Genomic DNA, 129,176 nt, shown 5'->3' on the forward strand with positions numbered 1-129,176 from the left:
CACCTGGGTAAATCCAGAGTCATTCGAATGACTTCAGTTGATTTAGTCCAGATTTACACCAGAATAGCTCAGATTATAATTTGTGTCCTGGACTGCAATCTCTTTTTCAATCTGCGATGGGTCAGACTCTTTAAGGGAATAATGAAACAACTAAGGCAAATCGGGCAAATTTCCTCTCTGACAATGTGATGGCAGAAAAGGCCATTGTAACTTTGGGTTACGTGCACTGAGACCCCCCCATTCTGGATCTGGGGCAGATAATATAGTATCCTCCTAATACAGCCCTTGTGAGAGTACCAGCAACATTGTATTCAGTTATTACCAGGGAGGTAGAGACAGACGTAAGGGACTTCAGAGAGGAGAAACTCAAAGGATTAAAGGGCTGCAAAGACGAGCAAGATTAAAAGAACTGTGTCGATGTGATGCATTAAAAGGGCGTTGATAATTATATGCAAATATTGAAGCATGGAAACACTGAGGAGGAAGAAGGATTTTTAGCATGGTGTGTTGCACACTGACCAGTGGTTTACATACTTCCTCTGAAGAATAATCAGAAGGGAATAACCAGAGGCAGTGTAAAGAAATTAAGAAAAGGACATTTTAAACTAAACACCAAGAAAAATTTCCCAACAGTGCTCTATGCTGTAGTCTCCCTTGGGCAGTGGTTGAAGCCCCTATTGCATGAGATATTTAAAACACCTTCCCATCTTCCGTTTCTATAGTTCTGAGCCTGTCAGGCTGTGCAGGTGCTACCTTGAAGATTCCAGGTGAAATTCTGGCCCAATTGAAGTCAATGGGAGCATTGTTATTGTCATCACTGGGGCCAGGATTTCACCAATAGTTTGCAAGAATAACTTCTATGTATGTGGTTAGAAGAACTGGATAACCCATTATGGGCCCAGAGTTTCTTAAATATCCTCTGTGTTTAATGAAAAAGTGCAAGATAAGTCACAAATGGCTCTAATAAAGTCAAGGCCTACCTGGATGTACCTCATTTGGCCTTAATGAAAGGACATGGATTTACCCCATTTATTGTAAATCCAGGCCCTCTGCTTATCCTCATTTACTTAGCTTCATAGTCTTTCTACTGAAAAGAGCTTTCAGAAAGACATTTCTGACCTTTGTAGAGACATTCTATGCTCAGAACTGGCAATGAGGAAGTAATGTAATAATTACAGTTATGCAATGGCACTTGATAAATTAATGTGGACTCTAATGGAAGAAATAAAAGCTAATGCTATTTCTGGGATGCCACTTAGTAAATATCTTGAATAAAGACATGGAGCATCCAAACACTGAAGTTGTGCAGTAAGGCACAGATGGGTTTGATCTGGAGGTCTGGGGGAGGTAGATTACACTGAATTTACAGAGGACATGGGATGTTCTCTCTTTGTTTCCCAACTCCCTGACAAGAAGGACACATTTCACCTGAACATTTTTTAAAACTTCAAAAAAAGTTGGGTGAAAGGTGGTGTATGGAGAACCCTTGAGAAGTAAGTCCTCTGTGTATTCATAGAACGGGGAAAGCACAGGCAGGGTTCCCAATACCCATGTGCCTCAGCCTTGCCTCAGTAATTCTTTAGTTCTTGTCATACCACAGAAGAAGATCCAAATTCCATAGTTCCAGCTATCAGTTCCTGATTGATTCCTATCTTACTTGTATCCTGAACTCCTGTGTCCTCACCTTGCTATCCTGATGTATTCCATCCGTGATGTCCTCTGTCATGGGTCCATTCCTCTGAACTTGGTGTAGTATGCTGTGTACCTCTGTACCTTACCTGTAGTAAATTCCCCTTTGTCCTCATCCGTTTGGGACCTTGACTTTATGTCAGTTTGTTGTGCCAACCCGTACCTGTATGCCCTTTGTGTATTGTTTTGCTGGGGGTCCTATAAATGACTGTTTCCTGTTTGAGTCACTGTTTAATAAACCAGTTTGCTTTATAGTTAATCCTGTCCTCCGTTGATAGATGCGGTTTGGGGGAACAGGTCTTCTGGGTGGGGACTCTGAGGTATGGAACCTAGAGCACATCCATCCACGTTGCTTCTGAAGAAGTGAGGTTTTTTACCCACGAAATCTTATGCCCAAATAAACCTGTTAGTTTTTAAGCTGCCACCGGACTCCTTGTTGTTTTAGAGCACATCCAGTTCCTGGTTAACAGCTCCAGGATGCTAATAACATACTGCTGCTACCAACCAGGGCACATTCCCAGCTGAAGCCAGGATGTATTTGTGTGTGGATAAGCAGAGGACTGCAGTCAGTGGGATTATTAATCCAATGTGTATTATGAGTACTCCATTCCTCTATGATAGAAGTGTGACCATTTCTAAAGCTCATAAATGACCTTGCAAGGGCAATTGCACAACTTCAGGTGGACAAATTCCAAGCATTTCCTGTGTGGTGTTTACCCCTTGTGAAGCCCCTGATACTGACTTTCTGAAAGAGAGGCCATGCAAAAGCCAGCACTCCTGTAGGTGAGGGCTGTGTCTGGATTGCTCACCCTGAGAAGAGCTGTGGGTGGATGGAAATCAGAAAGGACAGCAGTGTCTGCACAAGCTATCCCAATGACTCAGATGAGGAGCTCCCACTGATGAGTAGGGGAGTTGGAGCTGACAGGTAGAAAAGCCAAGGCATGAATGTGTGGGCTGCTTAACAGACTTCTGTCACAGATGTACGAGTTCTGACACTAAAAGAATCAGTCTCTGCAGCAACAGAACCTGATGTCACAACCCAGCCCTTGCATGTTGTTCTTCTCATCTTTGTCCTCAAAATTAAAATGCAAATTAATCTTCATTTTTTTAAATGGATCAACAGAACAATTCCATTCCACCTTAATGATTAAGAAGGATTCAGCTAATCTCGTTGCCTGGATTTTGGAAATTTTACAGTAGATTAAATTATTCCCTATCATTACATTTGCAATGCAGACTAAATTTATGACTGTATATTGTGGGGGTGATTATTTTTTTAAGTAAGGCTGCTTTGATAACATTTCCACTATATTATCTTTTACAATTTAATTTGTCCATTTACATTGCTTTTTAAATTCCTTCCTCCCTTCACATTTGACTGACAAAACTTAGTAACAAATTTGAGTTGCTATTTATAAATTTCAGTGGGTGAGGTTGTTTTGTGTTGATTACATTGTATAGTTCCTTCAGTTCTGTTCCTTCAAGTTTATCCAGTTCTTGTTCCTCTCCTAACAAATCAATCGTGCAACAACAGAAACAGCTGCACTGATAAGAAAAGCTTCTGTGCAAATCCTATCTTGCACTGGGGATCCAATAGCACATAATGCAGTGGCTGATTTGTTTGCTTTCAACTATTTATTTTTTAACTGCATGTGTTTCCTGTCCTGAATGGGGAGCAGCTTCAATAAGAGAACCAGACAGCCCTTGCAATAGACCTGAAGCTTTCATCCATATACATTAAATGCATACATTTATAAAGCTTGATTAATGTTGTGTTATCTCTGCTTTCCTGTATAAGAAGGGAGTTTGTATATAGCACAGCTGCTGTGTAGGGTTGCCAACTTTCTAATCGCACAAAATCGAACACCCTGGCCCCGCCCCTTCCCCAAGCCCCTCTCCCCCGCTCACTACATTCCCCCTCCCTCAGTGGTTCGCTTTCCCCCATCCTCACTCACTTTCACTGGGCTGCAGCAGAGGGTTGGAGTGCAGGAGGGGGTGAGGGCTCTGGCTGGGGGTGTGGGCTCTGGGGTGGGGCTGGGGATGAGGGGTTTGGAGTGCAGGAGGGGGCTCCAGGTTGGGGGGTGGGGACAAGAGATTCAGAATGTGGGAGGGGGCTGCGGGTTGAGGTAGGGTGTTGGGGTGTGGGAGGGGGTGAGGGCTCTAACTGGTGGTGCGGGTTCTGGGGTGGGGCCATAAATGAGGGGTTCAGGGTGCAGGAGGGGGCTCCAGGCTGGGGCAGGGAGTTGGGGTGTGGGAGAGAGTGATGGCTTCAGATGGGGATGCAGGCTCTGGGGTGGGGCTGGGGAGAGTGGTTTGGGGTGCAGGAGGGGGCTCCAGGCTGGGAGGTGGGGCTAAAGGATTCGGAATGTGGGAGGGGGCTGCAGGTTGAGGCAGGGGGTTGGGGTGAGGGGATGGTAATGGCTCTGGACTGGGGATGGAGGAGGGGGCTCTGGGTTGGGGGGGAGCTCAGGACTTAGACCCACAGCATTGCGGACTGGACTTTTAACGGCCTGGTCGGTGGTGCTGACCATAGCCACCAGGGTCCCTTTTCGACCGGGAGTTCTGGTCGAAAACCGGACACCTGGCAACCCTACTGCTGTGTGATGCTATTGTGTTGCCTTTGAGAAAGGATTAAGTGTGTGGAGGAAAATAGAAAGGGGAAAGGTCTACGCTAAACAGACCCCTCATAGTCATCTTGACTCTGTTCCTCTGCATTTTTCAGGAATATGATTTTTTCTGTCTGACTGGTAGTGAGTCGCTCTGACTGGCTGGGGAAAGGAACCTTGTGGACACACTTTCAAAATCTACCTAATTCTGCATCCATCTTTTTGCAGGCATGCTCATTAGCACCTGGCAGAACTCTGATTGTGAGGAAAAGAAGTCGACTGTTTTTTTTCCACTCCCAGGTGTGTTGTTAGCATCATTTGTCAGAGTGCCTTTGACATTAAGAAGGCAGAATCTGCAAGCTAGTTGACTACCCAGTAGGGCTGCCAACTTCAGATCCAGATCCAAACTCTTCCAAAGTTTGGAGGTCTTTTGGATCTGATTTTTTTTTTTTTTTTTTTTGTAGTTTGGGCTATTTTCCAAATTTGTATGCATAATTGCGTACTCCTGGGGGAATTTTGCGTCACTGCGCATGTGCAAAATTAATGGCCCCCACAGATTTCTTTGCTTCCCTGTAGAAAAATGACTCCTGACAGGGAAGCAAAGGGAAGCTGCAAGAGCAGTCATGCACCCCTCCCCAGCAGTGTAGGCAGATTACAGTTTGGGCGCTTAAAGCAGCCGGTAGACACGTAAATCACTGCCGGGGTGGGAGGGCTCAGCAGTCATGCATGTGAGAGAGAGAGAGAGAGACACTCTGTTCTTCTCGCTCGCTATTGCGGCATGCTCAGAGTGGAGGGTCAGGGCTTTGGGATGTTTCTGAGGAGGTAAGTGTGGGGCAGGCTCTGACCCTCAGGCAGAGCAGAATGTAGCAGCCTGCCTGCTTAGTGAATTGTTCCCGTTGTTCTTAATGCATTCCCCCAGGAGTATAAAACGTGTAAAAATGTTAAGGCTCCTTTACATTGCCAAAGTGGTGTAAAGGAGCCTTACTGTAAAGGACAGTATGGCCTTATAAATGCTTATGGTGCTTTAGTGATTAGAACCGGTCTAAATTTTTGGACTGAAAAAATTTCCTATCAAAATGTGCTCCACGAACTGTTTGCTACTGGCCTTTCTGGAGATGGTCAGTAGCCAGTATAAATTGTGAGTTTGAGTCCCCAGCCCTCACTTGCTCTTCAGTTGCCTATGATGTAACACTGAGAATATGGCTGCATATATTTGTTGACTAATAACTAAAAGTAAAGGGTCAATACTAGCTATGTTACTATTAGACAGAGGGGGTTTGGTGACTTCTTCCAATGCCCCCCACTCCTATTCTCCACCCATAGTTCTATAGTTTAAAGAAATTACCAAAATAATTGAAACAAGCATGATTATACTGCATTATTTTAACAAATAAAATATGCAGAATTTTAAAATATTGTGTGCAGAATTTTTAATTTTTTTTTGGCGCAGAACTCCCCCAGGAGTAAATGCTGTTTCAGTGTGGTTAACTCGCATGATGTTAAAAGTGCCTCAGCAGCAGTTAATGTAGCCAGGATAAGGGTGTGTGTGTGTGCACACGCACATACAAGGTAGGAGTATATTTACATATTCACAGTTGCATACATGCCTGCTCCCTAAAATCAGTTCCTAGCTGGTCCAGGGTCAGTTAATTGAGCAGTGTGCCCACTCTTTCACCTACACAGCAGTTACGTATTCAAGTCAGACGCACTCATCCATAAATCAAAAGGATCAAGAGAGAGCTTATAAACTTTTACATCTGTTTCAGGTCTCGAGAAAACAATTACCATATTTAAGGTGTTATAGCCACTCTGGGGATGGAAAAAAGTTTAAAAATACACTTCATGTTTACATTCCTTTTACAGTAATGGCTCTATTCTCATTTTTGGTTCATTTGTTTAATGGCTGATTGCTGATTTTAAAGCTTATTTTGGATTGGAAACTGTTTAGTTTCAGCCCCTCTTTAGTTGCGTACTATATATGGATCTGAACAACTATCACCCAATTTCTGTTTCAGCCGTGACTGCAAAAATTGTATGAGGATTGTGGGAGTGGGAACGGATGTGCTGTCAAAGTCATCAGTGTATAACTGTGAATATCTTACACTTTTAAGAGTCTGGTTTTAGACTTTAACAAAGTGCAATTTCTGTTCCCCTTAACCGCTTAGCAGCTGAATGTTAAGGTAGGTTCTGCCAGAATGCACTTTCTATGCTGCTAAAAATAGCAGGTATGTCCTAATGATTTACGTGGAATGTTAATGGTGTAGTATCGACCTACTAGTAAAAGAATTAAGGAACTTTGCTGCATTTGGCTAAGTGATATCTGACTGCCCAAACGAAGGCTTTCCACAGGACAAATCAGAATGTTTTACTCAAATATGGAGCTACAATACTGGTTTATCACTGTGGCACAAGAGACTTTCATCTGACATGTTCCTGAAGACGGACTGTGATACAATCTGTTACCTTTTGTGCTGCACAGCTCCTGTTTATGACTTGAGAAGCACCCTGGGAATTAAGTTCTTCTTGATATAAAACTTAATTCTCAAGGAGCTAATGCATTTTTATTTGCCACTCAATCTTTTTTTTTTTAAATCTCTTACTCACTAGAGGAGACATCATTGCTCCATTTGTTTAATTATAGCTTTACTCTTTTTTTTTAATGAATGCAAGTGTTTTTACAGTTCGAACTATAACTGAATATACTGTATTCATTCCATGCTGCAATGCATCTTGCATGATTGCAAGGAGTGGGTTTGTGTGACCATCTCCTGAGGACACTCTTAGAAACAATGGTTCAGCTTTTATCAGGCTTGCCTGGCTAAGTATTGGTAATTGGCAATTACAGTACTCCTCAAAGCACCTGCTTGAACCTGGACACTATTTCGTGAGCTAGGAAAGAGATTTATTTTATTCATAGGTATCATCTTTTTAGGACAGGGGATGAATATGCATAATGCAAGGACAAGAAGAGCAGAAATTCAGCTGGTTTTCATGCAGTGAGGTTGCACATTTATTATGGGAAGCTTTACTTAGCTATAGCAAAGCCATTTATAGAAATGCCTCCCCATTCCAAACCCTAGTTCCTTCTGCCTCTGAGAAAGCCTCTAACCTGGTAGAAGCTAGTCCACTCGGGTTTAGTACTAACCCCACTGTGCCAGTGTTTAGGGTTCTAGGACCTAAAGATCAGCTCTGCATCCCTGTGTAGGGTGGTAGAATCCGGCACCCTTCTGCTACAAGATATCAGTTGTCTCGGTTTGCTAGGTGGAAACTCCACTGGAGTTTACTCTCTTCAGAAATGGAACGATGGGCTCATGGAAGCATGCCCTCCCCAGAAAGCCAGCATACCATATTTTGGTCTCAGATCTGACTTCTGTGCAGGGTTCAGGCCCAAGTCTAAACTGAACAGGCTGTACTGCATGTCCCAGTCACGTCAGCCTCAGGTCAGTTTTATTTTTAGCAAAAATTTAAAAAAAAGAAAAGAAAAGAAAAAGCTACTAAAAAAAGGAACAAACAACATGCAGATGGTGGATTTAATTATTATACGTTACAAGCTTTGAGATCAGCTTCAATTGTAACAAAGGTCTCCTCACCCACCTTCTCTTTCAATAGAGCTTTGTTACAACAGAACCAAAACCCTCTTCTAATCCCCGGGGATAGTTGTGTGTACGGCAGTGGGTCTCAAACTTTTTTACTGGCGACCCCTTTCACACAGCAAGCCTCTGAGTGCGACCCCCCTAATAAACTAAACACACTTTTTATTATATTTAACACCATTATAAATGCTGGAGGCGAGCGGGGTTTGGGATGGAGTTGACAGCTCGCGATCCCCCATGTAATAACCTCATGACCCCCTGTTTGAGAACTCCTGGTGTATGGGGTTTTTACTGTTTTAGTTTTGTTTTTTATGAATTATAAATCAAATGTCTGGATTGGCAAAAGCCCCCTCAGCCAGTTGACTGCATTTTAGTTTCTAAAAATGATTGTTCATTTTTGATTGTTTAGACCAGGAGGGGGCTGAAGTTTCACCATGTGAGCATGACCATGTAAGAAAATGGCCTCAGATGTGATCATAGGCACAGGCTGTGGTTCTTAAAGGTTACTTTCATCAGGCAGTGAAATGAACCTTTCTGCTAATCAATCATAAGCGGGTTATATCCACAGAAAGCCGATGAGCAACTCCAACTGTAAAGCTAGCTAACAAGGAGGTGTCTACAGCTACCAGAAAAACAATAGGTGGCTGGATTTCTTTTGCTTGACTTAGGAATAGTTCGTGCTGCTTTTGGTCCTTCCTGTATCATCATGAAAACCTAATTGGCAGTGACATTCTCAGTATGTGCATGTCTCTGTATTTGCCACCTTGGACTAATAAAACAGGACATCCTTGTCTGATTAAAAAGACAACGTGTAGCTTGTGGTGATAGCAGATATGTGTCCAGAGGGTGCAAAGAGGGGATGTTTGCGCTTGCTCACAGAAAGCCAAAAACCAGTCAGGGAAAGGCCAGAACTGAAAGCTCCTTAAACATAGTTTGAAAGGGGAATTAGAAAAGGGAGGCCGAGTTGACAGAGTGGCCCCTCCGTGGATTTGCTCCGTCCTCTCAGAGTTCTCCCACGTGGGTTAGTGTCTGAGCTCCTATAACGATCACCATTGGGGGGAAGAACAAGAATCCTTGCTGTGCATACAAGAGCTGTGCAACAGAGCTCCTTCCAGCAGGTGACAGGATGACTTTCACGACAAAATCTCTTACGGCTAACAACGTCAAGTGGCTACTTCTTAGAATTGCCTACCCTTGGCTTGAGACTGGGATTTTCAAAGGAGCCTAAGGGAGTTAGGTGCCCAGCTCTCAGTAAATTTCAATGGGAATTGGGCACTTAATTCTCGGTCTCCTTTGAAAAAACCTAGCTTTACACATTAGATTGTAGTGACTGTAAGGGATCATTATGGAGTGTTGGGTAAAACCCACATATTTTCAAATGACTGCCTAGCCCACAATACATAGACTCCCAATACCACAGCAGGTTGTGGAGAAGCCAGGCAAGTCTGTCAAGTAAATAACATGGTTTTCGGAAAAGTACAAGGTTGTATTTCTAGTGAGGCCTAAACCCAGCCTCCTGCTGTGTGCATGCAATCTTGAACATACACCTGCATGCACACCTGTGAACCCTATTGAGATTCTCACACCTGCATATCCAGGTGATAGAATTGTCATTTCCTATCCCATTAGCTGCGTGTACAGGGGGGTAGAGTCTATTACCTCTGCTTGCAGGTGGTGCTGCATCGAAGTGTACACTCAGGAGTGTTCCTGCGCAAAACAGTGCAAATGCAAATGGGAGCCAGGCGCTGAAAATCCATGCCCTCGCTATGTATGTATCTGATTTTGGTTACACAGCAAAAATAAAGGAAATCACGAGCCAACAACCACATTCAAATAACACTGATTACAAACAACCCTCCCAGAGAGTTGAAATGCCACCCATACCTTGTCTCCTCCGTCACCATCGTTGTGCTGAGGAAAGTGGCTTGTTATTACTGTCAGCAACTGTATCTGCATCTGCCAGACATATTGTTACCAGTGAAATGCAAGAACACAAACTTTTGTGCTATTGTTGCAATGATCCAACTTTTGTACATACCAGTTTGGCTTAATGAGTATAAAGTGGGTTTTGGGGAGAGGAACTGTTAATGTCAATGTCCACACAAGTCCTTACACCTTTCCACCTCTCTTTGTAAGCCTCTGTTTCACATAACCTGTCTTCATATTTGGGGGCAAAGCAGAATTACAGGCCATCTTAAATAGTCAGTATTTTAATAGATTGCTCTATGAACTGCAGCTGATTTATAGGTAGTTTCTGTGGTTGTCTATGAAAGAGACATCTCATTTTTCTGGCTAAAATCCAAGTTGTGTGTTTTAATAGAATCTCAGTAAGCTGTGCCACCCACAACTAGGAGACACGGGGGCGAACATTTTCAAAAGTCACTGAGGCCTGGTGTACACCTAAAACATAGGTTGACCTCACTACATTCCTCAGGGCCGTGAAAAATGTTTTACTCTGTGCAACGTAGTTAAGTTGACCTAACCCCCACTGTAGACACTGCTGGGTTGACAGAAGAATTCTTCAGCTGACCTAGCTATTGTCTTTAGAGGGGGTGGATTTACCACAGTGATGGAAAAACCCATTCTATCACTGTAGCAAGTGTCTACGCTGCAGCATCACAGCGGTGCTGCTGTAGAATTTATAGCATAGTCAGACCCCTAGGAAACTTAGGAGACTTAGGGGCTGATATACAAAGATAGGCATCTAAAGATAGGTACCTAGTGGAATTTACAAAAGCACCTAAGCAGTTTAGGTACTTAACTCCCCTTTACTTCAATCCTGATGATGTCAGTTAAAGTCAGTAGGTATGCAGAGGCTGTAAATCAACACAGAAATTGTCCCACAGCTTTAAGTACCCAAATGAAATGTCCATCATCGTCCATGACATTAAACATCCCTAAAAACAATATTTTAACCTGTAAGAGACAGCTCGTAGAATCACAGTCACTGTCAGTGAAAGTATTTAGTGTGTGTGTTTTATACAGAATTGCATGTGTCAGATTACAAACCATGGGCTAGATCCCTGACTGTGGCTGAGATACGCTTGGTGCAGCTGGGCTGGCTGGTGAGCAAAGTTACCTTTGTGTGCCCTCAGTCTTGGAGCCAGGCCAGTCCCCAGTGGAATTCTGGGTGGCGTTCGGGTCCATTCTGGCAGCCAGGGATCATCAGGGTGGAGTGATTGTTGGAGCTATTCTGGCTGCTTTTCTACCAGCCAAGGATTTCACTTACACCAGGGATTCCTCAGGAACTCAGTTCAGCCAGCTTCCCAGCAACTGGGTTAGACCTGAGGTTCAGGCCCAGTAAATATTAAATCTCCATGTTTATTGGCAGTGTTTCCTTGCTGATGTTTCACGGCCATGGGAAACAATGTGAAAAGCAGTATCTTCTCCTTATGTAGATTTAATTGAATAGCAGAGATCTGAAATGAGTGTTAATGTTGTTGCTTTAATTTCTTATAGTGCATATTTATTTTCCAACATCTGGACATAACATAAAGACAAGCAGAGAAATACTTTAGTGAGCAGAGTCTAGTTTATAGGTCACTTAACTTATCAGAGAAAACAAAAGGGTCATTTAATTACAATATTTAATAAACTCTATTGGATTCATACAACTTATAGCACTATAAAATTCATGAGCTCCAATCATCATTTAGCCTCCCAAATTGCTTAATGCCCCATGAAAATTTCCCAGCAGGTAGAAAATGATAGCTTCCCAGAAATCTACAATTCTTTAATATCTTTTAAAGCAAAAGTCATTATTTTTCACTTGCAGTAAGCTGGAGCAGAAGGAACAGAAGAGTATTTTTCTGCAGTGCTGAATGAGACCACTAGAATGGTAGCTCTGAAAAGTACTTCAGCTTTCATTTGCAGTTTCTGATCTTGTCATTGAATAACTAGAACCCATGAACTTCCAAGGGGCAGGAAAAGAGAGTCGAGAGTATTATTTGTAAGAATGAACAGGGATGTAAAATAACTACTGATTGTTTTCCAGCCATTATTGTTAAAAATTCTGTCTTACAATGGGGGATTGAAGTGAATTATACACACACAATGTGATTGGGCTACTCTATTATACTGCAAGACAGGCTAACACTGCTTATGACAACAGGGATGCAAGGCAATTTTCTAACAATAATTACCCTATCTAAAGAAAAGAGGGAACAAGGTTCTACCAAATCAGCAAGGCTTCCATGGAGTCCAGACTAACCTAGACCTTGTGCTGCTCTCTTACTTACTTATTTGGGGCCTGATCCTGCTTTCATTCAAGTCATCAGGAGTTTCACCATTGACATGAATGGGAACAAGCTAGGGCTTTCTATTTGAGCTCAATCCTGCAAGGTGCCGAATGCCCTCAACACCCAGCTAAGAGTACCTATTCAGTACCTTTTAGAATCAGGCCCTTAAAGAGAGAAAGGAATCACATTTCTGTTGCTGAAGATGATACAAACCTGGAGTCCCTGGGACTTTGATCCTCTCTGTCTGTCCCCAATTTACTTTTTCAAACCAATTCAAACATTCTTACACTGACAAAAAACATTCTAGTTTGGTTTTTTTGTTGAAGGAGGTTTCCTAGGTTAAAGAAATATGACATTTCAGTTACTTAGGGAGTTCAATCGCTGCATTGTTTGTGATATATACTGTATATATCCCATATACTGTACCATATTGAATGTGATTTGACACACACACTGTGTCGGCTGACCTATCCATTTGCAAGTGTTTTGTAAAATAAGTTGGGCCATTATTTTGTTGTGTCATGGTATGGACTATAAAGGTTGTCACAAGCTTTGCGTTTCTTCTTTTTATTAGCTCCCAGGAGGGTCAAATGAACAAAGATTATGAGCACGAAGAAACCTGGGGGGAGAAATGGAAAACAAAATGAGTTTAACACTAACGAGCTCTTTGTCAGTGTTCACATTTTTGTATTAGAACAATTCACAAACCAGTCCTTGTTATTTTTTGCTTTCTTTGTTGTTGGTTTTTTGTGTTTGTAAATGATATTGGAAGTGAAGAAGAAAAAAATGTGAATATTATGGCAGGTAATAGTAAGAATATCAAAACATAGCTTGTGCATCAGAGAATACTTCCACTGAAATGCTACCTCAACTAGAAATGAGCAGACATAGATTCTCTAAAACAAAGTAGACTCTGGTTTGTTTTGTTTTTGTGGGCAATTCCATACCTATAGTTCCCAAGGTACCAACGATAACGCTTACTGCAGAAATCACTGTAGGCTTCCCTTCCATCCTTCCAACCTCTTGCATGCATTCTCCTTCCATGGTACACAAGCAAATAGTCACTGGGTTCAAAAGGAAAGACAAAGAATTCAGGATTAACTCCCATGAGGGAGATCGGAGATGAATAGGGACAATCCCCTGAGTTGAAAGAGCATTCTCGCCAGAACTCAAACTGGAGGGGAGGATGATGAGCTCCACATGGACAGATCTTGTGCCTGTCTGGAGCAATCAATTCCCAAGTGGGCACATTCTCTAACATGTTCCCACCCTCTTCCCTCCCCACCCCTTATTTTTTTTCAGTCTGTACTAACAATAGTTGGATATGGCATACCTGCCTATACTGCCTCCTCCACCAAGTCCTGTACTGATTCTTGTGGTAAAGTATAGTAAAAATGTAAGGCAGGGTGTGACGTTATCTGATTAGAGTATGACGATGCAAATCATTGTTGCTACCACTGTTATATAATTGCAAGGAATCTTATACAAAGTGTGACGCATGGCCAGAAAGGGTTAAGCAGCTTGCAGGCTGATTGACCCAGATTCAACCTTTAGGGACATATTGGTAGATAATGTTTGTGTTTTTGTGTGTTTGCATATAATCGAGCAGTCCCTGCCTATGCTGTATTCTGTTAATTCAGAGATCAAAAGGAAATATTAACATTTAAATGAACTGTAAACATAGGATATCGCTGTATTCATCTCTCTTTGAAATGTATAGCAAATCACCTGCAAATGGTGAAAACAAGCAATTGCTTTATGTTAATCTGTGTTGCTAATTACCGGTGATGCTTAGAAAATAGGTTTACTTCAAAGTTTCCATGATTGTCTACTGTTTGCCTAAGGACTCCGACCTGTCAAGAGAAGGCCTGGAACTGTATAAAACCCCTTTGAATCCTGATCCTTTTTATCTCAGATCTACTTGATGCTTCATGCAGGGGAAGCTTAAGTCATAAGGCTGAGATCTCCAGTCCTAACTGGATCACCCTGAATATGGACATTGAGCCTATGGACTAAATCTGAAAGAACCCTTTACAATTACAAAGCTCACCATCTCCACTATGAATCTGATCTCAGAACTGTACTCATGTCTGTATGTATACTGATCTTTTAACCAATACACTCTCTTTTCTTTTTTAATAAATTTTAGTTTAGTTAATAAGAATTGTCTGTAAGCGTGTATTTGGGTAAGGTCTGGAATCTTCATTAACCTGGGCGGTAATGTGTCCGATCCTTTGGGATTGGTAGAACTCTTTTATATGATGAATAAGATTTTCAGTAATCCTCATCATATTTGACTTGGGTGTCTGGGTGAAGGCCTGATGCTGGATTGCTTTAAGGGAACCGTGTTGGCTTCTTGGTAACCAGTAAGGTATTATAGAGGCTGTTTTGTGTATGTTTGGTAAATCTAACTGTTGGAATATCCACCAGCTTTGGGGGTTGCCTGCCCCATTCTTTGCAGTTCACCCTAATTGAGTGACCTTAGTGCGGCTCCCCTGGGATCCCGGTCTCACAGGATTACAAGGTTGGGAAAGGAAGAGGATCCTGAGTTTGCAGCTGAACTCAGCTCTGCCTTATTTGTAACAAAATAATCCCTCCTTCTGGACAATCCAAGAATGGGAATCAGAGAAAATTATCTAAAACTACGAAAGAAAAGGATAAGCAGGCACAGGCAAAGACCTGGTATTCATATGGGTAAAACTCAAACAGATGGGAACTCAGGTCAGCTTCAGACTAGGATTCAGGGTTTATTTTGCCCAGATAAGTTCGCCCATCCCCATTCTCAACCAAATTTTTTGATGAGCACCTCACATATCAGAGGTGTAAACAACCCTGAACCATTTCTCTGCCCTCGCCTAGCTATTTGGCAAAAATAAAAACTATCTTCCGTATATTTTAAGCCCTAGCTAGCAATGTGACAGGGAGAGAAATTGCAAAGAAATCATTAGCAAAATTATTTTAAAATAGTAACATTTTCAGTAATAACAACTTTCCAACCCTACTTAGCACAGTTAGCTGTATAAACTAACATTTTAAAAGCAAGAGCTTGGCTCGTATTCATCTCTGTATGTACCAACAAAGCCTCAATTCTGAGATATCAGTCTTAACCCTTTCATGAGAAAATCATTTGCATTAATAGAACCCGGTGAACAACTTACAACAAATAATTTATAAGGTAAATTTAGCTCTTTTCCCTGTTCATAGATTGTCTGCAAACAGACCTGTGATTTTATACATTTATTTGAGATTCAAATTGTTTGACAAAAGCTTTGTGACCAAATCTCTGTGAAATTCTTAGGAACCCATCCTGCAAAGATTTATGCATGTGCTTAACTTACACATGAGTAGTCCTTTTGAGTTCAGTAAGACTAATCATGTGTTTAAATCGGAGCATTTGTCTACCTAAACTTACAGATGCACTAGTCAGTTTCACTAAAGACCCAGTCCCAAGACCATTGAAGTCGAAGGGAATCTTTCTATTGACTTCAATAAGACTTGGATCATGGGACATTCAATGAAATTAAAAGGTGGCAAATTTAAAACTGATAAAAGGGAAGACTTTTTCACACAATACACAGCGTGTAGCTCTCATGGCCACAAGAAGTCATTGAGGCCAGGAACTTAGCAAGATTCAAAAAGGGACTTGTCATGTAATGGAGAACAAGAATATCCAAAGTTATAACAGTTAATGCTCACAAAAATTTTGGAAAGGATATTAAATCTCATACATCAGGGTTTAAATCACTGTCTATTAGATTAGATTGGTAGATTAATGGGGGATGTCAAATTTCCCAGGTCTGCCTACTGTGGGTGCTTAGACCTTCCTCTGAAGCATCAGACACTGGCCTTTATAGCTTCATCTACAAAGGGATAAAAAACCCACTGCTGGCTCAGGTCAGCTGACTCGGGCTCGTGGTGCTCAGACTCCAGAGATGAAAAATCACTGTGGAGACATTCGGGCTCAGGCTGGAGCCCGGGCTCAGGCTGGAGCCCAAGCTCTGGGACTTGCAAGGGTGGAGGGTCCCGGAGCTTGGGCTCCAGCCTGAGCCCGAATGTCTACACAGAAATTTTAGCCCTGCATCTGCAGCCCTGCAAGCCTGAGTTAGTTGACCCAGGCTAGCCACAGCCATGCTGCGGGTCTTTTATCCTTGTGTAAACGTAGCCTATCAGAGACTATGGAGTAGATAGACTTCAGTCTGACCTGGTATGGCAGTGACTCCATTCATAAGGTCCATGCCCTTAGTATTCAACGAAGCAATAGCCCAGTATCCTGCCATGCTCTTATGAGGGTGAAAGAGTCTTTTAGAGTACTCTTCTCTCCTGTCTTCCCAGCGCTATAGTGCGCTATGATTTTGCCATTGAATTCACAGAATTCTCTTATTTGAAAGTAAGTGCCTGTGTTAATGAATGGTGTTACTGCTACAGTTCATTATATGTATTTACTTTCTTACTGCAGTCTTTAAAAAGGACCTATGGAACAGTAGTCTGATTACAGACAACTGGGGTGCAGCAGAATAGTGATGCATTGATATTAAATGTTTCCATTTATCTTTTCAGTGTGTTCGCACTTAGGATGTTCCACTTAATGGTCCTTAAAATAGCCCCTCTAAATGGTTCTCTTTCAAATACAAGTGCATTGCATGCAGATGAATCTGTGTAGCAATTTTAAATACAAATATCAAAACATTACAGACTACTGAACCCACGCACATTTACTGCAATGGGCTCTCAAAAATGTAAGTGCCTGCTGACCTTATAAAATGTAACTGAGGCTTTTGAAACATCTTATGAATTCAGACAAAACAAACTACAGTGCATTAACTATTTAGAAATCTCAATATACTGTGGCATCGTGTAGTTGATTCTGATCTTGCAACTGGATCTGTTCCATGTGCTCACAGCATCCAGTTACAGTATGTGTGACTTAATATAAAACTGAAACTATAAGAATAGCATTTGAAACGTAAACTAGTACCCTGTGATGCCCAAACTGTGCTGAATAGGAATATGTCTGAGGTCTTGTTGTATTTTAGTTATGCTCTAGGTTGTTGGTGTATATTGTGTGTTTCTCTGTTTTGCAGCAATGCCCAGACTGAAGAAATAAGAATACACTCCCTTGAAGTGTAGACTGTCTGCTAAAAGAGGAAACGTCTCATTCAAATATAGTTCTACCAACAATGTCCCTGATTCTGGAGTGAGCTCCAGGCAGGGCACCCTGTGCAGAACCCCACTGACATTAACGGGTGCTCATTGCAGGATCAGATTAAGTCAGTAAATGTTTTGCAGTTATTTTGGTGCCATTTGTTCATTGCTCACACAAGCCTTCCTAACCCTTTAGGTTTGTCCCAGCACTCGGATGCCTGCACATTTATGTAACAGTGGTGAGCCAGAGGAGCACCCGGAGTACTGGCAGGGCTGTGAACAAATCAAGCATCCCACTTTGCCTCAGAGAGGCTGTATTCAGCACTGCCACACCATGTAGCTGTGTGAACCAGACCAGGGTTTTCTCCAGGCCAGATGCATAGCCAAGGATGTGCTTTATCCTATTAAGGCTCATCAACACATGGTACAGCAACCTGGTCTGATACTCCTGACCTATGCCGTGAGAGGAAACATGCCCAGGAATGCACACCTAATGTGGGTGAACCCCATCCTGCTAGGCCTCGGAATTTCAAACCACTGTTGTAAGCCTGGATTGCTCAGATGCATGCTCATAATCAACATACTCTCTTAGATTGCATCATTTCTTAGCAGTGTTTTACTCTCAGTAGCAACTTCTACGTGTTAGACACTTTTGAGGATGGTCTTTGCACTGAGGAGCTCACAGTCTTAAGGACAGACGGGTTAGGGGAAGGGAACACTAACAGTCAGATTATAAACTAATCAACTCGATAAGCATTGGGACAGGAGGATCTTTAACAGGCACTTAAGCGTGGACAGTGGAGGAGCCATTCTGGTAGAGTTCTTGGTAGAGTTTCACACTCACTGCATCCAAGTTGCAAGGTTGTGCAGAGTCAAGTTTGAATGCACTAGTTATGTGTTTTCTGTGCTTGTACAGGTAAGTACTGCAGAAAGATTTCCCTTTCTTAGCCTCCTAATTTAAAAACATGCTCAAGGCTAAGCTAGACAGTATTAGCCTATCCATATGTGTCCCTAACCTATCCAGCTGTCTCTGAATTTGAGCCCTTTATTATCTATTTAGTTGAGTGAGTGTCATCAGTAAGAGTGGCCATAAGGTCAATTGGTCATTCCTGTCAGACACTTAGATGAGTGAGCAGTACTGACCATCTGCCCATGGTGACATTCTGGGGTCAAGGAAAAGGAGATGGTTCAATTCTGTTTCTTCTGTACAGGGCTCAAACAAGCAAAATTGTAAGAACTGACACTAAACATGGGAACAATGTTCAAAATCTCCTCCAAATGCCAGATGGAGTCATTGCTCATGGGGTAGTCTTCTGTTCTCCAGCAACAGAGTAAAGTAAAGCTCATTCCACAAGCCCTTTCAAATTTCTCATGACCCTTTGCATAGCTCCTTGATTAGGAGCTGATTCTAAGCCCAACTCAGGTGCAGCTTTCTCTCCGGCTCCTCCTCTTATCAGTCCCAATATAAGAGCAAAGTAGGCAGCTTCCTTCCCTCCCCTGGGAGAAGTTATCCCTCTCAGCAGTGCTTTGTTTCCCTCCATAGGTGAGTACAGGCCTGGGAGAACTCTCAAGCCCTCTTTGTAAATGGGTCTGTAGCTGCTTTCAGACAATGACCATAGCAGAACATCAGCAGCAGAAATGTCCCTGGTCTGCTAAGGGTGCAAGAGTAGCTCTTTAAATAGCAAATACAGCTGTCCAATCCTAGTTTTGTAAAGATAAAGATGCCCAGAGGCAAAGTCAGTATAAAATATAAGGTACAAGGCCCTTTCTCAAACATACAGCTCATATAAGCTGCTCAGAATTACGCTGGCACAGACCCAAAAGATGACACCTGTGAAACTCCTCCTGTTCTGAGCTGCTTTCACTTTTTAATGTTATAATTTTCTCTACAGCACTTAGAGCCTTAGATACTAGCAGACTGTGCTGTGTTATGGCATGTGCCTTCTTTTGAACCTGGAGTAGATTATTTGCTGTATTCAATCCTGTGTGTTCTGCTCATTATCCCCTAAGTAAATTCCACTAAGTTTAGCAAATAAGATTTACGATTTATGTAGATTCATTTTTAACAGCTCATGTTTCTTCCCTGTTTTGTGATCTCATCTCTTATTCATGTGCCTAGGATCTCTCCTGCCACTGAAGTCAGACTTACTGGTCTTGCCTTCCCTGACTCTTTAGACCCTCATTCTTCCTCCAGTCTCCATACTTCCCACTCTCTGTCCCTAAATAGCAACCATTAGAAGAAATCTCTGTATACGGATCAGCAGCCACCCCAGCCATCTCTCACATCGCACATGTGGTGCTTTTCCATCCAATTACCATAGCTTCATCTGGGTCTGTAGTAGGGAAATTACTGTGGATATTTACTTGGGAGAGGAGCGGTAAGTGAACTGTTAACATGTACACTGTTGGTAGTTAAAAATATGTTCTGCACTGTTAATACAGTCCTTGAACAGGGCACCTTAATTATGTAACTCTTTGGGGCTCTAGCATCCGGTGTTTATCCTTGAGGAAAGCTTTCATTTTCTTTACATGACATAACTAACACAAGAGGTTCCACCAGACATTAATTCGGTCTAGGTTCTTGGTAATAAGACACAAATAAGGTAGAGAATAAAATAATTGACTGCATATCTTCTGTTGAAGTTACAAATGTTTTCACAAATACAAAGGCAACAGCTCAGATGCAAAACAGAAACAGATTTTCGGTTCTTGGCCTAAGGCAAAAATATCATTCATGCATTCACATACATGCTGTCAGAGAAACAAAACTGCTCTTCCCAAAATGTATTCTGGCACTCAGGACAGTTTGAAGGAAGGCAGCAAAAATAGCATCAGTGGGAATGCACAGAACAGCCTCAGCATTAGGCCACTAGAAGCTCAATGCTACATGGTTTAATTCTCTGGAAAATTCATTTTTATTTTTGCTGAGGCATGTTCCTAACCTGGACGTTTTGAGTAACAAGCATGAAATCTTTCTCTATTGTGCTTAATAATTTGCACTGGCTGGAGAATTTTGAAAGAATCTACAAATCATGGACTTGCTTCTCTCCAGGAGGTATAGGGAGTAGGTGGCTGACTGGAGATACTCTGAGGACTTTCATCAGTGCAACGCAGACACATATACCGTCCCACAGTGAATATGCTATATTGTGCTTACACCTGCTACAAAAAGGAACCGCATCTGCTGTCGCACAGTGTGGCAGGACCCTGGCCATGCTGCTAGCCTTGCTGGCCATGCTGCTGGCCTTGCTGGCTGCTTGGTGTAGTCACTTGCCTCACACAGCCTGAATATTAGGTCTACGTTGTCTGGCTCCTGCACTGATGTGCTAGTTGGAGAGGCTCCCTGTGTCCGCTCCCCTTCCTAGGGTATTGGCAAAGGGGAGCTGTAATTATTTAGCCCTTTATTTGGAAGTGACCAAGACTGGTCCAAAGAGTATCCTTGGATTTTTCCTGTCTTTCTTTCTGTGTCTTCTCTTTGCCACTCTGTCTCTTAGTGATCCTTCTTCCTTTCAGAGGGTTGCCATGGAGGCACTGTATCTCTAGCTGAGATGAGGAGCAATCACCCACCCCAAGATGTTCTGCTGTGGCTATTGTCTCTTAGCAGGCATGCCCCCTTTACAGCCAGCATATCTGAGCAACCTTGTCAAATCAGGGACTTTCGTGAGGTTGCACTTGACCCTGCGTCTCCCCCTGTGCCAGATCTCTCTGCTGTTACCAACACTTTGTGCTGCCTGACATGAGGCAAGACTCTTTTTACAAGCAGATGTCTGTACTGATAGCTTTAAAACTGAAGCTCCAGCGTGGCACATGGGGTGCTGTATATAATGAGAATGGCTTAAATAATAGAACACCAGTGTGATTATAAAAAAACACCCTCCAGATTAAAACCCAGAAAACAAACTGAGTGCTATGTGAGATGACATTCCACTGCAGGTGCTACATTACAGGTGCCACATGGAAAGAGGGGAAAAGAGAGAGGCCGGTAGAGACCATAATTTACAAAGGAAGATCTTTGTAACTCCTTAACTTATTAATGTGGAGAAAAGAGTAGATATGGGGTTCTCAAACTTCATTGCACCGCGACCCCCTTCTGACAACAAAAATTACTACGTGACCCCAGTGGCAGATTAATGATTTTGCCGCCCCTAGGCCCTGAAATAATTGCTGCCCTGCCCGCCCCTGACCCCGTCCCGACTCCACCCTTTTCCCGCCCCATTCCACCCCTTCCCCAAAGTCCCGCCCCAACTCCGCCCCCTCCCTGCCCCTATTGGATCCCTTTCCCAAATCCCCGCCCCAGCCCTGCCTCTTCCCCCAGCGCGCCGCATTCCCCCTCCTCCCCTCTCCCTCCCTGCCCCACGAAACAGCTGTTTCGTGGGGCAAGCGCTGGGAGGGAGGGGAGAGAAACAGGACGTGGCGGCACGCTCGTGGAGGAGGCGAGCTGGAACAGGGGAGCTTCTCCGTGGGTGCTCAAATTTGCCGCCCTAGGCCTAGGCCTTGTCGGCCTAGGTGATAATACACCACTGCGTGACCCCAGGAGAGGGGACTGAAGCCTGAGGCAAAGCCTGAGCCCCACTGCCCTGGGCGGGGATGCCAAAGCCCAAGAGCTTCAACCCCAGCAGGGGGCCTGTAACCTGAGCCCCACCGCCTTGGGCTTCAGCCCCGGGCAATGGGGCTCGGGCTTTGGCTCTGGCCCGAGCAAGTCTAAGCCAGCCCTGGCAACCCCATTAAAATGGGGGTGTGACCCACAGTTTGAGAACCGCTGGAGTAGATCAATGGACTGTTATAAGAACCCTCTCAGCATGAAATGCGTTCTTATTACCTGGTAGTTGAATGTGTTGGGCTTTAAATGGAGTCCCACTGTCTTTCAGGATAATGGTAACAAGGTGCACTTTGGGTTCCAGCCAACTGATTCCCATGGTGAGATAAGCATGTGTGTCTGCGGAGTAACAGAGAACATGCAAAATGAAACAGAAGGACAAATATCAGAGCTGAGGGTGAGAAGGGTGGAAGAGAGAAAAACAAAACAAAACAAACCAGCTGTGGCTTGCATTCATTCCCTCTCTTCTAACCTTACACTGAAAATATTCAGTAACATTTCCCATTAACAATAGCCCTTAAGAGAAAATACTTTGATTTTGGTATCTAACACAAATATTATATTAAAATCCCTACTGACCCATCTATCTCTCTATCTTAGAGTTTTATTTGTGCATCTTTCATGTAAACACCTCATAGATCTATTTGCCAGATGTGAGAACTTCCTTTGACTTTTGAAAACTAACCAGAGGTTGAATTAGTTCAGAGGCTGATGACAAAACCTTTCTCTGTTGCTATAATTCCTTTCTCCGTAAGCTTCATCACGGAATGATAATCACATCTGGCTTTCAAATATTGACCGTTTCTTAAACATTTTACCACTCCTGCCTTTGAAAACTGCCATTTGTGTGAACCAAAGTTTAAAATGTTTGAAATTGTCTGTGTAATGTTATCGTATGCGGTAGTCAGATGGACACAAACACAGGAGACAATTTCCAAAAGTTTCAACAGGGAGCCATTTTAAAGTCTTTTGATCTCCAAGTGCCTACTCAGTTTAATCAGCATTTTCAGAAAATCTTCTAGTTGCTATTGAGACTTAACTGGAAGAGCTGGAAAAGTGAGACTATTACTCTTCTTTAAAAGTTACAAGGAGATCAAAATCAGCCTTATAATGGGACTGTATTTTCAATCTTAACTAGGAAAAAAAAACCTACTGGTTCTCCCTAATAAAACAACCCTTATGTGCTGACCTGGAGTGCTTGCCTCCCGCCCCCACTCCAAAAATACTGCCCTCCACCACTTGAGTGGAATGGAGAACTGTTAGCAGTCAGCTATGGAAAAATCCTATTGCTCTCTAGGCTGAAACCAGTCAATTGAAGGAGCATGATCAAGTGCTGATCCGGCTCCTACTTGAAGCCAATGACAAAACCTCCAATTGGCATTATTAAGGGCAGGAATTGGGTCAGTAACTCCCATTGAAATCAAAGGGAGCAGGATTGGACCCTCAAACCATCCATAACAAACAATATTTGATCATTTGGCTTAATTAAAACTCCTCTCCTTCAAATACATCCTGAGCTTTCCAGGGGTGTTTAACCATGTGGAACGTTTGAAAGTGTAGTAAAAAGCTGTTAGTGTAAGACCCAAAAAAGAACAAAAAGCAAATTTTGAAATCAGAATAATGTTTTAATGACCTGTAATGGAAAAACCATTTGCCAGATGTCTTTCCCACTTCCCACAAACATTCTCCTTGGCCTTCATGTTCAACATGGGAATTCTCAGCCCAAACAATTTTCCTAAGAGAAAGTTAGAGGGGGACTAAAACAGGGCTTTCTATCACTTCTCTGTAATGAAGCTTATAGTTACCATTCACACACCATTGATCAGGTTGATCCTCCAGTTTCTCTGAAGCACGGGGCTATTGGCAAGAGCAAAAATCAATGGGACACTGTTTTCTTCCCCATCGGGATCAAAGGCACTGATAATGATGGATTGCTTTTCTCTCTGAGGTGTGCAGAGATGGGATTTGGCGTAGTCTCCTACTAGGAATGGAGAGTTGTCATTGACATCCAAGATGTGGATTGCTATATCAGCAGTGACCATCATTGATGGGCTACCTGCAAGAAAACCACAAAATTGCAGTGAAATTACTTCTGAGCTAGAATTACTGCTGTTTATAATGTTTTCTTGCTCTTCTGGAAATCTGGAACCAGATCTTCAAAAATGTTCAGTACCCAACTGGCACCCAGCATTCTGAGCTGTTTTGAAAATCTGACCCTGATTCTGGGTGCTGAGCCCTTTTGAAAGCTTTGGCCATAAAACTTGAGAAAGTGGGAAGGTTTGTGTATGAAACCAGACAGTCATATAAAGGAAATGAGGTTCACAGAAAGCCTTAATAGAATACAGCTCTGAATCAAATACTGTAATGCGATCATGGTCTAACATCTTAGGTAATATAACCATTAATATCATGGAAGTTTCCTCACATTTTCAGCCTGGTCATACAGCATGAATCATTTGGTCTTGAGAACCTTCAAGTAACTTGTAAGGAGGAGAATGAAAGCATGTTTCCTTATCTAACTTTATCAGAAATCCTAACCCTTTCTCCCCATAGGAAGTCAGTGTAGACTTTCCAGCGCCAAATTTTCAGGTGTTCTCACCCATTTACACCTACTGATTGCTAGCATACAAGTGAAATGCACTCAATTACAGCATCCAGTCTGTATGACCAAATTCTCATTTGTGCACACATGTATACGTGCATTTTTGTGTCTGCACATTTAATGGCAACAGCTGAAAACATGGCCCCAGCTTTCTTATTAGTGCATTGGTAAAATTAAAACCAATCATCTTTAGTTTTTTTAACTCAGTACTTGGGTCTGAATGCAGTCTTTCATGTGGTGTATGATCTAGATATCACTTGTAGGAGAGAGGGATAACAACACCTCTTTATGCTGCCTTGATACAGCAACACTCAAAGGAATATCTATAATTTTAAGCTCTTCATAAACGGGATGTTCCTAGACCAGAGAATCTAAAGAAGGGTGACAAAGATGTTCAACGGATGAGAATTTAAGTCTCAACCCATGCGAGGAGGATGCTCTTAGGTGAACCAATTGATATTTCTTAGAAGTTGCAATAAAACCATATGTATTGGCAAATACTTTCCAAATATCAGACCTAATCAGTATAGTCATGAAATCCCTGTCAGAGTTAATGGACAAAGATATGCACCAAAGCTGTCCATGTACTCTGCCCCAACCAAATGATCAAAAGCCAGAATGATTCGTATTGTGTGGCAAGTCTTGTGAGCCTCAAGTTGAGTCACTAGCACCTTTACCAATATAAATTTGATAAAGTGGCAGTAGGAAAAAAAATCCCTTACTAAGTAGTAGCAGCCAGTATCTGTGTTAGAACTGTGGAGGTGATTCCACTGTTGCCCTGTCAGTACTCAGAACACTATGTATGGTTACAGATAGTTCTATGAATGGACCCTCCCTCAGTAACCAGATTTCAGAGTAGCAGCCGTGTTAGTCTGTATCCGCAAAAAGAACAGGAGTACTTGTGGCACCTGAGAGACTAACAAATTTATTAGAGCATAAGCTTTCGTGGGCTACAACCCACTTCTTCGGATGCATATAGAGTGAAACATATATTGAGGAGATATATATACACACACATACAGAGAGCATGAACAGGTGGGAGTTGTCTTACCAACTCTGAGAGGCCAATTAAGTAAGAGGAAAAAAAACTTTTGAAGTGATAATCAAGATAGCTCAGTACAGACAGTTTGATAAGAAGCAAGTGTGAAAATACTTACAAGGGGAGATAGATTCAATGTTTGTAATGGCTCAGCCATTCCCAGTCCTTATTTAATCCTGAGTTGATTGTGTCTAGTTTGCATATCAGTTCCAGCTCAGCAGTCTCTCGTTGGAGTCTGTTTTTGAAGTTTTTCTGTTTTAAGATAGCCACCTGCAGGTCTGTCATAGAATGGCCAGACAGGTTAAAGTGTTCTCCCACTGGTTTTTGAGTATTATGATTCCTGATGTCAGATTTGTGTCCATTAATTCTTTTGCATAGAGACTGTCCGGTTTGGCCAATGTACATGGCAGAGGGGCATTGCTGGCACATGATGGCATATATCACATTGGTAGATGTGCAGGTGAACGAGCCCCTGATGGTATGGCTGATGTGATTAGGCCCTGCAAGGCACTGCATTTAGCCGTATGGAGTGGAAATCCATCAACTTCATGAAAAAACTCGTACAGATACAGACAGACATCATCTTCCTTTCCAAATGCAAGCAGATGGACATCATACCAAAAGGACTAAAGGTAAAAAATTCATTACAATCTACATATCACACAGACTATGCTGAGAGACTGTGTCACACACTCTCAAAGAAACTGCGAAACCACCTGATCAGCATCCTATACAGCAAACAGGGAAAGATTAAGAATGAGCTCTCAAAACTGGATACTCTCATAAGAAACCAACCTTTCACACAAACTTCCTCATGGATAGACTTTACAAAAACTAGACAAGCCATTTACAAGACAAACTTTGCCTCTCTACAAAGGAAAAAGGACACTAAACTATCTAAACTGCTACATGCCACAAGGAGCCACCCAGCAATATTGTTAATCTTTCCAGCTATACTCTTAGCCCAGCAGAAGAGTCTGTCCTATCTCGGGGCCTCTCCTTTTGTCCCTCCAGACCCACGAACATGATACAGTTCTGCGGTGACCTAGAATCCTACTTTCGACGTCTCCGACTCAAAGAATATTTCCAACATACCTCTGAACAGCATACTAACCCACAGAATCCCCCCTACCAGCACTACAAAAAAAAGGATTCTGCGTGGACTCCTCCGGACGGTCGAAACAACAGACTGGATTTCTACATAGATTGCTTCCGTCAACGTGCAAAGGCTGAAATTGTGGAAAAGCAACATCACTTACCCCATAACCTCAGCCATGCTGAACACAACGCCATCTACAGCCTCAGAAACAACCCTGACATCATTATCAAAAAGGCTGACAAAGGAGGTGCTGTCGTCATCATGAATAAATTGGAATATGACCAAGAGGCTGCTAGACAGCTCTCTAACACCACATTCTACAGGCCATTATCCTCTGATCCCACTGAGGATTACCTAAAGAAACTACACCATCTGCTAAAAAAACTCCCTGACAAAGCACAGGAACAAATCTGTACAGACACATGCCTAGAACCCCGACCAGGGACATTCTATTTGCTACCCAAGATCCATAAACCTGGAAATCCTGGACGCCCCATCATCTCAGGCATTGGCACCCTAACATCAGGCTTGTCTGGTTATGTGGACTCTCTCCTCAGACCCTACGCTACCAGCACTCCTAGCTATCTTCGAGACACCACTGACTTCCTGAGGAAACTACAATCCATCGGTGATCTTCCAGAAAACACCATCCTGGCCACTATGGACGTAGAAGCCCTCTACACCAATATTCCACACAAAGATGGACTACAAGCTATCAGGAACAGTATCCCCGGTAATGTCACAGCTAACCTGGTGGCTGAACTCTGTGACTTTGTCCTCACCCACAACTATTTCACATTTGGGGACAATATATACCTTCAAGTCAGCAGCACTGCTATGGGTACCCGCATGGCCTCACAGTATGCCAACATTTTTATGGCTGACTTAGAACAACGCTTCCTTAGCTCTCGTCCCCTAACGCCCCTACTCTACTTGCGCTACATTGATGACATCTTCATCATCTGGACCCATGGAAAAGAAGCCCTTGAGGAATTCCACCGTGATTTCAATAATTTCCATCCCACCATCAACCTCAGCCTAGATCAATCCACACAAGCGGTCCATTTCCTGGACACTACTGTGCTAATAAGCGATGGGCACATAAATACCACCCTATACCGGAAACCTACTGACCGCTACACTTACCTACATGCCTCCAGCTTCCATCCAGGACACACCACATGATCCATTGTCTACAGCCAAGCTCTAAGATATAACCGCATTTGCTCCAATCCCTCAGATAGAGACAAGCACCTACAAGATCTCTATCAAGCATTCTTAAAACTACAATACCCACCTGCTGAAGTGAAAAAACAGATTGACAGAGCCAGACGAGTACCCAGAAGTCACCTCCTACAAGACAGGGCCAACAAAGAAAATAACAGAACACCACTAGCTGTCACCTTCAGCCCCCAACTAAAACCTCTCCAGCGCATCATCAGAGATCTACAACCTATCCTGAAAGATGATCCTTTACTCTCACAGATCTTGGGAGACAGACCTGTCCTCGCTTACAGACAACCCCCCAACCTAAAGCAAATACTCACCAGCAACCACACATCACTGAACAAAAACACTGACCCAGGAACCTATCCTTGTAACAAAGCCCAATGCCAACTCTGTCCACATATCTATTCAAGTGACATCATCATAGGGCCTAATCACATCAGCCATACCATCAGGGGCTCGTTCACCTGCACATCTACCAATTTGATATATGCCATCATGTGCCAGCAATGCCCCTCTGCCATGTACATTGGCCAAACCGGACAGTCTCTACGCCTAAGAATTAATGGACACAAATCTGACATCAGGAAACATAATACTCAAAAACCAGTGGGAGAACACTTTAACCTGTCTGGCCATTCTATGACAGACCTGCGGGTGGCTATCTTAAAACAGAAAAACTTCAAAAACAGACTCCAACGAGAGACTGCTGAGCTGGAACTGATATGCAAACTAGACACAATCAACTCAGGATTAAATAAGGACTGGGAATGGCTGAGCCATTACAAACATTGAATCTATCTCCCCTTGTAAGTATTTTCACACTTGCTTCTTATCAAACTGTCTGTACTGAGCTATCTTGATTATCACTTCCAAAGTTTTTTTTCTCTTACTTAATTGGCCTCTCAGAGTTGGTAAGACAACTCCCACCTGTTCATGCTCTCTGTATGTGTGTATATATATCTCCTCAATATATGTTTCACTCTATATGCATCCGAAGAAGTGGGTTGTAGCCCACGAAAGCTTATGCTCTAATAAATTTGTTAGTCTCTAAGGTGCCACAAGTACTTCAGTAACCAGAGAACACTAAGCTAAGATATCAGGTGCGATCCTGGAATGTGCCGAGTTCCTTCCATAAGGTGCTGAGTTGCCTCAACTCCTACTGGCTTCGGTGCCTTGCAGGATTGAGCCTTTTGAGCGCTTGTGGCTATTTATATTTTGGAGTGAATCATCCTATTTGTTTCTCACTGCAATCGTCTGTAAAGAAACATGATCAGTCATTTCCTTGACCTTGCCCCTTTAAATACATTCAGTGATTTACCATTCAGTGGTGGTGGTGGCTTTAGGCAATTTGAATGCCAAGCCTTTCATCCACTACACACTGCAGCCAGATGACTATAGCTTCATACGACATAGAAGATTTTTATATAATTACAATACTTGCATTCACGTATGATTCTTTCATTGACAATGACAATAGTAAATTCTCTATCTGGTGTCAGACACAGGTGTGAATCAGACAGGCTGAAAGAGGAATGTTCTTGTCTGAATTAGTTGTTTGTTTGTTTTTTAAGTAAATTTGTTTGTGACATCACTGAAGTGTGAATCATTGCTGAGAAGCAGCGTTTATAGGAATAAATGGTTGATATGCTTTACTTAACAGCTTTGGTCTTTAAAAAAACAACCTCGTCATTTTCCATCCATACAATCAGACCATGCACCTGTGTCCACTGATTGCAGTGGTGGTAGAGTTAGAAAAATTAAAATCAAGTTATGCTGTTTGTGATGCTGAATGTGAATTGAATATCACTCAGCAAGCTCTCTTGTTAAATACAACTGAAAGAGTTTTTTAAGTCTGGACATTTCAATAAGGCCAGCCATATACAATTCTTAGTGTGGAGGGGTATGGAAGACAGATTGTGGTGAATGGCTTTGATTAACAGAAAAAGTAGCTAGCTTTTCTTCAGGTATGTTTCAAAATATTTGTTAAATAATTTGTTTTCTTGGCATTAAGCAATTTCCCTTAAGTTTCCCAGCTCTGTAGTGGCCACTTTATTTTTAAATTGACAAAACACCTGGGGGGGAAAAAGTGATATCTCAGGTTGGTTGGTTGGTTGGTTGGAAGGTGAAACAAAAGATCAGATTCTTTTCTCAATTACATTGATGTAAATCTGGTGACTTAGTGATGTTACTTCAAATTTACAGCATGTAAATGAGAGCAGAATTTGGCTGTAACAGATCATCAAAACTACTAATCCTTGCAGTCTGTATATCTCAGATATGGATGTGTAGATGATGCATAGGTCCAGGAAGTGCAACCTGTCCTTTTCAATAGTAAATGGGCCACCAGTATGTCCATTAAGGAAGGATTTTGGTGAAGGTGTGTTCTGCTGCACATTTCATATACAGTAATGACAGAACTGTTAGTTTTTACCTCCTAATGTAAACACAAGCCCATCACTGCTTACAGAAGTCTTTAGTCCCATGTCCCTAAAGTAAGCAGGAATGAAACCTTAAGCTAGAAATCTCTCTCTCCGTGCTGTTGGCAAAATTAGTGAAATCATGCAAGGTTTCATAGACTCATGATGCTCCTGTCTTTGTAATCGAGATAGACTCCATGGAGAGACACGGGGCCAATCTGAGAGGTGTGTCAAAGTCTAGAGAAAGTACAACTTTTCTGCCCCCCTTTTCCAAATGCATATGTTATGCCAATGTAGACTGAATGTCTTATTTAGACATATACCCACTTACAAATATGCCACTTACAAACCTGTATGCATCACCTCTGAGTTTGGTCCTCTGTCTCTTCCCTGAGAGCAAAAGAAACATCTCTCATCCAAAACCAAACACACATTCTTACCTTTGTCCTGAGCAATAACCTGCACTGTGTAAACATCCTGCATCATTTCTCTGTCCAAAGCGTGCATGACTCTAACTTCTCCAGAATGCTCATCAATGGAAAGCCAGTTCATTGAATCATTTCTTAGGGAGTAACTGCAGAGTGAAATGTGATAACGGTGATCTATAGTATGTTAAATGAATAATAAGACCATAGCCTACTCTGTTTTGTTATTAGCCTGTAATATCATTGCAAGTTCACAATGAGCAGAATATGATTTATTCCTCATTAGCCTGCCAATTCTACTACGCACATTTATGATGCAGCTATTAATTATATAATTCACTTCACCTTTCCCCTGAACAGTAAGATTCAGATTGTGGGGTAAAGTCAAAATCACTAACATGAAATTAAAGGAAGAAAATTCCAATCTGCTGAATCAAAAATTAAGATGGAATTGACAAAATATCTAGTGAGTCTGAAATATTCAAGCCCAGAGCTTTAAAAACAGATACTTCATCATATAAATAAATGTGAAAATAACCCTGTCTCTTTTAAGGAATTCTTAAAGGAGCATTACCTTTAAACTGGGGACAGTAGATAGAAATTCTCTTGGGGCCATATTCTCCCATAGAGGGATACAGGTGATTTCCACTGAAGTCAATGAGAGGGCCTCTTATTCTGTGGAGTATGGGGGCTGTGTAGATCAATTTCAATTCAATGAGTTAAATTACTTGTGGGCCTGATTCACAAAAGTGATGGTTTTTTATTGCTACGGGTCAAGAGTTCTGGACCAGTTATGGTTGGCGGGCAGAAGAGATGGGGGTGGAGAGAGATGCACACCACTGTTTTCAATCTGACGTACTGTCTGACTGGTGGGCAGTGGTGGAATTTTTGGGGCCAGATCATCAGCTTCACCAGCGCTCCATCCCAGCATGCCCCTGGCTCCAGAGCATGCTGCAAGGAGGATTCCTGGAGCTGGCTACACCAAGTCTGTGCCAGCTGACAATTCCATCACATTGAAAGAATCCCCACCTGCATATTCATGGACTTTGATACTCAGGATATCTGATATGGTGGAGAAAGGGGAGCCAGAAAATGAACCTGAGGGGAACAAGAGGGATGTTAGAAAGGCCAGAGAGGAGGAGGCTGCAATAGCCAAAATGGGAGAGGATGAGACAATGCTAGCATGTTGTAGCATGCATTTGGAATAGAGCCATGCAGCACTTTCACAAGTTACCTCTGGCTTTCCCAGGGAAAACTGTATTTCAAGTACTGGGTACAAAATGGAAATCCAGAATTTTGAAAGCCCCCAGGAATCTGCTGGGTAGGATTCCCTTTGTATTTATATTTAATATTGAACACTACTAGACCAGTGGTTAATCCATTTTTAAAAGGATCAGATTAAAACCGTGTCCTTACTTTAATGCTGTTTGGGTACACATTTACAGGAACAAATAAGAGGTAATTTGAACTGTAGACTGTGCTTTGAAGGAAATTATACACTGGCTCATTAATTTCTGCTTGCTTTCCGGCAGGGTGCCAGGGCATCTATAATTTACCTCCTCCATTTTAGCCAGAAATCCAGACATGTGCCTCTAAAACATGCGAGAATTTTTCATTCTCTCTTCCGTGGATGCTCTTTAAACAATTACAATTTCCATTTTATGTTTTGAATAAAAAATGAACTGTTAACCTTCTATTTGATTAAAAAAAAACACCCCAAAACCCATGCTTCATGGGCTATTGCAGATGAGTTTAGCATTTTGAATGTATTCGTCTATAAATATCTTTTTCTAACTATGTCCCCAGTTTAAAGGTAATGCTCACATGCTGGTACATGCAGTTCCTGCTCATGTGTTAATTTGACAACCTCTCCAGCATCATTAGGGAAACAAACTCCACATGTCCAAATGAACAAAATTATCTTGCAGTTAGCATTCCTTATACTTGGCTTTTACATTTATTCAGATAGCGAAGGATATAAATGTGATCATATTTATGAAAGCGTGGGTACTACATTGCCTAAACAGGAGCCAGATTATGGCCTACACAGGAAAAGCCCGAATAAAGTCTACATGTTTCAACTCAGTTTTCTACAGATCATCCCTTTAACTTAGGGGTGGATTTACTTCATTGCTACTAGCAGGACAGGTGTGGGTATAGCCCTCAAAACCCTGGGGTAATGGTGTTTTATAGGGAATTCTCATGGATCTTGGGGGAGCCAGGGAGAGCTGGGGCAGTTGTGTGCCCCCTCTCTATTCCCTGCTCCCACTGTGACTCACTTCTATCTGCCTCTGTCCCTCAGGTTGTTTCACAGTGCAGAGTAGTCACCGGGTTAGGAAACTGATAACACAGGGCTTGATCTATTGCCTATTCAACTCCGCAGCAGTCTGTCCATCTGGATCTGGACTGGCGATGGCAGTATCAGACATAAGGAAATCCCTACAAATTTGAGTGTGGTATGATGCTTTTCTTCTGGATCCTCACTGCCCAGCCACATTCCTCCCAGTCATGGATCCACCAATGTGTGGATGTGGTGTTTTGGACTTCCTTCACCCCTTTGGCTCCCTTCTAGGGGAAATTCACAATGCCACCCACTCCACCCTGCATGGGGCTTTACTGAGGGTAGGGGCTGGCCCCAAAAAGTGTTGGAAAGTTGCCAGGGTGGGGAATGTCCTTTGGGTTGAAATAACCTATTATTTCCCTCTAAAATCACAAGCATACCAGCATCTCATATTATTCTTTTTGATCAGCCAGTTCTCTCCAGGCATCACCTCCTACAGTTCCTTAGTGTGATAAATTCCCTAGTGTGATTATTCTAGTTCAAGGTGTTGTCATTTCATGATTATAGATTCATTACTGAAGGTGGTTTTGTCCTGTATAGCAAAGAATCAGGCCAGGAGTGGCTGTCTCTAATGATGCCTGCCATTGGGCTAAATGCAGAGGTGAAAGTAAGCCGGTACTGTCTGGTACGGCGTACCGGCAAGAGCCGATACGCCGTGCCGGACTGGACCGGCTTCTCCGGCGGTGATTTAAAGGGCCCAGGGCTCCAGCCACTGCAGGGAGCCCTGGGCCCTTTAAATCGCCTCCGGAGCCCTGCCGCTGCTACCCCAGCCCGAGCCCTGCCACCCCGGGGTAGTGGCGGCAGGGCTCTTGCGGTGATTTAAAGGACCTGGAGCTCCACGGTGGCCGGAGCCCTGGGCCCTTTAATTCCCCTGAGCCCCAGGGCTCCCAGCCGCCTCTGCACTGGTAGCTCCAGGGTGATTTAAAGGCCCTGGGGCTCCCAGCCACAGCCGGAGCCCCAGGGCCTTTAAATCTTGAAAGGCCCTGCCTCTTCCGGTTGAGGCCACGCCCTGCTCAGGACTCCGGCGTACCGGTAACTCCTTTAAGTTACTTTCACTCCTGGCTAAACGCCATGTCGAGGCACCAGAAACTACCATGTTCACTGAACACATCATTTCGGGCTCTTCAAATGAGAACATTTCCGAGCACTTTAAAAAATCATCAGTCCCAAAGGATGCAACATAGCGCAATCTTATCAGATAAAGGGAAAATCTTACCTTAATGATGGTGTGTGAATGTCAGGATCAGTAGCCTTAACAGTCAGTAGCACTGTTCCCAACGCCACACTTTCTGGTATGCTGACCTCATACCTTTTCTGTGTAAGCACTGGTGCTTCGTTTACATCCTTAACCAACACATGCACTGTAGCTGTAGAGCTAGCATCCTGCTCTTTCCCAACCAGTTCTTCATCATTTCTCACCGAGACAATCAAAACATACTCCTGAACAGTCTCGTAGTCAAATTCCTGTAATCACATTAATTGGGTGTCTTTGTTAATCAGGCTAGTCAAAAATTTACTGATAAATTTTTTGACAGAAAATCGGGTTTTGTGACTGAATGAAATTTTGCACTAAAAGCAGCTGCTTTCCGTGGAAAATATTGTCTTTCAACTGAAAAGCTGAACACCCAAAAGCCGAGAAGTTTAAATTCAGAAATGCTGTTGCCTCATAGCAACAGTTCTAGTCTGTCTGCCTCTTGCCCCTATCCTCCTCTATGGGCCAGGTTCCCTCACCCGACTACATCTCCCATTATGCACCAACACTAAAGAATCCCATGATGTTCAGCTGGCTGTGGCTCAGCAAGAAAGGAGACTGTGGTGCATTGTGGGAGATGTAGTCTGGCCAGGAAGCCCAGACCAAAAAAGAGAAAGGGGATACAAAGCATATAAACTACAACTCCCTTGAGGCACTGTGGTACCATTTTGACTAGAAATTTTTGTTTTTAAATTTTTTGCCACAAAGTCAAAATTTTCCATGGAGAGAAACCATTTTCTAATTAGCTGTTTTTGTAAGCCACCATATTTAAAGGTAAGCCATTTCAATCACTGTATTTTGAATTATTTAAAGAAATGGGAATGAAATAAGTGTTTCATCTGAATCCCTAACAGAAATGCACTGAAACCAGCCACCTATATCTAAAGCCCTTTGAATTTCACTGAGAGGAAATTTGAATCGCCAGATCCAAACGTATGCCTAGATTTTTGTTCTGGGTTGGGTCCAAAACTAGAAGGGATGTAATTTGGGTCGTCTGTGAGTTAAATTTCCTGAGAACAGACTTTTTCCATGACAGCTTCAAATGGTGAGAATTTGAGACTTCTACCACTTAGGCCAAATTCAAACCCTGCCCTAAACTTAATCTCAATACCAGCCCTTCTCTAATTCTTAGAGCTGAGTTCTGCCTTCAGGTATCTTGACTGGGAGCTTACACCTCAAGGCATTTATGTTGTATTATGTATAATAAATCTTTCAAGTCCCTTCTATAAAAATACTACAGTAATTACTCTTGTGTTTTGGACCATTACTATCAAATATCCTAGTCCATTTGTGAAAGGATTTCCCATTACATTATTAGCACTTGTGGTTTAACATGTAAACCTGCAGGTCAGCAAACACAGCAGGAACAGCTGAGAGAGATGCCCATTATATGCAATATTTCACTAAGGCTTGGGTGTAGAAATCTCCTTTCTTCCTTATTTGGTCATGGCACAATACTCCGTGAGCATTCCGCCTCCTCTGTGTGCATTGAAATCCCCCTGCTAAGAAACTAACTTGTTTTGTAATTATTCCTCTAGTAAACTGAACCTGTGGAGACTTAGGCATACTGCCTCTGTCATAATGAGGGGTATGACAACATTACTGAAAGGAAGATGCAATTGTAATATGGGATCTTTTAAAAGAGGCAAAATACAAAAATATAACACTGCCTCTTTCATTCCAGAGAGGAAGTGTGGTGTGCTGGTTAAGCACGCTATTGGGAGTCAGGAGATACTGATTCTAGTCCCAGATCTGCTGCTGAGTCACTCGGGGACCTTGCTCAAGTCATTTCACATCTGTGTTTCATCTTTCCTGTGGGTAAAGTTGGGCTAATATGTATCTAATAATGAGCTGATTCTGTGCCACTGAAATCAATGGAAGCTTTTCCTCTGACTCCAGTGATCAAGCCCTAAGGAAGTAATTGATAATGTTTTTGAAGTGAAATCCTGGTGCTATATAAATTTAAATTATTAGGCACTGTAAAATATTTCATTTTATTCTACCTATAAATTGCAGTGGTTGTCTGACGTTTTTATATATAAATACAGAATGCTCCTGCCACTACTTAGCACCAACCTAATACTTTTGTCTTCCAAGTTTTTTGGTTTTTTTACAGACATTAATGAAACCCGACAACCACAATACAAGGTTGATAAACGCTATTATCCCCATTTTCCAGATGGAAATCTGAAGCAGAGCCACTTGCCCCAGGCCACAAAGAGGAGTCAGTGTTAGGATATGTTTACATTGGCGCTCGAGTAGGCATATCTGGGCTAGTTTTGATTGAGCTAGCATGCTAAGAATGGCAATGCAGCCATAGCAGGGCACAGGCATCGGGACGGGCTAGTTGCCCGAGTACGTACCTAGAGTTTTACACAGATTGTACTCGGGGCAGCTAACCCATTCTGACACCCATGCTGTTGTGACATTATTGTAACTTTCCGCTCGCTAGCTTGATCAGAACTAGTGTAGGTATGTTGACCCGAGCTGGAAATTATACCTCCTGCTCCAGTGTAGACATACTCAGAGCCCCATCTTCTGCTCTCTTTTCAAGTCTGAATTTAGTTGAAACTCACTTCTAATGTGTTTATTTGTTTAGATACAGAAAATGCTTTAATTTCTCACTTCCTTATATGTTAAAAATCAGCAAATTAACCCCCACCCCAAAAAAGCCCCTAAAAAGGAGAAGGGAGTAGGCGTGCAGGAGGGAGGGGGAGGTCCCAGCCAAGCCAACCAGCACTTCTGACAAGAAAACCAAGGGTCCCAAATCGGAGCCAGGGAGGAGGAGCACTCTGAAAACAATGATGACTTGATAGAATCTTGGTTTTACAACTCTCCTGGCCTGGCAATGATTTACTTCCAGATGTGCCTGGCTTGCGTCACAGAGATGGGGTAGAATTATTAGTAACCCTGTTGGTTTACTAAACACTAAAACAAAGTTAACATTCCTCTCAAAGATTTAAAATAAGATTAGAATAATGTAATCATCATCATTCTGCAAGGGCAACTTTTAAAACACAGACCAAATAAATACAATCATGGATTGAAACCGCACTCTGGGATTGGCTGCAACTCACTTTTTGGTGCAGGATTCCTTCCTTTCTCCTACTGATTACTTTTGTGATTATGTGTAGCTATCTCTGTTATAGTATCTCTCTGAACTATAGGCTTGTGAGAAGGAAGGAGATTGATAGATTACTCTCCCATTAGCTTTAACCATAGTTTTAAGCATAATAATTACACTTAGCACTTACATTTTCAATAAGCTTCATGCTTTTTAACTAACTAATTCTCACTGCACCCTTCTGAGGTAAGTGAATTGTGAAATCCCCATTTTAGGGATGAGGAAACTGAGACGTGGGACAAAGTGACAAGGCTGCATAGCAACTAGAAGTTAATGTCAGAGGATTAGAACTCAGGTGTTCCTGGCCTTGTGCTCAGTACCCTCTGCTTTGGTACAGAGATACAAGGGGATTCTTCTGGGTAATTTCCATCTTGGCTATGAGCCAAATGCTGTCCTCAGATACATGTATGTGATTTTCAGCTACCCCAGTGATATGCTAATCTGATGGTGGAATTTGGTCTGATATCCTTGTTATCAAGATTAGAATTTACCCCTTAAATTTTGTGCCAGGGCCTGATCAAAGCCCATTGAAATTCATGGGAGTCTTTCTACTGACTTCAATGGGTTCTGGACCTTGGCTTGTGGTTTATGCCTATAGAGCATTCTGGGCAGGGTTAGCGTTTTGTGTTTCAGATTTTAGGGTCTAACACTCTCGGTGGCTGAATCCCACAAAGAAATTTGTTGATTCAAATTTGTTGTTTCTCTGATTCATTCTCATCACATTGTTCCTGACTATTGGGTTCTCAGTCCCCCTGCTGTTCTAAAGGGGGAGACCCTCACCGCAACTCAAATACTCAGATAAGACAAGTGAGATGTCTGCTGCAGTTTAAAGGCCAGAATTTGCAGCTCATGACAGTGAAATACTGACTGGCTCAAGCCAGGGATGGTGCAAGGTTCTCCATGCAGTTCAGCACAGTTCATCTCAAACTTAACTTGCCACATCCCCTCCTGGCTATCTCCTGAGCTAGGACTCCCAACTGTGATATTAGAGGGTGTATTTGTCCACCAGGTATTCAGCTGATACTGCCAAACTCTAGTATTTATGACCCAGACACTGCAATTTGGACAAAGAACTATTTGAACTTTTCCTATACTGCTTATGACCTCTCACTTCTGTGCTATACAAAGTCGTATGCTAAAAATGAAGCTCTGTGCCACTGAGCCCCTAGTTTTTAAATATTATGTTTAACATTATGCCACTAACTTTTTTCAAGGGCTTAACTCTCCTTGTAAGTGGCACATGGCAAGTAAAAAGGTAAGGCTTTAGCTGACTTCACTGAAAGGAAATGATCACTTATACCGCTGTCTGCTGAAGAGTATCAGCACTTTCAGTGATGACACTGAAAAGCCAAGCTTTTACCCTTTCACTGACGTCAATGGAAAGGTAAGACTGGTTTACACAGAAATAAACCAATAAGGCTGTACTGCATTATATAATTACTAAAAGTTAATCTCTTTTGTTGCCTTTATTTATTAGTGACTCATATGGTCCCAGGACAGAACCCTCATTGCCTTTTTATGGCTTTGATTGTTCTTTCTTGAATGCGGAAGAAAAATGGATACATGACAATATAGAAGGGCTCAATCATACAGTCCTTAACCAGGCAAAATTCCCACTGAAGTCAAGGAGTGCAGGGTCAGATCTCTAATGGCAATCTCCTTTCCTAGGGATGATGGCCAAATGACTACTTCTGGTGCTTGTTATTTAACAAGTGCAATGACTTAATTATTTACTCAGTCTGTAGTTGATCACTTACTCGTTTAATTCAAGCCAAAATTGCCAGATTAAAGTGAATAGAAAACCTGAAACTTAAGTCCCAGGAGTTTAGAGATTTATTTTTTTTTATAAGAAAGCAAATAGTTTAACTCCAAAGTTCTAGAAAGTTGTGTATTATTGTCTTTTCCCCACCTTTCTCCTGTAACTTTATACTGCATTCTGCTGGCTCTCTACAAAGGAGCAGAGTGAAAGGAATATCTGTCATAGGAATGAGGAGTTTGCTATAACCCTGCTCACAGCCTTGTCTGTTTTTCTTCAAATTTTCTATTGAGACTAAGTAGGGTGACCAGACAGCAAATGTGAAAAATCGGGACGGGGTGGGGTGTAATAGGAGCCTATATAAGAAAAAGACCCAAAAATCAGGACTGTCCCTATAAAATCGGGACATCTGGTCACCATACTGGTAGGCACGCTAGTGATCATTGATGTTCATGAGCAGCATGTCATGTAGACCTTGAGCAGGGTTAGACAATACCATGCTTAAAACAGCAGCGGCTGCCTAGAGCCCTGGCTAAACTAGTGCTCCCACAATTGGTACCAGTGGTATTTTAGCACAGAATTCTGCACAGAAGTGTTGATAAGGCCATTGTAAGCAGAGATCTCGCTAGCTCCTTTTTCCTATCGCAGATGTTCTTTTTAGCTTAGTGCCCATTAACTCGGCTCTTTTTGTGGATCCTCAGAAAAATGAAATATCAAGTTAGAAGAAGAAGAAAGAAGAAAAAAAGATAAGTTTCATAGTGCCTCCTTTTTGGATACGGATCGTGGAACATTAGGCATCACATGAGCCTTTTAAAATACAAGGCAGATGGACAATCCTTTCTAGAGGTCTTGTCTTCATTGCTAAAAAAGATACATTTTATTTTTTTATGTCAGGGTAACTAAAGTGTGTAAGCTATCCTGAGGTAAAAACACAGTGAAGACAAGGCACTTTAGTTTTACCACGAGGTAACTATATAAGGTCAACCCTAGGCGAGGATATAGTGCTGACTTCGCCTAGCGTAACTTGTCGTAAAACTTACCTTGTATTCACTGTGTTTTTACCTCAGGATAATTCACCTGCATTAGATACCACAAGGTAAAAAAATGAACCTTTTTTTAGCAATTAAGACATGGCCTAGGTCTGACAGTCGGACACCTTTCACAAGCACTGTTTATGCTTAAAAGAAATTCAGAACAAAAGCCCCTTGGATTTAATGTTTGGAGGTAGAGCTGGGCTGCTTCTAAAGTCTCAGTAACCCCTATCCTCATTAAACCATAAACCAGAGATGGGTGAGACTGCCATCTAAGATACGTTCATACACTTTGGGTAGAATCTGGATGTCATTTAGAGCTGGTTGGATTCATCCATGTTCAGACAATTCAGTGCTAATGGCATTTACCTTATCATATGGTGCCACAAGACAAAGGAAAACTGTAGTGACTAGAGAGAGTGCTAAGTACTGACTAAATAAAAGTATATTAAATTAAAACAATTCTGTTATCAATATGGTGGTGGTGTCTCAGCAAGAGACCAACTTCCTAACACTTTTCAGGAGAGCCAGTCTCATGACACAGAACAGGACGTGACTGGGCAGATTCTGTTCTTGGTTCCACCAGAGTAAATGCAGAATAACTCTACTAAAGTCATTAGAATTACTCTACATTTACTTTGGAGGAACTGAGATCAGAATCTGGCACAGGGGTTTTAATTCAGAAGTGACACTAAACTGCTGTAATTTACACCTTATTCCTGAGCATCTGAGTAAAACCAGCTAAGACTCAGGGTTTGTCTACAGGGAGAGTTAGTGCATGGCAAGCCCACGTGTAAATCTATAGTGCACTAGCTTGCCATACTCTAATTGGCTGTGTGGATCCTGGTACCACACACTAAAAGTTCTATAGTGCACTTTGACATACTGCTGTCACTTCAGAACTTTTAGTGTGTGGTAGCATGATCCACATGGCTAGTTAGTGTATGGCAAGCTAGTCCTCTGTAGCTTTTCACCCTGGCTGGCCGTGCACTAAATCTCTGTGTAGACAAGCCCTCACTCTTTACATTCTCACTCACTTACAAATAGGTACCCTAGACCCAGTTACACGTTGCCTCTAATTTTGGCCCACTAAGTCTAAGGGAATCTATATTAGTGTAATTGACTGGTTGGAGGAAAGGGGTGTAGAAGGAATAGGAGGTGGTAAAAAGGAGTATATTAAAATAGTGGGGCAGCCTACTGATCTGAGCAAATTTAAAGGTAGAGGGCCCACTCCTGTGGTTCTTATACACACACACACACACTTTTCCGTGACCATGTTCCAGACTAAAAGCACATAGTACCTTTTCAAGCCAGATGCTGGCTGTGCCATTTTGCGGATTGCTTAGAATTTTGAAAATTTCATCTTCATTTCCTGATTCCACGGAAAAGTTTACGAACTTGAACTTCATCTCTTCATCCGCGTCTGTTGCTGTAATAGTTGTTATTAATGTACCTACTTCTGTATCCTCAGGAAAACTGAATGGCCCATACTGCATTTAAAAAGATGAAAGAGAAATCAGAAGTTTTATTTTTTATTGTGCTACTGTTTTATACTTTCCCTCAGCTTACTTTTAGGAGCAGTAAAAGAAAAGAAGTTGGTATAAGACATGATGATTACACCAGTGGTTATAAGTATAGGATGATTATTGGACAGTCTCTCTCTATTTAATATAGGGTTGGTTTAACTAGGATTTGGTTTACCCGTATTATTTGCATTATTCCTATTATGATAGTGTCTAGAAGTCCTATTGTGCTATGAGCTGTACAGCCATGTAGAGGAAATTATCCAGGCCCCAGTGATCTTACATATGAACATACCAAGTAGTTATAAAGGAAATGGAGGGGATGAGGGAAGGAGGAGGAGGTTACAGTAATATAAATATGTTGCATAGAGAAGCTATGTGCACAATTTGTAGGTAGCCAGTTTTTATATAAATGGTAAATAAGCATGGTAGTATCTTAAGTCCATACAAACTCTCCATTTTATTTTTTATTTTTTACTGTGACAGGTCTTTGACTCTCTAGCACTACGTATCTGAATTTATTTGTAAATGCCTTTGTTATTGTAACCTTAGAAATGGGAAATTAACATTTGTGATGAAGTGCCAGGTCTAATACATAGACATTAAGGGAAGGATTTTCAAAAACGCTTATTAACTTAATTCTGCTCCCACTGAAGTCAGTGAGAGTTTTATCCTTGACTTCAGTGGGAGTATAGTTAGGCCAACACTGAGCATGTTTGAAAATCCTACCCTTAACCTTTATTATATCTATCTACATATGGAAGTGATTAAGCTGCAGGGTTATTTGCATTATATTCAGTGCACCAGGGTGCCATGCTGTAAGATGTCAGCACTCCTTTGACAGCTAGCTATCAGAACAAAGTTTCCAACTCTGGTGTGTTAATCTTTGAATTCTGTCCCCACTGAGATCAAACATTGCACCTTCTATAATAAGAGTGACAACATCTTAACAGGGCTGATATCAATCAAGAGCACTTGGAATCGCTTCTGTGTTTTGTGCTGTGTTTATTTTACCCTTAAGCAACCCAGGGAAACATTGAAATTACAAGCAAAATCTGTTGTCATTCTTTTTGAAGTAGTACTCAGTTCATCAGGACCATTTGTGTGAAGTAAGCGAGCCTTTGCTTTTATAAAATAACGTTGCAATCAGTAAATAGGATGTTGTCAAAGCTGCTACAGTCAGTCAAAACTCTGACCTACGTTAAAAGTTTCATGAGTCGCTTCTCAGTGTTTTACCAATTCTTTGTCTTTATACACCCAATTCAGTGTTGTTAATGCTCATGATTTTATTGAGAGTCTTGCGATATCTGGTGGTCTGCTTATAGCTCAGCTCCTAGAGACAGGTGATTATGTGACAATCTCAGCCTTTATTTAAAAAAATATGAAGAGTACGTTTTTTGCTCTTTTATATGTGGAGAAAAGCTTAAAACTGTGACTGGAGTGTTACCTCCTACAAATTCAAAAATTAGAAAGGGGAAAAAAAGAGCCGCATATTTATTTTTTCTAAATTTTGTGGCTTTTTAAGATAATCTCCTGATTTGCGGGGCCAGACTCATGGTTTTTGAACATCTGCTGTTGTCAGTACTGTAACTCCCTGTGCACGGAACTACCCCTACATGCACACACCCTGCTCTTCTAAGGGGTTTATGGGTGTTCCCTTCGTTATCACTTCTGCGATGAGTAGGGGAGGAGAACAGTATCTCGAATTGGAGAATACAGACGTGTACACACCAACACAAGTAGATACCAACTATCTATGCATACACACACACACACACACACACACACACACATATATATATATGCAGGAACCCCCACACACATACATCCACATGCACACCTGCATATACAGCCCAACCATACGGACACGAAGCTAACAAAACTACATGCTGCTAGTCAAAAATGCATCCTCACTTGAATGCAACAATCCAAAACTGCAGACACCTTTTATAAACACACCAATACACATGTACAAGACACAAATAAAACCATGCACAAACACAAGCCCACACCTACCCACCCATGCACAAATATATGCATCCATGCACGCACTCACCTATTCACAAACACAAGCATGCATGCATATACCTACCCATGTGTGCCCCTGCATGGACATTGCATGGACATTGGTTTGTGTTCCTTCATTAATAGAGACATCATAATACCTAGACTACATTTTTATCTTTCTTGCTTGGACTGTTGAATCTAATGTGCTCTGGATTCCTTTCATCAATAGAACTGAGGGGAGAATACAGCATGTGTCTTTACAGTGCTGTAATATTCATCACTTTGTGGATGTCTTTAAGACCATACCATATCTTCCCAGTCACTGATCTACATGTATTGTAAATCACTCGTATATTGTGTAAGAGGGTTACCTTTGTCTGTGAGAATACAGGAGGGCTGTCATTTACATCCACAACTTTAATGAAGACTGTACAAGTGCTGCTGAGACCTGGAAACAAACACAGAGGATTTTTTCAGATTTCTTGACCAAAGTAAATATTTGATGCAGAAGTAGCTATTCTGTAATGGAAGGATGTCTGGGATGCCTGGTACAGAGTCAGCAATATTGTGCTTTTGAGAGGAGATGATAATCTTGTTTCTATTCAGGGCCTGATCTGAATCTGAAGACTACAGAAGCCAGGACAGCAAAGTCTGGGTGCTGTGTGTAGACATCATAAATGGGAGTTGAAATAGCAGTTCCTTAATTCCAGAATTGTCTGTATTTCAATGTGTGGGCACACAAATATAAAAAAATTATCTAAAATATATGACACACCGATTCACTTTAAAAATAACCTTTCACTCCCTCTCTTCTGTATCCCAGCCATTCCAGTATGAAACCCTGCCTCCCCCTCAGTTGTACGGTATGTCTCTAGTGCATGTGATCACTCACAAGAGTTCAGGGACTATTTTTTTTCTCCAGGGGTTGCAATGTGTTTAACACTATAATCTGCATGTGGGAGGGAGCAAGATACCTTGGTTAGCAGATGAGACTGAGACCAGATTCTCAGCTGGTTTAAATCAACAGAGCTCCATTCACTTCACTGGGGTTACACCAATTTACAGTAGCTGAGAATCTGGCTCTTGAATTCTAGTCCTGGCTCTGGCACCTTGTACAAAGTGTTAATAATACTCATTTCTTTCCCAAGGAGGCAGGAGGTTAATTTCACTGGAGAGAGACTGAAACTTTACAATCCAGCCTGAGTAAGGTGCAGTGCAGAGCTGTGCCAGGAACCAAACTAAGACTCTGACAGACAGCCTGACCTGTGCTTGGCTCCTGGAGAAGGTCAACTGTGGAAGTCCTTTTATTGGTTTAGCTTATTGTTCCCTCCCGTACAGCTCAGCTGGGGCAGTCCTCAGGCTCCTCTCACTACTTCTGCCTGCCTGCCCGCCCACTCCCAACCCATCTCTGCAGCCTAGCAGCAGCTGCTTTTCCTCCCACCCCTTCACACAGTCTGGCAATGCCAGTACCCAGTTTGGGGACGAACGGGCGCTTCTTATTCTTTGCACGGGTGTACTACCAGACTCATAAGTGGCTTTTAGTATTTATAAAGTGCTTTGAGATCCTCCCATAAAATTTTATAGAAATGACAAGTGTTGCAGTCGCTAAGCTGCACCCCGTGACTTAAACCAGCAGGTTCAGGAGCTCCAATGGTGCTGTGTCACTGGGTGATCGCTAAATAATCATCTCGATTCATGATAGTGGACCACATAACAAATTTGTATCCAGAATGTGAATGCCACAGCTACTGTCTGACTAAATATTTACATGTAGGAGACCTACTATATTGAGCAGTTTCCCAAAAAAGGCAATTGGTTTTGGACTTATTGAATTTCACTTCTGGAAAGTGATGCATGTTGTGACAATTTCATGCCATCTGCAATTTGATCAATGTATTTAACTGAGGGAGTGTTTGTTTTAGGTGAGGTTTTTTGTTTTGTTTTTTTACATTGGGCACTGCAACAGGTTAATAACAAATCACTGCTCAGACCCCATGATCCTTCAGAAAACATACCCGCTTCAGTCCCAGCAAGATCTGCTGCGAGAACAAGGAGGTGATAGTACTTTGCAGCATTGGTCTTCAGTTCGGAATCCTGTAATGTTATCACTCCACTGTCTTTCCCAATATGAAATAAAAAGCCTTCTGACACTTGAGGCTCCTGGCTCAATATCTCATAAGCAATTTTAGCATTGTTGGTCTTTGGGTCATCAGCATCTTCTGCTTTTACTGTGATAATCTCACTCCCTGCATGCAGAGAAACATCACCAGTTACCAGTGAATAAAGGAACTATAAACACAGCAATTAAAAAAATGACTTTTTAAAGCAGTGATTTATTTATCATTTCAACTCTTCAGTTAGCATAAGAGATGAGCCTAAGTTGCAACATTTAGAACCAGATCCAAACTTTCTCCAAGATCAGTGTGTTTTGATCTGCAGTTTGGAGCAATTTCTTCTTAATATACAGGATTCAGTGAATATGTTGGCACATTATATCTTCACAGGAATATAACCAAAACAAGAAACTCGACAAAAGGACATTTTGGAACATGCCCATTTTAGGTAATATTAGTACAGGCAGGTACCATTTTAGGTAATACAGTTGCCAAATTTTCCCATAATTAAATTACAAAGGTTTTCATTTCCCTTTTTTACTAGTCCTATTGGTTTATATTTAATTTTTATGTTTTAAGGTGAATACAAGATTCACAAAGTGTTTAGTTTGCCATAACCCACTTCTTGATGGTGCTCACGTAGTGGCTTAAGGGAACAAGCATTCCCCTTTGAATGCAAGGGGACTGAGTTCAAATGCTCTCCTTGCAATTTATTTTAGGTCAGACTAGAGGATCCTAATGGCCCTTCTAATGGCCTTAAAAATCTATGACCCTCTGAATTATACCTCCTGCCTCTTGTGCAGGCAACGCTCTCACTGAAGTCTTGCTTTGTAAGAACTGCATGACTGGGCCGGGGGTAGAGAATGGTCATCTTATCAGTATTGCTTCCACCCACATGTTGGCCACTATCAGCATTTTTCTTCCTGTGATGCCACAGATAGACAACTCTCACCTTTGGCTGTGTTCTCCTTAAGTTCTACCTGATAAATCTCCTGGGAGAATACTGGCCCATTGTCGTTCTCATCCATCACTGTTAGCAGGAGCTCTAGTGGCTCATTGTACAGCATTCCATCCTTGTTCTCGGCAAAAATCTGAATCTCATACTGACAATGTTCAAATGAATTCACAAGAAAATTTTTAATTAACCTAAGATTTAATCAACTTTATTCATTTAATAGAAATTAACATTTATATTTGCCCTTTTGGAAAAGTCCTACTCAGTGCAATGGGGATAGAACCAATATGCTTCTGTAAAAATTATATGGGAGTTCTATAGAAATTACTCTGTAGAATTCAATAGAGAATGAGATGCTTTCTTTAAGATTTTTAAGCCATGCTATAGACTATCATAGCAGGGATATAGTTCTGTGAGAAATTATATAGACTGGGTACCATTCTCTATTACACTGTATAGAACTTTTCTATGGAACTTCTTATGGGTTACATAGGGCCTAATTTTGCACTACTTAATCTGGCAAATCTCCTATTGAAACCAATGGGAGTTCTGCTGAAGAGAAGAGTGTAGGACTGGACCCGTAATATTTAAAATTCTCTCCCCTTTCCTGTGCTACAGATTGTCCCTCCAGCTAGGGGAAGTGATCCATATGAAATTAATTCTTATGAAACTCTGTGCTGCATGTGAACCATGACAGTGGGTACTATAAACAGCTGAGTTACCAGCACAGTCTCACTTGGAAACTAAGCTTTACCAAAACATGTTAATCTTGGGTCATATCCGGAACATGAGACTTTGTCCCATGAGCTAATCATTTCTGGATTAGCAAGCCTATGAAAGACAGCGCCAAAATTTCATTCTATTTATAAACTATGCAGACAAGTATTGATCAAGGTTCAAATTACAGTATGATAAAGTGGTTTGTTTGTTTTTTGTAACAGGTCTTTAGACCCTCACTTCATTGGACATGGTGCTCTCAGCTTTATACGTTCCAGGGATAAGAATCTAGAGTTTGAAGGTAAAACTTGTCTTCTTTCTACCATCAATGATACTTTAGAAACCCAAATGCCAGCTTGCAGGCTTTCCAACTATATGGAAGGTCCAGGCCTCCTGCTATAAATACTAGGGCCATATGTTCCCTTAATACAGAAAAATCAGCAGACTCTGTTCTGAATAATCCCCTTGCCAAAGTGTGACCTGTGGCACTGTGGTCAGGACATTGCCTCCTATTAACATGTAGGCCAAAACTGTGCAAACAATAGTGTCCAAATCCTTGAGTCCAGCCATGTTCCACTTGGCGCAGGATCCGCACTCAAACACCTCATGATACCCCAGCTGACTGCTGGGAGCAAATTCAGAAGGGACCCCAAAGGCCAATTACAGCCAGGGATTTCTTGAGAATAGCAGTGCTCCATCCAGGCCCCCCTTGCTTCAGGAATGCCCCCAAACAACCATCTATACTCTCTATTCCAGCTGGGGACTCTTTGTACAACATAGGCCAAAATCTGGCTCTGTTCTTCTCAGTGGGCCAAAGCCTGAGGTCCTTACCCAAACCTCATTCAGGTAAATAAATGCCTGTTGATAGTAATGACATTCACCAGAACCATGACTGAATACAATCTGGCTGAAGATTTTAAGATTTAGCCCACTGGGAACAACTACATGAACAAGCAGAGGTCAGAGTGATACTGGCATACAAAGACAGATCGTATTAATGCAGTCCATTGTATTTGGATGAAAGAAAAACAAAATACTGGCTTATTTATATTTGGGAGTTTGCTGAAGGTGGAGTATAAAGATGCTAGAGGTGCACTGGTATAAACAATAGCAGAGCCTATCACTAATAAGCGAGGAAAGCTAGTCTAGGGGATAGGGAACTGTAGGTTTAACTCCTGGTTCAACCACAGACTTCCTATATGAACTTGGGCAAGTCACTTAATCTAGCCCAGGCCTTATTTCCCTATCTATCTGTAAAATGGGGATAATAGTACTTCCCTACCTCCCAGTGATGAGGGCCATATAAGTACATAAATAGATAGATTCTAGTTGCATGGTTCTAACTGCATGGTTCTAACTTTAAGATTCTGTTTCACATACATGCAGGTTTGTTAATGAATAAGTATCTAGTGAATTTTCTCGTTAGTCAAATCTTCAAGTGCTAATTAAGGGTTGGGTACTGAAACTTTGGATTTATTAAGCTAAACTCCCTAACTGATCGTTCTATTCATACGTACCTCTGCTTGGCTTTCTCTGTCCAGTGCTCGTGTCACATAGATATTCCCTTCTAGATCAATTGAAAAAAGGCCTTGAGGGAAGCTCTCCTTCAGATAGTAATGCACTTCTCTGCTATTCCAGTTAACCTGGAATCAAGGGGACAGACAGCCACAGAAATGACCAGTATTCCAAATTTCACAGGAAATGGCAATAAAATAGGAAAGGCTCCATCTCCAGAATGTGCGCCGATGAAACAAGTTGGTGGTCTCAGTTCAGTCCTAGTGGACAAGAGATCACCCACCGTCACTATCACAATGATCACTAATTGGCATATTTGTTGGCAGTCTGAGAAGAGAAACAAGAGATTGACTATACATAGAAAATGAACTGCCTTCTCACCCTATAAGTCTTCCATTCAGATCTGTGTTGAGGCATATTGGCAGAGCAGCATGGGGTTGTTTGCACAGTTTCCCTGTTTGATGGATAAATGGAGGCTGTTGATCTCTGGAGTTACCAGCCCAGGACCTTTCTTTAAAATTATGTTCATTTTTTAAAAGGCAGTCATGGGGGCTCTGACACCTAGACAACGTGTAGTATCTGTCTTTAAAGCAGCTGTGGTTGGAAATCATGCCATGATACTTTGCCACAAGAGATTTTAAAAACAATTTATATTATCTGCAAGTGCTGTATAGATGTAGTCTGCTGGCTACAGCATGGTTCTGGGAATCAAGAGAATTGGGCTGTATCCTCAATACTGTCAGATTATCGTATGGCCCTTGGCAAGTCACTCTGGGCCTGATTTTTCAAGGCTGAGCAGCTCCCATTGACTTTAATTAGATTTATAAGTCTTCATCACCTCTAAAAATCAGGTCTTCCCTAGCCCCTATGCCTCTGTTACTGTGAAATAGGCAGTAGTTGCCTACCTGCCCTTTGGAGTGCTGCAAGGCTTAAATACTTAATGTTTGTAAGTGTGCTTTGAGATCCTTCAGTGACAAGCACTATAAGGTCATATCATTGTTAGTCAGGCTGCAGACAAGAGATGGCAAATGTCCACTGTACCCCACTCAACATTTATATCCATTAAATTCAAATGGCTAATAATGCTTTGATCGCTGGATGCTAAAAATAACTGAAATTCTTATAAAACTTTGGGACAGGTTTCCTTGTAGTTCTATGGTATAATCTGTACATCCTCTCAAGCCAAAGCAGAATCAAATCAGCGAAAGATTTGCCTGGCATCCTTTAGCAGACTGAAAGTTAAATCACTTCAGATTGATTTAAATCCAAAATTAAATTACTAGAGCTAAAAAGATCTGCAATATCATACCAGCAAAAAGTGATAAACTGTCTTAGGCCAGATATTATAAGGGAAAGTGGACAAGCCAACTCAGAGCAATTTTTTACTGTTGCCATAGAAATGTTGTAGCTACAAACACTTTTGTTTAGACTGCACAGCCCTGGTAAAATATTACCTGTCAGTTGTTTTTACAAGCATAAACCCTTTCAGCTCCATGGGTGCAGAACAGTTCCTAACAAGGAGAAAGTGGAATGGTAACTCTTATAAATGGGATGTGTGTAATGCTTCATCAAGTCTCAAAATAACGGGAGAAGCCATTATGGAGGCTGTATTCTAATTTAAACATCCATTTATTTATGCTAGCACTAATGTTTCTTGGATGACTTTGTTTAGATTTCATGCTTCTTAACCCATATGACTCTATTCCCAAACTATGTACATGGAGTTGTGTGGCTGAACGCTCCCTTACTGCATTTCTTGACTAGCCACCAGAGGAGAGTAGGAGAGACAGTGCAGTCTGTGAGCAGTGTTTAAAATAAGAATGTTATTTTAAGCAACTTTTTTTTACACTCTTCATCTGTTCATTCCTGAGGGATTCCCTTCAGAGTTCCAGTAAACAGAACCACAGCAGGTTTCTGTCCATACATTACACAGCAACAGCGCTGCATTTCTGGAAGTGCTGGAATGGGGAGAGCTTTACAGGAAATCAGGCAGGTTTGGATGAAGAAAGCTGGGGAAATCCAACAGTGATATCAGCTATTGTGTGTGTAGGGGTATGAATGGCAAACACTGGTGTTGAGCTTTGACACTTTGATAAATAGATATGGCAGTCTGAAAAACCAATGGTGTTTAATACTATGGTATGGATGAAGCACACATCCATCAGTCATCACTTTAAGATCACAGAACAAGAACCCTTTTCAGTACTCCTAATTAAACTCAGCCTGCTGCCATGCTGGTTTTACTTTGGCTTTTTAGCTTTTTGACCACAACAATCCTTTCATAAGGAAGCTACACTCCATGGCTGCAGTCTGTAAGTGCACATGTAAGTAATATTATTGAGTTCACTGGGACTATTCATATACCCAAGGTTGCTCACATGCATAAGAGTTTGTAGGCTTAAAGCCTATCCTACTAATGCAGGAGAGCGCTCAGAAATAGTTCTAAGGGTTGTGATGTTAATTCAGCCAAGTCACATGAATTTGAAAAATCTGCTTCCTTGACTCACCTTTGAAATCTTCTTTGGATAAGTTACATTTAGGTGTTCTTGAAGGAGAACGGGACTTGGGGTTATCCAGGTGTTCTCCACAACTGCAATTTCAACGTTCGCTAATGCACGATATCCCAAAGACTGATTTCCTAGGTCTTTAACTTGCACAACTAGTTTATAATTGCTGACCTGGGATGAGTCTAGCAAAGAGCTACCTGCAAATAAAGAGAATTTTGTCAAATACATTTTTATATCCTTTAGCAGAAACATGAAAACTGGACGGGGGACATGAAAACTGTCCCCCTCTTCTTTGGTAGGTTAGGCCAAACAACTAGGCCATTTAGTTTGCAGTGGGGGTCAGGGATTCTGTGTCTTCCTATATCCTACCCACCCATGACTCACACTAACTTCAGCTTTGCCGTTTCCACAAAGTCAGGGGTAGAAGTGCCGCCTCTGCTTCCCCTGCGGGTGATAAGTGGTAAGTACATTGTATCCCTGATATCATCTTTTGTCACTGGTAGTGGTGGGATATTTTCTGTTAAATCTTCTCTCAAAGGTGGTTTCTGCTGCTGAAAGCCACAGGAAGCAGTATTGCCTGGGGCAGACCATCCAAGAGCCGCAGACTGTAGAAGAACCAGCCAAGGGAGGGAGATGATGTGTTTGGACTCCCTGGGGAGGGATGTGGCAAGGAGGTAGGTGAAAGGGAAAAATGAGAGTTGGAGACAGGGAAGAATTCAAGGTGAATCACCCATTCTGCTCAGGGCAGGGCTTTGACCTGAATTTGCCATCACTTACCTGCAATGTGTTCCACAAATTTCCCAGATTTCCCATGACAGCCACAAATTTCCCAGATTTCCCCTCCCTTCCTTGGAGGTTTTTAAGGCCCAGCTTGACAAAGCCCTGGCTGGGATGATTTAGTTGGGAATTGGTCCTGCTTTGAGCAGGGGGTTGGACTAGATGACCTCCTGAGGTCCCTTCCAACCCTGATATTCTATGATTCTATGACTCTATGACAGACTAACTGTGCTGTCTGCGATGTAGCACATGACTTCATCCCATTGCAGAAAGTCAGGATAAAGGGCTTCCAGTGGCTCTGATTAGGACTATCCTGTTCCTGCTCATTAGGGCCCAATTCACCCAATTCTGCCACATCTTTAGCTGTATTGGGTCCTAGGGTCTTTGGCTCCCACCATCCATTGGTGTGATGTTGGCTGCTCACACTCTAGTGCTGAAGGGGGTTGATGTCAATTTGCTTCATGCAGACCAACAGCTTTGTGGGAGAATAACTTCAGGATGTTTCTCACTATAGTGTAGCCCTGGCTGGGGCATGTCACATGCTTCCCCACATTACTCTTCTTTAACCAAAAACCACCATTCCCTCCTTCCCTAATTCTTGTCACAAACCCACACTCCAGATCTGAACCCATCCATTATTACCTTACCACCACCCCAGTCAGGGCCGGCTCCAGCGTTTTTGCTGCCCCAAGCAGCGGGGGGGGGAAAAAGCCGCGATCGGCGGCACTTCGGCAGCAGCTCTACCACTAAAGCTTCATTCTTCAGCGGCAATTCAGCGGTAGGTCCTTCCCTCCGAGAGGGACTGAGGGACCCGCAGCTGAATTGCCGCCGAAGACCTGGACGTGCCGCCCCTTTCCGTTGGCCGCCCCAAGCACCTGCTTCCTGCGCTGGTGCCTGGAGCCAGCCCTGACCCCAGTCTACGTGCGAATGAGTCCCCCTTGCTGGGATGGCAGGGAAGTATGGAGCAGGTTATGGAGAGGAGACATTCACATATTGACTGTTGGGCCTTTTAGTAGGGGCTGGCTTTGCATGGGCCCCCAGATTTACTTTAAACAGCCCTTTCTGCTCTACAGCTCTGTCAAGTTGGACATGAGGGTCTAAACCCACAAGCGATCCCAACCAAAAACAGCCAATACTCAAAAGGGCTGCCCCTGAGTGCTTGAGTGAAGCAGGATGTGAATCCAAGGAGCAGTACTGTTAGGGTTCCTGGGGAAAGGCAGAGGCCCCACACCAGAGGCCCTAAGGCAAGGATCTCAAACTCAAATCACCATGAGGGCCACATGAGGACTAGTTCATTGGCCCGAGGGCCGCATCACTGACACCTTTTCATATAAAGATACAAAAGCCCCCCCCCCCCCTCCGCCCCAGCCCCGCCCCCACTCCACCCCTTCCATGAGGCCCTGCCCCTACCCCGCCTCTTCCCACCCCTTCCCCAAAGTCCCCACCCCCAATTCCGCCCCCTCCCTGCCCCATTCCAACCCCTTCCCCAAATCCCCGCCCCTGCTCCGCCTCCTCCCCTGAGCGCTAAGCGCCTGGAGGTAGGCAGAGGAGCGGGGACGCGGCACGCTGGGGGAGAGGGGGGGCCAGCGGGGGAGGGGAGCTTGGCAGCCGCAGGAAATAACTCCGGGGGGGCGGGGAGCTTGGAGGGCCACAGCAAATAGCGGCCCACGTGTTTGAGATCCCTGCCCTAAGGCTTATCTCAGATTGCGTTTTCAGTAGGAAAAATAATAGGACTAGGAGTCAAATAAATAAATAAAATGGAAGTCGGGGGTTCCTCAGCCTACTTCCCCTGGTCTCTGTTTTAAGGAGGCTGTGTTCCATAACTAAACTCTTTTTAGCACAATGAAAGTCAATTCCCTGTAAAATGTATTTCAGACACTTTGGGAACAGTGCTTGAATAGATGCCTCCGTAGGCCTCTAGGCCTCAGTTCAGCTGACCCTGCCTCGTTATGGGTTTGCTGCTGGACTCAATACGTGCATTTTGATTAGTCTAATTAAAACAGAGCTCAGACATAAGTGAAGCAAACAAATCTCCATGGTTGGTCTCTATGTTTCCTGATTGCCCCTGTGACCTTTAGCTTTTACCTAAGATGCAGACAAGAGCTCTCCTAGGAGATGACCACTCACTATTTTTCAAGGCAGATCTTGAACCTCAGTCTCATGAAAACACTTAGAGCTACTATCTCAGCCTTGGGCTTGCTTTCAAGTGCACGTTACATACAGTAGCCACTCCTATCTAGCATTTAAAAATGCAAAAATAAAAGTAATACGTAAAACCAGGGCCTGGTTTTCAGACCTAGGTCTTGCATTTGCACACCTAAATTGTGTGCATTCACTGCACTACTGCAGTAACGCCATGCACAAACGACCAGCTCTTGCAGCTTCATAAGCAGCTATGATGTAGTGTAACACAAACATTTGCACGTGTTGTTGAAACAATTGTATCTTTTCTCATGCAGACCTCTGTAAATCTGGCCCCACTATCTCTTTCTTGTTTTTGTTATTTTCTACTTGCTGCTCTATTTATTCCTGTATTTTAGAGGGAATTTTACTCTATAATAACCTATCTTCATACTTTAATTAAAAATCATGGAAATAGTCTCTTTGGTTAGACAATATTCTACAACACATGGCAGTTAGAAAAGAAAGGAAAGTCTAAGGCCTGGTCTACACTACGAGTTTAGGTCGACTTTAGCCGCGTTAAATCGAATTAAGCCTGGACACGTTCACACGACGAAGCCCTTTCTTTCGACTTAAAGGGCCCTTTAAACCGGTTTCTTTACTCCACCTCCGACGAGGGGATTAGCGATAAAATCGGCCTTAGGGGGTCGGAAGTGGGGTAGTGTGGACGGAATTCGACGTTATTAGCCTCCGGGAGCTATCCCACAGTGCTTCATTGTGACCGCTCTAGACAGCACTCTCAACTCAGATGCACTGGCCAGGTAGACAGGAAAAGCCCCGCGAACGTTTGAATTTCATTTCCTGTTTGCTCAGCGTGGAGAGCACAGGTGACCACGCAGAGCTCATCAGCACAGGCAGGGCCAGCTTTAGCAAGAGCGGGGCCCGATTCCTGGGGGCGGGGCTTGCTGCAAGCCCCGCCCCCAGGAATTGAGCCGCGCTCCGGCCGGGGTTGCCGGGCTTGGGTCAGGCCCGGAGCCGCGCCGCGCCGCGGGGTCCGGGCCAGGCTGGAGCCGCGCCGCGAGGGCCGGGCCGGAGCCGCGCCGGACCTGAGCCGCACCGCGGGGGCCGGGCCGGACCCGAGCCACGCCGCGCCGCGGGGGCCGGGCTGGAGCCAAGCCGGGCCAGAGCCGCTGGGGCCTCCGTGCTCGGCCGGAACCAGGGCCGGAACCAGGGCCGGACTGGGCCGCGCCTCCCCGGAGCCCTTCTCGCGCCCCCCGCCACCCCAGCTTACCTGGTGCTGCCTGCCCGCCCCTGCTTCTTTTCAGACTTCCCACGAATCTCTGATTCGCGGGAAGCAGGGGAGGGGAGGAGCGTTCAGGGGAGGAGGGGGAAGTGAGCTGAGGGCGGGGTGGAGAGCTGCAGCGCGGGGCCCAATTCAGCCGAATCGGCTGAATTGGCCTAAAGCCGGCCCTGAGCACAGGTAACCATGATGGAGTCCCCGGATCGCAAAAGAGCTCCAGCATGGACAGAACGGGAGGTACGGGATCTGCTCGCCATATGGGGAGACGAATCACTGATGGCTGAACTCCGAAGCAGTAAACGAAATGGCAAAATATTAGAAAAGGTCTCCAAGGCCATGAAGGACAGAGGCCATAACAGGGACGCACAGCAGTGCCGCGTGAAAATTAAGGAGCTAAGGCAAGCCTACCACAAAGCCAGAGAAGCAAACGGAAGGTCCGGGGCAGAGACGCAAACATGCCGCTTCTACGCGGAGCTGCATGCCATTCTAGGGGGTGCAGCCACCACTACCCCAACTGTGTGCTATGACTCCCTCACTGGAGAAACACACAGGGAAGCGGGTTCGGGGTACGAGGAAGATGAGGATGGAGAAAATGTAGATAGCTCACAGCCGCAAGGAAGCGGAGAAACCGGTTTCCCCAACAGCCAGGATATGTTTATCACCCTGGACCTGGAACCAGTAACCCCCGAACTCACCCAAGGCGTGCTCCCAGACCCTGAGGGCACACAGGGGACCTCTGGTGAGTGTACCTTTGTAAACATTACACATGGTTTAAAAGCAAGCGTGTTTAATGATTAATGATTAATTTGCCCTGGCAATCGCGGCCAGTACAGCTACTGGAAAAGTCTGTTAACGTGTATGGGGATGGAGCGGAAATCCTCCAGGGACATCTCCAGAAAACTCTCCTGGATGTACTCCCAAAGCCTTTGCAAAAGGTTTCTGGGGAGGGCTGCCTTATCCCGTCCGCCATGGTAGGACATTTTACCACGCCAGGCCAGTAGCACGTAGTCTGGAATCATTGCATAACAAAGCATGGCAGCGTATGGTCCCGGTGTTTGCTGGCATGCAGACAACATCCATTCCTTATCGCTCTTTGTTATCCTCAGGAGAGTGATATCATTCACGGTCACCTGGTTGAAATGGGGCAATTTTATTAAGGGGACATTCAGAGGTGCCCGTTCCTGCTCTGCTGAACAGAAATATTCCCCGCTGTTAGCCACGCGGTGGGGGGGAGGGGTGAAGTGATCATCCCAGAGAATTGGGTGTGTGGGGGAGGGGAGTTAGTTGGGTTTGTGCTGCAGGTTAACCCTGAAACCGCAGCCCCTCCTTTTACATTGCAAACCCATTTTAAATGGCCAACCCAACGGGTGCTTGGTATGGGAAATGAGAGCACTACTGTTTGAAACCATTCCCACATGTTAAGAAGGTTAAAAAAGCCAAAAGACTGTGTCTTACCATGGCTGCCTGCAAGCTGAAATCTGTGGCCTGGCACTGCGTGAGTGATCTCTCACACCAAACCGGCAGGCCCTCAATATAAGAGGAAAAATGCGACCTTGTAACGAAAGCACATGTGCTGTGTAATGTGAACAGCAAAATTTAACGTGAAATAGTGTACCCATTGTTCATTAAGGGGTAGGCTGGGTCCCCAAGGATCACGATAGGCATTTCAACATACCCAACGGTTATTTTCTGGTCCGGGAAGAAAGTCCCTTCCTCCAGCTTTCGAAACAGAGCAGAGTGCCTGAAGACGCGAGCATCATGTACCTTTCCCGGCCATCCCACGTTGATGTTGGTGAAACGTCCCTTGTGATCCACCAGGGCTTGCAGCAGCATTGAAAAGTACCCCTTGCGGTTTATGTACTCGGTGGCTTAGTGCTCCGGTGCCAAGATAGGGATATGGGTTCCGTCTATGGCCCCACCACAGTTTGGGAATCCCATTGCAGCAAAGCCATCCACTATGGCCTGCACGTTTCCCAGAGTCACTACCCTTGATATCACCAGATCTTTCATTGCCCTGGCAACTTGGATCACAGCAGCCCCCACAGTAGATTTGCCCATTCCAAATTGATTCCCGACTGACCGGTAGCTGTCTGGCATTGCAAGCTTCCACAGGGCTATCGCCACTCGCTTCTCAACTGTGAGGGCTGCTCTCATCCTGGTATTCTGGCGCTTCAGGGCAGGGGAAAGCAAGTCACAAAGTTCCATGAAAGTGCCCTTACGCATGCGAAAGTTTCGCAGCCACTGGGAATCGTCCCACACCTGCAGCACGATGCGGTCCCACCAGTCTGTGCTTGTTTCCCGGGCCCAGAATCGGCGTTCCACGGCATGAACCTGCCCCAGTAACACCATTGCTGGGGCCTGTGCCTTGTGAGAGGTCTATGTCCATGTCAATTTCCTCATCACTCTCATCGCCGCGCTGCAATCGCCTCCTCGGCTGGTCCTGGTTTAGCTTTGGCATGTTCTGGCTCTGCATATACTCCAGGACAATGCGCGTGGTGTTCATAGTGCTCATAATTGCCGCGGTGATCTGAGCGGGCTCCATGATCCCAGTGCTAGCTATGGCGTCTGGTCTGAAAAAAGGCGCGAAACTAGTATCTGACGGACCAGGGGAAGGAGGGAGGGAGGGAGGGGCGAGTGACGACATGGCGTACAGGTACAGGGAATTAAAATCAACAAAGGTGGCTGTGCATCAGGGAGAAACACAAACAACTGTCACACAGAATGGCCCCCCCCCAAGATTGAACTCAAAAGCCTGGGTTTAGCAGGCCGTTGATTTGACGGAGGGAGGGGGAAGCAAATGAATACAGAACAAATCTATTTTTTACATCTTAAGACGACGGTGCAGCATGACTGATAGCCCTCGGCATCTTCTGGGTGCTTGGCAGCAAATACTGGGCGCTTGGCAGTTAGTGTACTAAGACCGATAGCCACATTTTTCCTGTATGATGACGATGGCCTTCAGGCCTATTGCACGATCTGCTGCTCAGGGAAGACTCTGCTAATGTGCGATGATCCAACTTGTAATAGGTAACTACGACTGATAGCCATCATCGTCATTGTGAAGGCAGCAGAATATGACTGGGGGGATGGGGGACTGGGGGACATACGGAGTTCCAGCCACTGCTGTACGATGACGACGGTTACCAGTCGTAATACACCATCTACTGCCAAAAGGCAAAAGGCAAGGGGCTGGTGCAATGCAGCCCTACGGCTGCCAGCCCCACGGCTGCCAGCACCCAGATCGCCGATGAAGGCTACCAGTCATGCTGCACCGTCTACCGCCAAAAGGCAGTTAGCTGCTGCTGCTGTGTAGCAATGCAGTCCCACGTCTGCCGGCACCCAGATGACATATGGTGACGGTGAGCTGAGCTGAGCTGAGCGGGCTCCATGCTTGCCGTGGTATGTTGTCTGCACAGGTAACCCAGGTAAAAAGGCGCAAATCTATTGTCTGCCGTTGCTCTGACGGAGGGGGAGGGGCCTGACGACATGTACCCAGAACCCCCCGCGACACTGTTTTGCATCATTCGGGCATTGGGATCTCAACCCAGAATTCCAATGGGCGGCGGAGACTGCGGGAACTGTGGGATAGCTACCCATAGTGCAATGCTCCGGAAGTCGACGCTAGCCTCGGTACTGTGGACGCGGTCCGCCGACTAGAGCACTTAGAGCATTTTATGTGGGGACACACACAATCGGCTGTATACAACCGATTTCTATAAAACCGGCTTCTATTAATTCGACCTAATTTCGTAGTGTAGACATACCCTAAGCTAGCAGGACCTGCTAAGAGTAATATCCATTGAAACCCACACAAGAAGATTCGTTCTTCAGCTGTTGTAGCATGGGATGAAAAAACTCTAAAGCTGGGTATTCTGTTGTGGGGGAGCAGCAGACATTTAACCTATTAAGGACTTCTCTTTGCCAACATTTAATATTATTCTATTTTCTTCTAGGCTTTTTACAAGAGTTATTTTTCTCTTAAGCCATTTGGTTCTCCACTCCCCATTGATATCAAATAATAGGTTAGGCACAATTTGTGCCATGAATCGAATTATGGGTTTAAAAAAGCTGTAAAGATTGATTTAATCCCCTCTCCATTTGTATTGACTTAATTTAGCTGCACTTTCCTGATTTTTCTGACTGTTACATTCACATGGGTTTAGTCTTTGTAGCCTCTTTCATCCAGTTCACAACGACTGCTGGTATGTGCACAAAGTGAATTTCTAAAGGACCGTTCATTGCACTACAAAACCATGACTACAGCCTGTCATTACCGGCCATGCAGTATGTGGGTGTATACAAAGCATCTGGCTGTATTTTACAAGGGTAACAATGTTTAAGTGCTCAGCTGTATTTTATAATCTGCAGCTTCAGAAAAATCTAGTACAAAATAAAACCTGGTTCCATGCAGAAAGGATTTTAATCACAAACCAGGTAGAAATCTGTGTGATTAAATAGTTTCCTACAGTACGGCAATATAACTGGATAGCCTGGTGGCACAGTCGAAAGGCAACGGGAAACCAAGAGCAGGGACTCCATCCAGGATAGTAGACAATCTACTCAATTTGGAGGTTATGATGAAGTGATACTAAAATGAGTAATGTGATGGGATTAGATTGGCACTATTTAGATGATTTAAAAATCTGAATCAGAGTCCTGGTGGAGACTCTTGGAAGGGGCTTCCCTATATTGTCAAAGGTATGGAAAGCTCTTGGAAATGTAATATATAAAAATTTAACAAGGAGTTTCGTCATGGAGTGGATATTGCATTCTGTTACTTTTCCATTGTGTAGAAATTTGATTATCCAGAAGCCTTATCAGCGGAGTGAGTTACATGTGAAATAGACTTGCATATGCAATGAGGCTTTCCAGTCTATTTGTACATAAACAATGTAGGTGCCAGCTCTCAAAAGGAGTGCCTGCTTGCTTTCCCTGGGTATGCACACAAAAGGAGGCAACTGACCTCAGGCCCTTCAACCTTAAGGACCAGAATTATTCAGACACTTCAATACAAAGGACAAAGCAACCCAGCGTTATCTTACCTTCTGCAGATAATGAAATAGCCCCTGTCCTTGAATCTATCTGGAACATATTCTCTAAGGGTTGGCTTGGAGTCTGAGTGAGGATTTTATACCTTAGATCAGCATTTGGTGTGGAAGGGTCATCCAAGTCAATAGCACTGACCCGCATGAAAGACGTTCCTGGGTTTAGAAAGATCACAGATTGGGTTTGGTGGCACAATGGTTTATCTAAAAATACATTTTAATTCAACACGAAAAATGCTTTCTGTCACAGAATTTCAATTCTCCTTTCTTAACTTGAATCTTCCCATCTAGAATCAATTTAACTGTGTTGTGACTATAGGCATCTTATATGTGATTTTTTTTTTCATGTGAAGGTGACAGCGTAAGTATAGTGTGTGTAACTTCCCCTCAGTTGCTTTATTTAACCTGCCTTTGTGTATTCATGCTAGTATACTAGTTTCTTTTGTAAACTTACATCAATTAAGATTTTAAATTCCATGGATCCTTCAGATGGCTACCATACATAAGCTGGAATAATAAATGCTTTGCAGTTATGTAGCACCTTCTATGCAAGGCACTTGGAGTCCTGTACAACCAATGACTTAAACCTCACAACATTCCTTATGATCCCCGCTTTACAGGTTCCATGTTTCCAGCCCTCACTGTAGTTGGTGTTTTTCTTAAAGCACCGACCTCTGGAAGCATTTGATCAAGTGAGGCTCTCAGCTTTCAGTGGGGAAAAAGTAAATGTCTAGCATGCATGGTGGCAGAAACAAGTTTGAAAATGTTACCTAAGTGCACCCTAAAGGCTAAGTGCACCCCCCACCCCCACCCAGTATTATTATTTATTATTATTTTATTTTTAATCTCATGATTTTTAAGACAATCTCATATTTTTGAGGCCTGATTCAAGAACACCAGAGATGACTGTCTTTAAGACGTGGTCAGAGTAGAGCCAAGTTCTGCCCTGGTTTTACCCCTTGTGTAAGTGGGGTAAGACAGCGATTGGAGAGCAGGAATTGGTTCATGGATTATACAATCAGTATTCATAAAGTGCTGATGTCACACTGTCATCACAGTCATTTGGCGGATTAACAAACACAGACAGACATTGACAGAGTCCCAAGCACCTGCCCGCTGACCTAGTTCCCTTCCTTCCTGGATAAGCCATAATGATGGTCCAATAATGTCTTTAAGGATCATTCCCGGGGATGAGGGGTACGAACTATCAGACTCAATACTTCTGCTATGTTCCTGTTACCGTGTAGCGGGGGAAACTATGGTCGCATAAGGGTTAACAGTTGGACTAATACAAATTGGAAAATAGAATCAGGAAAATGCTGTTAGGTTAAATGCCAGTAACGCATTCAGATTGCAGTAATATAGTTCTCTGCCTGTTTTCCTCAGTCCTCAGTTTTTGTGACAAATTGTAGCAAATGACAAGTACCCATTAAAACTCATTTAGTCTTCACACTGTGAAACCTGTTACTGCAGCATGAGATTGCTTCCATGTCTCTCGCAATCATATGGAAATGCACTCCAAACTTTTTATAACATTCTACAATACAAAGAATGCTGTTGTCAAGAACCCCCTCCTGGGATATGATACAAAGCAGCACAACCAAAGCAACCCAAATGAATGCATTGAGGAAGCTGTCACACTTAAGGCAACTACAGATTTCAGACAAAGAAATTGTATTATTAAGGGCCTTATTCTCCTCTTATTTACACCTGCTTTACAGCAATATAAGCCAGTGGAGTTCAATGGAGCTACAGCTGATTTTCAGTAGTGTAAGTACCACTGCCTCTTACCTGCTGTCCTGACTGACACCTGTATTAGCATAAAATGCTACCTTTCTTAGATGGGAGCTTTTTACACCTCCTTTGCTTTCACTTTGCAGGGGGTGAAGTCAGTGGAGAACCAACTCAGTGTTTAACCTAGACCCTCTTAGGGTATGCTAGGCAAGGATGAGCAGTGTTTTTAAAAGGGTGCTTGCTAACATGTTTTAAAACTTTACTGTAGATAGGACAAGATGTGTTTTAACACACATTAGCAGATAGAAGCGACCCATTAAACTCCCCCTTTGGGGTTCACCTCAACCGGCTAACATTAAAATACAACTTGCCCTGTCACCACTTGAAGCTTAAAATGTGATTTATTTATTTTTAATCTTCTCAAGACTCATCCTTATGCAGAGGAGCCAGAAGTGTAAGTTAAAATAGGGTGGGGGTTACCCCTACTTAGACCTCTTTGGCCTTGGTAGAGTGGATGTAGGTAGTGCTAAGGGAGTCTGTTAGTGTAAGGGGAACTCACTCACACATCTTTTCTGATCTTGGCCCTCTCTATGGTACTGGGCGAGCAATTTAGGCCTAAGTGTTCAGAAGTGTCCACTAATGTTGGATACCTCAGTTCAAGGTGCCCAATTTGAGACACTTACCCACTGTGCCTTGGTTTCACTCAGCTCTTCCACAGGGGCGTTGTGAGGTTTAATGTTTGCGAAGCATGTTGAGATCATCAGTTGAGAGGCTGTAAGTGCAAAGTACCTCAGCATCTACCACAAGATATCACAGCTCAGGAGATGTTGCAGAGCAACTTGCATGTACTCAGTGGAGATGCTGAGCCAAGGGGGGGTTGCACTAGTGTCTATGAGAGCTGAGTTTGGCCCCTGTGTCATAGAATCATAGAAATTTAGGGCTAGAAGGGACTTCAAGAGGTCATCTAGTCCAGCCCCTTGTCATCTCGTGCCATCATGACATATCACTTGGAAGATACCTCATTTCATGAGGTGCCTGACTTTGGAGGGAGTAAATTTTCAGGAAACTTTTCTCTGTGTTTGATAGCCTAGATCACATTCAAATGTCTTTGTTGACATGAGGACTTAGATGCACAGGCAGATTAATCTGATGGTTTAACCATGTCAAACTTTCTGACTTCCTGTAGGAAAGCCCTGAAATTACCTTGGGTTCCATTTTAAAAACATTCTCTTTATGACTTTATGCTCAGCTAGGCAATAACGTTTGTTGTTTAAAAATATGTTGTGAATTTTATCTATAAAACTAATGATAGAACAGTCTAGCTTCTAAGATAGGCTCCTTTTAGCCTGCTTATCTCCTCCCTGACATTTCACTACTGAGCATCAGTGATCAGGAAGCTTTGTACTGACATCTGAAAGCAGCTACACAGCAGCCCTGTGCAAAAGGCTATGGAACAAGCAATCACATGGTTTCTATATTTTCTCTCTTGTTTACTGCATATATATCGGCCAAATGACAAATAAAAAGAATGTGCTAATCCCAAAGAGAAAGGCACTCAGCTTCTCACATCCACACGTATGGTTATGGTTATCTCTGAGGAGGGAAGCCATTTTGTACTTGTTCATTTTCCCTCTAACCCACTCGTCCTCAGAGAGCAGATAATCTCTGAGTTGTTTCTAATATAAACATGATACAATTAATATAAATGGATGGATGGTCTTAAAAATGGAACATTTCATCAAATGTACCAAGATTAGCATACACATTGTATAAAAACCTTGGCATGAGTCAAGGGGCGGAGGCAAGTAAAAATGAAATAGATCTTTATAGAAAGGAGTCAGGGAGTCACTGTTACCTTGCTTTGTCCCTTTGCTAAGAATTCCAGAGAACGTATCCTCGGTCAAGACTGGCATGTTGTCATTTTCATCTTTTACTGCTATTGTTATGGTTACAGGGTTAAAAACCAGCTGCTTGTCTTCATCTTTTACAGTCACCTGATTTTAAAAGAACATGTATTTCAATAGTACTCATTTGCACATGCTGCCTTTTAAGGTTAGTGTGAGGGTATGTGTACTGTTTCTGTAAATCTATAACGAGAAGCCAAGAGGGAGGGGTGCTGAGGAAGGTTCTAGGCAGAAGCAGTGGAAAACTAGACTAGGTTTAGGGATAATGCTATTTTATTTAAAGTTCCTTATTCAGTGTTAGAAGAAAGTTGTGATTCTTTACTGTTGTCACGTCAGTAAGATTAATATACCCTGTGTATACACCAGCCAGCTATGATTTCTTAGTGACAAATGTGCTGCTCATTGTGGCCACCTCTAACTTCACTGCAAAAGTGGGGATTGGACCCAAATCCTCCTGCACTGAAGGCACAGGCTACTAGCCCTTGAACTGATGGAGAATCACCATTAGCTGTTAGCAGTATGGGGTCTATGACACTCAGACCAGTTCTCATTCTATCCAGTAGAGGGCAATACTCAAAATGCAGCAGAAAGAAACAAAACATAATATATAGGTTTATATGATAAAGAATGGTGACCTCTGGCTCAGGCCTCACCTGGCCTCAGTGCTGACATGGGTAATATGCCTCTGGAGGCTGTGGGGAGAGGTTGATCAGAGACAGCTCCTGTACTTCTTTTTGTGAGGATGCAGAATACACTGCTCTTCTGTTGACTTAGGTCCCCAGCCAGTGCAGAAGGGGTAGGGGAGAACAGCCTTGCCTTCACTCCACACTCCCAGGCCTTTCAGGGTATTTTGCACCACAGTCACTAGTGCTAACAGCCCCTCAGCACTAGCGTAAGTTAGGGGACTGTGGTTGTTCCTGACCAGGTGAACAATGGGAGGGAGTTTCTTGCACCCTCTTGTGCACCCAGTCAGGGCTAGCCACAATCTTGCCCCATGGGTTGTCCAGAAAGAAGGCTGTGTGGACAGACAACCCGATATCTGTATTTAAATGGCATTCCCATTTCATAAGCAGAAAACAGCCCAGCTCTTTTACTGCTGGGCAGTCTATTGAAATGATTGTCTAACTTCAGTTTGTCACAAATACACAACAACATCACCAAACCCTTGCATGGGAAAAAGTACATTCTCTGCCCTACAGAAAACAGGCTTATGCATCAGCCACACTGGGAGGAGGTCTCTGGATCAGGGTTGAGAGCATTAGAACAGCAGTGAGGGATGTTAGATACTTATAATAAATCTGAAGAAGGATAAATAGAAACTCGTGTTAGGAGTAGGTACTGCGCCTTTAAGAGCAGAGCACATGTTAGAGAGAAGGGGATTGGGCCAGGAAGAACCAGCTGGAAGCAGTCCAGATGGTTTCTTAGGAAAGTCTAGATATGGTGCTGAGCTACTGTAACTCCTGTAGAATTCAGTGGAAGTTGTCGGTTCTCAATAGGTGCTCAGTAAACCTCCAGATCTGGCCCAAGCTGCTGTAAAAGGTGGTACAAAGTAAACTCATTGTGCCAGTAATAAGAGTATTAATGCACGGTGCACTAATGCAGTTTTGTAAGGCTCAGCGTGTAAACAGGACTCTGTACATAAACTTTACTTTGTGTAAATGCTGAATCAACTGGAGCAGACTAAATCTAATGCATTTAGTCTGTAAACCTTGGATTCAAAGAAGAGTGACAGACCTCCATGGAGTCAAAAACAAGGCGGACACAGTCTCCGCCCCCAAGCCCAGGGCCATTAGTTATTAAATTCAAATTTAGGCACCTAAATGAATGGCCGAAATTATTTCAGAGGGGCTGAGAGCACCCATAGCTTCTGTTGATTTCCATGGGAGTTTGCCAGTGTAAGGACTGAATAAAAACTGAGGGAAGGTCTTAGGAGTTGGTCCTTGAGTTTTTTCCTTTTGGTATCTGGCAATATTTACTTCCAACAGAACAAATGACAATGGCATTAGACAGCTCCGGGAGGGGGGTGAAGTAGGGCAGTGAGATGAGATGGGGCTTGTGCCATCGGAGTGTGCCATACCTGAAGAGTGTAGAAAGCTTGTTTCTCCCGGTCCAGGGGTCTACTGACGTAGAGAATGCCAGACTCTGGATCTATTCCAAATAGGCCTTCTTCATTTCCAGCCAACTGAATGTCAGCCTCACCATTGAGCGTGTTGTTTATCTGAAGTTGGAAATCAGGTAATTAAGGGAGTATGTTAGTGCAAAGCAAAAGAGGAGAAAACATTTTACTCCTAATAGATGCATCTTATTTGCCATTTGGGGCTTCACAGCTCAAAGCGCAATGCCTGCCATTTGTAATAGCTGGCCACCAAGGGCCATTAATTCTTCTTGGTTCATGCTCAGATTCCATGGATACTAATGTGAGATCACCACTAGGCGTGGCCCAAACAGCACAACACATCTGTGGAGTAGGCAGAAGATGGGGAGGTCTTTTACCACTGGATACCTGGAGAGTATTGTCATCTGGAAGTGACATTTGTCTCTGGGAGAGGTTTGAATCCCCAGGTTCCACTTTCAAAATGGGAGGCTGTGGTGAGCCAGCAAGTGGGAGGGCAGAGGGGCATACTGGGGAATGATGCAAATAAAGGAGACTCCGCTCTTCTTATGTGGCCCAACGCTTGACATGTATCCAGGAATGGCCTTTCCCACCATGGACCCAGAGCAATCCTCATTTGCAAATTCATACTAGTCAGATGGGGATTCTGGCTGACGATGTTAAACAGTTGCATAGTTTTAAATTAATATTTGTTTCTAATTTCTTTTGCTTTTTGGCTCCTGTTCTGTTACTATACAAATTCTTATTCTTTATATAGAGCTGCAAGTGCACATGGCACTTTGCAACAGCTGATCTGTGTCAAATAAGTAAACCTCTGTCTCAAGAAGAACAATAATACTTAGCTCTTGTATAGCACTTTTCAGCCATAGATCTCAAAATGCAGGGCTTAAAATTTAAAGGTACAAGCAAGCACAATAGACAGACAAACACAGTGGTATCCGGTCATTAAGGGCCCATTCTTTCTGTACTTACTCAGGCAAAACATCCAGTGACTTTAGTGGACATTTTGCCTAAGTAGGAAATTTAGGATTAGCTCGAATGCTTCAAGAACAAGTACATTTTGTAAGTTATTTTCAACTTGTAAGCATCTTGACACACAATAAGATACTGAGTTTATTATTCTCTAATTATTCTGATTACAAATTGAGGGGCAGATTTTCAGTCTTCAAAAATGTGCCTACAAATATTTGCAGGTATATCCATTTCAGTGCATAAAACTTGAATTTGCACACACAACTGTAAAAGCAGCAAAGAGTCCTGTGGCACCTTATAGACAAACAGTTTGTTAGTCTATAAGGTGCCACAGGACTCTTTGCTGCTTTTACAGATCCAGACTAACACAGCTACCCCTCTGATACTTCACACACAACTGGACAATTGTACACTCAGAGAGTCCCGTGACCATTACATGTTGCACATGCAAGGCTTATTTTTTCAGGCCCTCTGAAAATATGGCCCTTAATATTTTTATTTTAAAAAATGTCTCTGTCCCTGGCACCAATCCATGTGCCCATGCACTTAGAAGGTACCAGCTCTGGAAAGTGATACTGCTGTTACTATCAACAAAGTAGTTCTGACACCAAAGACTCAGGCCTGGAAATACCCATATTTTTGTGCTGATACTGGCTTTAGCTTTACTGACTATCAAAACTGACCTTAAAGCATCCGAGTTGGTGGTGCAGAGAACAGCAGCCATAAAATGGCAGTGATCTGCTTGAAGTCAATTTAAGTACAGACTGAGTTACAGAAAACACTTATTAAATGGCAGATGGTGCTTGTGACTATGAAAGAAAATGACGTTTTACTTGCTATTCTAACAGAGATCAATTATTGAATTCAAACAGGTTGTTATGAATTAAAAAAAATGCAACTATCAGTGATAGTTATTGATCCTGTTTTGTTTCAGTAATGTGCTCTCTGACTTTTGTGTTAAAATTACTTAGCTTTTATTTTCTTATACAGTTTTACCTTTTCCCCATTTCTAGGGAATTACTTTTTGGAATCTATTAATCAGAAGAATATCTATATGGCATGGGACTATTTAAAATACACATTTAACCTGAGTGACTACAGTAAATGGTGTTTACTTACAGATTCGGATCAGCATTTTTTATTTTCATCAAACATTATGGAAAGACCACACTTAAATGGATACTAGTGTAAAACCTAAGATAGACTGGATCTGTTCCATATTTCTGTGAAGATTAAGGATATGGGCCATAGAAAACTGAAACATTTGGGGTATAAATCGAAAAATTTCTATTGGAAATGCCAGTGAGGTGCCTTATGGAGTTTTAGTTTCGGTCCCTCATGCCCTCATCCTTCTCTACGGACTGGGTTCTCCAGACAAACATTTCCTGTGATGCACCATGGCCAAGAAATCCTATGATATTCAGCTGGTTGTGGTTCAAGAAGAGGGAAGACTATGGTGCATTATGGGAGACATAGTGCGGCTAGGGACCCCAGCCCAGAGAGGAGAATGAGATCATGAGGCACCTGGACTAAAACTCCCAGTATGTAGTCCAGAAGCATTTTCAAATCAAAATTTTCAGCTTTCAACCCCTTGTTTTTTAGTTGAAACGTTTTCAGTTTTTTATTTTTTGCTAAAAATTCAGACATTTCCATGGGAAATTTCAACCATTTTTTTCCATAAAATTAACAACAAAAAATAGAAAATTTCAATTATTGAGTTCTCAGCTCTTTAGGCAAATTAAGATCAATCGAATCTTTCCCTTTTATTGTCCACATTGAACTCCCAACTTCAAACCACGTCACTAACACAAGACATGGCTGAAATAGTTAATCACTATGGAGCAAAAAACAGATTGCCAAAAACAAATGTATTCAATTCAATATATTTTTATATGATGACAACAGCTGGCTCCTGTGTTTCCTGGATACTAGCACTTTGAGGATGGAAGAGAGCTACTAGGGATTAGAAAGCAGACAGAAAACAAAGAGTTAAATTGACTTTTTTATATATAACAAAAAGGTCCTATTATACAATGGCCCATTGATAGAGAGTCAGTATCTGACTCTCCTCTCCATCATGCCAGTTTTGCCCTGGCATGACTCCATTAATTTTGGTGGAGATACTCCGGATTTACACCAGTGAAGATGAGGATCAGGCCAATGAAATCTTGATTAGGTCTTTAGCTGAAGTCTAAGGTATTTTACCATTTGTCACCTTATTGGTTGTATGAAACAGTATTTAAATTCCTACCTTCTTCAGATACAGTGGGAATGAACCACCATAATTTTCAGGTACCTCAATGTATTCTTCGCTGTTGGTGGGATATATTGCAGACAACACTGGGAAAACCTGTGGAAGAGGATTTAACCTCTTAGTTTTGTCAAAAACAAATGAAAATATTTCTTAATTTAATTTTTTTCCTGGCAACATGTTCCTTGCTTCAAGATCATGGCCCAGATTCTGATCTCATTGACACCAATGTGACTCCATAGAAGTTAGTGGAGTTACTCTGGATCTACACCAGTATAAAGAGATTAGTATGGGGTTCAGTGTCCTCAGACTTTTCCTAGTGAGAATAAATGTATATGCAGTGCCTGTAAGGTGTTACTCTAATCCGTCTCTGCTCAGATAAGAGATGTGAAGCGGATATGGAAATGGCAATCATTTTGCTATGAGTTAACAAACTAAATAGACCATCCTATTACATATCCATCTTCCTTTATGGTCACTGTCAGCAGCCTGACACAGAACAGCTAGTCTCAGCCAAGGTTCAACCTGTTTCTAGCAGCAAATAGGATAAGGTGGTAGGTCCTCATATAGGACCTGATTTTGAAAGGTGCTGAGTGCCCACAACTTCCATTGAAATCAGTGGAGCTGCATGCTCTCAACACCTCTTAGTATTAGCTTTTGGTCACTATGATCCTAGCTCCCTAGCCTGACAACAGAACCAGAAACAGCTCCTCTTCCCCCTCCCCTGTCCTTAAAGTGATAGCTTGCAATTGCAACACAGTCCTCAATATACCACAATAAATGTTTTGAAGACCTCTTCTTTGTCAGAGCTGTCAGCTATCATGATGATGAATACAATGCCTAGATTGACGGATGTCAGAGTAGCCTTATACACTACTTTTCCTTTGTTGTATTTTATAGACTTCATGGATTCCATCTTATATAAAATGCAAAACAGGAAAATTCTGGATATGGCTATAAACACACCTTGCTCAGTCTGTTTAGTTAATATGATGTCATCAGAACTCCTTGCTATGCATAGCATTGTTTCTCAGTACTGGTGTAGTAGTGTCTACGGTATAAAATGTCTCTGTGAAATTGGGTCCATATGTGTGTTTTGTAATGTGTGTTTGTGTGTGTACATAGAGCATATGCCATCCTATAGAAACTGAAATCACAAGTAACACCTTTTATTTATTTGATAACTAGAGTTAACAAATTATATATGCAATAGCAACTGAGAAAGGAAGATACACTATTATTGCTCATTATTCTAATACAGAGACATAATAGGTATAGCCAAATCTTGAACCTCAGAGAATTGTATTATAATGTACAATGCTACTCTAATGGATGGTGAATGCGTTACAAAAAAATCCAGAAAGGTACAAATGATTCACAGAACAATAATATATAACAAAAGAAACCCTTGAATAGGCAGGGACCACTCTTATAACCCTTCACAAACACACAGAACATTTCCCACTGAATACAGGAGTACTAATAACTAGAAATGGGGAGATGTCACCAAATATGTGTCTCTTTGGTACTAATGTCTAGATATCAATACCTAACATCAAGAGATGTCAATGAAGTAAATATTCTTCCATTGGAAGTGTGTGTGTGTGTGTGTGTGTGTGTGTGTGTGTGTGTGTGTGTGTGTGTGTGTGTGTGTGTGTGTGTGTGTGTGAGAGAGAGAGAGAGAGAGAGAGAGAGAGAGCATATGTTTTGTCAGTGTTTGGGTGTATGTGTAAGAGAGATTTATTTTAACCTGTATAAACTCTACATCATTAACCTCCTACAGCGTTTCGTACTTGTGTCCATACTTCTCTACTCTTGTTGGGTCATTGCCCTTATCAACCTGTTCCCTTTCTACCTAAGTATACAACAGATGCATTAGTAAGTGCATCTTGGTCAAATGCATTATGGATTTATTGTGTTCAGAGCATTCATAATCATATTTAGCTCCTCTGCTCATGGTGTCTACACCTGTGAGAGTTCACAATATGCTTCAGGAATAGGTTCAAATCAAACTTCTTCCCATGCTCCACGAATTGTGTTTGCAAAGCTGAGGGTTCTTCTGAGCCAGTAATATGGGGGGGATTTATGTCACAATATCATGGACCAAACAACATCACATCACAACACAGCACTGTAACATTATGGTTGCTAACCCCAAATTCATGGAAGTTTGTGTTCAGTTTGCTATTGCTTAGAACTCACCCTGCTCTGGTGAGACTGGATTTTAATCCTTCCCAAACCATTCACCCAGCCATACCCAACTTCATGAGTATGGATCAGTTGGTAAATGTGGCAATGATGAGGAGCTCTGGCTTCAGCATTTGTAGGTGTGGATAAGAGTTGTATTGGAAGACATGTTAGGTAGGCTTCACAATTAGGATTTTTTTTTTTTTAAGATACTGCTGCATATCCAGAATTAGACTCTCTGGGCCCTATCTTCTGCTGCATTGCATCTTGTGTATGTAATACCGACAGACCCCAGTTGTCAGTGGGCGGGATCAAACTTGGGACCCTGGAACTAAATGAATGAGCCTCTACTGCATGAGCTAAAAGCCATGTGGCCGATAGCTAAGGCTGTAGAGCAGGCTCATTATTCTCTCTCTCTCTCTAAGTGGTCTCGGTGCCACTAGATGGGACAGAGCACCTCACCCAGGAAGTGTGTGGGTTATGTGTAGCCATTTACACCTGAGTGCAATATTTCTGATTTGGTAGCATTTTACACCCACTTTAATTAATTAATGGAGATATCCTATCTCCTAGAACTGGAAGGGACCTTGAAAAGTCATCAAGTCCAGCCCCCTGCTTTCACTAGGCAGGACCAAGTACTGATTTGGCCCCAGATCTCTAAGTGGCCCCCTCAAGGATTGAGCTCACAAGCCTGGGTTTAGCAGGCCAATGCTCAAACCACTGAGCTATTCCTCCCTCCCTCTCTTTGTACAATGGCTTCACTAGGTGCATGACAGTGAAGAATCAGGCCCTGCACACTTCATCTGATCTAACTTACCTCAGTGTAAACTCGACTGAGTGGGGTAGCTCCTGACTGAGACCTCATTCAGCAAGATTCTTAAGCATGTGTTTAACTTTACACACATGAGCAGGGGGACTAGTCATGTGGGACAACTCGTGTGCTTAAAGTTAGTCATATGCTTAAGGACTTTGCTGAACTGGGGCCTTACATTGGTAAGCAAGGTCAGAATCAGCCCCAATAGATGTTGCCGAGCCAAAAATGTCTCTAGACCCAGTAATAAATAATCTAATTTCTGTTTCTTCTCTTATTAAAAGGCACAGGCCAGATTTATGGCATAAGAAATTTACCCTGCACTTTGCATCATAGGAGTTTAGAAACAATAGGGAGTGGATGGGTGGGGAATTACAAAATTGTTCTTAAAGCTAAAAGTTGTTGTTTTATTTAATTGATATATATAATGTCAATTTTGGAGTTTAATATCGTTTTCCTCTTTGTTCTCAAGAACTATATCTGATACTTTATGATAGAATATTGTACTAGTTTACGTAGGGTGACCAGATAGCAACTGTGAAAAAATGGGACGGGGGTGGGGAGTAATAGGTGCCTATATAAGAAAAAGTCCCAAAAAACAGGACTGTCCCTTTAAAAATGGGACATCTGGTCACCCTAAGTTTATGTTCATTCTGTTATAAGGGCTTTTTATTGTCTGACTTCTAGGTTATTTAGTATATGGAGTCTTGCAGCATGTACCATAGTAAAGTTATTAACATAAGCAATGTATGTTCATAGAAACCTAAGATGCAATACAAACATGATATGTGTAAAATATATCACTCACTTGAATAACGGAAGAGTAGATAATCAGTAGCCAGACAGGAAACATGCATTTAGACACCCTAAAGTTAAATGAAAGAAACCTCACATGAGTTGGAATTCACTTAAGAAACAATATTCCCCCGTCCCCGACTTAAATTCTCTGTTTTGCCTCTGAAATCACATAGCAAGATAAAATTAATATGGTGAAACATGGTTATAATACATATCTGAGCCCATTTAAAATAAAGTCAGGGACCTAGAAATATACAGGACCTGACCAGGAAATATGTAGACTGCATACCATCTAATGTAGAACTGGCAGAAGGTGCTATATGATACAGCTGGTCACCCCCATTTTTGAAGTTATGTATTAAATCTATCTACGATTATCCATTAAATGTTTGAATGCATGTTGATAGGACTGGAGTACAAAGCTCTACATCTAACCACAGAAGAGTTTCTGAGCTAGCAGAATTAAAGCAAGCTCCCCACACATTATTGTTAATGGCCCTGCATGGACCACCCCTACAGGAAAGAGGGTAGTCCTTAGCCTCCCCTCTGGCACTGCCAACAAGCATTACACTTGTGACAGTGACTTTTGTGATGCTGACACCTTTTGAGACCACCAAACCTATTTCATTCAGTTAGTAATGACTTTCAATCTGTGCTGACCCGAGTCAGAGTTCAGTCAGTGACATTATAGCAGGTTCTGTTGTTGCTGCTGCTATTATTTTTGCAGTGCTGAGAGGCCCAAATCCAAGGAGGCCTGTTGTGTTAGGTAATGCTTAATTTGTAAAGAAAGAGGTGCCAGGGCTTAAGCGAAACAAAATGGCATCCTCCGCATCACATGACCTTGCACTCACCATATGTGCAAGGTCACGCCTTGCATGCAATGTAGAATTGCATGCCTTACTAAATGCCACTGACAGAAGAGGTACTGGGGCTGTGCCCCAGCATGAAAAGAAGGGCCAGGGCTGAGCACAGGGCAAGCCTCAGCACAAATTAAGCCCGGATGCCAGGTACAGCACAAATACATAGCAGGAGATAGTTCCTGCCCGGAAGATGCTGCAGTAAAAATAGGTGAGATGATGAAGGGTGGGAGGGCAAACAGTGAAGTGAAGTGACTCACCCCAGATCACCCAACAGGTCAGTGGCAAAACCAGGAACAGAACCCCTGAGCCCAGTCCAGTGCCCTGACCACTGGATGTGCTGACCATCTGGCCCCTATACTTCTGATTACTCCAAGCTTCACTGAAAGATCTTTGTTTCTTTAACTACTTAAAATAAGTTTGATGTCTGCAACCCTTTTTTGTTCTGGTGAGGTTCAGCCAAAGAATGGATCATCAGAAGAGCAACACAATGGTTTGATACCCCAAGACAAACCATTGTAAAGGATGTGTCTTGCTAGAAAGCTCTTAAACTTGGTGAGCTGTAGCCCCCTTTTTTTTTTTTTTGGTCACTTAAAACAACGGAATTTTGGCCTTGTGGTTTATTGTTGTTTTATGTGTCGATGTATTTAAAGGACCTACAAAGAGGGTAAAATATAGTTGTGCCCTTGTTGCTTCTTTCTGTTATTTAAAGAAGACTTGAAAGGAGTTCTTAAAGCACTTTTTTCTTCTTTGCTTTTCACAGCAGAAATAGGTCTTGATTCCCTGTCTTTGCTGGAATGCTACTTGTATGACTGGAGAACTCGTTGGATTATAACTTCACAAGACTGAACCTGAGCAATTTAACAGAGAAGGGATTTTTAGTGAGGCTGTTTAAAATTTGTTTATTTAGTTTTATTAACACCTATTTAACTCGAATTTCTTGCAAACACTTGGGAGGAAAGCTCTCTTTGTTAAAGATTCTCTTCTCCTTCAATGCACAATTGAGAAAGCTCCTACTCAAGTCCAAGGAGTTAAGTAGTAGATAAACAAAAACCAAGACTTAATATTCCTGATGTTTGTAATGAAAAAACACAAAGTCGAAATTTTTTAAAAAAAACTTTCAAGCTTTTTTTATGCAACATAAAGAATCAAAAAGAGGCACAAATACATTTTTTCTTCTGTAGGTCACCTTTAACATAATCCTACAGTATTCTTATTTTTTCTCTCCCTGAGTCCAAATAACTTGAGCTGGTAGTAGGCCTCTTACTATGCTAGGTTCTAGTTAATACTATGCCAGGAAAATACTGGCTCACACAAGCTCAACCTGCCTTAAATACACTGCTCATGTCTCACATTAATTTACTTGCAGATCCTTAAGGCAAAAATTAAGCAGAAGACCAAAACAAAGACAAAAAACCAAACCAATACCAAAACAAACAAACAACATTGCCAGGATTTCTAAGCTCTTATTTATGGTTTCTAAAAAGTTTTGCCTCCTTTCAAGGGTGAGAGTTTCAATCTAATGTAAAGATACCATGTTAATGTTTTCAATGTTCTAAACCTTGAATACTGCTAAACAGAAATACCGTATTGGAATGCTAATGTGAAAGATTGTTATAGCATAAAGCAACAGAGAGTCCTAAGTCTTAAAGGTGCTACAGGACTCTCTGTTGCTTTTTACAGATCCAGACTAACACGGCTACCCCTCTGATGTTATAGCATAATAGCCCTTAAATTAGATTAAGTGATGGTACTGTGGACACAAATTAGACAGATTGAGCCCAATTCTCAGTTACCTCCAAGACAGATAAAGGGGTTGCAGGGTGTAACCAAGTTGTTTTTATTCTACACGTGTTAGAAATATCAAATATTAAAATAACAAAATATTTATGAATAACAAATCCATTTCTTATCCACAAATAAATCCACTATTAGAGCATTCCAAGAGAGAAGAGGACATTTGGGCTTAATAGAAATGTTTAAGTTTATTAAAAGGGAATAAAATGGGAAAAAATTGATTCTTCAAAAGCCAGTTATGATTTGCTGTTAGGTTCAGTGTGAGAAACTTGGTGTATTTGTATCCCTGATGTACAATATTTTAAAATAGCTGACAGTTCCCAGGGTATAGGGCAACAAACCAAACAGCAGATGAATCATTTTCATTTCTTCTGTTTTTATATGTGTACTGGACATAGTAAGTTATTATTCTATCCTTAAAAAGCAACAGAGAGTCCTGTGGCACCTTTAAGACTAACAGATGTATTGGAGCATAAGCTTTCGTGGGTGAATGCCCACTTCGTTGGATGCAAGGTGATGCAGCCGACGAAGTGGGCATTCACCCACGAAAGCTTATGCTCCAATACATCTGTTAGTCTTAAAGGTGCCACAGGACTCTCTGTTGTTTTTTTACAGATCCAGACTAACACGGCTACCCCTCTGATTCTATTCTATCCTTGTTTCCTGATGCCTTTAAATCTATTATTTATCAGGGAAGGAATATTGGATTGAACACCGAGAAGAGTAATGCTAAAAGAGAAAGAACAAGCTGATAACAAAATTAATCATGAGGGCACTAATCCAGCAAAACCCTAACTCGCATGCTTTAATTTAAGTGCCATTGACTCTTATATGAGTAAAGTTAAGCACCTGTGTAAGTGTTCGCAGGATCAGGTCAAATTAAATTCTTCTGCATGTTAATTTTAGTTTGGATATTTTGGTTGTTCAGTAAGTGGTAGCTTGATATGTCCTGGTCCTGCAAACACTTAAACGTAACTTTACTCACATGCATAGTGCTGTTGAATTCAGTGGGTTCATTCATGTGAGTAAAGTTAAGCAGCGCATATGGTACATCTTTGCAGGACTGGGGCCAGAGTTTCTATTTTTAATCAAATAAAGCCAAGAGCTTTACAGTAGTTTTTGTTGTTGTTTATTGCCTACCAGACATAGAAACATAGTTTCATATTTAGATCATTCAAATATTCAAGACCGTTGCAACAAAACTAATCAACAAATCTTTGCTGGGTTCATTTTCTTAGTTGCTCTGTTTGGGTGCATGCATCTGTCAAAACATTCTTGCCCAAAACACAGAGCAAGAAGACGTATCAGATGCTTCCCATTCATAAGTTCATCTCTTTCCTTATTTTCACCCCCCCACACACACACTCTAAAAAGGGCTTTGAGATTGAATAGACCCGATCCTGCAAGGAATGCAAAATCAGGTTTTATTACATCTGGGACTGCAAAGAAAATATAGGATCATTGGGTGATGTTCTGGCCCCATTGAAATCAATGGCAAAACACTCACTGGCTACAAAGAGGCCAGGATTTTACCCACTTTATTTGTTAATCATTGCTCCCCATCATGGCTGGCTGGCCCTTTGAGGCAAGCTGGGCTCAGCTTTGCCCATGATTTAGCACAGGGGTGGGCAAACTATGGCCCGCGGGCCGGATCCAGCCTGCAAACTGTTTTAAGCCAGCCCGCGAGCCACACCAGCAGCTCGGTCCCACTCCGGCACTCCAGCCGGGGTGCTGGGTCTGGGGCCGCACCACGTGGCTTGGCCCCGCTCCGGCGCTCTGGCTGGGGGGCAGGGTCAGGCCGCACCACACAGCTCCTGGAAGCTGCAGCATGGCCCCGCTCCATCTCCTACGTGCTCCAATGGGAGCTGCAGAGGTGGTAGCTTGCAGATGGGGCAGCGTGCAGAGCCGCCTGGCCGTGCCTCCGCGTAGGAGCCCAAGAAAGGACATGCTACTGCTTCCGGGAGCCGCTTGAGGTAAACCTGAGGGTTCCCGGAGCCTGCACCCCTGAGCCTCTCCCCACGCCTCAACCCCCTGCCCCAGCCCTGATCCCCCTCCCACTCTCCAAACCCCTCAATCCCAGCCTGGAGCACCCTCCTACACCCCAAACTTCTCATCCCCAGCCCCACCCCAGAGCTTGCACCCCCAGCCAGAACCTGCACCCCTTCTGCCCCAGCCCTGATCCCCCTCCCACCCTCCGAACCCCTCGGTCCCAGCCCAGAGCATCCCTCCTACACCCCAAACTCCTCATCCCTAGCCCACACCCCAATCCCAATTTTGTGAGCATTCATGGCCCGCCATACAATTTCTATTCCCTCAGGCCAAAAACTTTGCCTACCCCTGATTTACCAGCTATCCCTCACTTGTGAGCTGGCAAAATAAGAGCTAATTAGTGGTCCCAGCTGGGTGTAATGGTGCTTAATTAGAAAGGCTGACCCCAGTCAGTGGTGTTGAAGCAGGGTGAGCACTGTTTAAACAGAGATGGGAGCTCAGGAAGACCCTGGAAGGAAGTTTCCCCTCTGGACAGAGCCTGAGATAGTCAGGCTGTTACCCACAGAGCCAGCCAAAGGAGAGAAAGACTCACAGGGAGCAGAGTAGGCTCCTGTGGGAATCTCTGTGATAGGCCCTAAACGAAGTGGGGAGATCATCAAAGGTAAATTGCAGGAGTCCCTGGCAAAAGGAAGCAGCTGGGGAAGAAGCAAGATAAGAGAGGCTCTGCAGGGACCAGGAGAAGGGGTGGAGAAGCCCAGGACTTCAGTAGTACCTGAGAAGGGCAGAAGAATTATTAGTCTGAGCATTTGATTTGGACTTTAAGTTGGATCTTTTTTGTTATCCCAGATGGGGAGTAAACTGTTGTGTGACTTGGCCAGAGGGTTGAGCTACAGAACTCCTACAGAGGGAGTGAGGAGAAGACAGTGGCTGGGACTGGTCATAACAGCCAAGGAAGTGCCCACTGATGGGGAGTACAAGAAACGAAGTTCCCTGAAACATGGTGCCCAGGCGTGAGGGGCTACCCTAGAGGTGAGGGCACATACGTGACAAAATTCTAAATGATATGGGATTATTTTATTCCATAAAATCTCTAAGATCTTCATAATTTAATATCTGTCAATTTACATAAATGAAAGCAAAACCCAGACCTCAAAATAGGGAAAGAGTGTGTGATGTACTGCAGCTCTGTCAAGCTTTTCTTTCCTTTCTTTTTCTAAATGGCAGTGGCTCAGAGCATAACCATCTCTCCAGTTAGAACCTTGGCGAAGCCCTAAGATCTAATTTAGGTCTACCATAGGTTGTCCTTTCTCCTAATGAAGAGCAACTGATGGGTATAGAATGAATGGTACACTTCATAATGTACTGAATCACTGTGAAGAGTTAATAAAGGAAGATTTGGGTGTAAGGGGAAAAAATTTAGACCAAATTCTACTCTAAAGTCAACAGGGTCACTCTTGATTTACTCTGGTGTAATTCAAAACAGCAGTGAGTTTAAGAATGGCCATACTGGGTCAGACCAAAGGTCCATCTAGCCCAGTATCCTGTCTTCCGACAGTGGCCAATGCCAGGTGCCCCAGAAGGAATGAACAGAACAGGGAATCATCAAGTGATCCATTCCCTGTTGCACATTTCCAGCTTCTGGCAATCAGAGGCTAGCCACCATCCCTGCCCATCCTGGCTAATAGCCATTGATGGACTTATTCTCCATGAATTTATCTAGTTCTTTTTTTAACTGAGTTTATTTTCTCTTTGAGTGAAAATGGACACTTTCTACTAATTATTGCAAAAATCCTCAGTATTGCCAACCCCAAATGTTCAAAAATCATGAGTCAGGAACCAAAATATTATGAGATTTAAATTGATTTATTTAGTATGTCTGAGTGATTGTGTGCAGGGGTGGTGGTGGTGGTGGTGTTTTGTGTGCCTTTTGGGGTTCATTCAAGTCACATTTTCATGCTTTTCTCTGCATCCATGAGGCCTAGAAAGCTGAGTGTCTCACAAATCACTTGTCTCCAAGAGTTGGGCCTTGAAGGAAAACCCCATGTATTGCCAGACTCATGATAAAACAGGGAGAGTTGGCAACCCTGACTCCCCTAATGCTGAATCATGGCCTAGTTCTCCTTTGTAAAGTTCAGTCTCCCATTACATTCATTTGCTGAGTTGATGATTTAACCATTTCTTAATGATTTTTAACTATTTTTAATGTACCATGCAGAACTATATTTGCAGTGAATATTTTGAGAAACCATGTTTAATTTGGTATTGATTAATTAAAGTTCCTCCTTGTCCTGGTGATGTGTACCTGATCAATCCTCCCCTTTCCACACCCCCATAAAAAAGGATTGGGTAAAATAAAAGCAGCAATTTGGTGAAGCAGGACAGGGGTATAAACTGAAGTATTCTAGCCTTGTTCAGACTTTCCCCAGACTGATGCCTACAGATTTTGGTTTTATTCCAGTTCAAAATATAGTGCTTAGTCCTGCAAACATACCATGTAGTCACAGGAGTGCTACTTACACAAACAGCCTCACTAGGCCAAATTCTGCTTTCGGTTACCCCATTGCACAGCATGAGTACAGCCCCAATCCTGCAAAGATTTAAACATGTTTAACTTCACACACAGTGCGTAGTCCCATTGATACAGTGCATGAGGTTAAGCATGTTTTTGTCTTTCCAAGATCAGGACCTAAATCCACTGATTTACCTGGTTTTACTAGAAGCAGGTTTGGCCAATTACTTCAATGAGATTACTTGCATAAGCACTACTCACAGGAGTAAGGAGCTGCAGGGTAGGGGCATACATTTTGAAATAAAAAGGTTATTCCTTTCCCTGTCACTGCCCAGATAGTGATGTTAAAATAGTAAGTAATATTAGGTTTTTCAGCTGAGCTCTTGTTCATCCTTGTGGAAAAATCTAAAGTTGAAAGAAACAGGAAAATTAAAATGCTCTACATCTACTTAGTCCATTATGCACTAAGTGACCCTAACAAGCCACATTGTGTCATGTAAAACGTTGAAGATGTTTATACGGTTTTGACAGCTTTCCTCACAACCCCTAAAGATGAATTCAAGGTAGTGTCTAGGAAGATGCCTAAACTTCATCACAAAGGTTTACAAACCTGATTTGGAATTTGTTCCCTGAAATGGATGTTAGTAACCCTTTGAGTCTTAGTTACACCTCTATCTTGCCTGTTTGGAAAATGAGTCTTGCAGTCAGTGAATTAAAAATAGCTTGTTGTTTCTTAAGGGGCCTTTTGAAATACGCAGTATAGAAAACCTCCCGCAATGCATGACGCTGTGAAGAAAACAATTATTCTGGCAACATAGAGCCCCCTCATTCGCTTACTCTCAGTCAAAGCCCCCATCATTTGTCTGAGCTAAATCCAGACCCTGACTTATGCAGCAGTAAGGGATAGATAAGCTCCTTATAACTGCATAAAGCAGCTGCACTCCAGACTGACGAATCCTTCAGTGGGTGCATGAGGGTGGGGCAAGGGGGACCAGTGCCTGCTGGGAGTAGCTCAAGGGCAAGGCGTTAATGCAAGCAACCCTTTTATTTCCTGTCCCCAACCCAAGCAGCTCCATGTGTATCCAAGCCCGCTGACTCTGCTCCTTGGGTTAGCAGGAGAAAGTAACCTCTGCCCTGGACTGGGACCAAGGCTCTGTATTTTTGAATATGGTGTTGGGAACAGGGGAGTCTGGGGTCTTTTTATACCCCTGACTGATTGCCTTCAGAGGGGTATTCTACGGCCTCTTGGTCCACTTGTTCCTTCCCTGTCCATGAAACAATATCTCTGGGGCTGGGGTGAAGCCGGAGGGCTGATTGCTGCATGGACACTTGAGTCCATTCCCTGCATAGATGCATCAGGCTGTCCTAGCCCCCACAGACCATGTCTGTTGTCACTCTCCCCCTCCCCCCGCCCATGGTTACGCAGTGCTCAGTCAGGTTACTCGGGCAAGGGACTGTGGACTGGTTTGCCCTTGCATTTGGTCAAATCCTGAGAGCTGCTGAGCGCCCCTGACTGCTATTGACTCCAATCAGAGTTGCAGGGGCTCAGCACTTCCCAAGATTTAGCCCCTGGCTTTTTTTTAAATGTATGTTTCCCCTTAAATCTCTAACGTGCCCTCAGCATATTTGTCTAATTTCACCATTTTTGTGTTTACTCTTTTTTTACCCCCAACATGGCTTCCCTTAGCATTGTGATAAAACATTTTGCCCTTGTTTTACACCCAAAGCTCTGACAGAAGTCATTAAAAGAAAAATTCCAGTTAAAACAAATGTGATTATTTTTTTATTTAAATAACCTTAGCTTTGATTTCTGATTAGTTTGCCACCTTGATGAATCACATCTAGCGCAAAACTAAAACCCTAACACACAAACACTTATCAAATCATTAAAATCAAACTAACAATATTGGTTGGTTAATATAGTAAATGTTCAAAACCTTTACCCAAGAAAGATCTGAAGTTTATGCCCAGAATAGTAACTTGCCTTTACAATAGACACAAAGTTTCCACCCCTTCCAAAAACTGTCAGCAGGTTTTTTTCTGTTTGACATTTGCTCGCCATCACATCCCTCACTTTAATACTTTGTTAGCATGTTTCTAAGCATATTTGCAAAACAAGAAGCTTTAGAACCTAAAATCCAGGCAAAACTGCTAGCTTTAGGGGTCACTTTCAGAAGGCCAGACTGTGCGACTGCCTTACCCTTGGCAAGTGGGGGACACACATCCCTTCAGTGGGACCAGCGTGAGTAAGGAGTTCACAATCTAGCTCTTAATCTTCGCAGGAGGATGAAAAATCTAACCTATTCCATGCTTTTCTTGATAAAAGGAAAGTGCTCCTTACCTCATCATGCTCCTTGAAGGGCAGAACATAACATTGAGAATGAAATAATAAAGGCCTGGTGGTTAATTATTTACTTTATAATTAAAAATGTACCAATCACTAACCAGGATCCCTAGAGGTTAACTGCGCATTTAATTTACAGCTCATTTTCCAAAAGTTGGGTATGAAATTGTTCATCACAAATCTGTTAGTATTTTGGGAATTCATGGGATTTTTAGAAAACAACATACCTTCTCTTAAACTCCCATAAAACCACGGGAGTCTTGTCATTGATTTAATTGGGAGCAGGACTGGGCCTTAATCATGAATGATAATTCAAGATGAATGTTAGTGCAAAGGAAACATTGGGGATCATTAGGATGAAGGGTGTGTTGTTGACTGTTTCCATACTATATCCTTACTTTCAGGAATTTATCCATTTCAGTTTTCGATCTGACATTTAATTAGCTATGCTTTGTAGTAAAGTTAGTTGAGTTATGCATGCATGATTGACTTAGTTATCCGGTGAATGTGTGTGTCTTGCAAAATGTGCATTGAATGAGATGGTGTTCTGCAGGAGCTGTTATTGGCTTGACCACTGCCACTTATTCCTTGAATATAATATTAATTTGATCTCTGCACCCCATTTATTTGAAAGTTTTTAAAAATTGTGTATTAACTTAACTATGAAAAAGAAACAAAAGAACTGTGTGTTGTTGTTTTTTTAAAGTGGGACATTCCAAAAACGTTGTTTACAAAGCAGTGACAACTCCAGCTGTGCTAAGCGGTCTCCTAGCAAGTTTAACTGTCTAGTAGAGAATTCCTTGCTTCACAGACAAATTCTCCAATGGTGCAGGGTTAATATAGTGGCTCTTATGCTGGCTTTCTCCTAGCATGCAGTACGATCAGCATATCCTTTGCCTGGGTTCCCAGGAGGGAGTTTAGCAGCCAGGGATCACCAGGCATGTCAGGTGTAAAGTAGCACAGTCTTGAGGTTCAGGTTGCCATCTGTCTAGTTTTCACCTGGACAGTCTGGGTTTCGGCTTGTGTGTCCAGGTGCCATTTGACAAGACCTGATCCCCAGTTGTTGTTTTTTTTTAATCTGGGGGGAAGCGAAGCAGGCGGCGAGGCCTCAGGAGTCTGGTTACCAGCCATTAGAAAGGTGACAACCCTACTTGAGATGGCTCCATTTTACACTGGGGTTTAGCCTGTCTGCCAGGCAGACTTGGGATTTGGAGGCAAGGTTGAAGAGGGGACACAGAAATGTACCTTTGGATACCTTCTAGTTCAGCATGAAGCTCAGTTCAGCTAGACCATAACTGGATCATCTTTATTCTTACCAAGTATAAAGAAACCTATATTCTATCAGGCTCTTGTGCTGCTGCCTGTCACTGTGGTATCATGTCCACATTAACTTTTATATTGTAAGCTCTTTAGGGCAGGGGTTATGTTTGTTCTGTTTGTACAGCTCCTAGTACAGTGGGGTCCTGGTCCATCACTAGGGCTCCTAGGCACTATCACAATACAAATAAATAGTAGTAGTAACTCACATATGCATGAGCATGCACACACTACATGTATATTAATATAATTATATTGCCTTACCTATGTTACAAGTAAAACCTTATCTTAATTTGTACTGAAAGAATTAAAAAGCCTAATCTACTTTTCACTACTTCTGCTTGGTGATGTCTTTGCATTGCAGCATGGGCAGTGAATAGAGACCAGGTGCTCAGATAGTACAGAGATGAGAATATGGTATACAGGTTGATAGACACTAACCAGTTTTGTATTTTCATAGTCAGTTCCCTCTTCCAGATTCTCCTGGACTAGCACAAGGCTGCAATGTGTGGGTTGCAAATCCTGCAGAGAAACATTGATTCGTTAATTCCAATTAAAACATTTTATTCTTTAAAAAATCATGGAAACCTTTCTACTGCGCCTATCTGTGACCTGATAGCGATTCTTTAGGAGCTTGCGTCAAGCTTCTAAGCATATTTTCCAAGTTGGACTGGGTAGCCTGGTTGAGCTGCAATAGTACGGTATAAAGCATTCTGTGAACAGTGAGTGCAAAAGAGCATATGCAACAATGGCCTAAAAGATTTCCACTGCAGAATGGACTTAGGGTAAAAATGAGGGAAGGATGTCAGATTGCATTAATTATTAAACGCTCCATCCCTATCCATCAACAGATTGGCAACAAGTGTACCATTCCCCCACTGCCCTGTAAGCACCCAGGACCCCTGACATTCAAGGAGAGAGTAATTTAATTTGCTATGCTATTTTAATCATGGATGGATGTACAGCAAAATCTGACATTTTAATCTAGACTTTATTATGTAAAACAATGGGCTGGGGGACCCAGTTTATATTGCCCTGTTGACAGCTGATGTTTTTCAATAACTTTTGTAGCAGCAGAGGAGTGTCACTCTCCTGCTCCTATAGAGCTACTGCTGCAAAGGTGACAGAATGTAACAAAGGAGGGTGGATAGATATAGTGGAAGTCAGCATAAAATGCTGAGCATGTGATATAAGGGAGTCTCACAACTGAGATACCTGCAAGGTACTAGCTTAACATTTGACATATCAAAAGAGCATTTCATTATTGTTTGTACTAAAGCAGGTCAGTGGATAGACCTCATTACCAATTCCGGCAGTGGAAAGTCATTGACTTTAAAATGCAGTTCATGTGAGTTGGTTTGCTTTTAAAATGCATTGTAGGTTCTAGTTCAGCCATGTTTTGTTTGATTGTTTAGGGATTTGGGGTTTGTTTTTTATAACACCCTGGATCTTGGGAGGTAGTGAATAGATCTTTGCTATGATGCCTCATAATGTATCAAGTCATTTTGAGCTGAATGTAAAAGCAACTGTTAACTTTGTTAAGCACAATAAAGTCAGGAAATACCACAGTCTTACAATAACTTCAACGAGCTTTGCAGGTAACCAGAAAAGAGGCACCAAGAGGAGGCAGCCTCAGTGTTAGCCAGCAAAGGCTATTTACAACTTTCTAGATAATCCTCTGCTACTTGCATTGCACCTAGAAATGTATGATAAGCCAGGCCAGAGCACAGAAGTTATGTGCTCCTTTTGGCCTGACCAATTTAATTCATCTGGTGATATTTTCTACTAGCTGAAGCTTCTGGATGTTTTGTTAAGCAGAGCACATTGCAGTAGTTCAGCCTGTTCCTCTGCCATGGCATCTGCAAAGTATAGACTCTTCTGAGTGGGGGACATCATGGCACAGATTCTGTGCCCACTCCTCAAGCCCTGGCTATTAGCTACCCCCCAGGCACCATTTTGGGGCTGAGTGGAACTGTTTTTTAGGAGAATGGGAAAACAGATATTGTATGTATAAAATACATGTTCTTGGGCTCAAGCTCTTTGCCAAATTTATGTCAGAGTCAAATCCTTTACTACTCATGTGATGTGATATGGGAAATAGAAAAAGTTTGCCAGCTCCCAATTGGTTTTCACCTGATTGTTTTAAACAGAACAGTTTGAGGAGACAAAGAAAAAAGAGAGTGAGACCAGAAATCCTTTAAATGTTCTCCATCTGTTTTTGTCTGTGGTGGTAATCCACTGGGGGGAAGAGTGACAGTTTTCAGGATAGGTGATTATTAGGGCATGATAGTTGTGGGAAGATAAGAAGTCCATAGCTGTGCCTCCTAGAGCAGAGTGCATGGGGAGCTCTGGGAAATATTGTTTGAGAAATTAAGCCCTGATCATAACCATGTTCTACCACTTCTTTATGGTGAGGGTGGGATGACTTTAGTAATGCCTTTTTCTGAGAAAATATTCCTGAGTGAAACTATTATTTGGTAATGCTACAATTTACCCAAGAAATAGGCATTTAGGGAATAATAAAGCATCCAGGGATTTGACTCTTTCTATTGTAAATATTTTTGTTGTGGGAAAGAAATTATACTTGTTTAGCATCTTTCCTATTGTAAAGCTACAGTGGTATTTTAATAATAAATTGAGGAGACTTCACTTTGTTTACAGGTTAGCAGGATCAGATGTAGGTTGGATATTAGACTATTTCCTTCCACCATAGAACATAGGTGCTGGAACTAGGGGTGCTGCTGCACCCCCTGGCTTGAAGTGCTTTCCATCATGTACACGGTTCATAGTTCTGGTTCAATGGCTCTCACCACCCCCACTATACAAATTGTTCTAGCACCCATGCCATAGAAAATGCTGATAAATCCACTGTGAACAATTGTAATTATGCCAACAACACAAAAGCCACCATCACTGAATAGTAAGAGGCCCTCTAGTTAGCAGTCAGCAAAAAGGCAGAGGATTAAAGGGTGTGGAAACTGAATTACCTTCCTATCCTAAAGCCTGTCTCTCAAAGTCAGGGCTGATGTACCATGGCAAAGCAGTACAGGAAAGCTTGCAGTGCGTGTTCTGGAAATAAACAGAAGACTTTGCTCCCTGCAAATCTCTTTCTGGTAACTTTCATAAGCACTAGATTCACACACACTAACAATAGCATTCTGAGCCGACTTTCCAGTTGCAGATCTCAAAGTGCAAAAAATTAGAGATGATACTGATACTGATACTCAAAGATGTGGAGTGGAATTTTCCAAGGCATTTAATAGAATTGGGAACCCAATTCTCATTGACATTCAGTGAGTTGGGCACCTAACTCCTGTAGGTGCAATTGAAAGTTCCACGTAATAACATGAGGCTGGAGGAACTTCATGTTGTATTTCATTGATCCCAGAAGTATTATCCCTAGAAAACAGTAATTCTACTGTTACAGGAAAATGAGTTGGGATTAAATTACTATTAATTGTCCTATTGTGGTAGCACCTAAGGGATCTAGTCATGAATTGGGAACCATTGTGTGAAACCCTGTACAAACATAACAGACAATGAGTATTTAGAATAAATATCTTTGTACGTATTTCAACAAGGGAGAAGATTAGACTGGTCATGGTCTCTTTAGACCAACTCAATTTATTTCATACAGTTCCACCATGTGACAATGCTCTCTCTATAAACAATTAAATACTTTGCATTTTATAAAATCTCTGCCAGGGTGTTCATAAATATGTCAGGTTAAAGAGCTGTCCAAAATCCATTCTTGCAAATTAATGAATACAGAAAAATGTCTGATTTACAATGCACAGTAGTCATGAGCACACCTATTAACCATGACCTTGAGGAGGCTTTGCTGCCACATTCATGTTGTAGCATGAAGTGACAATCATCATACATTGTGCCTTATGACACCCCAAATTTTAAACAGAGGTCTTGCATCACATTCCTTGTATTTGTTAAAAATGGAATTCAGAGCCCACATTCAGTGAAGCAACTGTATCTAGTGTGTCCTACAAACAAAGAATAAATCCGACAGGCTATCAACCCTGCAGTGGTCATTCTGAAAGCACAAGGTGACTAAAAGAGCAAAGCTTCATAAAACATTTGTAGTGTTGGCACGGAGTCCAAGGGGAACATGCTCAGATTCTGTGCCACAGCAGGTGCATGTGACTTGGGATGTTTTGCAGCAGAGTTAACCCTCCATTGTAAATAGATGCAGTTGTGTTGCCACTGCTGAGCAGGGTTAGATAATTGTGAGCATAGTTTAGTGCAGTGAAGAGTACTGCATTCAGTTGAAGTTTCAGGGGGAAGAGGGTTAGGGAAATGCATGGAATCAGCTGTGTTGGACTTTAACCAAAACACTAAGGTTAACACCTCTTATGACAATTGTCATGGGCTCTTTACAAGCATTCAATAACTTGGTTTTACCTGTGACCCAGGCACCATTCTAGAGCATTGATTGACTACAGATTCTGAGCAAAGAATGCCATCTGCAAAAGCACTGATTCCTCTTCCTGCAGTACTTGACTTTTCCTTGGAGGTCTCAAGTATTGATCCACACGTAGCTTGTGAGCATTAACAAGATCCAGCAGTAAGGTGGAATGGATATACACTAGTTATTCTGTGTGTGGAAAAAGTAAAACCCACCTATACAAAAACTTGGCCATGAAAGTTTGAAGCTCTTTTGAAAATATCATGCTAGATGGGAGGTGAGGGAAGTAGGAGAGAACAGGAAGAGTGTTTTGGTTAGAGTTGGGAGTTATGAATTTACGTAAGAGAATAAGTTCTATGCCTAGAAATTAAAACTGATGCAACACATCACTTACTAAGACAACAGCTAGACAAGCCATCTAATCAATAGGGAAAATCAGAAATATTAATAAGGAAGCAAAAAGAACACTAGAACTAAGTGGAAACAGCACTCTAGACCAGAATGGCATGTCACTCATATTAGCCACAAGGCTTCCAAGCTGAGGCTTTTGTCAGAGCTTCAGAGAATTCCCTCATCTGCCTCTTCTGCAACAGGACAGTTCCCAACGGGGGGGGGGGAGAAAATGAAGCTCATTTGCTCCTTTAACACCATGTAAGGCTATAAAGCACTGTAGGAGTAGCACAGCATGAACTTCAAGATATCATCTATTGAGACACAAGACTTGCATCTGGCTAAAGCTTTTACACAGCAGGCTTATTCCTGCTCCTGTAAGCCCATGGGAGTTTTGACACCTTAAACAGGCCCTTACTGGCATGAGTAGTCCTAGTGAAATAAATGGGTCTACTTATGTGGCTAAGGAGCTATCTGTAAAAGAATCGATCCATTGTACATATTTATATCAAATACTCTTGATTCAAGATGAATGACATCCATTTTTAAAACCCAGAATCTTATCTAGTGTACATCTGCATAGATCTACTGAAGTCTATTTATACCAGCTGAGAATGTTCCTGGCTAACTCCTTGTCTGGAGACTTATTCCATTTTAGTTTAATGCACTTCCTGAGCAGACAGACAATCTCATTCCAGAATAAGGAAGTTATTCATAAATATCTAATCATGAAAGTCCATGTGTAGACAAGTCCTAATTAGGCTCTGTGCTTGGTAGATTTTTTTGTACAGTAAACACTAGCAGAAAAATACTGCTGTCTCACTTTGTGCTTGCTATGAGAAAAAACACAGCCTAATAGTATAATAGGAAATAACTTTATTATAAAATCTGCATGTAAACAAGTAACAAATTGAGTAACAGTTAATGGAAGTGCAAATTAACTTCATAAAATGATATTTATTCTGTATCTAACTATATCTATTTTGCTAACTCCCATTCTAATGCTGTTTGAACTGCCCCATTTAAATTTAAAAAGTATTTATCATTGCTTTTTTTAATACTAAAAAAGTGTACGAGCCTGCGTACAAACGTTTTCAAGTTTTGCTCTGCAAAGGAGACAAGTTTTTCACTTCCCATCATCCTTTATCTTTGCATCTCTGGTATCCACAGGACAGGAGGACATGTAACAAATGTACACAGTGAAAACGAGGGCATATGAAGCCACTTGTTTAAAATTAGTTCATTTACTTGCACACACTGATGCTTAAACCATTTACCACTGAAGTGAACATGGTAATACAACTTCCAGGTCTTGCTTATGAACCATAAGGCATTACGGAGAGTCCAATAAGTCATTCATTTTTATGACCATGTAGGTTTGTCCACCCTTTTCATAAGTCAAATGCTTGTTCACAACCCATGTGCAGCATCTGGCCTGGCTGAAAGATTCTAAAGCACAGATAAATCATGGCAAGACTTTGACTTTGCCTTGAAAGCCATTTTCTTATTGTTCTTTGCCACAATTCTCCCAAGGAATCGCTTTGCCTTTTTGCTTATGCTTTCTCTTCTTTTTGTGTTGGCCATTCTCCTGGCATTGTCTTCCTTACTGTCTTTGCGAAGTCTGATTTGTCGAATGATACCTTCAAACAGGTCCTTCACATTATGATGAAGAGCAGCCGACGTCTCAATGAATTTGCAGTCAAACACCACAGCGCAGGCCCGTCCCTCTGGAAATACAGAAAAAGAGGCAAGTGAGTGACAGTAGAATGAGATTTTCCCTTCATGCACATCGGCATCCAAAGCTGCAATGTGACTTAAAAAAAACAAACACATGCACACCTTATTAGGGGAATAGGGCCTTTATACCACTATTGTACTTTGAGGCATGTTGAGATGAATTTCCAGTCATAGAATCATAGAACTGGAAGGAATCTCAAGAGGTCATCTAGTTCATTCCCCTGCATCCTTGGGGATCCTCGGAGAAGGCTGTCCCCAGTCTTTTCAAGATAACATGCTAGGGTTGGACATCTCAATTCCACCAATTTGATGGAACATAAGGCAACAGACAGTCCCTCAAATAGCGTGGCCCACTATTGTTCACAGTTTAAACGAGATGTGCGAATACGCTTGTACAAGAGGGCAGCCAGCATAAGGCACGGAGAGCAGGTATCACCATTTCTTTCAGGTGAAAGCTCTGGTGCAGCTGTACTGTCACATTCTGCAAAAGCTGTAACCAGTGAATTTTCTAAGATCGTTCCAAATAAAGCATGTTAGAGCTAGGAAGGCCAAATCACCAGACCCATAGCTAGCGGTCAGGAAGGCATAGGTCACTCTGGTGTAGTGAGGTCTGCATCCACAGTAGAGGTTACCACTAATATTTCAGAGATAAAGCTACTTTTCACCACTGCTGAAGCATGAATTTCCATGTTCAGCTTGTGGTAAAACAATGATCCTGAAGTTGTAAACTTAATCAACTTGAGCAGAGCAAACCACATCAATAAAGAGGCTCACCACTGGGGCAATAAAGACTTTCTGGGCACTGCACCAGCCACAAGCGACTGCTCCATGTTGCCTGGGTTGAGCAACCTGTGCAGGCTAGTGGGCAGTCTAAAGCAGGGAATGAGACGACACCATGACAGAATCACCAGACTGAAAGAGCTAGTATCTCATCAGGGTACTGATGGTATCTTGTAACATTCCACCTAGTGAATATAAAAATGATTTTTTTTAAAATGTGGATTCAGTGCTGATGTGGATTCATGCAGATGCTTAGTTGACAGTCTTGGACACTGAAATACACAGGAAAGTGTCAGCATGGACTCAAGCAGGGCAAGCGTCCCCACATTGCCCTGCCAACATATCTCCATCCCATCATGAGATCACTTTATAGGAGAAAGGATTGTTCAATCTATTTGGTCTTGCCCTCAGCAGAAATTGCCAGTTGTGGGTTTTGTACCTGTGTGCATTAGGAACAGAATTGACACATCAAGTCATTTCATAAGTGTCCTTGGGCAGCCAGAAGATGGCTAATGACTTTCAGTCACTACTGACCTTGAGATGCATGCAGTAGTACCCTGAAGCTGCAGCTCTAAGCCACTCCTTTACTACTGCAGCTTCAGGGCACTATGCCAAGGATAGTCACAAATCAACCAGCTCTGCTTCTCTGACAATTTGCTTCTCTATGCTCCAAACTCTTTGAACATGGAATGTCTATGAACCAGACTCTTCAAATCATGTCCCTTTCTGCAGTAGAACTGGATTCTCTGCAGCCTTGGTTATTAACTTTGACTTGAATTCACAATTCAGTAGCGTCTCTTACCATCTACTGAGACTTCTCTGGATCGGACGAGGTCACTTTTATTCCCTACCAGAATGATGGGAATATCTTCTGTTTGTCTTGCTCTTCTTAGCTGAATTCTCAGTTCTGAGGCCTTTTCAAAACTAACTTTGTCTGTCACTGAGTACACAATAATATAGGCATCCCCCATTTTCATACAATGATTCTGAAGCCACTGGCTGTCATCCTAAAAGGAAAAAAGAATGGAACCATTTATTGCATTGAAAATACATAAAACTAAACATTCTAATAAGTGAATGATTTTGGAAACCCTGCTACAGCTAGTTTTCTTGCAATTCTTTTATATGACATTTTAAGTCAGTATTAAAAATTTTACTAAATCATTCTTAGGAGGGAAAAATCCCAGTTTTGGATGTTATATTATGAAGTAAAAGCTTTTCTATTTCCATAAATTGCATCAATGCCTGGGATGGGCCAGATTGTGACCCCCTTACTCTGATTGATAAGCGGCTACTCCCAGGACTGCCTCATTGGCTTGATTGAATCTGCTTATTCAGGTAACTCCCCAACAGGAGTAAGGGGTTCAGTCTGGCCCTAAACTTGGTCTGAAATAGCCTAGCTACTTGAAATGTACTCTAGAAAACTAGATGAGTGAATACAGAACAAAGAATCTCAATATTTTCTATTAGGATGTTACTTAACAATAAATAGCCATACACAATCATCTTATTCTGAATCTATGCCTAGGCTGTGCAATTAACAAATAACCCATAAATAAAATGAACTATTCGTACCTGCTCCCATATGTCAAACACTATGAGAGAAGCTTCTTCTCCATCGACTATAATCGATCTGTTATATGTATTCCCTGTAGAGAGAAAATTTTAAATTATTAGACTTCATTGACTGCAAAAATCTTGGCAATCAGAACACTTAACACCTGACAGACTAAGGTAGAGTGATTATCACAGTTATTGCTTCCAAACCTGTTCTTACCTAATTTACTATTTATAGATATTTTCATTATGGTGATAGAGAAGGTTGCATGGTATGTGCAATATATAAAATACTGTCTGTCTCTAACAAATTTTGAATTCAAAAATATTTTTTTAAAATGCTTCAATGTTCGAGTACTGACCTAAGCCAAGAAAAGTAGGTAAATTCAGAGTAAAGGCCATCACTCCATCCTTCACTCACCATGTTATACCTAAATATTGTAGCATATATTTAAAAATAATCTTTACTCAAGGCATTCTCATTGACTCAATAAGGACTTCAGGATTGTGCCCCAGGGTATAGAATATTATGCACTGAAGTCTCACCCCAAAGACTCCCGCAGTCCAGTCGCAATACATAGGCACAACTATATAGAGTGATAAACTTAGCTCTGCATTTTCCTGCTGTTTGGGTTTAAGTGAGAACCCTCATTATTTTAGGGAGGCTTTTTTTTTAAACTTAATGTCTGGCTTTTTTAGGAGTAATGTTTAAAAGTGCCTCGATTTCCTTACTCCCCATGAGCAAAACTGTGAACTTTGCTTCAGGGCAGTGCTAGTCAATTGACTGCCATCTATGTCGTCAATAAGACAAATTTAGAAACATACTATATGTAAAATGGGGATAATGATACAGCCCTCCTTTGTAAAGTGCTTTGAGCTCTACTGATAAACTCAATATAACAGCTGGGTATTATTTGTTACATGAACCTTTAAACCATCTAATGGGACTGTGTATTAAATTATGAAAAATTAGTTTGTTCAGGAGCCAAACTTAAGTGTTAAGAAACTTAATTGTTAATCTTTCTTAATCATAAAAAGCCTTTGTTTATTCTATAGAATAATGCCCTGAAACTAAGCCTTTCCTTACTACGAGGAACATGTAATGAGGATCCCAAATCAGCTACATTTACACTAATATTAATGTATCGATGTAACTCAGTTAATTATCAACTATAGTCACACTTAATATGCATTCATACAGTAATATGCTTATGCAAGCCTATTAGTGTGTGAATACACATTCATTTTGTTGAACCACACATTGGATTATATCCTATACTTGTCTATGTATATATGTAATATACATGTGAGCACATGGCGTTTATGGACACACTACACGTCCAGCTCGAGAAGGTGTCTGTAAATTCCTCCGCACTAAAGAAAGCGGCGGCTCTGTAGCCAAGCTCCAGCCTGGGGCTCGCTGTCTGGGCAGGGCTGGGAGGGGTGAGTTGCTAGCGCCAGGGCGCTACGGCTGTGGACGGCTCCGCTTTCCCCCCTAGATCCCTCGCAGCCCGCGGCTCAGCCGCCCTCACCTGCCTCCTCCGCATCGGGGCAGTCCTCCACCCCGCCGAAGATCCTGGCCAGGCTGGTCTTGCCCACGCCGTGCTCGCCCAGCAGGATCACCTTGTAGAGGTTGCTGTCGGAGTCGCTGCCCGAAGAGATGACCGAGTCGGAGGAGTCGGACGCCCAGCTTTCCCGGTCCGGGTTGTACGAGGTGCAGCGGACCAGCGGGGAGAACTCGCCCAGCAGGTCGCCTGGCGGGACGGACGCCTGCAGCTCCCGGTCATCCACCGGCATGCTCCGCCGGTGCAGGTGCTGGTGGGCGGCGAAGGGCGTGCTGCAGCGCCGCTTCTCCAGGTAGCGCAGCTTGTCCCCGCGGTTCAGAGTCATGGGGGCGCCTAGCTGCGGGGAGACCGACCCGGGCGGTGTCAGGCTCCGCATCTCCCCGCCTGCCCCTCGTCCTGCCAGGCGGCGGGGCGCTGAAACCGCCTCCTCCCCCCGCCCGACCTCGGGGGGACCCCGGCAGCTTCCCCCTCCCCAAAGTCCTGGGTCCGCTCCCGGCCGGCTTACCTGGGACGGGGCCAGAAGGGAGACGGGATTCCCCGGCGGTGCCTGCTCCCTGTCACCGCGCTCAGCCACGCGAGCGCCGCTCCCTGCCTCCAGTCACTGCTCCGGGCAGCCTGCGCCGCCTCGCTCCTATTTATGCCGCAGCCAGCCCGGCCCTCCCCGGCGTGACGTGACGCGACGCTGAGGCAAAACCCGGGACCGCCCCCGCCCTGGAAACCTGGGGGGTTCCAGGCAGGCAGCTGTAGCACGTCCACGCGCCCTGTATACACCGGGGTGCAAGGGAAAGCCCGGGTTGTGGCCTCTCCTTGGTGAGCACCCAGGGGTCCGGCTCCGGGGCATCAATTAGTTAATGCGCGTCTAACGCCTGGAAGCTGGACAGCAGGATGCTGATAATGGTTCCTGTAAGCCAGCGGTCTAAGGTATCTGGCTCATCACTGCGGTATCTGCTGGCCTTAGCCCTAGTTACACATACATAAATAAACGTGGGCAACTTCTATTTAATTATTAGCAGTGCAGTAGCCTTGAGAGGGATGCAACAGGGTCAGGCCACATTGTGCTAGGCACTGGACGGTGGTAAAATAAGAGACCGACCTTGTCTCTAAGAGATTACAGTCACATTTTAGTAAAACTGTACAATACCGTATTTGTATTTATTTACTGTCTTTTTTGTGCATGAATTTAGTAGAGGTGAAATGTGCCAAACTGACATTCTGGAGAGGAGGGTGCTCAGTTTTATCTAGATTCTAGAGCAGAGGCACTGTAGTAACAGCACGAACCTCCAAACTCTGCCCTGTAAATGTGCTAGGTGTAGTTTTGTTTCCTTATTCATTCAATCTTTGGCTTTTTTTCTTAAAGGCTGCAAACAAGGTGCTGGCTGAGATGATTTGTCCCTTAATGAGTCTGTTGGGAAATGACTATGACCAGCAAATTTATTTCCCATAAATACCAACAGTATTCAAGAATAATGATCCATAATAGCACAGTTTGTGATGATGATGGTGTTGGGACTTTCAATAGAACTCTCGTACTTTTTGTAAGGGTGAGAATTTTGTAAAGCATTAAACCAGTTTTGCAAGACTGAACCATAGAAGTCTGTATTGATATTTGGGACACAAATATTTGCTGCATCTGAAGAAGTGAGGTTTTTTACTCACGAAAGCGTATGCCCAAATAAATCTGTTAGTCACCAGACTCCTTGTTGGTTTTTGTGGATACAGACTAACACGGCTACCCCCGATACTTGATACCATATTAGAAATATTATGAAAGGCTGGAGTCTACCATATTAACCAAGCCCCTGGTTTGAAATGCACTATAAAATTATGGAAAACTGATCTGTAACATAATTTTAAAAGCTGAATATTTCAGTAAGAAGTGTGTTCCACACTTCAATTTAATAATGTTTGTGTTATAAATATTTATAGAGCTTTAAAAAACCTCCTTTTGTTAAAGCAAACACACATTGGCTAGGTTCTACATCTAAACAGAGCCATTTCTGGTTCTGTCCCCTCATGTGCGCACATCTTTGTGGAAGATCCCAACACTACCCGCGAAATACACAAGTCTAACTGCTTCCTTTGTTGTTCCCTATTACAGTGCTGTATTTAATGTTTCCATGTGTGTATTTGTGAATGGTCTAGGATGCAACACACTTTTTGTCACAAGGCTAGTGTTGTGGTGTTCTTTTGAAAATGTCTGTCCCACAGTTTTTCAGATTTCACTTTACTGGTCAGGAGTTTAATATTGCTGCTGTTTTACAACAGCATTAGGAGTTAGTACTGTAGCACCTAAGAGTCCTGCCCAGGGACTAAGACTGTATTATGCTAGGTGCAGTACAAACACAGAACAAAAACACAGTCCCTGTTCCAACGAGCTGTGTGTCCTTGCGTAAGATTCTCATACAGCAGGGGTCGGCAACGTTTGGCATGCGGCTCGCCAGGGTAAGCACCCTAGCGGGCCGGGCCAGTTTATTTACCTGCTGATGCGGCAGGTTCGGCCGATCGCGGCCCCCACTGGCCGCGGTTCGCCGTCCCGGGCCAATGGGGGCGGCGGGAAGCCGCGGCCAGCACATCCCTCGGCCCGCGCCGCTTCCTGCCGCCCCCATTGGACCGGGACGGCGAACCGTGGCGAGTGGAGGCCGCGATCGTTCGAACCTGCCGCGTCAGCGGGTAAATAAACTGGCCCGGCCCGCTAGGGTGCATCTGAAGAAGTGAGGTTCTTACCCACGAAAGCTTATGCTCCCAATACTTCTGTTAGTCTTAAAGGTGCCACAGGACCCTCTGTTGCTTTATGCAATTTAATGTGTCCCATGCTGAAAACACAGCCCTTCAGCTTATCGTTAATAAGAGCTGTGTGTTGGGCAGAGGTACACGTGGTTCTGTCAAAACCACCCCCTATGTCATGGTTACTGACTGGAAAAGAAAAAAAAGAAAAGAAAGGGGGGTGGAGGGGCTGAAAAAAAATTGGGACTTATTGGAACACTACTTTGATCCATTTCCTGCTCTAATGAAAATCTTACATATTTTTATGGTGTGATTGCAAGATAGAGCCCTCAAAGGAAAAGAGACAACATGAGTAGGCCTTCACAACAATCATTGAACAAAAACATCATGAGAACAATACAACAGGAAAATTAACTAAAAATAAACATTTACAGTAACAGCATTCAAAGAAAAGAAAACCTTACCAGGACTGTGTGAGAAATATAGTGTGTGTGTGTATGTGTACATATATGTACAATGAATAGATCCAAATATGTGATAAGAAGGAACAAACTCACACTGAAGCATTGAATCTATTTTAAAAAACCTAAAAGATTAAAAAAATATTTTTTCTAAAATTCTAAAACTATCCTGTTGTGACTCCGTGGAGGAAGTCCACTCCGGACACATAGGATCCAGTCCATTCTTTGGAAATAGTTGTGTGGCTCTTTGGCAAACTTGGGAGGGTTGTTGGAGTGTACTCTGGCTGTACTTTGGGGAATACAATAATACACCAGGCGTGCGGGGACTGCTGAGGCACGATACCTCCGGCTCTGAGGGACTTGATGCTGGGTTATGTGAGTAGTCTTTTTACAGAAAGTGAGATGGCCTTGGATTGAGTCCTAGAGGATTCACTTATTCCAGGTGGGATGACTAAAAGTTTCACAGAGGGAGCACAATGGCCAGGGAGTTAGGTCTGTTTCTCATCTGCCTCTGGATCTGTGCCTGGAACCTGAGATAGAGATTCATGACAGGTCATACAGCTACTTGATGCCCTTTGAGCTGCATAGGACCGACTATTCAGTGAAGTTGGAAAGAATTAACAGATAAGGCAGGATAATTACTGGAGACGGATCACAACATACTTCTTTGCATAACATCTAATTCTATTTATTATTATTATTATTATTATTATATTACAGTAGCATCTAGTGACCTCAGCAAGATTAGGCCACTGTTGCGCTAGGCACTGTATAAACAAATAGAGACAGTTCCTGCTCCACAGTGATTACAATCTAATAGCTAAGATGCACAAAGAATGGAAGAAAGGGAGTGTTCTAATACCCAGTGACTTGTCCAAGGTCACACAGGGAGTCTGTGGCAGAGCCGGGAATTGAATTCAGATTTACTGTGTCCCGGGCCAGTGATTTAAACACAAGGCCATCCTTCTTGTAAATTGAATTAAGATTTGAGGCAAGCAAAAGCCATTGAACATAGTGAAGATACAGCTGCACTCCAAAGTGCCCCGCAACCCAAGACTAGATCATCTACTTTATCACTTGTGGCATTTCCAAACTTGTTAAGACCATTATCTTATTTTACATCATTCCCAGAAGTACCAACAGCAAAAGCAGCTGTACCGTAGGATGGATAAGGCTGTTCTGATAGAAGAACAGTCTCAAACATTCACCCACATCTGGAGCTGCATCCGACCGGAGGGAGGGGAGTTGTTTAGGCTGGCTTTACCAGGAATAATTGAATGAAATTAAATAAAGGAAACTTCCTAGTTAAGAGCTAATGAAATCAGAATATTTTTCTTCTGTTGCACCTTCTATAGCACCCTTTTTTAAGGATCTCAGTTCACATTACAGACAATGTATAAAGTCTCACAATATCCCCATCCGGTAACTTAGCTTTCCCCTCTGTAAAATGGGGATAACAATAAGGCACAGAGCCATTAAATGACTTGACCGAGGATACAGAGGAGGTCAATGGCAGAGCCAGGATATATTTTATTTAGTTGTCATATTTAGATACCTAAATAAAAGTGGCCTGATTTTTCTTCTGTGTTGAGTACCTGTATTGCGAACCTTCTCACTGAAATCAGTGGGAGTTGCATGTGCTCAGTACCTGTGAAAATTGGCCCATTTTTATTTAGGCATCTAACTGTAGGCACCCAAGTTTGAAAATGTTGACCGTGGCTCTTTGGGGGATTCCCTGCCCCAACAACCACCTCCCTGTACTTTTAACAGGTATTTCAATTGTAATTAATTGCTAATTAAAAGGCAATTTTGATTACTGCTTTTTTTTTTTAAACTTATTTCTGCTTCTACTGGACCCGTGGCCTGTCTGAATAAGTGCTTTATTCATGTACCATAGACTTGGTGTCTTTAGCAAACGTAACACAGAGTATCTCTGTGACGTTGTGCAGTCTATATGGTTTTATAAAAACATGATAATAAGTGAATATAATGTAACTGGGATAGTTTTCGAAAAATATGGTAATAAGTGAATATAACGTAACTGGGATATGCTTCATGCAAAAGGTCTCTTGTAAGGTATCATTACAAAGCTTATAATCTACTGAGTATGATCATCTGATTTGTATAAATGTACCACTCTTGTATCTAAAACTAGAAATATAAAATATAACTCTGAGGGCCTATTGTAATTATGTAAAGTGTGGGCCATTAATGATGGTTTGGAATCTTGATGACTCCCATTAACAAGGACCATTATCCGCAGATGGCTGTGTTTACCTGTGAGTCTTCCTGTATATGTGTGTACTGGCAAGTGGGCAATGAAGTCTTGCAGTGACATGTGATCATGTCACCTGAACTGGAATCCATCTTTAACCTGGTGCTTTTCCAGTGAGGGGGGGTGGAAACCCAGAGGGACAAAGGGTTCTCGCCTTATGCAAAAGATATATAAAGGGGTGGAACAGAACAAAAGAGGGAGAGGAGCCATCATGAAGAATCCCCTAGCTACCACCTGAGCTGGAACAAGAGCTGTACCAGGGGAAAGAATTGTGCCCAGGCCTGGAAGGTGTCCAGCCTGAGAAAAAACTTACTGAAGCATCTCTGAGGGTGAGATTATCTGTATTCAGTTTGATTAGACATAGATTTGTGCATTTTATTTTATTTTGTTTGGTGACTTACTTTGTTCTGTCTGTTACTACTTGGAACCACTTAAATCCTACTTTCTGTATTTAATAAAATCACTTTTTATTCATTAACTCAGAGTATGTATTAATACCTGGGGGAGCAAACAACTGTGCATATCTCTCTATCAGTGTTATAGAGGGCGAACAATCTATGAGTTTACCCTGTATAAGCTTTATACAGGGTAAAATGGATTTATTTGGGTTTAGACCCCATTGGGAGTTGGGCATCTGAGTGCTATAGACAAGAACACTTCTGAGAGCTGTTTTCAGGTAAACTTGCAGCTTTGGGACAAGTGATTCAGACCCTGGGTCTGTGTTGGAGCAGACGGGAGTGTCTGGCTCAGCAAGACAGGGTGCTGGAGTCCTGAGCTGGCAGGGAAAACAGGAACAGAGGTAGTCTTGGTACATTGGGTGGCAGCTCCCAAGGGGGTTTCTGTGATCCAACCCGTCACAATCTCTCACTCTTAAATGGAAACAGGAAATTACATAACTATTGGTTTTGCATAAAGCCAGATCCTGAGTCTATTCATCTTTATGGCAAACCCCATTCAAGTCCTGCATAACAGATCTCTGGAGCTTAGTGAGTGAAGGCTATCACTTATGGTGAATTCTGAGCACGAGATTCTTTAATAAAGGATCATAAATTTGTCTGTATTTCTTTTCCCCCTATTTTTTAAATCCTAGCTCTTTTTTTTTTTTTTTAATTTCTGTTGCTTTCTCGCTGAAGGTTTTTTCCTCCATACTTCATTTTTCTACCTTGCCTAGTTTCTTTCTCCTTATTTCCTCCAGTCCCTTTTCTTCTTTGCCTCCTTTTGTTCCCTTTTCAATCTTTTCCTAGCTCTTGAAAAGTGCCAGCATTCAGTTCCAGTGTGTGTCATATTGGCCGGACTACTCTTCACCATATGGAAATTGTCTGATTTTTTTTTCTATTATTTGTTGCTGGGAATAATGCTTGTGCCTTGGGTTGCTTTGTGCCATATGAAGTGTAGGATGCATTTCCCATTCTAAATAACAGCTACATTTACTCTCTTTGCAAGGTAAATTCTAATAACTGGAGATAGGGGCAGAAGAAGAATCTTATTCCTTGATCCCTTTGAATCTTGCGTCAGGGAGCGGCAGGTTCAGATTTGATTCATTGTATATGAGTCTGTCTCAATGGTATTGGTTCCAAGTGAAATGACTCATTAAGAGAAATATAGTACAGACGCTCCGCGGGTTACACAAACCCGACTTAACGCAAATCCGCACTTACGGAAAAAGTGCAGATGCAGAACAAAATGCAAATGCAGAACAAAATAATTTATATAAAGCTTTAGTGACTGGACTATGTACTACATCCTCCATTCCCAAGGTTTTCGTAACTGTGAGGTTCTACTTTATGTAAATTTTGTAATATAATATTTACAGCATTTTTCTGCTGTAATTTGTGTGCAGTGTTGTTGTATCCATGTTAGGTCCCAGGATATGAGAGCGAGAAGGTGAGTGAGATTGGTCCAATAGAGGATATTACCTCTCACCCACCTTGTCTCTCTCATAACTGTAATTCCAGTCTTTGCATTGCTGTTTGTTTTTATGTTTGTGTTGTTTCATCATCTTCATTGAAATCAGTTCCAGCTCATAGGCTGGAACAGTGCATAATAATAATGAAAGAGGTGCCGGGGCTCAAAGAATTAGGTGCTGGAGCTCAAGCAGTTTTTTTCCTTTCATAACTGATGTGGCAGGCCCAGAGGAGCTGGGGCTATGAACTGCCAAGCCTAGAAGAACCGGGGCTCAGCTCTGCCACAAATTAAGCTCTGGGCTGGAGTAGCAGCGCCAGGGCAGGGCAGATAGAGTTGTCCATCAGTCTGGTTCAATGCTGGGAGAGGTGGATATCATCTCTTCAGTCTCTCTCCCCTAGTTCCCTTCAACTCATCTCCATAGAGCCTAATTAATCAGGCTTTATGTGGGTGAAGGTAATTCTACCCAGACTGCAGAAATATCCATAGAGATCTGATCTTGCCAAGCTGTATGACACATTGCTCTGGCTGGAGAGTGAGGCTGGCCATTTCCCAAATTCCTGGACTAAAAAAAGATCTAGACGCAATATTTTAATTCTTTTTTAATTACAAAACTAGCACACTGGGGTCAAAGAGAGGGGAGATGGGAGGTAGCAGTGGGAAATGGCATCTTGGTATTTTACACAAGCAAAAGACACAGAAGTGCAGGGAGTAAAATAATAGACAATTTCCATCACCTAAAGTGTTCTAATATCCCTTTATGTGCAGAATCTGTATTAAATCATGGAGCTGCCTAGGTGTAGATGAGGGCAGAATTTGGGTATGTGGGATGTATTCAAAGGTACGTTAGATATTCCGGTCTGCAGTGTACCATGTATTGTATTATCTCATACATAATACAGAATGATACAAAGTTAGACCATATTTTATATCCTGTCCATAAAGGTACAGATTCAAGATGGAGGTTGCATCCTTCGCTCTGTACTTCCTTGTTCTGATCGCTCGATTTCTCAGCATTAACTTGGCCTCCATGCTAAATCTGTGCGTGGAATATTCCCAAGGGACGACATTACACCTGTCTGGCTAACTAAGGAGCCAAATGAACGAGCTCTGTAGCCACATCTATTATTGCATTTAGTCGTATCCAGACTACCAGAAGACTGGTGACTATGAATTGGGGCTTTGAGGATGAGGTGGAAACGGGGGAGCCTTCATGGCTTTGAATGGTTACAGAGCTCACCAAAGAGAAAAAATGCCCAAAGGGACTTCATCAGATTTAATCCTTGTATCTATGGAATTAATAGTGGGTCACGAACCCGGAGTTGCTGTGACCATGTACTGGCTACTGGCACAGATGCTGTGATGTCTTTTACACCCAAACTAGAAACGCTAATGCCTCAGTTGTTAGGGACCTTAAAGGAATTTGCTCCTTTTCAGGATTTTAGATCAGTATTTCAATATATGTAGCTATGCTTTCTTTCCCCCTCCCTCCCCCCACTGATTGCCACATCAGATAGTGATATTGTCAGTAACTACCTCTCTGCAGTGCCAATAAAAGGCTTCAAAAATAGCTAGAGATGGGGATTACCCAAATGTTGCTCATCTTCCCATTGCTTTTTACTTCATATTGCTTTGAGAAATTTCCAGAGATTTCATCAGGAGACTAACGTCCGGACCAACTGGACTGGATGAATCACTGCTCTGAAAAAAGACAGTCTGGACGAATGGTATATCTAGTTTCACTTCTGCCCACAAGAAATGTCCCAGTTTTTGTGTGTGTAAAAGGATCAGATTGGCGGGGCTGTGTATTTGGAGGGGGTAAACTGACCCTCTGGGACACAGTAGTAAGGAGTGGTCTGATGCAGTCTAATTTCAGGCTTACATTTACTTTTAGCGTTTGGTCTTCAGGTCTATTTCTTACTGATACTGTAATATCCTGATAACGTGCCCTGACTTAGTACTAAAGTCACAATTCGGGCATGCCCTTGAGTCTTTTGGTCACTGTGGAGCTGAATCATGAGCATGTACCGTATGTGATCATCTGTTTGCTCCTATTGCATTACAAGTTTGGAATAAAATCAGGATGTGACCTAAGCTTTTTCCTTAGTTATTTTCTCTTAAACCAGGGATATGCAAACTTTTTGGCCTGAGGCCACATCTGGATATGGAAATTGTATGGTGGGCCATGAATGCTGACGAAATTAACTATTCAGAGATATTCAAATAAACTTTATTAAATAAAGATACATTTTAGTGGAAATAAACATTAAACCTTACTTCCTATTATAAATGTACCATCATAAAGTATTACAATAATTAAACCAAACTTACCTCCTTTCCACGTCCTCTTTGATTAATGTGAACAATGCAGCTGGCACTCCCTGGCCAACTACTCTTTGTTTTATCCTCAACAATGGAAAATTAACACTAATAAAACAGCAGAGTCACCAAAGCCAACAAGTAGCTGGCACGTGGGCTTGCATGTACCAGGCTCTGATCGCGCGTTTGGGTTGTGCAGCCGCAGTAACATACGTGCCCTCACGCAGGTCCCACCTGAACACGTGGGAGCCCACGCCCCAGCGGGAGCGCCAGAGCAGGGCAAGCCCCCGACCCCGCTCCCGGATTAAAAGGTTTGAGGGGCTGGATGCGGCCCATGGGCCATAGTTTGCCCACCCCTGTCTTAAACCCTTTCAGTGCCAGAGTCTGTCAAGGCCAGTGTGTGCAACATACACCATCCATAATTTGACTAAGCATGGGATAATAAATATCCTGTTACTATTACTTAGGGCCATTTGCTCTTGAGTGCTGAGTGAAGAAGACTACCTCAGCATATAACAAAAAGCCCCTTGCAATAAATATAATATCTGCCTACTAGTCTGATGTCATGACCAGTTGAAACCCTTAAATAGTGCAACACACAGCATCTGTTTCTTCCATTCAGCTAAAAACATGGTGTCTGTGAAAGTCACCTGTATAGATGCTTCCATATGATACCCCAGAAAAAGTGAAAAAGCTAAGGCCTGGTCTACACCTGAAACTTAGCTTGACCTGGTTTTGTCGCTGTTTGAAAAATTTACAGCCCTGAGGCCTGGTCTACACTAACCCCCCAATTCGAACTAAGGTACGCAACTTCAGCTACGTGAATAACGTAGCTGAAGTAGACGTACCTTAGTTCGAACTTACCGCGGTCCAGACGCGGCAGGCAGGCTCCCCCGTCGACTCCGCGTACTCCTCGCACCGAGCAGGATTACCGGAGTCGACGGCGAGCACTTCTGGGTTCGATTTATCGCGTCCAGACAAGACGCGATAAATCGAACCCAGAAGTTCGATTGCCTGCCGCCGAACCAGCGCGTAAGTATAGACAAGCCCTGAGAGACATTGTTAAGTTGACCTAAGCCCCAGGATAGACACTGCTAGGTTGACAGAAGAATTCTGCTAGGGGAATGGATTTATTACAGTGACAGAAAAACTTCCATCACTGTAGCAAGTGTTTATGCTACACTGGGGATAACAAAAGGAGAGAGGGCTGTGGGATTCAGGGACTGACAATCTGGGCTGTATTTAAATAATGATCTCATATAAGACTAACATATGATGGATGCTTTTATGAATATGGTGGCTGGACAAAAGTCTACTGAGAACTAATATAATCCTGGGCAGCAGGATCATTTTCACCGGAGTCTTTGCATTGGGAATCTTTCTGCATATGTGCAATTGTGGTGATGTGGCCTGTCGTCAACCTGCGATAGATTTCATAGTACTGGTGCAGGGTTTTTTTACATTATGCCTTTCTTGAGGATTATGCTTTATACACTTGCTGCTCCTTATGACAAATGGGACTTCATGTAGATTTTGTAGCATGCTACAATGCAACTTGCTGTGACCATGTACCTCGTCTTTTTCAGTGTGATCCAATAAATGATGCCCTTTTCCCCACAGGTCAAAATATTGTTCTAAACAATGAGGTCTAGGGAGCTGATGTTAACAAATCCATTTTGTCAATATTTTTGTTTTTAAATTAGGAGCTTCCCCATTAGTACCAGACCTCATATCATGATACCCCTTTTACAGGTGATGGTCTCATTTTGAAACATTTTCACCTCCACCATGGCAAGCTTCAGGGGGAAGCTTTCATTTTAATAAAAGCTTCTGACTTCCTTTTGAAGACACCTTTGATTTAAAGATGAAGGGTGGGTCTCTCAGATTTAGGTCGTGATCCAGTGAAGCATGTAAGCATATGCACAATCTCATTGACTTCAACGGAACTTTACTCATGTGCTTAAAATTGAGTATGTGTTTAATTGCTGAATCAGGCCCTTAATAAGAGAATTGACTTCTTGATTAAGAAATATGGCATGTTATTTCACATGCTGACATGTGCAATGAGTTGATTTTACTCTGCTCCACTGGGTGCTGAATTAAAAGTTGCCTATTAGATGGAAAAGAGGTTTTTGGAAAATCTTCTTCCAGTGAAAATCCATAACTATGTATTGGGTTGGACACAGGCATATACCCAGGGATCTCAGAAGAAATGATGGGGAAACGATGGGAATATGTATCAGAAGGTTCATTCTCAGAGGAGACTAGACAAAAATATAATTTAAAATGTTGGTGTCAATGTAAAGTGAAATTTGAATTGTACTGCCCTCTTCTGTGTGCTGATTATGGTTAAGGGCAGGGTATTCTCCTGTCAGCGAGTTTCAGCCCTCCCTTCCAAATACACATTTCTAGTTTAACCACCTGTAACAAAATATAACTAGTCAGTGCATGTCATTGAGAAAGTACTTATTATATTAATTATTATTATTATTATGTGATTCAGTAACTATAACTTTCAGCCCCATCCTCACAAAACTGAGCCAATGGAATCTGGATTAACCAGCCTGACTTTTGTGGACATAGTATAAATTTCAAATGAACAAGGTCTAACCAGGGCCGGCGCTTCCACTAGGCGACCCTAGGCGGTCACCTAGGGCGGCAGGATTTGGGGGGCGGCATTTTGCTCCGGGACCCGCCACCGAAGTGCCCCGGAGATGCAGAGCGGAAGGACCCCCGCCGCCGAATGCTCAGAGGAGGAGCGCTGCCGCCTAGGGCGGCAAAAACCCTGGCACCGCTCCTGGGTCTAACACACATTGCAAAATGTGAGGTAAAGAGCCCAAATGAAGGCTGAAATAATAGAATGGTTTGAAATGTTTACTCTGGTTTGTGATTTGTAGGAGGCCATGTGATAATTATTAGAATGATGCATGTATATCTTAGCACACAGAAAATTTTATTTAAAAAATAATTACAAATGGACCCAAATCAAACAGATCCAACTTCATGGCCAGCCCTTCTTTCTAGAATGAGCTAAACCAAAACCCCTCAAACTTTGGGATCAAACTTTGTGACTTGGGCCCATCTCCAGAAGTAATCCACTTCTCAACCAGCTACTGCGAAGCTACTGTGAAATTATTCTATTTTGCTGTCAATCTTACTAGCCCCGGAAGTAATCACTTGTTTTCAGGTCCAAAGAATGGCAATGTAATGGAGTCCTTTCAATTGTATTTTTATTACACCAGGTTGTGGTGGTAGTCCAGGAATTATTCCTCACATTCTTGCACTCTATATGTTATACTTGTGATGGGTTGGATGCCACCTGATGTGATAGGGTCTCACTGAGCCCGCCCTTACTCTCTCACTGGAAAGGAACTTTCCAATAAAAGGTGCCTTTGAAATGAACAGAAATTCAAGGGTCTTAGATGTGGTTTTAAGAATTTCTTAAAATTGCTAATTGTCAAAGGTATCTGGGTTTAAATAAAGGCAGTAGAGGTATAACTCCTAATTTGCTATCTCCATTGCTGTCATGGAGTTGCTCCTCATTTACATTGCTGTAAGTATGACCCAGAGGGTCTATTATCTCCTTGATACCTACTCTCAGTGGTAGTTAACATGAATGGGATTGACGTGTGAAATCCAGAGAACAAAAGGCCATGCAACCACTTCCTTGACACTAAGCTCTAACATCAAAAACGTTAAGTCTGTGACTTCACTGCCAGCTCATGCAGCAGTGGCTGGATTATGAGGGGGAAATGGTCTTATTTAGCAGCTAATAACATAAAATATGAGTACAGTACATTGCTTCTAATGTAAATGTTCTGTCTTATTCCCATTTGCCCCGGTTCACGGTCTTTCTTTAATAATAATCACCAAACAAAAGATTGGGTATTGATCATTACACCTCTGCTCATATTCCGGCAGCAATAACCAAAAAAAAAAAAAAAATCATTCAGATGACTTTACAGCCTTCTAAGGTAACAGCAGCAAGTAACTAGGCAACAACAAAGAATATAGTAGTTTGTCGAAAGGGTTTTTTGAAATGATCTCACTCCGATGCAGTGCGTTTTCCCTTATAAGAAGAAAAGTGTTCATTGAAAAACTAAAGCAATGACTCTGCCATATGTCACTGCAAAGTCATGTGGATATATATGAAACTACGTTTCTTTTGATTAACTGATAAAGAAAATACCATACCAGTATATTGCACTTTACAGATGTATAAAGAGCAGACAAATAATTTGCTTCACAGAGGCTAAAAACCATACTACTTTGTAGATTTCATTAACCGTAATCCTAATTAAAATTGAACGCTTCAGTAATTACCAGGTCAGATGGGATAAATCCCATCCCAATGCAGTTGGGACAGCCTCAGAATTGAAAAAAGATTTTATATTTCAGACTGAGAAGATACAATGATATGGACAGCTCCTGTGCAAACCAGTACATTACAATATCTCCTGATGCAACTGCTGTGATTCTGGATCCTATGAGTCTAAGACTTTGGGAAGATTCAGTTCAGTGAAAACAGAAGAAGAACCAAGCAGAAAACCTGGAGTAACAGATACAGTGTGGGCACTGGATACTACCATGGTCCAGTCAGAAAGGATAAACAACTCCTCATTCTACAGCTCAATCTGGCACCATGAAAGGTGAAGGAGAAGACCAGTCACTTTTATTGTGTGTATCTGGCTCTTACTATAAGCAGGAGACAGCAAGAGTTTGTCTCCCCCCAGCTCTCAGTTGTGTTTACCTTAAAAGTTAAATCTCAGAAAATGCTGACCTGTGTGAAACTGCAGCACCATCTGCTGGTATAAGGCCAACATCACTTAAGGAGCACTACCCTTTATGAGGGTGTCATCTTGAAGTTTCAAGAGGATATTCAGTTTCTGCTGTGGTGAACATTTATGTACAGATGGCTCCAACCAAAACCTTGTATTGAAACACCTCTGAACTTGGGGGAGGGGAGTTCAAGCTTAACTCAACGTTGCACTGAGCCACTGGAGTTCAAGCTAGTAATGCTGAAATATTACTAGAGGTATCCTTGAGCAGGAGGCCTGACCGTACTAGCCTCAGATCAGTCACATGAGCAGTCAGCCCCTTTCCAATTCCTCCATAGACTTTCCATACCATATCTGTGGGAATGCATGCAGCACATGTTGTTGCAGTTTCTGTGGTGAATACTTTTTACCATCTACAGCCAATGTGGGTAACCAGAGTGCAGCTAGGGTTTCCCCTAGGCAGCTTTCATCCATGCAGTTTCCCTCTTTGGCATATTTGTTTTATTTGTGTATTCTAGATCCTCTCCAATGGGAGCCTTTCCAGTGATCCCAAAGGGTGATGGATTAAGGTGCTACTCATACCACATTGTTCTGTTTACTTGCCTTTTTCTCCTTTCTGGATCAAGGACCTAACAGAAGAGTAGCCAATTATATGTACAAGAACAAGAGGGCAATCCAACATCCATTGCAGTCAGTGGAAGAGTCCTGTTAACTTCATGGGGAGTTGGATTGGGCCGCAAGAGTTTTTACACATAATAGAATGAGTGCTAACATTTGGGGAAAAAGTGATATGACATATATGCTTCACCTTTCAGCTGCTCTTCCAGCCTCAGTGTTAAAATGGCAGAGGGTGCCATGCATACACATCTTGTATTTCCATTGTGATACAAATATTGCACCTATTTTTATGAATTAGTGGAATCTATTGTTATTGCAATTTCCAGTTCAGTTAATGGTGCTAGAAATAGCATTATCTGGAGTATATTATCTTAGCTATAGGATTAATTTTGTTCAGCTATAAAGTAAAAATCAGTAATTTACTACATAAGAACATAAGAAAGGCTGTACCGGGTCAGACCAAAGGTCCATCTAGCCCAGTATCCTGTTTACCGACAGTGGCCAATGCCAGGTGCCCCAGAGGGAGTGACCCTAACAGGCAATGATCAAGTGATCTCTCTCCTGCCATCCATCTCCACCCCCTGACAGACAGAGACTAGGGACACCATTCCTTACCCGTCCTGGCTAATAGCCATTAATGGACTTAACCACCATGAATTTACCCAGTTCTCTTTTAAACTCTGTTATAGTCCTAGCCTTCACAACCTCCTCAGGTAAGGAGTTCCACAAGTTGATTGTGCGCTGCGTGAAGAAGAACTTCCTTTTATTTGTTTTAAACCTGCTGCCTATTAATTTCATTTGATGACCCCTAGTTCTTGTATTATGGGAATAAGTAAATAACTTTTCCTTATCCACTTTCTCCACATCACTCATGATTTTATATACCTCTATCATATCCCCCCTTAGTCTCCTCTTTTCCAAGCTGAAGAGTCCTAGCCTCTTTAATCTCTCCTCATATGAGACCCGTTCCAAACCCTTAATCATCTTAGTTGCCCTTTTCTGAACCTTTTCTAGTGCCAGTATAACTTTTTTGAGATGAGGAGACCACATCTGTACGCAGTATTCGAAATGAGGGCGTACCATCGATTTATATAAGGGCAATAATATATTCTCAGTCTTATTCTCTATCCCCATAATCTGATAGACCTAAATGCTTATCCAAGGAAATTTAGATAATTCTGTCTAGTGTATGAATCAACTGCATCTGCATTTGAAGTGATGCTGTCAAAGATAAGGTTAAAATTTGATTTAACTTTTGTTTTATGTATATTTGTTTGTCAAATTAATTTAACCCTTTATTTTTGCTACAAATGACTCAGTGCTCTTCTTACTGAAAAAAAATGCCAACATCTCATCACTCATGTGAAACCCTACAATAACAATCAGTATGTGACCTCAGTGTGTGATCAGTGCCTTGCGAATTTGCAGAATGAGGCCCTGAACATATAGTGTGCAGGGGGGAGAAGAAACTGGTTCAGAAACAGATGTCTGTTTCAAGCTCCCCATCCCTTATTAAAAATAGTGACCATCATTAATGAAATGTAGCTTGACAAGGTATTTTTCAGGATCTGCCTTCATCGTCCAAAAACAATTTTTAAAATATCATATGCTATGAAAACAGAAGCCAAAATTGAGATGGAATAATCTATCTGTCGCTTGTTGCTGTTTATCAGATTTTTCTTCTCTATCCCAGAAGCAATTGCCCTTAATAAATTGTTGACTACAATGCTAATACAAGCACTTTTTCCAAACACTATATTTTAAATAGCCGGGCCTTATTAAAAAGATTTGAAAAGCTGTTAGTGTCCCTCGGTTTCCACTGTGAAGGTTTCAGATTATTTGGATGATGTATTTGTTACCCTGCAAGGGGGGGAAAAGGCAGCTGAGTAATTTAATCCTTAGATGGCGACAGATGCCAGCACTTCCATTAGCACAAATCATCTCAAATTGGAGAATTGCAACCCTCTGACATCATGGGGTTAAGAGCTCTTTCTACTAATACAGGTGCCCCTATAATCCTTTGAGACTATTGGAGTCTAATTCCTTTGTGTGCCAGATTTGATGGTAGCCCAGATGAAACCTGACTAGGTAGGTTGTGAAAATAAGGAATACTTAGAAGAACAAGCATCTATGAGAATAATAGAAATTCCCTTCACAAAAGCTAAGGGGAAGGTGCTGAGCGTGATGGGGTTACCCTGACCTACCAGGGATTGCATCCAACTCCAGCAGCAGGGAAGGAGAAAATTCTCCAAAGTGACCAAAGCCCAGACCCTCAACAGTATTGAGGCACCTAATCCTTGTGGATTTCAGTGGGAGCTAGTGCCTCAATATCTTTGAGAGTCTGGGCCCAAGTCCCTGGCTCAGATCAACCCTGCTCTGCCAAGTCTGTGCGCAGCTGCTATTCAGGCCTGTTCCAGTTCCCACTGGGCCCCTTTGCTCATGGTCTCTAGTGGCTTGTGTGGCTCATGGCCACCCTGGTTATATTCTCTCTCATCTTAACGGCCTAACTTTCTGCTACCTGAAGATCTGGGGTATCCCCCAGCCCTCCTGGGCCTCTATGTCCCTAGCTGCAGTTTGGGGGCCAGGGATTTGGAGTGACCCATACTGGGGCAGTATGGGATTTCCTGTCCCCTTGTGCTTTTTGAGGGAAGTAGCGGGGCTGCCTGACTGGCAAGGAAATGAGGAAGCGCTTAATGAGAAATACAAGGCAAAGTTTATCTGCAAGAGAGACAAGGGCTGATTCATGATACCTCAACCCTACCCCCATTAGTATCACAGTGCATGGTCCTCTGTGTGGCCATGGCTTGGAAACTGGCTTCTTATCAGATCCACCTCTGAGGACATTATTTTAGGCACTAGGGCAGCGGGGACACCCTAAGCATGGTGCAGGGAGGGGTCACTCATGTCCGCCTGCAGGTGGGCACTCCTCAGGACAGCAAACAGCCACTTGTAGGTCTGTCTCCTGCCATAGACTGAGGGGTGACTGTCCGGACGGGCAGGGAGAGGTGTCTCGGATTCTCGGTGATAGGCAGCACCTGGGTGCGGGGTGCAGCGTGGGAAAGGAGCTGCTATACTGCTCTTGCCTGGTGGGCTTGGGTGTGGCTGCAGCACCTGCTCCCTCCACACACCATGCTCCAGATCCGCCTGTGCCCCTGCTGTGCTGGAAGGTAACCTGCTCCCTGGCTCTCCCCAGAGCCCCGTGAGTTCCAGGGCTGGGCTGGAGACAGTCTCCTAGCCGGGGTGCATCGTGCCCTGCCTGTGCTGTGGGGTAGGGAGCTCTGGTTGGACATGTTGGGGGAGTGCCTGGGGTGGGTCACGCTGCCTGACGAGCATGCCCCCATGGAGAGGTGGTTGATTGTGACTCCTACAGGGTGTGGCTTGGAGTTACTGGTCCAGTGTGCTGCTGAGATCGCAGCTGTTGATGCTCAGCAGCGAGGAGTGGTAGAGATCTGTGCCTTGCGTGGACACTTGGCTCTGCCCAAATACATGAGTCTAGCAAGGAGTCCCCAGACTCGGTGTGTACAGCAGGCTGGTTGCACTAGTCGGTTCATACAGGGATGTGCAGGTCCGGCCATTGTGCAAATCACAATCGTGGCACCAGTATCTCAAGCTCTAGGCTTTGTAGAGCATGGTCAGGTTCCTGTATTGCTTGGTGTGCTCAGGAAAAATCTTGGTGCTGCTGTGAAAGAACAAGCATTGCATGTCCTAAATAACCTCCTGAAAGGCTGGGATGTGTCGGTGGGGGTGTCCAGGCACAATGGCTTCCAAGCTCTAGTGCCCTTACTCCAAAAGGGATCAAGACAGTTGCTGCTTGGCTTAGCAAGGGCCATTTGTGCAATTGCCCACGACAAAAGCTTCGCTGAAGCGCTGTACTCGGCTAGCACTTTCCCAGCACATAGTGCAGCTAGTAGAGGCAGCAGCAGCAAGTTAGAGAATGGCAGTGAAGAGACTATTTTAACGTGTGCTGTAAGGGGCTGGGCCTTGAGGGCTGAAGCTTGTGAATGCTGTGAGGATCCTGGAAAAGCAGCCTTGCTTCCTGTCAGGATCCGTGAGACTGGCTAAGGAATGTCACTCAAAGAGCCTGATGGTGGCATGGAATGAAGCTGTGACCGGTGTGGTAGCAAACCATCAGTGCACCCAGGATGCTTTGATCACTGGGAACGGGGCTGTTCCTTAGATCCATGTGGCAAAGTCACCACTTCGGGCAGTAAAAGTTCTTCACAGGTGAAGTTAACAAAGGTAAATACGGTAATTAGCAAAATCAGTTACGAGTCCTAAGTCTTGTGTGTTGTCAAACTCATGCTTCAGGGCATAAGATAACCTGTGACTAATGGGGCTCGGAAGTTATTCCATGAGCTAGCTATTCTATAACTGCCTGCTGCAGAGATTTTTGCACCTTCCTCTGATGCTGTTGGAGTCAGGACACTGAACTATAAGGACCTCAGTCTGATCCAGTATGACAATTCCCAGGTTACTACTTTTTTTGCTATTACTGTTAATTGCTCAAATTTTTCTCTCAGGTGCTTCCTGGAAATGATTTTATACTTAACTAGAAATAATTCACTTCTTACTATTTAAGTTCCCTTTGTCCTATTCATGTTTTTAAGTATTTGGAAATAAAAGTCTCTATTAAACAAGAACAAAAGATTAAAGGAAAATAGCAGGATTTTTTTTTTAACTAAAGCTTTTAGCAGAGGTTTAAGGAGCATGTAACATGTCTATTAATGGTCATTAAGGCATTGTGCAATGTAAGGTGTAATGCAGGGGTAGGCAACCTATGGCACGTGAGCTGATTTTCAGTGGCACTCACACTGCCCGGATCCTGGCCACCGATAGGGGGGGCTCTGCATTTTAAGTTAATTTTAAATGAAGCTTCTTAAACATTTTAAAAACCTTATTTACTTTATATATAACAATAGTTTAGTTATAGATTATATACTTATAGAAAGAGACCTTCTAAAAACGTTAACATGTATTACTGTGTAATGTGTGGGATCAGGGGAACTTCTAGAGCCTGAGCCTCATCTAAATCACATCAGTTCAAATCAAGAATAACAAGGATAACTCACATGACTGGAGTACTGTCATGGATGGATATAAACTGTTCAGGAAGGACAGGCAGGGCAGAAAAGGTGGGGGAGTTGTGTTGTATGTAAGAGAGGAGTATGATTGCTCAGAGCTCCGGTATGAAACTGCAGAAAAACCTGAGAGTCTCTGGATAAAGTTGAGAAGTGTGAGCAACAAGGGTGATGTCGTGGTCGGAGTCTGCTATAGACCACCAGACCAGGGGGATGAGGTGGACGAGGCTTTCTTCTGGCAACTAGCAGAAGTTGCTAGATCGCAGGCCCTGGTTCTCATGGGAGACTTTAATCACCCTGATATCTGCTGGGAGAGCAATACAGCGGTGCACAGACAATCCAGGAAGTTTTTGAAAAGTGTAGGGGACAATTTCCTGGTGCAAGTGCTGGAGGAATCAACTAGGGGCAGAGCTTTTCTTGACCTGCTGCTCACAAACAGGAAAGAATTAGTAGGGGAAGCAAAAGTGGATGGGAACCTGGGAGGCAGTGACCATGAGATGGTCGAGTTCAGGATCCTGACACAAGGAAGAAAGGAGAGCAGTAGAATACGGACCCTGGACTTCAGAAAAGCAGACTTTGACTCCCTCAGGGAACAGATGGGCAGGATCCCCTGGGAGAATAACATGAAGGGCAAAGGGGTCCAGGAGAGCTGGCTGTATTTTAAAGAATCCTTATTGCGGTTGCAGGAACAAACCATCCCGATGTGTAGAAAGAATAGTAAATATGGCAGGCGACCAGCTTGGCTAAACAGTGAAATTCTTGCTGATCTTAAACACAAAAAAGAAGCTTACAAGAAGTGGAAGATTGGACAAATGACCAGGGAGGAGTATAAAAATATTGCTCAGGCATGCAGGAGTGAAATCAGGAAGGCCAAATCACACTTGGAGTTGCAGCTAGCAAGAGATGTTAAGAGTAACAAGAAGGGTTTCTTCCGGTATGTTAGCAACAAGAAGAAAGTCAAGGAAAGTGTGGGCCCCTTACTGAATGAGGGAGGCAACCTAGTGACCGAGGATGTGGAAAAAGCTAATGTACTCAATGATTTTTTTGCCTCTGTCTTCACGAACAAGGTCAGCTCCCAGACTACTGCACTGAGCAGCACAGTATGGGGAGAAGGTGACCAGCCCTCTGTGGAGAAAGAAGTGGTTCGGGACTATTTAGAAAAACTGGACGTGCACAAGTCCATAGGGCCGGATGCGCTGCATCCGAGGGTGCTAAAGGAGTTGGCGGATGAGATTGCAGAGCCATTAGCCATTATTTTTGAAAACTCATGGCGATCGGGGGAGGTCCCGGAAGACTGGAAAAAGGCTAATGTAGTGCCCATCTTTAAAAAAGGGAAGGAGGAGGATCCGGGGAACTACAGGCCAGTTAGCCTCACCTCAGTCCCTGGAAAAATCATGGAGCAGGTCCTCAAGGAATCAATTATGAAACACTTAGAGGAGAGGAAAGTGATCAGGAACAGTCAGCATGGATTCACCAAGGGCAAGTCATGCCTGACTAACCTAATTGCGTTCTATGATGAGATAACTGGCTCTGTGGATGAGGGGAAAGCAGTGGATGTGTTATTCCTTGACTTTAGCAAAGCTTTTGATACGGTCTCCCACAGTATTCTTGCCGCCAAGTTAAAGAAGTATGGGCTAGATGAATGGACTGTAAGGTGGATAGAAAGCTGGCTAGATCATCGGGCTCAACGGGTAGTGATCAATGGCTCCATGTCTAGTTGGCAGCCGGTTTCAAGCGGAGTGCCCCAAGGGTCGGTCCTGGGGCCGGTTTTGTTTAATATCTTTATTAATGATCTGGAGGATGGTGTGGACTGCACTCTCAGCAAGTTTGCAGATGACACTAAACTGGGAGGCATGGTAGATACACTAGAGGGTAGGGATCGATACAGAGGGACCTAGACAAATTAGAGGATTGGGCCAAAAAAAACCTGATGAGGTTCAACAAGGACAAGTGCAGAGTCCTGCACTTAGGACGGAAGAATCCCATGCTCTGCTACAGACTAGGGACCGAATGGCTGGGTAGCAGTTCTGCAGAAAAGGACCTAGGGGTCACAGTGGACGAGAAGCTGGATATGAGTCAACAGTGTGCTCTTGTTGCCAAGAAGGCTAACGGCACTTTCGGCTTTATAAGTAGGGGCATTGCCAGCAGATCGAGGAACGTGATCGTTCCCCTTTATTCAACATTGGTGAGGCCTCATCTGGAATACTGTGTCCAGTTTTGGGCCCCACACTACAAGAAGGATGTGGAAAAATTGGAAAGAGTCCAGCGGAGGGCAACAAAAATGATTAGGGGTCTGGAGCACATGACTTATGAGGAGAGGCTGAGGGAACTGGGATTGTTTAGTCTCCAGAAGAGAAGAATGAGGGGGGATTTGATAGCTGCTTTCAACTACCTGAGGGGGGGGTTCCAAAGAGGATGGAGCTTGGCTGTTCTCAGTGGTGGCAGATGACAGAACAAGGAGCAATGGTCTCAAGTTGCAGTGGGGGAGGTCTAGGTTGGATATTAGGAAAAACTTCTTCACTAGGAGGGTGGTGAAGCACTGGAATGCGTTACCTAGGGAGGTGGTGGAGTCTCCTTCTTTGGAGGTTTTTAAGGCCCGGCTTGACAAAGCCCTGGCTGGGATGATTTAGTTGGGAATTGGTCCTGCTTTGAGCAGGGGATTGGACTAGATGACCTCCTGAGGTCCCTTCCAACCCTGATATTCTATGATTCTATGATTCTAAGAATGAAATCAGAATCGGGCCCCTGTCTTTTGTGTTCATTTTATTTTTTCAAATGTTAAAGAATTAGCCACTCCAGGGGAGAAACCACATGGAAGGAGAGAACTTGCATGAACAGATTGACACGCTTTCCCACCAACACACCTTACGCTTCTCGCCAAGGTGGAGTTATTATGCCGACAGGAGAGCGCTCTCCCGTCAGCATAGCGCTTCTTCACCAGATGTGCTACAATGGCACAGCTGCACCGATGTACTGTAGACTTGCCATGAGTGTATCTTCTCAACCAAAAGGGCTAGACACTTAATTTAAAAAAAGAAAAAAAAGCTCACCTTAGATTCTGGAGAAGTTGATGGCACCCCCCCCCAGGAAAGGATCATATATGCACCGAGTGGATTTTTCTTATCCTGATATACAGCACTATATTCTTTCACTCTAACTCAGAATTATTATTTATTTGTTTCCAGTAGCACTCATGATGTACAAGGTGGTTTCCAAACACATGAAAGGCACAGTCCCTGCCCTGAAGAGCTTAAGTATAAAAGGACATCATCGTGTGTCAGTTGTCTAGAGCAGGGGTCGGCAACGTTTGGCACGCAGCTCGCCAGGGTAAGCACCCTAGCGGGCCGGGCCAGTTTATTTACCTGCTGATGCGGCAGGTTCGGCCGATCGCGGCCCCCACTGGCTGCGGTTCGCCGTCCCAAGCCAATGGGGGCGACGGGAAGCCGCGACCAGCACATCCCTCGCCCGCGCCGCTTCCCGCCACCCCCATTGGCCCGGGACGGCGAACCGCGGTGAGTGGGGGCTGCGATCGGCCGAACCTGCCGCGTCAGCAGGTAAATAAACTGGTCCCGGCCCGCTAGGGTGCTTCCCCTGGCAAGCCGTGTGCCGAACGTTGCCGACCCCTGGTCTAGAGCATTGAAAGTGTGGTGAGGAAAGGGTTCCCATAAAAACGACACTGCTCCTCATTGTGTTGTAGGAGGGAACATGCTGGTTGAGTTTTGGGGCTCTCTGTCGTGGAAGCTCCACCAAATAGGAATAGAAGTCCTTAGTGTACTTTTGCAAGGTCCTTGTGATGTGAGAAATGCCATTTCCTCTGCAAATGGAGTGGAGCATCTTGTAAGGTTGCTGCTTTCCCAGAGAGAAAATATGGTGTAAAACACAAGCTGAGCTCTTCGCTCTGTGTGACCTGGTGTTGGTAGTTGTGCCACGTGAAATCTTGGCATGTCTTTAGCTTCTTGGGCAGCTAGGAAACAAGCAGTATCATAAAATTACCTTACTGGTAATGGGTTTGCCACAACACTTGAGTGGACTTAAATGCACAAATAGCTGCATCAATTTCACTAGGACTTACTTGAATAAAGTACACAGGATGGCATTCACCTTCCCCAGGGAGAGTTTGCTTTTGCTTGTAATATAAAAGTCTCCCTTTCAGATGAGGAAACAAACATAAACCATCACTCGCTCACCCTCTCTGTTTATTTCAAACTATATTTTGTTAGGAAGGGGAGAAGTGGCATAGCAGCCTGTTTGACAGACTAATGGGAAACATTTGCAATAACTATAAAACCATTGCAAAAAATGTAGTTTATAAAATGAGGTTCCAGAAGGAGATATTTATCAAACTGCTCCATGGATGTAAACACATTAATCTCCAGCACAGGCAAAAGACCAAAATAACAAAACATTCTTTTTACAGACAGTTCCAAGTGTGTGTGGGATACATGTTACAACACCCAGGGATATGAGAAATGAACAGGAAAAGTGTCATCCATCAGTATGTAAAGTTAAGTTTAACACATTTCCCCTGGATAGTGTTTAACTGTGTCTCTAGATACAAAGCTAGCCCAAACCTTTTATTCTCCACTCACAGGGCTCTCAGAATCCCAAGATGAGACTGTGCTGGAAGGCAAGGACGTGGTCCGAGTGGCTACACAGATGACTCCATACTCCCATGGAGCAGAACTCTGTGTGCTGGCCCAGGATATGCCAGTGAGTAAAAAGTGGGGGAACTGAGGGCTTCCCAGGAGCAGAGATACTCAAACCATAACGGTGCAGATCCAGTGGCTCAAACCCACCTTAGAGTGCGTATTGGCTACAGCAGCTATTCCAATGTCTAGGTTAGAATAGTGCCCGTGGGTGTCTTGTATTGATGCCCTGCAGGTTTGGAAGAATGAATTCCATTCTCTAACCCCCACGGAAATCCTGGCACAAAGCCTATGAACTTCATCTTTTCCACCTTGCTCTATACAATGTCCAAGCAGAAAAAGATTTCCGGTGCTCTGTGTGAGTTTGAGCCTCTTTGTATCCCATGTGCCTGGTAGAAAGAGGGATATTTTCTGACAGGGCATACTCTATTATGAAGCATTATAGAGACTAAAATACTTTCAAAAACACAAAGTTTGGTGCAAATTATTTATAAAGCTGAATCTATGTTCAACCTGCTCTTCTCCCACCTTTGTTTTTTGAGACTCATATTCCTGCTGCCGTTGCCGATATATTCTCATTCAGAATCAATCCAAGTGAGGCAGCCTATAGTGTGGGTGCTGTGGTCCTAGATAAAGCCCTCTGAATAATGCCCTAGACTGAGTTCAACTGCAAACAAACACGATGACAAGGTAACTCCGGATTAGCTAGTGGTTTGTCCTTACTGTGGATTCATTCTTGGAACTGTCATCACTAATACAACGTCCACGTTGGTCAAAGAAATACACCAGATCCAAAGCAATACAGGGTTTCCCCTCCACAAAGCTCCAAAGGGTGGTGCTCAGCCACGGTTCATTGATAGCCTCCAGCATGTTCCCTTTCCTGAAAGCTCCCCTTCTGTTTAACTAATACAAAAACAAACACTTTAACCACGTACTGCTGACTAAGTGACCAGGCGAGTGAGGCAAAGGGCATCTCCAGAGCTGCTGCCTGTGCCAGGTGTCACCATATAGGTGCCAACACCCCAAGAAGAAAAAAAAAGGACCAGCTACCACCATGTAGTATGCAGCCAAGGCCACCAGGGACGTTGTTAAACATAATTTCCAGACCTCTCCCATTTGGAGACCGAGCTGGGAATAGAACCCAAGTTGTCCTTCCTGCCAGTGCACTACTTTAGACCATCCCCTCTCTTTACAAGACTTCCATGTACCTATTACTAAAATGCAAGTGAACATGTTCATGTTCCAGTTTCTAGGAGCAGGTGCTTACTGAATGCTAATGAATGAGTAATGCAATGGTGAAAAACTCTTTCATTTAATAGTATCCATTTTGAAGTTTGTGTAGAAACCTGTAGTCACTGAGGGGAATCTATTTTGGCAGATTAGTAGCTTGTTTCCATACTGCTTTCAGCCTTTTAGCTTCCATTTGATAAACAGTACATCAATTATTTCATTTGTCTGAAAAATTAGTGACTAGTTGGTCTGCTTCTAGAAAAAAAAATTACTGGCGTAAGTATCATACGTTGTTTTTAAAGGGATGACTGACTCCTTTTAAATGCCTGTATCCAGTAGTTTACTACAATCTCAGGACCCTTACGCAATATGCTGGTCTAGTTCACGTGACCATATAGGGTTGCCACTTTCTAATTGCACAAAACCTAACACCCTTGTCCTGCCCCTGTCCCGCCCCTTCTCTGAGGCCCCACCCCTGTCCTGCCCCTTCCGAGGCCCCGCCCCTGCTCACTCCATCCCCCCCGCCTCTGTCATCCTCACTCACTTTCACCGGGCTGGGGCAGGGGGGTTGGGTGCGGGAGGGCGTGCGGACTCCGGGGTGGGGCCAGAAATCAGGGGTTCAGGATGTGGTAGGGGGCTCTGGACTGGGACAGGAGGTTGGGGTACGGGAGGGGGTGAGGGTTGCCAGTTTTGGTTGGCAGTATTCCTGGAGGTTTCATCACATGACATAATCTCTAATTAAAGATTAATCTGTAATTCCTGGAGACTTCCGGACAATCCTGGAGGGTTGGCAACCATAGAGGGGGTGCGGACTCCAGCTGGGGGTGTGGGCTCTAGGGTGGGGTTGGGGATGAGGGATTTGGGGTACAGGAGGGGGCTCAGAGCTGGGGGTGGGGGTGCGGGCTCCAGGAGGGAGTTTGGGTGCAGGAGGGGGTTTAGGGCTGGGGCAGGGGGTTGGGGTGCGGGAGGGGTTGTAGGGTGTGGGCTCCAGGAGGGAGTTTGGGTGCGGGAGGGGGATCAGGCCTGGGGCAGAGGGTTGAGGGGTGAGCTCTGGGAGGGAGTTAAGGTGCAGGAGGGGGTTCCAAACGGGCTGGGGTGTGGGAGATCATTAGTTGGCAAGAGCAAACAGGACAAATTCCCACGTTTGCCAAAAAAGTGGGGTGTGCCCCCCCAGGGGGTCATGGAGGAACATTCGGGAGGGGGAGCGGTGACACCAGGCGCTGGGTGGGCAGCAGGGCTCGGGCTGTCAGCCCCAGCCCTAGGAAGCGGAGTGAGTGGCGACGCCAGGCAGCTCCAGCCAGCCCCAAACAGGGGGTTTGGGAGGGGCTTTGGCTAGCCCTGTGAGGGGAGGGGGTGAAGAAGGCTTGGGCCGGCGGGGGAGGCAGCGAAGCCAGACCCACATGGTGACCTGTTTTCACTTTGGGAAATATGGTCACCCTATATGGGAGGCACTATTGAACTCTCCAAGTCTTTCTTTCCACCTGTTCTTTCACATCTCTGTCCCTTTCCCTTTAACATACCTTATATAGCAGCTCTCCCCCACGCTCCCAAGTACATTATATGTACTCCGATTTCATAATGCACAACTCTGTTTTACCAGAGTCTTTCTGGCAGTGTTAAAACATCAGTCTTCAGCTAATCCTTGTATTTCTGTTTTCCTTTGTTTTATAAATAAAGAAGACATTAAAAGAAGGCTGTGGGTGAAATCCTTGGCCCAACTGATGCTAATGGCAAAACTCCTATTGACTTCAGTGGAGCCAGGATTTCACCCAGTTTATTTAAAATTGTGTAAGGGATTTATTTTAATACAAGCACAGATAAAGAGAATTAATTTCAGAGAGACACTCTGAGTACTTTTCAGTTGTATGTATGAGCTGGCTCATAACTCAGGGTTTTGTCGTGGTTTTGGGTTGGAATACATAAATGACTTGTTTTTACTACTGTGTTCGGCCAAAAATGAAAATCTGGAGCTACTTTGCTGGAATTCAGACTTCCAATGTACATACATCCTTCTCCTGTTATAGCCCACTGAGGGAGAGAAGCATCTCCTGGCTGCTGGTACCTTAGCAACATTTGCTGGACATACACAAGTCCATGGTGCCAGATGCAATGCATCTGAGGGTGCTGAGGGAGTTGGCTGATGTGATTGCAGAGCTTTGGCCATTATCTTTGAAAACTTGAGGCAATCGGGGGAGGCCCCAGACGATTGGAAAAAGGCAAATATAGTGCCCATCTTTAAAAAAGGGAAGAAGGAGAATCTGGGGAACTACAGACCAGTCAGCCTAACCTCAGTCTCTGGGAAAATCATGGAGCAGGTCATCAAGGAATCCATTTTGAAGCACTTGGAGCAGAGAAAGGTGATCAGGAACAGTCAACATGGATTCACCATGGGCAAATCATGCCTGACCATCCTGATTGCCTTCTATGATGAGATAACTGGCTCTGTGGATATGGGGAAAGCGGTGGACGTGATATACCTTGACTTTAGCAAAGCTTTTGATACGGTCTCCCACAGTACTTTTGGCAGCAAGTTAAAAAAGTATGGATTGGATGAATGGACTATAAGGTGGATAGAAAGCTGGCTAGATTGTTGGGCTCAATGGGTAGTGATCAATGGCTCGATGTCTAGTTGGCAGCTCGTATCAAGCAGAGTGCCCCAAGGGTCGGTCCTGGGGCTGTTTTTGTTCAACATCTTCATTAATGATCTGGATGATGGGATGGATTGCACCCTCAGCTAGTTCACGGATGACTAAACTGGGGGGAGAGGTTAGATATGCTGGAGGGTAGGGATAGGGTCCAGAGTGATCTAGACAAATTGGAGGATTGGACCAAAAGAAACCTGAGGTTCAACAAGGACAAGTGCAGAGTCCTGCATTTAGGACAGAAGAATCCCATGCCCTGCTACAGGCTGGGGACCAACTGGCTAAGCAGCAGTTCTGCAGAAAAGAACCTGGGGACGAGAAGCTGGATATGAGTCAACAGTGTGCCCCTGTTGCCAAGAAGGCTAACGGCATATAGGGCAGCATTAATAGGAGCATTGCTAGCAGATTGAGGGAAGTGATTATTCCCCTCTATTTGGCACTGTTGAAGACACATCTGAAGTATTGCGTCCAGTTTTGCCCCCCCCCCCCCCCCCACTACAGAAAGGATGTGGACAAATTGGAGAGAGTCCAGCGGAGGGCAACAAAAATGATTAGGAGGCTGGGGCACATGACTTATGAGGAGAGGCTGAGGGAACTGGGCTTATTTATTCTGCAGAAGAGAAGAGTGCGGGGGGATTTGGTAGCCTTCAACTATCTAAAGGCGGTTCCAAAGAGGATGGGGCTAGGCTGTTCTCAGTGGTGGCAGATGACCGAACAAGAAGCAATGGTCTTAAGTTGCAGTGGGGGAGATCTAGGTTGGATATTAGGAAAAACTATTTCACTTGGAGGGTGGTGAAGCACTGGAATGGGTTACCTAGGGAGGTGGTGGAATCTCCTTCCTTACAGGTTTTTAAGGCCTGGCTTGACAAAGCCCTGACAGGGATGATTTAATTGGGGTTGGTCCTGCTTTGAGCAGGGAGTTGGACTAGATGACTTCCTGATGTCTCTTCCAACCCTAATCTTCTATGATTCTATGATTTACTTTCAATAATGTTAATCATCAGCAAGTGACTGCTTGAGCAGGGGCAGTCAGATGGCATCATTTCAACCATTTCTGCACTCCAGCAAAGAGATTCAGGGAACACATGCGCTGTTTCCCAGTAAATGACCCCAGGGAAAGGACATTACTCCCCGGCATTAAAACAAAGTGAAAATAGGCCAGGGTTAATATAAAGTAAAATGTAGCAGGAAACAGTGAAGTGGCCTCCATAATCGCCACGTGTGACTTTTCAGTGAAAACTTTGATTTCTGTATAAGGACCTGATCCTGCAAACATTTAAGCACAGGAGTAAATTCAGTGGAACTTCTCATGTGACTAAGATGACTTCCGTGTGGAGCGGGTTCTAAGAGTACTGTGCTGGGAGTGGCTATTGTACCTCACTGCCACAGGGGTTATATCACACACCCATCTAGTCTGTATGACTCCTGTGACCCGTAGCCCCAGCTGGAGATGAGATCCATCCATTACTCTGCAGGGAGATTGTCAGCTCCCCTAATGATGTTAAAGCTCCATTTTTGTTTAGATTTGTCTAAATCAGGGGTTCTCAAACCGGGGGTTGGGACCCCTCAGGAGGGCACGCGGTTATTACATGGGGGGTTGCGAGCTGTCAGCCTCCACCCCAAAGCCCGCTTTGCCTCCAGCATTTATAATGGTGTTAAATATATAAAAGAATGTTTTTAATGTATAAGGGGGGTCGCACTCAGAGGCTTGGTATGTGAAAGGGGTCACCAGTACAAAAGTCTGAGAACCCCGGTCTAAATCTACTTTAACCCTTTTAGCCTGTCTTTATCTATGAGATCTGTGAATGAAAAGTGCTATAGTATAAGTAGTATAAGTACTGTATTATTATTTATTGATATGCCATAAACAAAAACAAAGGCACAAACTAATTCTCCTCCTTCCCCTTTTGCCGGCTACATTTTAAGCTCAGTCATAAATAGGGGGCACTATGGAGCCACAGCCCCCAGGTAGAGCAAGGGAAGACAATTTGCTCTATAAAGTTGTAGCATATGCTCCTCTTGGCAGCCAGCCAGCTCTGCCCCATCTTGACCTGCCTACCAGACTAGTGCCCACCTGTCCACCATTGTGTTGGCCCTAATCTGGCCTGTAATGAGATCTGCTATGCAGTTTACATCATTTCTGACCTAGGGAAGTGTCTTGGTTTCATTGTGAGTGGAGTTTTACTGATTGTCATCCTTCCACGTGACGTGTCCTTGCAGGCTGTTGTTCTGTGTGAAATCATTCCAAACAATGAACCAGCTAATACCCCTGCCATAGGGATCAGAACTATAGTGGATACATTGGAATGTTCACAAGCATACCAGACACTAGCTCTGGCTGCTGACTGTGTGACCTGCTTAGCACACACGCCTGTGCAGGTAAAGAGCAGCCCACCCTGTTGCCTCTGGGCTCTTTATTCCCAAGGGCAAATGTAACTGAACAGCCATCATTTGTGATTCTTCAAGAATCCACTAAAGCAGGGGTGGGCAAACTCTTTGGCCCAAGGGCCACATCTGGGTGGGGAAATTGTATGCAGGGCTATGAATGTTGGACTGGGGCAGGGATGCAGGAGGGACTGCGGTGTGCAAGAAGGGGCTCAAGGCAAGGGGTTTGGATGCAGGAGGGGGCTCAGGGAAGGAGGTTGGGGTGCGGTGTACAGGAGGGGTACGGGGTGCAGGCTCTGGCCTGGCGCCACTTACCTCGAGCGGCTCCGGGGTGGCAGCGGCGTGCAGCAGGCCTAAGGCAGGCTCCCTGCCTGTCCTGGCCCCGCACCGCTCCCGGAAGTGGCCAGCATGTCCGGCAGTGGCTCCTGGAGTGGGGTGGGGCAGGCGGCTGGCACCACATCCCTGCGGCCCGTGGGGGAGAGAGGGAAGAGGGCTCTGTGCACTGCCCTTGCCTGCGGGTACCACCCCCGAAGCTCCCATTGGCTGTGGTTCTCCGTTCCCGGATAATGGGAGCTGCGGGGGGCGGTGCCTGCAGGCGAGGGCAGCGCACGGAGCCCTCTGCCCTCCCTCCCCCAGGGGCCGCAGGGACGTGGTGCTGGCCGCTTTTGGGAGTGGCGCGGGGCCAAGGCAGGTAGGGAGCCTGCCTTAGCCCCGTTGCACCACGGGGGTGACAATCCCGCGGGCTGGATTGAAAGCCCTGATGGGCTGGGTCCGGCCCGCGGGCTGTAGTTTGCCCTTCCCTGCTGCACTACAGCCTAAACTGCTGGGAAAATGGAGTCCTACAGAATGTCGATAGGAAAAGTGCATTATCTGATCATGGGCTGCACAAGAGTGACCTTCATGCACCACTGGGTGATCACAGTAATTAAATAAGAGTAAGGCAAAGTAGAATTTCCTTCTCTTTATAGCCATGCTGCTGGCCCATCAGATATGTTACCCTGCCTGCTCTAGCATATGGTATGAGCACACCGTCACAAACTCTTTTACATACTTGTAATTCCCCCATATGCTTTATGCTCCCTTCCAAAAAACCCCTCACACTCTGTCTCTCTCTGACAGGCACTTCTCTTCAGTAAGACCAGCAAAACACTACATGTTTGGAGGCTGCAGGCTAGGGAAGTGTGATGAACCAAAACAGTTAGATTGCTTTAATAATGTCAATGACAGGGACATATGTAAACAACATAATTCTTAAATTCCTTTTCTGATCTGTTACAAACTTCCCAGAAGAATTCTACCCTGGGTTAAGATGTGGGCAGTGAAATTTCAGGGTGATTCATTTATTTTGGGGAATGTTAGGGGCTGTTTCAAAAATTGGGTTTAAAATGTAAAATGGGTTCAGTTATATACCCACTATGAAGCAGCATTTTGGAGACTTTTTGGCAATGAGACCTCTATAACCTGCCTATATAAGCTAGCGGTGGAACAATAATACATGGTGTCAAGTCTGTATTCACTTGAACGTCCTGGCCTGGAAATGTTTTCCCTTTAGTCTGAACCTTGAGGTTTGAGTTCGGTTTAATGGGCAGTTCCTTTATAGCCACTCAGACAGCTCACACACCCTTACTGAATGGCAGTGGCAAAAGAGAGCACAGGAAAGGGGGAGACATGGCTGTGCTGAGGCTGTTATTGGTGTTAATAATTGGCAGTGTTGTCAGAGCTCCCCCAAGAGGTCCAGCACTGCATTCTCCAGTCTCTCTGCTCCATCTGCACGCTCCAGGAGCTCTGGTTGGCTCTCTCCTGCCATCTGGGTCTCTCTGATATGCCAAGCCTTGGCTCTATCTGCTGCCTTCTTAAGTTTCCTTTTGGTCCCTTTGATTGTTTCTTGCAGCTTCCCTATGCCTGCAGTGGTTCTCTTCCCCACCTCTACAGCTACAGCCAGCCACGGCTGGATATAGCTGAAAGATGGATTTTACAAAGGACTGCTGGGAGCTCAGCCATTATGAACTCAGACCACAAATTGCAAAGGCTCTTCCATTCTTTAAGCCTGTTGCACAAATACATCATTACCATTATACTAGTAACTTCTGCAGCGCCATGGGTCCCATAGGTGCTTCACAGCCATTTGTTAAATGACAAGTCCCTGCCCTTTAGAGTTTACAGTCTAATTCAGACATAGCACCACAAGAGATGACAATAAGCCAAGTTGTGGTTGGCTTGGGAAGACAACGGTGAGAGTAGTAAAAGTCACCATGCATGTATTATATACGCACCATTATCACCTGTGTCTGCATTCTTTCAGGAAGCACAGCATAGATGCAGCTCCCATAGATGCAGCTAGTTTACTGTTTCACCTGCTCTCCATCTCTGCAGACCAAGTACAGGATTGTACTGCTATTGCACTTGGTTATCTACACTTCAGTCACATAGCAGAAAGACAACTGCTGAAAAAGTAGAGTACTCTGAGTGCAGCTGGGGGAGGCAGTTAGTTTACAGTGTCAAATAAAATGACAAAGTCTGTTTTCAAAGCACACAATGTCAGACTAGACATGGTCATGTAGGCAAGCTCAGGAAAGGGGTGGGGAAGTAGCCTTTGCACTCCTCTGATCTTTGGCTGTGCCACTACTGTCCTCCAGTCACTTACTGCTGCCTGAAGGAGGTCGATTTCCTGTTTTCATGTAATAGCATTAAATTGCAGTTTGTTAACCCTTATGGTACTGTCTCTGCCTTCAGATGCGGGAAAGAGCCTCATCTTGCTGAGATATTGTCTCTCTGCACCAGAAGACACAAGGTATCCTCAGCTTTTCTGGAAAGGTGGAAACTCTCCCAAGCATTGAAGCTGCCTCTTATTTGGTTAGTTGTAGTTTGCACAGGTCTAGTCATGGTAATTTTACGAGCCTGAAGAGTTGTTATAATTGTAACTTATGTACTTATATAATATCTCATCTCAGGAAGGCATTTGAAGCATTACATATTATAGGGGTGTGTGTGTGTGTGTGTATGTGTATGTGTATATATATATAATGCCTTAATTACCATCAGTCCAACTGTACCAGGCTCAGAGGAAGCCCTGCAATATTGTTTTTGTTGTTGTTGTTGGGGGTGGGGGGGGGGGGGAGAACCTCTTACAAATGGTGTAAAACTCCAGCAAGATATTAGACTTTAAAGAAGTGCCATTTTTATGTACAGGAAAACTCTCACACCCCCATAATAAATCTTCCTTGTCCTGAGCTTGACTAGGTGTAGCTGTGGGGGGCAGAAGAGGAATCTTATCTCTGGGATGCTTTTTTTTTTTTAATGATGTCTGTCTGAATCTGTTCAGGG

At 43.2% G+C, this 129,176-nt stretch overlaps 2 protein-coding genes across 2 annotated transcripts; both read right to left on the reverse strand.

Annotated features, from left to right (window-relative positions):
* Positions 1-12,632: 12,632 nt before the first annotated feature.
* CDH16 (cadherin 16) lies at positions 12,633-83,054 on the reverse strand. The gene is made up of 18 exons (XM_065416834.1): positions 83,026-83,054; positions 73,543-73,600; positions 69,737-69,835; positions 66,478-66,618; positions 64,352-64,490; positions 60,760-60,918; positions 51,520-51,716; positions 49,015-49,140; positions 46,778-46,928; positions 45,727-45,957; positions 44,083-44,159; positions 41,483-41,671; positions 34,235-34,482; positions 30,693-30,826; positions 23,682-23,921; positions 22,088-22,204; positions 13,074-13,190; positions 12,633-12,745 (listed from the first exon to the last, which is right to left on the reverse strand). Exons 1-18 carry the CDS (start codon positions 83,052-83,054, stop codon positions 12,633-12,635), a joined length of 2,565 nt encoding a protein of 854 aa, XP_065272906.1.
* Positions 83,055-90,604: 7,550 nt separating this feature from the next.
* On the reverse strand, positions 90,605-95,119 carry RRAD (RRAD, Ras related glycolysis inhibitor and calcium channel regulator). Its single transcript, XM_065416732.1, has 4 exons — positions 94,762-95,119; positions 93,248-93,321; positions 92,475-92,679; positions 90,605-90,882 (listed from the first exon to the last, which is right to left on the reverse strand). The coding sequence occupies exons 1-4, from the start codon at positions 95,117-95,119 to the stop codon at positions 90,605-90,607; spliced, it is 915 nt and encodes a 304-aa protein (XP_065272804.1).
* Between the last annotated feature and the right edge of the window lie 34,057 nt (positions 95,120-129,176).

The sequence above is a fragment of the Emys orbicularis genome, chromosome 14, assembly GCF_028017835.1.
Source record: "Emys orbicularis isolate rEmyOrb1 chromosome 14, rEmyOrb1.hap1, whole genome shotgun sequence".
In the NCBI taxonomy this organism is placed as follows: Eukaryota; Metazoa; Chordata; order Testudines; family Emydidae; genus Emys; species Emys orbicularis.

Excerpts from the sequence above, each read along its gene's own strand:
- RRAD (XM_065416732.1), bottom strand. The coding sequence starts at position 95,119 with ATGACTCTGAACCGCGGGGACAAGCTGCGCTACCTGGAGAAGCGGCGC. Across the intron at positions 92,680-93,247 it reads TGTTTGACATATGGGAGCAG|GATGACAGCCAGTGGCTTCA; the intron begins GTACGAATAGTT and ends TTTTCCTTTTAG. Across the intron at positions 90,883-92,474 it reads CAGAGAAGTCTCAGTAGATG|AGGGACGGGCCTGCGCTGTG; the intron begins GTAAGAGACGCT and ends CTGTATTTCCAG.
- CDH16 (XM_065416834.1), bottom strand. The coding sequence starts at position 83,054 with ATGTTCTGCCCTTCAAGGAGCATGATGAG. Across the intron at positions 45,958-46,777 it reads TAAGGAGAACACAGCCAAAG|GGAGTGAGATTATCACAGTA; the intron begins GTGAGAGTTGTC and ends CTCTGCATGCAG. Across the intron at positions 22,205-23,681 it reads GAGGATCAACCTGATCAATG|ACACACATGCTTATCTCACC; the intron begins GTGTGTGAATGG and ends GTTACTCCGCAG.